Below are 134,258 nucleotides of genomic sequence, written 5' to 3'. Positions count from 1 at the left end.
GCAGCAGCGGCTTCTGGAGCAGCCCATCTAGCTGGGGGCATAAGCCCAGCCTAGACCGGAGGAAACACTCTCCCATTTCCCCTGCCGGACCTCTAGCACAGGCGTTGAGGCCTAAGGAACGGCACTTAACGCTGAAGCCCAGGTCACGTGGTCCGCCCACCTGGGTGAAGTGGCCTTTCTGTGATGCCAGCATTTTCTGTGTCTCGTGGTGTTGTGCTAGGTGGCTCGGAGGGCGTTTGGCCTGAGGGCAAGCTGAACGGTTAGCGGACCATGGCAAGAGAGTTGGCGGAGAGCCGAGCGGGGGCTGAGGGACGCGAGGCTGCAGGCTCCTGATGGCCAGGCGCTTCAGAGGGACTGGTGCTTGCGCAGAGCCTCTGCCGCTAAGGACGGCCAGGCTGGACAGCTCGGAGCCGCCAGCGTGCAGGGCTTTTGAAGTTGCAGGTCTGACTAGAGCATAGGGTAGAAGGGGAAAGGGCAAAAAACAAACCAGACGAGGGTGCGGATGAGAGGCGGCGCAAGCAGAGGGGGAGGAGCAGGACGAGACCTCGCATGTATTCTCTCGCAGCGCCATGCTGCACCAGCACGGCCGTGGAGCCCCAGCGCTGCGCTAGGGGCCGGCTGTACCCCTGCCAGCCTCTCCTCCGGCCCCTCCAGTGGGAGCCCACTTGTTAGAACCCAGGTGGTTCTTGGTGACAGCATTCCAAGCCACACCTCTTGCCTGCTCGTTTTCCACAAGGGAGATGTAGCCTGCTAAAGAGCAAGGGCTCTGGGTGCTCCCAGATGGCAGTCCGGGAAAGGACTGGAGTGGTTAGCTGCAACTGTGACTTGGCTCTGAGGGACCACTGCTTCCCTCTGCCCAAGCTGGCCTCTAGACTGGGCCCAACTCCCAGCCACTGCCCATGCCCGCCTCAGCTGGGGACTGTGCCTCTTGCTCCATGGGGGGGAACTGGGGCTGCCTGGCTACCTCCTGCCTGTGGTGCCCCCTCCTTTTTTCTGGATGAGGTGAGAGCACCATGCTCTCATCTGCGGCCACTCTCCATTCGTGCCCGGAGTCTTGTCCTGTCTGAACTCCTATCTCCAGTTCCTGTCCATCCCCCCATCCCCTGTAACTGTGATTAAAAAAATACACATAGCATAAACTATGCCATCATAACCGTGTGTGAGTATACAGCCCAGTGGCACTAAGCACATGGCATTGGTGTGCATCCATCCCCACTGTGCTTCCCCAGCTGAGACAGCTCCCCGACTCCTCCCCCAGCCCCTGGCACCCGCTTCCCACTGTTTCTGTGCATCTGAGGGTTCGTGGAGGGAACTGGCTTATCTCACTGAGCATGATGTCCTCAACAGTCATCCACATTAGGTAGCATGTTTCAGAGTATTTCCTTTTTTTAAGAAAGAGAATGCATTCATATGAGAACGGGAGAGAGAGAAACAGATTTCCCATCTAGTGACTCACTCCCCAAATGTCCACAGTCGCTGGGACTGGGCTGGGCTGAAGCCAGGAGCCAGGAACTCAATCCAGGTCTCCCACGTGGGTGGCAGGGACCCAAGCACTTGAGCCATCACCTGCTGCTTTGTAGGATGTGCATTAGCAGGACGCTGGAATTGGGAAGGGAGCTGGAAGTGAAACCCAGACACGCCAGTAAGGGGTATGGGCATCTTAACCACTAGGCCAAATATTTGCCCCAAGAATTTCTTTCCCTTTGAGGGATGAATAGTGTTCTACTGTGTGGATAGAACATATTTTGTTGCCTAATTGTTGAGTGATGGACACTTAGCTTTGCTTCCATTCCTGTTTTCTTAATCTCACTCCAGTCGGTCATTCAGGGTCTCCACAACCTCGTGGCCAGACTCAGGGAGCTGCGCTGTGGCGACGGCATCTTCCTCCGCTGGCAGAGCCCGCCACCCCTCCTCTCAGACCCGTGAGGATCGCGGGACGCCAGGAGGTGCTGTTGGGTTCCCTCCCACCTGTCCCGGCTGCCCCTGCTTCCCTCTGCCCACGGAGCATCCCACGGGCCCAGGGCTTTCTGTGTCAGAAAGTTCCAAAGTTTCTGTGTAAGAAGTTCCAAAGTTCTGTCTCCAGTCGAGACTTCCTGGAACTCCAGACTCATGTATCCACCTGCCAACTACACCGTCGCTCAGATGACCCCTTCCTGCCTCGCAGTTGCCCGTGCACCTCCCTGTTCATCACAGGACGGGGCAGCTCTGTCCTTCCTGGGGCTCAGGCCCTTGCTCTGCCACTCCTCTGTCTTGCATCCTGGCAGCCACAACCCCTGCTGGCTGCACCTTCCAAACCGATCCCTAATCTCTAGGCCACCACCCTGGGCCGTCACATCGCTTTGGCACTGGCTTATTGCTGTTGCTGCTTCTCCAGGGACTGCCTGGCCCTGGCCTGTCCCTTCCCTTCCTTCAGCTCTTGGAAGGTGAGCTGTTTAGGGAGACTTTCTTGGGATAGCCTTTTGAAAGTTTCAGCACCCCCAACTTCATCCCCACCCTTCCCGCTCCCTCGGCTCCTCTCTGACTAATGCCCTCTGCTCCCCAGGTATGTCCGCTCCAGGGGAACTTCTGTCTGCTTCCTTCCCTGCTCTCGCCCAAGCTCCTTGAAGCATACCGGGCACACGGGCCCTCAGACAACAGACTGCAGCCGCGGGGGCTGGGGAAAGGTCCCCCCAAACCTCCCGCACCCCAGCCCCCTCCCAGGGAGGCAGAGGTAGAAGCAGGGGGCAGCTTTGGAAAGTGACGTTTTTATTGCTAGGTTTGCAGTGGCTTTTCAGCACAGTAAGAACGCCCCCACTGGCCCACCGCCCTCAGCAGCCCCACCCTCCAGCTGGGGTCTCCATCCATCCCTGCATGTGTGGGGGGGAGCCTTTCTGGGGGCTGCTCAGCTTCTTGGGGCGGGACAGGACACAGGCGAGGGTTTAAGCTGCTCCGCGGGAAGACTTGCGACGTGGAAAGTGCCTCGGCCTTAAGCTTGTCGGTGGGAGCCCTGCCCGGGACCCCTCCCCTGGGTGGTGCCCATCTAGGGTCCTGTGGACAGTCGCACCCAGCCCAGGGAGCAGGGTGGGGCAGACCTGAGCGAGCCAGATGAGCAGTCCAGGTCCCTGCAACAGAACGCTGCAGCCCCCGGCCCCAGGGGCTTGGGACCACCCTGGAGGCCCCCACCAAGCACTTTTCCACCCCTCTCTGGGGTTGGGGACCACACACGCACATGCACACAGACTCATACGCTCGACAGGTTGAAGCTTTTGTTTTGCCTATGAAAATTAGGTCTATAAATTCACACTCCTTGGCTAGGGGCAGGCGGTGAGGAGCTGAAAGGGACAGGGGGTGGTAAGGAAAGGGACAGTTTGGGCTCTTTTCTTCTTGTTAGAAATATACAAGCAGAAATCTCACTCTTTTCTCAAGTTTGTATAAAATGTGCAAAATACAAGCCTCCTTCGCTGAGGCACCGTTTACATCTGGTATTCACCATTGCTAGGAGCCAGAGCTCTCTACTCTGCATACACCTGCACCCGTGCACTCAGACCCAAGCGCACGCAATTGCTATTGGTGGCAAGTGGCGCAGGAACCCGAAGGTTCTGTTGCTGGCTGGCTCTCTAAGCTTCTAGAATAGGGGCGGGAAGAGGGGTCTAGTGCAGCTGAAATATTCGCCTTGGTTCCGCTGCCTCTCCTTTGCCTCACTCCCTCCCGTCCCCAAGCTACCACTGCTGCTTCGGGGGTGAGGGGCCACCCAGAGGTGTTCTAGGGCACAGCCTGGAGAGGCGGAGGAGGGTGGCACGGCAGGGGAGGAGGAGGTGGGCCCTGTGGAAGTGGGGGAAGGAGCAGGCAGTGGGGCTGAGAGCAATGCATGGGCCCCAGGGGGGAGAGGCATCTATTTTTGGTGGGTTGTGATATTTTTGGCGTTTTATTAAAAATGGAAAAAGTTACTTTAGCACTCATGGTGCTTCCTCCCCTCCCCCGCCCCAGGCAGACCCCAAAACTATGAGGGAAAGGCAAGCCCCTTGGAGGGGTGGGGTGGGGTGGGGGCTAAAGCAGGGGCTGCTATGGCTACCAGAGGGTGAGCTGGTGATGTGAGCTGGAGTGCCTGTCACATGACACTCTCCACCACGACGACCTTGCTGCTCTCGGACACTGGGGTCAGGGTGGTCAGGCCCCTGACGTCTGCATCCTGAGCTCTGTACTCCAAGTGGTGGAGGCCCCAGACAGGCTGAGTCAGGTGCTGCCAGCGCTGCAAGAGGAGGCGTCCCTTCAGGGGCACTTCTCATCCCCATGGCAACTGCCCCTGCCGCTCCCCGGCGCCCACCAGGCCGCCCCCCACCCCGCCTCGCCAGGTTCCACTCTGGGTGCGTGTAGGTAGGCAGCACAGTAGAGGGGAGGTGGGCCTCGGCCCTGCCGCCTGCTCTAGGCAGCTTGCGTTCCGCCCACTCCCGGTGTGGACTGGCCGGACGCACCCGGCCTGTGGAAGGGGATGAGGGGCCTCACCTCAGCCATGGTTCCCTTGGCCCTGAGGAGGCAGCCCAGGAGGTGGAGCGGCACACACAGCATGGAGGAGAGTGCGAAGGCCCAGCCCATGGCCTCGCCCCACCACGGGTACACGTAGGTTTTGTTGTAGACCAGCGGCTTGTAGTACACGATGTTGAAGATGAAGATGCCCTGCAGGCAGGAGCCTGGCAGTCAGCTGGGGCCCTCCGCGTGCCGCCTCGCCCAGCCCACACTGTCCCGGCCCGGCCTTACCATGCAGACCAGCGGGGTGAAGAAGGACCAGCACCATTTCATCCAGGGGCAAGGTCGGTATCCGATCATACACGCAATGTCGTCCATGAAGCGGTCGGCTCCTGCAGTGAGGCAGGAGGGCGGCAGCTGGAGGCCTCCCTGTCCCTGTCCCTGTCCCTGTCCCCACCCCACCGTCCAGCCCACTGTCCACACCTACCGTACACCCAGGCCACCGCTACACACTCCCAAAAGGCCTGCCAGAGCAAGGTGGTGCCGCTGGCCGAGTAGTAGTCAAACAGCTGGAAGACATACATCCCGCCCTGCCGGGGTGGGGGTGGGGGCCAGTCAGGGAAGGCGGCAGGTGCTGCCAGAGGCAGCCACAGGGCCCTCCCCCTCCCTGCTGCGACCCCCCCACTCACATCTGTCACCATGGAGAGGTCAATGACAAAGCACAGGGCACAGCAGAGGGCCACAGAGATCTCCCTTTGGAAACGGAAGTAGTAGGAGGCCGGGAGGAGGTCGAGGAGGCCGGTGATGAAGCCTTCCACACCTACAAACTGTAGCCACGGCAGCTCAGGCGCAGCCCCGCTCCACTGTCGCCCGTCTCCTGGCCACCCGCCCCGTCCTGCTCCCCCTCCCTGGCCCGGGCCCACTGCAAACCTGGCTGTCCAGGCCGAGCAGCAGCAGCATGAAGAAGAACAGGGCTGCCCAGAGTGGAGCCACAGGCATCAGCGTGACAGCCCGAGGATAGGCGATGAAGGCCAGGCCGGGTCCTGTAGGGGGAGGTGCAGGCTGGAGACCCCAGCGGGCCTCTGGGGATGGAGGGAAGGACCGGAGCCATCTGACAAGTTGCCCCACGCACGCGTGCATGCGTGTGTGTGTTTTCTTGGGGCGTGTTGGGGCTGGGGGGCTTTACCTGATTCTGCCACCTTGGAGATGTGCACGCCCTGCTCTGTGGCCATGAAGCCCAGGATGGAGAAGACCACGAAGCCAGCAAAGAAGCTGGTCCCACTGTTGATGAGCGCGAGGATGATGGCGTCCCTGGGGGTGGAGGGACAGAGGAGTGCCCTGGGTAGGCTGCCTGCCAGGCGTGGGCAGGGAGGGGGTGGGGCTGTGGGGCCTACTTGTAGCAGTTGTTGTTGAAGCGGTTGTAGCTGCCCAGGGCCGTGAGGGCCCCCAGGCCGATGGCGTAGGAGAAGAAGATCTGGGTGCCGGCATCGATCCACACCTGGAAGCGTGGACCAGGAGAAAGCAGGCGTGAGGGTCCTGGCAGACGGCTCCGTCTCCCAGCCCCGCTGCGGCATGGGCTGCTCTGCCTCACCTGAGGGGACCTCAGCTTTGACCAGTCAGGCTTGAGATAGTAGATGATGCCGTCCAAGGCTCCAGGCAGCAGCACCCCGCGCACCAGCAGCACAACCAGGACCACGTAGGGGAATGTAGCAGTGAAGTACACGATCTAGGGGGCCAGGCTGCTCAGAGGGGCTCGCAGCCCCCACCTCCCCCCAGAGGCCCCCAGCACCGGAGAGCGCTTGCCAGGCAGGCCCCCACTGTACCCCTCGGAGCCATGGCTGGAGCCCCGGCAGCCCTCTGGCAAGCACAGGTCAGCTGCAGAGGGAGGGGAGAGGCAGGGCCGGCCCTGGCACGTGCAAGGTTTTGCAGGGCAGCATGGCCACAGGGAGAGGCAAGCCCACGGGAGCTCTCTTCTGAGGGCAGCATCCACGCAGCCTCTGGAGTGTGTCAGGGAGTGCAAGAGATTGAGGTCGGGTGACAAGCACATTGACCCTCACACAGCCCCGTGGCGCCTAGGCAGGGAGTGGGACATTAGCCGGGGCACGTGCCATGCCTCCTGTGCCCTGACCTCCAGGCCGCCATCTGTAGAGAGCAGGGCTCTTGGTCAGTACTTGGAGAGTGTGACTGGGCCACACAGAGAGAGGCGAAGAGAGAGATGGCAAAGGCCTCCGCCTCCTCACCCACTGTCCAGGCTGGGCTACTGAGACCATCAAGACAGACTCAGTGAGTGAGGGATGGAGAGAAACTGAGGAGGGGGGGGAGAAAGTGGCCTGGATTTCAGTTCCTCTCCCCTGCTCGGCCCTAGCCCCAGCTCAGGTCCCCTCCTGCTACAGCAGTGTCCCTGGCTTGCAGAGACACACACCTCCGGGCCAGACCCGCCCCCTCCCCTGCCTGAGCCCAGCGGTACCTTTCCCGTCGATTTCACCCCTTTCCAGACACAGAAGTAGACCAGCACCCAGCAGGCCAGCAGACACAGGGTTACCTCCCAATTGAGGGCCCCCGGCACCTCCAGCCCCCCTGAGAGCCGCAACACTTTGTTCCTAGGAGAGGGAGAGCACAGGTGGGCTGACTGGGGTCTGCCCCGAGGGGTCACGGCTCTATTCCCCTGCAGCCCAGGCCCCAGGACACACTCCTGAAACACTCCCCCAAACCCCCCGCCCACATGCAGCCTTAGCTCCCTCCCCAAGCAGGCGTGACAGAATGACAGTGGGAAATATTGCTGAAGGTGCAAGGTCCACCCTAGCCCCCGGCCCTGGTGTGGGCGCTCCCTGAGGACAGGCAGCGGCTTCCCAGTGACTGTTCCTCATCCCTGGCCTCATGCCCCCAGGGCTGGGCCATGGCAGGGAATGGAGGGACAGGAAGGGGCCAGCTTGGCCCAGAGGCGCCTGACTCACTCCCAGAACTCGATGACTGGGGACCGGCGTTCAGCAAGCTGGTCACATGTGAGGTTGGCCAGGCTGCCATTGGCACAGTCTTCATGGCGGAAGATCTCCACACAGTCGGGAGTGTTCCAGGTGTGGCCACACGTGGCCCAGGGCAGCGTGGTCGTGAAGGACTTTACCAGGTAATAGAAGCCCCAGGCCAGCACCATGATGTAGTACGTGTTGCAGTAGAAGACGATCACCATGGAGGCGTAGCCCAGGCCTGGGGACGAGTGGGTTCTTTTCCAGCCACCTCCCTGACACCCCTATCGTCTCCTCCATTTGGGGTGGCAGTGCTCCCTGTGGGCCCTTCCAACTTGCTCCCCGCACCAGCATCCCCCACTGCATCCATCCTACCATTTCCCCTGGACTCAACCCTGGGTGGGTGTCCCAATGCCATCGTGTCCCCATCCGCTCCTCAAGTCCTGAGGGTCCCCTCCCCTCCCACACCTGGCACCACAGCAGCTGGGGGAGCTTTCTAGTAACCTGTGGTGGTATGGGGGACAGCCAGTGGTGGCACCTGTGTGCCCCAGGTGGGGACAGTATAGGGAGTCAGGAATGTTGCGTGGGTCCTGTTCCCAGCCTGGCTATGCCCTCGAGGTCACGGCCGATGTTTCCCAAGGTCAGTGTGGCCTGCATGTCTCCCCCCAGACCGGGGCTCAGGGCAGGCAGACTGGGAGCCAGCTGCAGCGAGCTCCCTGCATGTGGGAAAGGAGGGTCCCTGAAGGGCTGCTCACCTTTGAACAGGGGGCAGATGTTCCAGACGTTGATGCTGCCAGCCTTCATGAACTGGCCTAGGGAAATCTCCAAGAAGAAAATGGGGATTCCTCCCACCAGGGCGATCAGGACGTACGGGATCAGGAACACACCTGGGGGAGGACACGTGGGGCAGCTTCACCTCCCGCAGTGCCCCCTGAAGACCGCTTGGGCAGGTGGCCCCTTCACCAGGACAGGACCGGAAGCATCTCCTGTCCCCAGCCAGGCTGCCCAGGCTCCGGAAGCCCTGAGCCCCAGCACTGGGTGAATCAGTGCAGGGGGTGGCTGCTGACTCAGAGGACCAAGGTGAAGAGTCTTGGGGGGTGGGTTCTGGGCCTCTGGACAGGAGGGGCCATGGTAGCCCCCAGGCCATTAGAGCCATGTTCCCTGGGCGGTGTGTGGGGAGGGTCCTAGGCCCTCTGGGCTCCCACCACCATCACCTGGGATGACCCCAAGAGCCCTGAGGACGCATGCACTGACGCGCACGTCTGTGCGCCAGCGAGGAATGGCCAGGGCTGCGCATGGTGTGTGTGCCCGCGCACCGAGGCTGAGTGATCTAGGGTGCGGGCCTGGTCTAAAGGCAGCGAGTCTGACTTGTGAGGGTACAAGGAAGAGGGGGGCAGCTGGCAGTCCTCTGCACGGCGGGGGGGGGGGGGTGTCACTGCAAGGACACGGGGAGACAGGTGGGAGGAAGGGACCAAGCCAGGCATAGCAAGCTCTAGTGGACCAGGCTAGAGACAGGCTTTGGCCAACAGGCCGGAGCCGGGGTAGGGGGGTGGGGGAAGGGAGGGGAGAACCAGGCACCAGCAGCTCCTGTCTACTGCGCTCGCCGCCTGCACTCTTGCCCCTGGCCCAGCTCTCTCCATTGCTTGCCCAGCTTCTGGGCCCAGCATCCTTCTTGTGCGTGACCTTGGGCCAAGGCTTTCCAGTGGCTCCTCAGTTTCCCACCCATCGCCTGGTCACTTGGGCTTCCCAGCAGCAGTGCCGCTTTGCAGTCACAGGACACACGCGTGCCCATCACTGTTGCTAAGCTGGGCTTTGGCGGGCATGGGGCGTGCACGCAGTGTGTCCAGTGGCGGCGCCAGGCGGGCCAGGCTGCAGGCTTCCCAAGCCTGGCGCAGGCACCCAGTGTTCCAGGCCCAGGCCAGAAGGGAGGGGAGGGAAAGTAGGGAAGGGAGGGGAGAGGAGAGGAGGGAGAGGGAGGGGAGGGGAGGGCAGGGCGTGGGGGAGGGACAGTGGCCCATTGTGTGTGTATGTGTGTGCGTGCGCCTATGTACCACTTGTGTGCTGTGCCTGGTGCGGGGGTGCCAGCCAGGGCTCCTCACCTCTTGGAGCCCCCTCCCCAGAAGGTCGCTCTGGCCTTCTTTTCCCATCTCGGTGGCTACTCACTCCAGGCTTGGGCCAGGAGTCTCGGGGCAGCCCCTCGGTTCTGCAGGAGGTTCATCTTCGCCCCGCCCCCCCCCCCACTGCCAGGCACATGACTGGTGAGGGGGGTGGAGGCCGCCGGACTGGGCCACCAAGTGGCCCAGGCCGGCGAGGGGCGGGCCCCGGGCCTCAGTCCCCACGCACCCTGCGGGACCTCCCCAGCTTTTGGACTTCGCCCCTCTGCTCTGGTGGGCCAGAGGTAGGCAGGCAGGCAGGCAGGCAGGCAGGGGGAGGGAACCCCTGGCGAAGATCGGGGCCGCGACAGGGGCGGGGGCGCTCACCTCCGCCGTTCTTGTAGCACAGGTAGGGGAAGCGCCACACGTTGCCCAAGCCCACGGCGAAGCCCACGCACGACATGATGAAGTCCATCTGGCGCGTCCAGGTCTCGCGCGGCGGCACGGCCAGGCAGCCGCCGGGCGCCCCCAGGCCTGCGGGGCCATCGCCCTTGGCCGGGGCCCCGTCGGGCCCGGGCGCGATGAGGGGGCCCTTCTTCTCGTCGCCGGACACGCTGTAGATGCCGTTCTCGGCGCTCTTCTTCGCCATGGCCCCGGCGGGCCGCACGGCTGGGCCGGGGGTCGCGGCGCCTCGCGGGGGCGGGCGGGCAGGGGGCGCCGGAGGCACCCGGGGGTGGGGGGGAGGGCCCCGAAGGCGCGGGCCCGCCCGGGGGCCTCGGGGGCGGCCGGGCCGGGGGGGACGGGGTGGCGAGCGGGCGGGCGGGCGGACGGGGTGCGGGACGGCGGGGGCTGCGCAATCAGAAGCAGTCCACGAAGCACTTGAAAGTGAGCCTGAAGAATCTCATGTGTGTCGGGGGCCCGGGGGCGCGCGGGCGGCGGCGGGGCCCGGCCGAACGGCGGCGGCTCCCGAGGCTTCTGCCCGCGGCTCGGGCGGTGGCGGCGGCGGCGGCGGCGGCGGCTCGCCCGGCCCGAGGCTCAGCCTAGCGGAGCGCGGGCGGCATCAGGCGCCCACTGTCTGCAAGTGGCTACCGGAGCAGGGTCCTGCAGCCCGCGCCCCCAGCCTCGGCCCGAGCCCTCGGCGGCTCCCCTGTTCGCCCGCGGCTTCGGCGGCGGCGGCGGCGGTGGCGGCGGCGACGGCGGCCCGGGCGCGCCTCGCCCCCTCCTTCCCCGCGGCGGCGGCTCCAGCCGCTCTCGGGGCCGCGGCGGGCTCAGCGACTCGCCACCGCACTCCGACTGTCCCTCTCTTCCCCGGCCGCATCGGCCGCTGCTTAAGAACCGACTCCGGGGTGATGTCACTGTCGCCCCACCCCCACGACCGGGCTGCTCCCCCTCCCCCTCTCCCATCCCTCCCTCCCGCCCTCCCCGTCACTCCGCCCACCTCCTCCCGCCCTCCTCCCGAGGAGGAGACGCCGCTCCAGCGGGGAGCAGGATGGCTGCTACCTGGGGCGCCGGCCAGCACTTCCTCCCCAAGGGGCCAGGACCTCGCCCCGGCTTCACCTGGCCTCGCTGACTCCAGATCTGCCTTCCCTCGACCTGCCCTTCCCAGCTTAAAGAAAGCGTCTTCCCTGGCCTCCTTCCAGCCATCCTGTGCCCTCCCTCTTCTCTTCTCCCCTCTCCCTCCAGGCTGGAGCCACCCAGATCTGTCCAGCCTGTCCCATCTCCAGGCTGGGCGGGTGCTGGGTACCAAAGGCAGCAGGCTTCCCGGCCTCCTTGCAGGGCTGGGTCTGTTTCTAGTGAGGGGAGCAAAGGTTGCCGCGTATCTACCTCCAGCTGTGCTGTGGGGCTTTGCACAGGCGCAACCCTCCCGCCCCCCTGGCACTCCGCCCTTCCCAAGAGGTACAGCCTTGAAACGCAGGAGGTCACGGTCAAGGGGATCCTGCCTTGCTGAGGAGGGAGGCTAGACAGGTACAGAAAGGGAGCCTCTTTAGCTCCCTTGGCTTAGTAAGGGGTCCAGCAGGGGCGGCTGACTTGCTGGAATAGGGTAAGGCTGCCCCCTGGTGCCTGGCAGGTGCACAGACCCTCCTCGGAAGGTCTGCAAGCCAGCTCCCCTCTCCTGGCGCTCCTCTCCCCGGGGACGGCCCTCCAGGCGTCCCTCGTCAGAGCAAGGTGGCTGGAAGGGGTCATGGTCATGGTCCTGGCTGGAGGGGGGCGGGTAAAGCGTGCCCCCCTTGGTCCCACACTCCCTGATCTAATTACACACACGGCACTCCCCAGATGGTTCATCCCGTTAAGCTAAGCCCGCAGCCATCCGGCCAGCTTTAGGAAGAAAAGCAGTTCCGGCGCGAGCCAGATTGAACCTGCTAGGTGAGGGAGGGGCAGCATCTCCACCCAAGCTTCCAGGAGGAGCCCCTAGGGGTGTGTGTTTCATGGGAAGAGAGACAGGGGTGTCACCTGTGTTCACAGGGGGTGGGGCTGGGGGGGGACCCTGGAAGCAGCTGGGCTGCACTGTTTGTGAAAGCCCCCTAACTTGGATCTTCCTGGCCCAGCCTGGGGCTGAAGGGGGTCTGGGAGCAGAGGCTCTAGACCTGGAGAAGCTGGGACCACCCAGGGAGAGAGGACAGAATCACTGCCCCCCACCCCCACCCCACTATGGCGGTTCAGAAGAGAGACCAGAGGCTCAGGTGAAGTAAGCGCTGGACCTCCTCCCGGCAGCAGTGTGGGGGTGGGTGATGTCTGTAAAGGGAGGGCAGTAACTGACAATGACCCGAGTGCGTGCAGACGGCGCCCGGAGGATCCACGGGAAGTGGGGACGTGACTGGGTGCAGCTGCCACAAGAATTGAAGATCCTGCTTTGGGGAGCGGGGTGGGAGGGAGATAAGGCTGTGGCGTGAGGAGCACGTGGGAGACAATGACACCTTGGGGAAGCGAGCAGGCTGGGAGCCAAGGGCGGGGCCCTCCTCCACCCCGTGCTGGCTACTGGGTGGGGAGGCGGGTTTCAAGGCCGGAGGCAGGAACTGGAGGGAGCTAGCTGCCAGTCGGGGCTGCTGGGGCCTCTGTGCCATCAGAGGCGGCTGAGGAGGAGGAGGAAGTGACTGCGGCCCCACAGAAGGGCAGGGCGAGGTGGCTGCCTGCCGAGAGGGGGACCGCCGCCTGCGTCGTGGGTTGCCGGCAGGCCCTTGGAGCCCGCCAGCTGGAGGCACCCAGGTCTAGGAGGCCCCCAGCGCTCCCTTACGTGACAGTCACACCCTCGGTGCATGCCCTGAGCTTTGCTCCCACGAACCCCGGGCAGGGTCTTGTCTGGGGGAGGACCCTGGTGTCCAGGGCAGCTTCTGTGCGCTGTGACCTACTGGCCTGCTGGGAGTGTCTGCGCCGATAGGGACGGTTACTATGTCTCCCAGCGCTTCGCCACCGGGAAGGCAGGCGGCCCCGCCGAGCTCCGGCCGCACTGCGGGGGGCCCGTACCCAAGGGGTTGTCCAGCTGGTGCAGGAGCGGGTGTGGGCCCCCTGCCGTCTGGACGCAGCCCGGAACTGCCTTTTGGACCCCAGTGCCAGCTGGTAGGGGCGAGGAGAGGGAGCGCCGAGCCGGTGCACCTGTTTACGGGAAGAAGGAGGGGGAAGCATGGGGATGCAGGCTGGGGCTTGGACTGTGTGCACCCCCAGGCCGGGGAGGGGGCCCCCAGCTGGAGCCAGGCAGCTGGAGATAGGCCTTGCAATTAGAATGAGCTGGGGACAAAGGGGCTGCAGGTCAGGGGTTATCTAGGCTGGGGAGATGGGAGTGTCACCAGGGCGGGGCCGGGAGGGGCGGGGGACACATTCCAGGATTCCTAGGGCCTGCTCTCCTTGACCTTGGGTCCCACAGAGCCTCTGAAAGGACTGCTTTTGCACATTTTCTGCAAACTGATACTCCACGTGCAGAAGCCTAGCGAGGCCGTGGCAAGGGTGGCCTCCAGCTCTGCTGTCAGTGGTGTCGTGGCTGCCCTGGCCTGCGGCGGCCTCTCCCGTTCGTTCTCCGCATGGATGCCCTGACAGCTGGGAGGCCTGCTCGCTTGCTTCGGCCTGCTGCCTCCCTCGTGATCGCGCTGGCCTCCTGGGTTGTGGAGAGGACAAGCCTGGAGGGACAGCGCCGTCGTCATCACGCCCTATCAGCAGTCCACGCGCGCCACATGACTTATCACTGTTGCCGCTGACCTTGGCCACCTGGCCCAGACAGGCTTTGGCGAGTTTCTCTGCTGCAAAGTGGCGCTCTCCTTCCCGGTGGCAGGAAGTTTGCTCCGTGCAGCCCGCAGTTCACGGTGCGGCCGTGTACCCCCCCTCCCGGACGACAATGATTTAACACTTGCAGTTACAACCCAACACTGCTCTAGCTTGCTTGGATTTTCCGCCTTTGGCCGTTGGTGCTGTGGTGTGTCTGGGGGGAGAACACCTGCTCCCTGCCTGCCCCCGTTCTGCAGTCAGCAGGGGAGTTTGTAGGAGAATGGCCTTAGGACTGACGCTGTGCTTGGGGCTCCCAGAACGCTGTGGCTTCTGCATCCCTCAGCTGGCAGTGTGGGGATTCGTACGCAGGAACCCGTGGCCGCACATGTGTGTGTACGCGCAGGCATATACATACATGCTAGCGTCATTACGTACCTTCAGCTCGACCTGAGCCCATACCGCTGCAGCCTTCTCTCCTTCACTCCCACTCCCTAGATGGCCGCAACAGCCAGGGCTAGGCCAGGCTGATGGAACAGACAGAAGCCTCAGCCATTCTCCTCCTCACACAGATAACCACTGGAATGTATCCTTTGCCCTTGAATCTCAATTGGGTCCCACACCCTATCGCCTTCATACCCCACCCCCAAGGCCACCTGAAAGACCAGTTGCTTGGAACACTTGACAGACCAGTTCCAGGAATTCCCCTCCACCTGCTGCCCCCTACCCCACCCCCAGCCCCGGCCCTCCTAAAATCTAAAAAGGCCCAGCCCCTGGGGGTCGGGGCCTTCCGCCACGTGTTCCATCAATGTGCTTGCTGGCAGCTGGTCACGCACCTCTACGAATTTATTTTCTCTGAAAAAATTTGGTCTGGTTATACATTTGTACACTGCTCCCTCTATTCGGCGCCTCTTTTCCTAACATTGGTGGTGCCCCGTGGTTGGAGGCACCAATCTGCAACTCTTCCTAACACAGGCTGAAGCCGGGAGCTTCATTCGGATCTCTCACGTGGGTGCAGAGGCCCAAGGACATGGGCCATCTTCCGCTGCTTTCCCAGGCCATGAACAGGGAGCTGGGTCAGCACACGAACCAGCGCCCATATGGGATGCAGGCATCACAGGCAGTGGCTTTACGTGCTATGCCACAGCACCAGCCCGTGCGACTCCTAATCCACACCTTATCAACTGGAGGACGGCGCCTTCCTGTGCTCAGTCTCCGATACCTCTTGTTTCCAAGGCGCCTTCCATCAGCCGTCTCCCCGCCTCCCTGCTCCACCCAGTGAAATGGTTTCGTGCATTTGGAATACAAGTGGGTTCCCTCTGTGCCCAGTCACGTCGCTGTGCGAGTCCACTCGCTTGCATGCTTCACAGCTCGGACGGGACAGCGTGCTACAGGACAGCGCCTCTCGGTGCACATCTTTCTTGTTGCCACTTCTTGCTGACTATGGAGGGAACGGCTGCAAATCATTGGGATGGCGGCACTGCAGGTGGTGGCTTTACCTGCTACGCCACAGCGCCTCCCACCGAAAGGATTTTGAAAAGTACATCCACTGTCTGGTGGATCATAAGTACTGGTTAAAAGCACAAACAGTGGCATCTTTTTTGACTCACACCACCACCCTTCTCTGAAACACAGATGTACGTGTAAGGGAGAGAGTGTTTCTTTGTCCACGTGACCGTGGACCGGAGCCCTGTTCAGGCTGGCTGGGAGCAGCGTGGTGTGGTCGACCACCTCTGCTCCTGAGGCACAAATGAGCAGCTGGGATGGGGGCACAAACTCTGAGGGCTGGGGACCCTAGAGCCTTAACTGAGAATGGTGACAAGACTCGGGGTGACATGGAGTGCTGTGGGGCTGGCGCTGTGACATAGCGGGTAAAGCGGGCCACCTGCAGTGTCGGCATCCCATATGGGCGCCAGTTCAAGTCCCGGCTGCTCCACTTCTGATCCAGCTCTCTGCTATGGCCTGGGAAAGCAGTGGAAGATGGCCCAAGTCCTTGGGCCCTGCACCCACGTGGGAGACCTGGAAGAAGCTCCTGGTTCCTGGCTTCGGATCGGCGCAGCTCTGGCCGTTGTGGCCAATTGGGGAGTGAACCAGCGGATGAAATGTCTCTCTGTGTCTCTCCTCTCTGTGTGTTAACTCTGACTTTCAAATAAATAAATCGATCTTGAAAAAAAAAAAAAAAAAAAAAGGAAGTGCTCTGGTGGCCCGGAGAACATTAAAACAGACGGAGAGGCAGAGACCGTGCCAACATGTGTGTGAAGACTTGCCGACGGCAGACGCTGGCGGTGCAAAGGGTCCTGGGCTGGCGCAGCCGGGCCTCGAAGGGAGCTGAAGCTTCCGGGGACCGGGCTTCAACGACCGAGGGAGGGAGGCTGACAGCAGAGCCGGCGGATTGCCTTACAAGGCGCCCTGCAGCGCCACGGCAGTGCTGAGCCTCTGCTCCTGAGCGCTCGGCCGCCCGCGGCCGGCGGGGGCGCGCGCGGAGGGGGCGGGGCCGGCAGGGCGCGGGCTGGGGGCTCGGCGGCGCGGCGGCCACTGCGCGAGGCGACGCTGCGGCATCGACTCCAGGTCCGCACCTGCCGCCCCGGGCGCGGGCGCGCGCGCATGGGGAGGGGCAGGGTGCACAGGGTCCAGCCCGCAGCCGCCGCAGCCCCCGGGCACACCTGTCAGGCCCGGAGCACCCCTCTCCCACACGCGCGCGGCCCACGTAGCTCCGGACACCAGCCGCCCAGGCTGCCGAGTTCTCCTACTCTGAGCCGCTGAAGGCCTGGGTGGCCGCGTGGGTGGCCGTGGTCGTGGCAGGTGCCTGTGTGCGCGGTGTATCTCCGGCGGGTTGGTGGCCTGGATGACGCTTGCCTGTGGAGGCTGTGGACGAGGGTGGGGGTGCATGTAGCCTTCTCGGATGTGTGGGGGCAGCGGAGGAGGGGGTGTCGCCGTCGTCGGAGGGCCCGAGTGGGGGGGCGCTGGAGGGCAGCTATGTCCCTGGGGCGGTGGGGGAGGGGTTAGATGCACCTGGGCCGGGGAGGGCTGAAGGGGGCTGTGGGGTGCTGGGGGCGGGCGGATGCGGGCCCTGACCCAGGGCCGCCTCCAGCTCTCCCCGTTGCAGACATGCTACTGCTCAAGAAGCAGACGGCGGACATCAGCAGTGTCTACGAGCTCCGGGAGAAGCTCGGCTCGTGAGTGTGCCCACACGCGTGTGAGTGTGAGGTGCCAGTGGTGTGCGTGTGCCCGAGTGCTGGGGTGGGTGGCCTGGGGCACAGAGGCGAGCCCTTTCCACTCCCCACCTGCCGCTCTCCCAGCCCCCTGCCCCCGTCTGCACTTGCACCTCCTCCCCTGCTCCCTGTGCCCACCATCTGGCTGTGCCGCAGGGGTGCCTTTTCCGAGGTGGTGCTGGCCCAGGAGCGGGGCTCTGCACACCTCGTGGCCCTCAAGTGCATCCCCAAGAATGCCCTCCGGGGCAAGGAAGCCCTGGTGGAGAATGAGATCGCCGTGCTCCGCAGGTGCGTGCCTGGGCCGCGACGGCAGGGTCCCCATGGGGATGGCAGGAGCGCTTGGCTTGGCGGCTGCTGCTTCCGTGCTAGTCCAGGCCCAGTCAGCAGCCTCCCAGGGGCGGGCGCTCTCTGGGCCAGCGTCTATTGAAGGGCCTGGGACTGTACTTGCGGCGAGGCCCCGGGGGGACTGGCCACAAGGAGCCCTTCCTTGCTTTGGCAGGGTCAACCACCCCAACATCGTGGCCCTGGAGGACGTCCACGAGAGCCCCTCCCACCTCTACCTGGCCATGGAGCTGTGAGGAGGGCTGCTGGGGGCTGCGGGGGCTGGAGCAGAAGCCTGGGCCCAGAGCCCTGCGCCAGCTGAAGCCCCGACTGCCTCCAGGGTGACAGGGGGCGAGCTGTTTGACCGCATCATGGAGCGCGGCTCCTACACGGAGAAGGACGCCAGCCACCTGGTGGCTCAGGTCCTCGGCGCCGTCTCCTACCTGCACAGCCTGGGCATCGTGCACCGCGACCTCAAGGTGCCTGGCTTGCTGCCCACACCCCGCCCTGCCACCTGCGCCCCTGGCCGCACGTCTGTCTCCCTGGCACTGATTGACCGGTCCCCTGGGACCCGCGTGTTGCAGCCTGAAAACCTGCTCTATGCCACACCCTTTGAGGATTCCAAGATCATGGTCTCCGACTTTGGGCTCTCCAAAATCCAGGCTGGCAACATGCTGGGCACCGCCTGCGGGACCCCAGGCTATGTGGGTGAGTGGAGGAGGGGCGGGGCTGGGGGCGGACCAGGCTGAGTGGCGGCGACAGAGAAGCACGCATGCGCACGAGCGTGTGTCCGTCTCTGGCCCCCAGCCCCGGAGCTCTTGGAGCAGAAACCCTACGGGAAGGCAGTAGACGTGTGGGCCCTGGGTGTCATCTCCTACATCCTGTGAGTGGCCTGCCAGCCTGCCTCTGCTGGGTTGGGGAGGGTTGGCCAGTGGGGTGACGGCCGTGTGGCTGCCAGGCTGTGTGGCTACCCCCCCTTCTACGACGAGAGCGATCCTGAGCTCTTCAGCCAGATCCTGCGGGCCAGCTACGAGTTTGACTCGCCCTTTTGGGATGACATCTCTGAATCCGGTGAGCTGGAGGCTGGTCGCACGCTGGGGGGCCAGGGGGCCGTGCTCTGGGGCAGGCTGACCCTGCTCCCCCTGCCGCAGCTAAAGACTTCATCCGGCACCTTCTGGAGCGTGACCCCCAGAAGCGGTTCACCTGCCAACAGGCCTTGCAGCATCTTTGGTGAGCGCCACTCCCGCCCAGCTGGCCCAGGGCCGCCGGGACCACAGCCCCAGGCACTGCATCCCCTGCTGACACTCGCCCTCCCCCAGGATCTCTGGGGATGCAGCTTCCGACAGGGACATCCTGGGCTCTGTGAGTGAGCAGATCCAGAAGAATTTTGCGCGAACCCACTGGAAGGTCAGTGTGAGGAGAGGCCGGGGCAGGGCGCTGCCTAGTGGCCGCTGCGGTCCCTGCAGTCTTGGGGCCGGGGTCAGCCGGAGCCTGACGCCTCTCTTCCGCAGCGGGCCTTCAACGCCACCTCGTTCCTGCGCCACATCCGGAAGCTGGGCCAGAGCCCGGAGGGCGAGCAGGCCTCCCAGCAGACTCCGGCTTGCCACAGCCACCCCGGTCTCCTGACTGGCCAGCCCCCCAAGTGGTGATGGCCAGGTGTGCGGGGGTGGGCCCTGCACCCCTGGGAGCCTCTGGGAAAGTCAAGGCTTGAGCAAGGGGCGGGACACAGGGCAGGCTGGGTGCGCTCCTGACCGCCCGCTGTCCCCTGCCTCTCTCCCGTTTCCTCCCCAGGTTCCCTTCCCTTGGGTCCTTTCTGTCCCTGTCCCCGACCCCCGGGGCCGGCTTCTGCGAAAGAGGTTGAGACTCGGGGGGGGGGGTTCTTCGGAGAGGGAGGCAGGTGGGCTCCGGGGGCTGCCGTTCCCGCACGCACCGCACGCACGGCTATTCTGTGCTTCGCTAACTGTGGGTGGTCCTGCTTGTTTCCTGGTCCTCTGGCCCCCTCCAATGTTCCCCCAAGCCAATAAAGACAGACAGAGCAACGGGCCAATGGTGAGCTGGGGGTGGGGCGAGCATGGAGGAGAGGCGGTCACCTGGCACCCCGCCTTGCCCACTGCACCTCCCGTTCCTACCCCTGGGAGCGCGGAGTAGGAGGCAGCCCGGCCCCTGGCTCTGCCATCCTAGGGGTGTGAGTGCACGTGAGCCTGCGAGAAAATGCGGCAGAGGGGGCGGCCTCCAGGGCTGCTGGCTCGGGTGGGAAGGGCAAGCCTAGCCGGGGTTGCCTGCTCCGCACCTTCCTTTACTCCATGGCCACACAGAGCATTTAGAGGGGCACTTGTCATGGAGAAAAGCCAGGCGCCCCACTGCCAGAGTGGCCCTGACCCCCGGGCCCATCGGGGGAGCACACCTTAGCTTTCACCTGATCTGCCTCTCCCCGTGCCCTGCAAGAGCTGCGCTGGCTCTGCTTCCCACCGTCTCGGCCATTCACATGCGATCCCCATGGCACCTGCTTGTTCTGGTTTTGCTTGTTCAATATTACTGGACCTCTTCCTCAGCGCCAGGAACTGGGACTGCCCTGGGTTTATTCAGGGTGCGCCCTCTAGTGGAGGAGTGGTTTTACCCAGATACTAAGACTCGGTGGTGTGGGAAAGGACCATGCTGGCTGCTCTGAGAGACCTGAGCAGGAGCGCCAGAGCCAGCCTTCTAGAAAGAATCAGCACTCACAGACTACCACTCTCCCAGCCTAAACCGTGGGCGGATCAGTTCAGCAGAGTCGGGGTCTTCGTCAGGGTCCCTGCTCAGGGGGCCCCGACGCAGAGTGCAATTCGTCATTTCGCCGACAGGGGGAGCCATAGTCACATTTTTCGATGTGCTTGCGCGGCGGCTGGTTGCTTCAGCACGCCGAGCAACCTTCCAAATCCGTGCCTCCCCTCCATTGCCCCCAAATATGTGCCCTGCAGAAGAGTGCACTCCGGCAAGAGGGGGCACCCCGGGGTCTGATGGCGGCTGTACCCTTTCTTCGGCAGTCCCGGGCCCTCCCATGGGACTGGGACAGGCTGTGGGCAGAAAGCTCTGGATCCCCACCGATCGGGCTGCACAAGAGACACGTGGCACGGAGGGAGCTGGTGGCTGGAGGGAAGGGGCCCGACCCAGTGGGGAGCCGCTAAAAGGGTTGTGGCCAGAGAGCGACTGTAGCATCTCTGGTTAGGTAAGCCTCAGGTGCTGTGGGCTGGCAGCAGAGTCCAGCCCCTCTGAGTGGCCCGTGCTGGGGACCAGAGCAGACTCGAGAGGGGCGTGCTTCACAGTGGACATGTCTAGCAGGCTTGTTCTTCCTAGTGCACAGGGTGTTGCCAGTGCTTGCTTCGGGCCTCGGGGCTGTGTTCTTTCCACTGTCCCCACGGTGAATGCAAACTGCTGGGCTGAGTGTGCCCTGGGTTTGAGTTTGGGCCTCGTGGGTGAGTTGTGTGGCCTTTGATGCCTTTGTGGCTTCATTTCATGTCCTGTTCCGTAGGTAGGCGGCAGGCTTTCCACGGGGAGCGGGGGTGAGGGGCAGCCTGCAAGTGCTCAGAAACCGAGCCAGCCTGTGCCAGGGCCGCTCTGCTGGGACTGGGGCTTGGGTACGGGGGCTCAGTGGGGTGCTGCCGGGGGATGGAGAAGAGAAGCACGAGGAGAGGGGGCCACGGCGGTCTGCACGCCACACAGTGCAAGCCACATCCTCCACCCGACCGCGGCTTCATCCACACAGCCTTTGGTTGGCCGAGGGCAGCTCGGAGAGACCAGCTTGGACGTGAGCTGTCTCCCAATGGCATGGAAGCGCTTCTGTGCAGGACACGATCTGATTTTCGCTGTATCTGTCGCCTCTTTTTTTTTTTCTTTTAAGATTTCTCTATTTATTTGAAAGTCAGAGTTACACAGAGAGAGGAGAGGCAGAGAGAGAGAGAGAGAGAGAGAGAGAGAGAGGGAGAGAGAGGTCTTCCATCCGCTGGTTCACTGCCCAATTGGCCACATGGCTGGAGCTACGCTGATCCAAAGCCAGGAGCCAGGAGCTTCCTCCAGGTCTCCCACGTGGGTGCAGGGGTCCAAGGACTTGGGCCATCTTCTACTGCTTTCCCAGGCCACAGCAGAGAGCTGGATTGGAAGTGGAGCAGCTGGGACTCAAACCGACGCCCATATGGGATGCCGGAGCTTCAGGCCAGAGCGTTAACCAGCTGCGCCACAGCGCCGACCCCTTGTCACCTCTTGATAAATATACAAACCACCTGCCTGTGGGGCCTTATGCGATGCCCTCTGAAGAGTCCCAACTGTGTTTGGCCAAGGAACTACACATTTCTCCTTGTAGTTCTTTTTTTTTTTAAATTAATTTATTTATTTGAAAGAGTTACAGAGAGGCATAGGCAGAGAGAGGAGAGGAGAGGCAGAGAGAGAGAGAGGTCTTCCATCTGATGGTTCACTCCCCAATTGGGTGCACTGGCCGGAGCTGCACCGATCCGAAGCCAGGAGCCAGCAGCTTCCTCCGGGTCTCCCACGTGGATGCAGGGCCCCAACCACTTGGACCATCTTCTGCTTTCCCAGGCCATAGCAGAGAGCTGGGTCAGAAGTGGAGCAGCAGGGACTCGAACCAGCACCCATATGGGATGCTGGCACTGCAGGTGGCAGCTTTACCTGGTACGCCACAGTGCCGGCCTCCTGATATTTTTTTTAAACATTCATTTTATTTATTTGAAAGGCAGAGTTACAGGGAGAGATGAGAGAGAGAGAGATCTTCCATCTCCTAGTTCACTCTCCAAGTGGTGGCAATGTCCAGGGCAGGGCCAGGCCAAAGCCAGGAGCCAGGAGCTTCATGCAGGCCTCCCGCATGGGTGCAGGGGCCCAGGGACTGGGGTCATCTTCCACTGCTTTCCCAAGTGCACTAGTCGGGAACTGGATCAGAAGTGCAGCAGGCCGGCGCCGCGGCTCACTAGGCTAATCCTCCGCCTGGCGGCGCTGGCACACCGGGTTCTAGTCCCGGTTGGGGCGCCGGATTCTGTCCTGGTTGCCCCTCTTCCGGGCCAGCTCTCTGCTGTGGCCAGGGAGTGCAGTGGAGGATGGCCCGGGTGCTTGGGCCCTGCACCCCATGGGAGACCGGGAGGGGCGCCTGGCTCCTGGCTCCTGCCATCGGATCGGATCGGCGCAGTGCGCCAGCCGCGGCGGCCATTGGAGGGTGAACCAGCGGCAGAGGAGGACCTTTCTCTCTGTCTCTCTCTCTCACTGTCCACTCTGCCTGTCAAAAAAAAAAAAAAAAAAAGTGCAGCAGCTGGGACACCAACCAGCACCGTACAGGATGCTGGCGTTGCAGGCACTGGCTTAACCTGGTGCGCCACAGTGCCGGCCCCATGCTTTGTCTGATAGTAACAGCAACTATAATCCCCTTTTGATTTTTATTTATTTATTTGAAAGTCATATAGACAGGCAGAGACAGAGAGAGCTTCTGTCTGCTAGTGCACCGTCCCCAGGCCCCAATATCCTGGGCTGGGCCGGGGTACAGCCAGGACCCTGGAACTCAATCCAAGTCCCCCACGTTGGTGGCAGGAACCCAATTACTTGAGTTATCACCACAGCCTCCCAGGGTGTGCATCCGCAGAAAACTGGATTCCGGAGTGCAGTGTGGACTTCATTCAACCCAGGCACTTCAGTGTGGGATGTGGGTGTCCCGAGTGGACTCAGCTGCTGTGCCAAACACTCGCTCCTAAAATTTGGAAGTTTTTCCCTCTGTGAATGTCCAGGAGCTGAGAACCCAATCCAGGTCTTCCACCTGGGGAACAGAGCCCGAGTTTCTGAGCCGTCTCCTGCTGCCTCCCAGGGTGTGCATATGGAATATGGAATATTCCGTGTTTGGGTGCCCGGGTTCTAACAGCAGCTCAGGCTCCTGACCCCGGCTTCCTGCTAAAGTGCGCTCTGAGAGGCAGCAGGGATGCCACTGCTGGGTCCATGCCACTCACGTTGGGGGCCGGGGTTGAATTTCCAGTTCCTGGCTTTGGTTCTGCCTTCTGTCTCTTGTCCTGCCTAGGGCCATTCTCTCTCTGTTTAGCTGTCTCCCCAAGAAATAAATAATAAAAATTTTAAAATTCCACTTGTATATCTAATCAGATGACCAGCTCCCTGCTATGGCCTGGGAAGGCAGCGGAAGATGACCCAGCAACTTGGGCCCCTGCCCCCACGTGGGAGACCTGGAGGAAGCTCCTGGCTCCTGGTTCAGCCCTGGCCATTCTGGCCATCTGAGGAGTGAACCAGTAGATGGACGATATCTCTCCACCAGCCCCCATCCTCCCCATAACTCTAACTTTCAAATAAATAAATAAATAGATCTTTAAAAGACAATGGGAAGTGCTATTACACCTCTGTTTTACGAAAGCGTTGCTGAGGGATTAGTGTTGTTTCTTGGGTTATCTAGGCTTGGATTTTCTTGGTGGGAAGACTTCTAATAACTAATTAAATTGATTTGCTTGTTACAAATTTATCTAGATTTTCTATTTTTATATTACATTTTTATTGTGCAAGGGGATACATTATTAAATTTTCTATTTTTTAAGATTGGTTTTGGTCACGTGTGTTTCTAGAAACTTGTCCATTTCCTCTGAATTGCCCAATTGTTGGCGTCAAGTTTCTTTGTACTGTGTGTTATTCAGTAGTGTGTTGTTTAATTTCAGGATTTTTTGGATTTCCTAACTTTTTGGATTGCTAGCTTAATTCTGTTGTGATCAGAGAATGTATTTTGGATCATTTAAGTCCTGTTAAATGTTTTATGACAGGGCTGGTGCTGTGGCATAGTAAGCTAAGCCCCCACCTGCAGCACCAGCATCCCACGTGGGGGCTGGTTCGAGTCCCGGCTGCTCCACTTAGGATCCAACTCTCTGCTGTGGCTGGGAAAGCTGTAGAAGATGGCCCAAGTGCATGGGCCCCTGCACCCACGTGGGAGACCCAGAGGAAGCTCCTGGCTCCTGGCTTCGGATCAGTGCAGCTCCAGCCATTGAGCCCATCTGGGGAGTGAACCAGCGGATGGAAGATCTTTCTCTCTGTTTCTCTCTGTAATTCTACCTCTTAAATAAATAAATAAAATCTTTAAACATGTTTTATGAACTAGGCTATGGTCTATCCTGGAGAATGTTCTATATGCATTTGAAAATAATGTGTATTCTGCCTTTGTGGAGTGGTGTGCTCTACCGGTATCAAATTCATTCACGATGTTCAGATTTTCTATATCCTTGCTGATGTTCTGTCTAGATCTACCAGTTATGGAAAGTGGGGATGGGCCAGCGCTGTGGCATAGCGGGTAAAGCTGCCGCCTGCAGTGTCGACACCCATATGGGCACTGGTTCTAGTCCCGGCTTCTCCACTTCTGATCCAGCTCCCTGCTGTGGCCTGGGAAAGCAGTGGGAGATGGCTCAAGTGCTTGGAGCCCTGTCCTGAATGGGAGATCAGGAAGAAGCTCCCGGCTCCTGGCTCTGGGTGGGCACAGCTCTGGCTGTTGTGGCCATCTGGGGAGTGAACCAGCAGATGCAAGACCTCTCTCTCTGGCTCTACCTCTTTCTGTAACTCTGTCTTTCAAATAAATAAAGAAAAAACTTAAAAAATGAAAGAAAGTAGGGCATCAAAATCTCCAACTGTTGTAGTTGAGTTTTCTCTTTATCCGCTCAGTGTTGTCAGTTTTGGTTTCATATGTTTTGGGGCTGTGCCGTTAGATGTATGTATGTTGATAATTGTCATGTCTTCCTGATGAGTTGAGCCTTTTATCATTAGGAAACATTCCCTTTTTCTAATAATATTTTTATCGTAGAGTCTATTTTATTTGACATTATTATAGGCACTCCAGCCCACTGTTACTTCCTGTTTGCATGGTATAGCTTTCTCTCTCAAGATTTTTTAAAATTTATTTGAAAGGCAGAGTTACAGATAGACAGAGAAAGGGGTCTTCCATCCACTGGTTCACTCCCCAAATGGCTGCAATGGCCAGGGCTGGGCCAGGCAGAAGCCAGGAGCCAGGAGCTTCTTCTGGGTCTCCCACGTGGGTGCAGGGGCCCAAGGACTTGGGCCATCCTCTACTGACTTCCCAGGGCATAGCAGAGAGCTGGATTGGAAGTGGAGCAGCCGGGACATGAAACCAGCGCCCATATGCATAGGATGCTGGTACCGCAGACAGCAGCTTAACCCACTATGCCAACAGCTCTGGTCTCCCTTTTTCTGTCTTTACTTTCGACCTATTTGCATCTATAATTTGTCTCTAGTAAAGAATGTATGGTTAGTCAAATGTCTCTTATAAAGAATGTATGGCTACTTAAATGTCGCTTTTTTTAATCTCTGGTTTTTGATTGGGGTTTTAAACCATTCACATTTTTAAAAAAGATTTACTTGTTTAAAGGGCAGAGTTACACAGTAAGAGAGAGCTCTTTCATTGGCTGGTTCACTCCCCAGATGGTTGCAGTGGCCCCGGCTGGGCTGGGCTGAGCTGAAGCCAGAAGCCTGGAACTCCATCCAGGTCTCCCACGTGGGTGCAGGGGCCCAAGCACTTGGGCCATCTTCTACTGCTTTCCCAGGCCACAGCAGAGAGCTGGATTGGAAGTGGAGCAGCCTGGAGTTACATCAGCGCCCATATGGGGTGCAGGTGCTGCAGAGAGCAGGTTAAAGTCATGATGTGTACGACTGGATTTACATTTGCCATTTTGCTAGTTGTTTTCTGTATGTCTCCTGTCTTTTTTATTCTCACTTTAAAAAATTGATTAATTGATTTTCATTATATTTGAAAGGCAGAGAGACAGAGATTTTTCCACCCACTGATTCACTCCCCAAATGCCCACAACAACCAATGCGTGGCCAGGCCAAAGCCAGGAGCCAGGAACTCCTTCTGGGGCTCACACGTGGGTGGCAGGGATCCAAGTGCTGGAGCCATCGCCTGCTGCCTGCCAGGGTGCGAATAAGCAGGAATCTGGACTGGAAGTGGAGTAGCCAGGACTGTAAGGAGGCACTCTGATAAGGAACCCCTGGACCCAGTGCTTCGCACCTCTTCCCTTCTTTCTTTCTTGTTAGTGTGTTGTTCTATTTCCCCTGTGTATTTTGGAGTTATTTTCTGAGAGGTTTCTTTAGCATCACAACATGAATCTTGACTCGTCACAGCCCACTCAGATTCACGTTTACTTAATTTTGGTAAAATAGACTGTGCTACAATTTGTCACCATTCTTTTCTCTCTCATTTGCTCGCTTGCTCAACAATTTATTTTATTTATTTGAAAATCAGAGTTACAGAGAGAGAATCTTCCATCCACTGGTTTACTCTCCAAATGACCACAATGGCCAGGGCTGGGCCAGGTTGAAGCCAGGAGCCAGGAGCTACTTCTGGATCTCCCACGTGGGTGCAGGGACCCAAGCACTTGGGGCATCTTCTACTGCTTCCCCAGGCCATAGCAGGGAGCTGGATCAGAAGTGGAGCAGCCAGGACTCGAACCGGCGCCCATATATAGGATGCCGCACTGCAGGCAGCAGCTTTACCCGCTACGACACAGCGCCGGCCCTCAGAGTTTCTTCTGGCATCCTGGACTTGAGCACAATCCCCAGCCGCTGTTTTCCCGAGCGTCCATCGCCTCGCGCTGTTTCTCTGCCGGTCTCGTGATCTGGGATTGCTGTTGAAACGCTGTTGGTGTGCGTGGCGTGATTTTATTTCCCGCGTGGCACCTGTTCCGCAGCAGTTGCTGTTTCAAATGCTGAGGCTGGCTTCTTCGGAGCGGCCTCTGTGTCTTCCGCTTATGGCTCTGTGTGTGGCGGGGGCGCTCTCGCTCTTGCCTGGACCACTGCCCCAGCAGGCGCTGTGAGTGTGAGTCCAGGGCGGTCGACCCTCGGTGCCCGGCTGCCTCGCTGCCGCCGCCACGCGTCTGGCGACGGGTATTGCCCATCGCTGCAGAGTGAGTGGGCTGCTTCAAGCCAAGGCTGATTTTCACATCAACAAAGATGGTTTGGGTCAGTTTTGTGCAGCTGAACTGCTGCCTTCTTGGGGGAGAACGTTTGCCAAGGTCCTCATGTGCCCACAGCCGGAAGCCGTGCCGTTTGGCGCTTGTTTTGTTCTACCTTTGCAATGGAGCACTTCGAGACAGATCGCCCATCTTGTCTTTAAATGAAAGTAATTTTTTAACAACATATTTATTTATTTGAAAGGCAGAGTTAAACACACACACACACACACACACACACACAGATCTTACATTCGCTGGTTCACTCCCCAAATGCCCCCACAACAGCCTGGAGCCAGGAGCCAGGAGCCAGGAGCCAGGAGCTTCATCCGGGTCCCAGCCCCTCCCCCCTCCCCGCCCCACACAGGAAAGGGAGACGCCATGCTCTGCCCCTCCTGCCCCACTTCGGGGTGGGGGGGAAGCACTTGTTGGAGCCTGGCCGCGCCCCCTCCCCCACCCTCACCGAAGGCCTGAGCACAGTGGCTCCTTTTGCCTAGGACATGGTGCCCGGACTGGGGGAGAGAGAGGCGGCAGCGGGAACAGGGTCACTCAGGAAGCAAAGTGGTGCAAGTGGGCACACGGTGCTGGTGCGGAGGTCAGGGCCACATGTGCACTTGGCTTTCTTGCTGGCAGGGTGCAGAGGTAGCCCAGGACATCACATGGCAAGGGACGTGTGTGTATCCTGGTCTCTGTCCCTCTTGTGAAGCCAGTCTGAGCCCCCACCTCAAAACACCACGGAGTAACTTTCTACCCTCTTAATAGCTCACATGGGGATGAAAGTCCAGAGCGAGTTTTGAAAGAACAAACCACATTCAACCCCCAGCAAGACTCCAGTTCTCTCATTGTCTTTCATGCATAAGGTGGTGCCCCTTCCATAGTTTCTTCTTCTAAAAATCCAAGTACATATTTATATGATCTCTCTCTCTCTCTCTCTCTCTCTCTCTCTCTCTCCTGCTTTCTGTGTAAGTTCTTTAACACTACCTTCCTGTTCACTATTTCTCTCTTCAGCTGTGTTTAATACCCTGTTTAAGCCACATCTTGAAATTATTTTAATTGGTCTATTTTTGTTTTCTAAAAGTCATATGTGGTCCATGATCAAGAATGCCTAGTTGTTTGATAGCCTCTTTTTCTCTTCTAACATTTTAATATATCTTTTACTTTTCTTTAACTGTGTTATTCATACTTATTTTATATATTTATCATGTAAATAAAAAAAGATTTATTTATTTCAAAGGCATAGTTTTATCTATCTATCTATCTATCTATCTATCTATCTATCTATATAGAAAGAGAGAGAGAGAGGCGGGGAGGGGGGGAGACAAAGAGAGAGGTCTTCCATCTGTAGGTTCACTCCCCCAGATGGCTGCAATGGCCAGGGCTGGGCCTGACCGAAGCCAGGAGCCAGGAAGCAGGAGTTTCCTCCAGGTGTCTGGAACCTAAACACTTGGGCCGTCTTCTGCTTTTCCAGGCCATTAGCAGTGAGCTGGATCGGAAGTGGAGCAGCTGGGACTCAAACCAGTGCCCATGTGGGATTCTGGTGTCACAGGAGGTGGCTTTACCCACTAGGCTACAGCACTGGCCCCATATCACGTGTTCACAATGTGCTATCTTTGCAGGTTGATTTTGAGATGTATATGTTTGTACGTCTCTCTCCCTCAGGTGGCTTGTTTGCTTGTACATTTCATGATTTTCTTCATTATCTCTTTTGAAATTCTCTGTAGGAATCCTTTGAGGCTTGTGTTTAAAGGATGTCTCTTTACAGAGGATTTGGGCTTCTGCCAGGCAGTCTGGGGCAAAACTAGGTCCTTTATGACTTCTAACGACTTTATTATGTGAGCGCTTTAAGCTTTGCTATTTTTATTGGGCGGTCACAATCTAAGTAAAATCTGGGTGTCCCTCCAAGAGAGAAATTCTGAACTGTATGCTCTTGATGGCACTCCACCCAATCCGAGGTCACACATTGTCCCAGCTTCCGTTAGTGGGGTTCAGGTGACCCCCACCTCATACCGGGGACAGCTCCGAGGCCAGCCGACCCAACAGCTCCGCCCCGTCCCTGACCTCTGAGCCTCTCTTTAACTTTCCTGCCAGCTCAGCCATTCAGTGGCGCACGCTTAGCTGTGTCCTGCATTTAGGCCTTGCACGCACGCCCACATTGGCTGTGAGGCCGCCACGCCCACCCCTCCTACCCTCTGCCCTGCTGTGTCCTGGTGCAGCCCCCTGCTCCTGGCCTGGTTGTCCAAGGCAGGATGCAGCTCTGATCCCACCCAGTGTCTTGGGGATCAGGTACCAAACCGCAACTGCTACTCCCTCCCCGGCACTGTCACCTAGCGTGTGACTTCCTCATTGGCCATGCTGCTCTCTGTGCCCTTCTGTGTCCTCATCCCAGCAGTGTGCGGCGCAGAGTAGGTGCGCTAACAAGCCCTGGCCCGAGGACTGTGTCGGGCTGGGCCAGCAGAGCACTGACACAGGTGGGAGTGGGTAGTCCCGGAGTCCCCTTGCCAGCCCAGCACCCTCCTGTGCCCAGGGCGGGGAGGGGGGGCTCAGCAAGTAGCTTCCTTCTGCTCAGTATCTTAAATAAACCATTTATTCAGGAAGAACAATTAAAGAAAGCAACTGTGACGTGGATTACAAAACGCAGCAAGCATAGCCTGGCCTCCAGGTTCAAGGGCGAGATGGCAGTGCGTGTGTAAGCGGGCTAGCGTGCGGGTGTGAGTGGAGACACGCACACGCACACACGGGCGCGCGCGCATGCCTGCCGCCCACAAGGGGTGTGGACTGCCATGAATGAGTGTGTGTGTCTGCAGCCCGGCCCCTCCCCTGCCCCCCAACCCGACAGCGGCAAAACTGAGGCCTTCTTCTTCCTTTCCCTCCCCCCGGCCCTTGCCGGAGACCCCATCTCCTGCAGTGGCATTTGACCACCCTGAGTCACAAAGAGCCCCAGTGATGCTGTCAAGACATGTGGGGGAAGAGAAAAAACCAGTCAAGGTGCCAGATGTGCGGCCAGGAACCCGCCCAGTGGCTCCCGGGCCTGCGCCTCCCCCCGCCCCCCGCGCGGCACTGTCCCAGCCCCATGTCCTCACAGAACAGGGAGGTGATTACAGAGTGAACAGCTCCCGCCCACACGCGTGTGTGCACACGCACACACACACGTGCACACACACGGCCATCCGGGGACAGGGACGGGCCTGGGAGCAGGTCCCTTGGCAAACAAGGTGGCACCCGCTCTTCCTGAAGGGGGGAAGTGGCGGGAGGCCCAGGGCCCAGCTCAGCTGATTGAGCACCTAGGGACTGGGCCCAGGGAACAGGCAGCCGTGTGTGCAATAATCTCTCGGACAGGGAACCCCACCCCCACCCCCCAAAGAATAAAGTAACAGTCGCGGGAGAGGCAGGCTGCGGTGCGTGGTCCCACTGAGAGCGGCGCGGGGCGGGCCGGTGGCTCCGGGGCCGGCCCATAGGCACATTTCACAGGGTCCCCACGGTCGCCGCACGCGGGCAGGACAGCGCTCCGCTGCGCTCCCGCCTCTCTTCACTGTCCCCCCCCACCCGCGTGAGGTATAGCGCTTCCCTCCCCAACCCTCCCCAGTCCCCCCCCTGCTGAGTCCCCTCTCGCCCTCCCCCCAGCACATGAGTGGTCAGGGCACCCGCTGGGGGCCAGGGTGGGGACCAGCCCGGCAGCACCGCAGGGCCTTATGTGGGGTCCAGCTCAAAGACCCCGTCGCTGGTGGGCGTGGTGAAGAAGGAGGGCGGGTCGGAGGCGGCGGACTCGTGCCCCCCGCTGCCCGCCTGCTGGGCGCGCCTCTCCTCCAGCCGCAGGCTGCGCTCGAAGTCCAGCAGCTGGCCCATGAAGTTGAAGTTGGGCGAGATGTTGGACTTCTTCCTCTTGACCAGGTCGTAGGCGTCGTTGAGCGAGAGGTGGAGCTTCTGCATGAGGTATGCTACGGTGACAGTGACGGAGCGGCTGACCCCCGCCAAGCAGTGAACCAGCACGCCGCAGTTCTGGGACAAGGCCTCATCTAGGTGCGGCAGGGGCGGGGACACAACGATGACAGGTGAGTGGGGCACGGGCTTCATGGCTGGGGGTGGGGGAAGCCCCACAGTCGCTCCCTCTGTCCTCAGAGCCAGGGAGGCCTACCAGGCCTCAAGGGTCCTGGAGGGTTCGCCGGCAGCCTCTGGAGCTGCTCCGGGCTCTGCCCACCCCCTGGAAGGAGTTCACGTGCCAGAGGCGGGGAAGAAGCGGGCCAGGCCGGGAGCAGGCCTGCGGGGCACGAAGCTCGAATCGGGAGAGCAGGGCCCACTCACCAATGAACGCAATGGCCTCTGGGAAGAACTGGGACAAGTTCTGGCTCCAGTGGTCAGAGATGGGGATCTGCTTGTAGTGAAAGTCCCCATTCTTCTCGAACAGGTTCGGGAGGTTGGGGGTGACGTTGAGGATGTAGCGGATGCCCAGCTTGGCCAGGCTCTCCAAGTTGGCCGAGTCGCGGGCGGTGCCCAGGTAGAGGTTGGGCAGGATCTGCACGGGAACGGATGGCAGCAACCCCATGGGAGGGGGCGTGGCGCCCTCCGAATCCAGGCCACAGGTCATGGTGTCGCGGTCAGCCTCGGATTCCCCATCGGAGCAGTCGGAGGTCAGGCACAGGCTGCCCAGCCCCACCACGGGCACCGGGCCGGGCACGGAGGCTACGCTTGAGCCCGCGTGGCCATTGAGGCTGCTCTCACACAGGTGAGGACACTCAGCCTGAAACCTGCTGAAGCCACCTGTGGGGAGAGAAGCAGAGCGCCTCGGAAGCTGTCCCTTTGCAGGTGTCCCCAAGGGGAATGCAAAGGCCAACAGCTGGGGCGGGGTGCGTAAGATGCCTGCTTCGCATCTTGGACACAGTGCCTGGGGGCCAGTCCTTGTGTTGGCAGCTTCCTGCAGAGCGCACACCCCGGGAGGCAGCAGCGGGTGACAGCTCAGTGCTTGGGTCCCTGCCACCCCCGTGGGAGTCCCGGATGGACTTGCAAGCAGCGAGCAGCAAAGAGGAAAGGTTTCAGTGTCAGTTCCCTGCCTGAGAGATGCAGGGGGCTGGGGGGGGGGGCGCTCAGAAGAGAATCTAGCGTTCCCCCGCCCAAGGAGCCAGCATCCGCTGCATCTACCGATAACGCGGTTCCCTCCCAGGCCCTGGCTAGGGGGGGGGGCTGGAAACCTGACACTTCTTCTATTTACACGTCCCTCACACAGCCCAGCCACCTTCCCTGACCAGCCTGCTCCTGCTGCCTTTACCGCTGCTCTCCCCTTTCCCAGCCCGAGACTGCCCCTGCTCTGTCCTGCCCCAGGAACTTTGTGCTTAAGCATCAATTGCGCAGACTCAGAAAACCCGGGGCTTCCAAGGGTGAAGGGACTTGCCCAAAGTCAGGCTCCCGCTCCCCTCCCCCAAAAGCAGCCTGGCAGGTTGTCAGGTGAGGCTTGGCCAAGGTCAAATTAATTATGAATCCCCCGGGAAGGCAGGGTCTTCCCCGGGCCCAGTCCCCCCCCCCCCCACCCGTCCCCCTTCCCCCAGGCCAGTGCCTGGCGCCTCTTGTCCGGCACCTACCCTGTAGGTAGTAGGCCAGGTAGCCTTCCTCCCGCAGCTTCTGCAGCAGGGTGCCCAGCACCGAGTCGGCTTCCCACTCCTCGGCCTCGCCGTCGGCCTCCCCGCGCCGGCGCCGGCCCCCACTCTGGTCGTACAGCAGCACCGGGGCTGGCGGAGGCGGCTGCAGCGGCGGCCCGGGCAGCAGCGCGCGCACCGACAGGCTCCCCCTCCGCAGGCGGCGCAGCAGCAGCGCGGGCAGGGCCACGCTCAGCGCCCCGCCGATGCGAGCCGACTCGTAGAGCTCGCGGCTGCGGCAGTCCAGGAGCAGCAGGCGCGGGCGCGGGGGCGCCAGCTCCTGGCGCAGCCAAAGGCACGAGCGGCCTAGGCCCTCCATGGCCCTGAGGCTTCTTGCACGTCGGTCCGGGGGCGCTGCATAGAGGGAAGACGCGTGGCATGAGTGCCTGTCTGCGCTCCCGGTGCGCGGGCCGGGGGCGTCGAGATGGGAAGCCAAGCCCGGGGCGGGCGCCCACCGTCCCTCAGGGTCACCCCGCAGTTGCTCACCGCTCCCACAGTGTGAGAGGTGCCACACCTCCCCCACCCCCCGCCGCCCCCGCACCCAGGAGATGGCTGGGCGTCTGACGGTGCCCTCGGGGCACTCGCTGGGAGGCCACAGGCACCTCCCTTCACACCTACTTTCCGCGTCTCTCGCTCAGCCTGCCCGGGAGCTGGGCCGGGGGTGGGGGGGTGGTCACTCCTCAAGTTCCAGCTTCCGACTTTAGGGCTGTGTGCCTACGAAGGGGTGCGGGTCAAGGTCCCCCCACCCCACTACCAGGGAACAGAAGTGCCACCGGGTGAGGAGCCTCCGCGAGCCCCCTCGGGGTTGACCTGGCCCGGGCCCCCCACACCCTCAGCAGAGAACAAAAGGAGAGAGACCTGGAGAGCGATCCCGCGGCAGGCGGCCGCGCACGGACGTCCCAGCCAGAGCACTGCCACCGCGGGGCGCGGGTGCCGTCCCTGGCCGGGGAGTCCCCAGGCCCGGCGCCGGCAGGAGGCGGGGCGGTGGAGCGGCTCGCACGTGGAAGTTCAGCCTCGCGCTGCTCGCGCGCCGGCCGCTTCCTGGCAGCAAGACTGAGCTTCCACCTTAGAAGCCGCTGCCTTCGGACGTGGAGTAGCCGCTCAGAGGGGCGGGCCGGGGCGGGGCGGGGCGGCGGGGGCGGGCTTAGGGGGGCCAGCAAGCCAATCGAAGTAAGCGAAATCAGTCGGGTGGGACCCGCGAGTGGCAGGCTGAGCTGAGCCTTCCACTCAGGCGGGATAGGGTCGGGGCAGAGGCCAAGGGCAGGTCAGGGGCCCAGTAGGGGAGTAGTTGTAGTTCCCCTGGCCGGCGCCAGCTTGGTCCCTGGAGGCAGGGGGAGGGGGTGAGGACAAAAGCCCAGCGCCCCTGCCCAGAGGCTGCCTCTAACCCAGCTAGTGGTGACTCCGGACCATCACAGCCCCTGCATGGACGTCAGTGGCCCGATCTGTATAATGGGCTCATTAGAGCCAGCACCTTGGAGCAGCACGGGATGTCACTGGAAGCTTCATTCACACGCACCTGGCTGAAAGCTGCCAGGAGCAGCTCCAGGGTGTCAGCACTCTGGGGGACTCTGCTCCTCCACACACTGACCCTAGCAGCCACCCCAGCTCCTCCCTCTGCTTCAAACTCAAAGCTCCCCCACCCCTCCCCACCCCCAGCCCCACCGCCACCCCCAGACTGATCAATCTGGAAAGAGGCAGTTTCTATGAAAATCTCTCTCACATCCATGATCTCCTGTGTCCTGCACTGGCATGCACTCGCGTTCACCAACTCTTGGCCAGGTCACTGTGACAGCTTCCCAAAGTCTCCCTGCCTCCGGGCCTCTGTTCACGAACCTGCTCTCTGCCCCACCGTGTGCCAGAACACCATTTAGCCCGGGCCGGGGCCCCCCATCCTTCCCCGGGGCACAGGGCACTCCCAGTGTGCTGCAGCACAGACCCAGCATAAGCAGGGCCACTGAACGACATCTCCGATGGGAGACGTGCTGAGCGCTGAGACAATGGAAAAGCCCCTCTGCCTGTGTGTCCTTTCTCTGCCCGAAGCCCAACGAAAACAGATACCAGTGGTGAAGGAAGACGCACAACAGATAAGATAAAGCTCTACAAACCGACCAAAAGGTCAAGACCCTGAGAGCACGTGGGGAAAAGGCTCCACGCTGCACTAAGGTGGAATGCCACGGGGCAAAAAACATCCTGGGAGGGGGCTCACCCTCAGGCGTGGAAGAAAGAGCACTCAAAAGGACGAGGCACAAGGTTGCTGGGAAATCACCATGCTGCGCCCTCTCGCTGGCCACTTTTCTAGCGGTGTGGTCCGTTTGGAAGTCAACCTTTGGGGAGTTCAGCTGGCAGCGTGCAGTGAGAGCTACCTGTGAGGGTTCCGCCCTAAGGAACTGAAGCACAGGAAAGCCGAGCTATGCACACGGTGACGGCGCCACAAGCCATTTCCCTAAGAAGGGAGCAACGCGAAGCACACACTTCCAGCGAGGCGAGGCACAGTCCACCTGTATGTTGCAAACAGTTGGCTCGTGAACCATGCGAGGGAGATGAGAAAATGCATGAGGTAATGCTGAGGGGAAGAAAGTAGGTTCCACAAAGCAGGTCACCTCTAAGGGGCCTTCAGTTTGCCCCCTCCCTCACCCTCTGCTAGCGGCCCTGGGCTCATCGCTGGCCACCTTCCATCATGCCCCTGCCCCTAGGACGCCCCCAGGCCTCCTCCGTGCTCCACTGCCCACCCCGCCCCCTTCTCAGTGTGCTCCCAGGCCAGGGACCATCTTTTACCTCAGTCCCTCACACCCTAGCTGCCGCCTGGCCACAGGCACCCGGCCTGGGGCTGTCTCCGGACCCACTACAGCACTACTGGGTGGCAGGGAGGCCAGCAGGGAGCTGGAGAGACACGCACCGCCCAGCCCACACACGCCAGTCGTGGGAGGTCAGTGTGGCTGGAGGGAGCTCCGGCCACCCAGCGCAGACACGGGAGAATCTGACTTGCCCGAGCGGGCTCTCGGGAGAGGGCTCCCTGGAGGAGGTGAGGGCAGTTGAAGCGGGCGAGAGGGAGACAACCTCCCCGTTTCCTCACACCTCAAGAGTCACCCCCAGCGCCTCGCTCACACCCCGGCCGCCAAGCTCTCCAGCCCGGGGAAACCCTTCTCCAGTCAGGGCAGCGCGGCGCGGCGGAGGCAAGCTCCAAAGTCAATGCAGCGCCCGCAGCGCCAGCAACAGGACAAATGGGAACCTGTTGCCACCTCCGCACTGCAGGGCTGAGCGCAGCCAAGCCCCCCGCCCCCCTCCCCGGCCCTCGCCGGGCCCGCCCCCCTCAGGTCCCCTGCAGCGCCTGCTCAGGGCGCCGGCCCCGCCCCGCGGCCGCTCCCGGGCGGGCGGTGCTGCGGGAGACAGCGCCGCGCGCCCGGGCCTTGCCAGGCCCCCTCTGGCGGGCGGAGCCAGGCCGCGCGCTCGCGGTTCGCCGCAGGGTGGGCGCTGCGCCCGCCGCAACCCCTCCGGGCGCCCCTGGCCTCCGCCCGACAGGGCCGGCGCCCCCTGCAGGCTGCGGGGATGCCGCCGCTCGCAGGCCCCGTGCGCGCCGCGTGCGCTCTCTTGGCCCCGGGCGCCCCAGGAGAGCGTCGTCCCGCCTCCCCCTTCCCATCCTCCCCCCCACCCCCAGCAGTGCACGGTTCCCGCCGGGCCGAGTGGTAGGGTTTCTGCTGTCGCGGCCCGGTCACATGGCCAGGAACACAACTCCCAGCGACAGCCTTCCTGCCGAATCCGGTGTCTTCTTCCACCGAATCCACTTTCCGCCGGAGAGATGGCTCTCAGCTTCTCCTGTTCGGTCTCCTCGTGGGACTGGGAGTTCCTCCAAGGCAGGAGCGGGTGTGTACCCGGCCCCCAGCCGGTCCCAGCCCCCAGTGCAGGGCCTGGCACGCGCCAAAGACTCACGGAAGAAATGCTCGTTAACAAAGAAGGCATGAATGAATGAAACCAATTGTTGCCTGAAGGAGCCCAGGAGGGTGCTGCTGGGGCTTCTCCTCCTGCCGATCACACACTCCTCCCCAGACACGCACAGGCACACGTGCAGACAGCCTGGCCCCCGCCTCCACGCAGACGGGCACGCAAGCAGTGCACGCGGACTCCAGCCCGCACGGAACCAACCTACTGCGTGCTGTCCAGGCACTTTGGGCCCCGTTGGTCGCAGCCAGACCTCCTGCCTCTCAGAGTCTCTGGCCCCCCTCGCAGCCCGGCGCCTCCACACCTAAGTACTGTACCTGGGCCCCAAGTGTTGCCTTTATCTCCTGCGGAAGAGGTCAAGCCGGTCGCTGGGGAGTGTCGGGGTCTGCTTAGGGAGGCACGGGGGACCTCAGGCTGCTGAGCTGCTGCCGGAGGAGAGCCAGAGGTGCGAGGCAGGGATGCCACCAAATGCTGCAGCCTCTAGAGCCTGCTTGCCAGGTGTGGGGGGAGAGTGGTGGGAGGGACTCGAGATGTGCTGGAGGGTGGCGAGGGCTCTTGGCCATGGGGGCGGGGCAATCAAGCAGGTGTGCCTGCGTGTTGGGGTGTGTGAGAGGAGGGCGTGTTGGGGATGCTGAAGGTGTGTGCCTGGGGAGTGCGGAGTGTCGGCCGCTGGGCTGTGGGTTTGTGTTGGAACTTGGCTCCTGGGTGGGTGGGCGGCCGCGTCTCCGGGCTGGGGACGTGGGAGGGGTGTCTGTAGTGGGCATGTGTGGAGTTTGGGATGGTGGGCAGGGCTCGGGGAGCTATGGCAGTGCAGACGTCGCAGGGATGCGTTGGAAGCGTGTGTGCGCCTGGGTGTGAATGGGGCGTGGCAGCGTCTGGGATCGGTGTTGGCACGAGTTGGGGACCGCGGAGAGCGGTGAGTCCGGGATGCTCGTGTGTGCACTACAGGGACCCAGGTCCGCGGTGCGCTGGGTGTGCACGCGATTGTGCAGCCGGTGTGAGCGTAAAGCAACACGGGGAGCTGCTCGGGCAGGGAGTGGGGGTGTGCGGCGAATGGGTCTCTCGGGGACGCGTGCGTCGGCCCCGGGGGGTGTGCGCTGGCTGGACTTTAGGGGCACAAGGTAGAGGAGCGCACGTCGGGGGACAGCCAGGCCGAGTGGGGTGGGGGTGGGGTAGGGGCCCCCAGGCGCCCTGGGCTCTGCTCACCTCCGATGGGTTGGGCTTCGCGCGTCGTGGCCAGGAAGTTTCCGAAGCCCGGGCGGCGGGAAGCGCCACCGCCACTGCCGAACGCCACCGGAGCCCCGGGCGGCGGCCTCGCCTGGAGCGGAGGGGCCGCCGCTGCGGAGGGAAACTCCAAATCCCGCCTCCGCCGCCGCCTCCGCCGCCTCCGCCGCCGCCTCCTCCCCTCCCGTCGCCGTCTTCTCCGCCCCCTGCCCAGGAGGGGCACTGTCGCCGGCGGCGCGCGGGGAGGGAGCGGGGAGGGGCGGCGGCCGGCCTGGCGGCTCCGTCCGCCTCCCACGCCCCCGCCCGCCTTCCTCCCACCTGCCAGCATCTGCCCGCTCCGCCAGTGCTGCCCAGTGCGCCCCGCGGCTCCCAGCGCCCAGCAGCGCCTCCGCCGCTGGGGACCTGGAGCTTGAGGCGCGGGAATGGGGTAGAGAGCCCTGACCTAGGCTGGGCCTGGACTGGTGGTGGTGGTGGGGAGCCTGGCACCGCGGAGTCTACACTGGCACCCGTGCTTCTAGCTGGAGAAGCCAAGGGGCACGTGGAGGAGCAGGCCCACAGTGCCCTCCCCTCTGCCTTCTCCCCAAGTCCTTCGGCACTGTTTTCTGTCATTGTCATATGTGAGTTCTGGCTAATAGTAATAGCATTTGAGCCTTAGTGCCTGGAAAGGGTGGAGCCAGGGCGTTGGGGGAGGGGCGGAGAGCCAGCCGGCTGGGGGTGCTGTCACCAGGTCCCTTTTGCTTCCCTCTGCACCAAAGGTCACGAGCATTCCCATTAAGGACCTTAATTTATATGTATGTAGGTTCTGGACGTCTTGAGGAACAGCTCGGGAAACTGAGGCAGGGGTCTCCCCGTGGTTGTGCAGTAATGTAGCGGTCCGGGGGGCTGAGTTCTGAAGCTTAGAGCCTCAGCTGCGTGGGGGCACGGAAGACCCGTGGGGTTCCAGGACTCAGCTCCCCGCTGTTGGGGAAGGGAAGGCCCAGCACCTCCCGGCCAACAGCGGGTGAGAAGCAGCTGGAGGCTGCGGGCGGGCGTTAAGAGCTGGCTTCTCAGCCTGGGGCGCAGCGGCAGAGGGTGAGTCCAGGCAGGGCTGGGCTGCCAGCAGCTCCATGGATGAGGGGCAGCCAAGGGAGGCCTGGCCTCTGGGCTCCTGTCTGCTGCGGCGCTGAATTCCCTGAGTCATTAGCCCTGGAGAAGAGAGGACGGCGGCAGCTCTGTCTCTGGCGCCTGCGTCTCTGTCCCACCTCCGGGCCTCTGCCTCCTGGTCTGCCTGTCTGGGGCGGGAGGCGGGACCACGTGACCGCCAAGCGCTCCCCTAACTTTGCAGCGCTTTCGCTCCAGGCCGGGTGCTGTGGCCCACAGCCCGGCCTGCCTGCTCTGGCCTTTGGTTGCCACTGTCCTTCACCTTGTCAGCCTCTGCTCTGGCGCCCTGCCTTGGAGGGGCGCGCTGCAGACTCCACCTCCCGGGGCTCTTGTGCCCGCGTCACACCTGCCGGCTGGCCAGCTCCCTGTGTTTCTTTGAGTCTGTACTGCCGGTTGTTGTGAAGCTATGGGACCCTTCCTGAGAACTCGACCCATGATGAAAGCATAGCACCCTACCCCATCAGGAAAATACATGGGGACAAAAGAGAGGGCTGGCTCTCACCCCTGGCCGGTCCTGCCGTCTGGAGAGAGGACATGTGGCAGCTGTGTTCATGGCTTGGACACGCAATTGGCCCCCCGCTGACTCAGAGGAGTTTCTAGAAAGGTTGGAGTCCCCCCCAGCCCCCCAATCCTGCGCTTTAGTGACTCAGGGCTAGAAGACTGGGGGAGGAGCATTTGGATGGGATCCTGCTGCCTCCAGCCTTCCCACAGTGGCTCTGCTCTCCAGGCAACCAGGCGCACCCATCGCTCCAAGAGGACAATGTAAAAGATGCCTGGGAGCTCTCAAGTCTCTGGCCTGGTTCCCCTCCCCCTTCCTCCGGCCTGTGCCCTGCTTGGGAGCTAGAGACTGAAAACGTAGAACTTTCTCGAAGGGGACTTGAGTAAGAACATCTCCAAAAGCTGCCCAGGTCCTGCCGGGTTGCCCCTGATGGAAATTTCCGGGTGGGGTGACTGGTGGGCTCCAGCCCTCGCCCTGTCTCCATGCCACTGCCCCGGCACCTGTTCCCAGACCCCCAGGCACTCAGCCTTTGCCAAGGCCACCAGGAGATGCTCCTGCCCTGCCCTGCCCGGCCCTTGGGATAGTCCTTGGGAAGTGACCGTCTTGTTTCCTGCCCGGGACCTCAGGCCGTCCTGAGCCCCTAAGGTGCCCGCTCTGAGACTCTGAGAGGAGCCTCAGGCGTCAGCAGCCCCGGGCACAGGGCGTGGGGTGGAGAGCTCTTCAGTCAGGCAGTGCCTCTGCCGCGGTGGCTTGCAGCTGAAGGCACCTGAGCTCGGCTCCTGGGCCACTGGCTCTGGGGAGAGGCACGGGACAGGGACTGCACACACTGCCCGGCTTGGCAGGGCTTCGGCGGGCGTCTTCTCCACGCGCTGCATGGTGCAGAAGCGCCTTATGTGCCCACAGCCACTTCTGCCAGGACCATGCCTCGACATTTTACTTTTATGTTTTCAAAAGCGATGTATTTATTTATTTATCTGAAAGTCAGAGTTACACAGAGCAAGGGAGAGAGAGAGAGAGGGAGGGAGAGCTCTTCCACCCGCTGGTTCACTCCCCGATGGCTGCCAAGCCAGGGCTGGGCCAGGCCGAAGTCAGGAGCCAGGAGCTCCATTCTGGCCTCCCACAGGGTGCAGAGGCCCAAGTACTTGGGTTGTCTACTACTGCTTCCCCAGGCACGTTAGTAGGGAGCTGGATTGGAAGCAGAACAGCTGGGACTCGAACCGGCGCTCTGATATGGGGTGCTGGTGTGGCCAGTAGCTGCGTAACACCCTGCACCGCAATGGCAGCCCCGGGCCTAGACATTTGAAACAAAGTGGCCCTCTCGTAGCCCTGGTGTCTACCCTGTGCTCTCACTGATGGCTGGGGGCCAGGTTCTCGGGAGCTGTTAGCAAACCCATTCCCGGAGGCTCCGGATCAGGGCCAACCATCTGGTTACAAAGCCCCTGCGGCCCGCTGCGTGGCCTCTCTCCTCTCGACCTCTCTGAGCCGCAGCGTGGCAGCTGTGTAAGGCAGAGTCAGGCACCCTGGGTGCTCGCGTCACCCAGCCCCTCTGCTGTGGGCCCTCCTTTGCTCTGCCTGGCGCAGAAGGCAGGCTGCCTTGAATGACCGCTGGTATTGTGGCCGTATTTCTGGGTCCCCATCACGAGGAACGTGCCTCGGCAGTGGGCCGGCTGATGAGCGGCAACAGGGTGAGGTTGGAGGCAGGCAGCCCTGGTCCAGCCGGCCCGGGCAGGGGCTGGCAGCAGGCTCGGGTGTGGGGGGGTGGGGGGCTCCTGGAGAGGCCATGGGTTTTCCTCACCTCACTCTTCGGAGCCCCCTACTCTCTCGGTCACTTGTACTTAGTACCCCAACCTTCCTGCTACTGGCTCTTCCCTGCCTGTAGACCAAGGCTCACCCAGCACTGTCCCAAGCCCCTGCAGGCAGCCGTGGCAACGCGGGGGCATCGGGAGCTACCTGCAGGCAGGAGATCGGAGCTGACCGAGCTAGGTGGCCTCCAGGAGGACGCCTCGGGCCAGGGTGTCCTTGCCACACACCCAGTCCATCCGCCCTTGGAAGCACTGCTGGCTGTAGCCGGCAAACTTGAGGATGTGCCCGCCCTCCTTACACGTGCGGAGGACTCCTGGGCAGGCCCCTTGGTCAATAACAGTGGCTGGCTGGGAGGAGTGGACAAGGGACTCCTCCCTCTCAGTACCAGGGGGAAACTGAGGCACAGATGGACAGGTGACCCAGGCAGCATCCGGCAACCAGCAAGGGAGGAGCCAAGGCCAGGTGACGCCCTCCCCCACCCCATCAGAGCTTTCAGAGGGGCTCTGCGAAGCTGTGAGTGCATTCACAGGTACAAAACCCCCAGTGCAGAGAGCGCCTGGGCCACCCTTGAGTGTCCCCATCCCCCACCCCATCAGGAGGACCTTGCCACCAGGGAGGGTCGCACTATCTGCCAGCTCTATGGGGGACTTTTCCTGTCTAAATTTAGAGAGTAGCTATCACTCCTCCCTGCCTGCTTCCCACGTGGCGACTCCTTTGCATCCTGAGAGCCCCTTCTGAGGGGCGTGTAGATCGTCTGTCACAGAGCCGGTGCCACGTGACCTGCCCACAAGAGCGGCCATGAAGCCTGAGGATCCCGTTGCAAACACAAAGGTGCCGGCCGTGCCCTCCGCTGGGGTGGCACACACAGGCATCTGGGCTGGGCTGGGTCACTGTGCCTCCAGAGCTGTCGCCCTTTTGTCAGCGCCCATGGGGTGCCTGGAGCCATTTCGTCGTTAGGGTCAGTGGGGTCTGAGCACTCTCTGTCGGCCCTCTGCAGTGGGGGACGCTTGCATGGCACCGCACACTGCTGGGGCTTACGTGGTTGGTACGATGCAGTCCGTCACCCAGCCACGCTCGCCTCCTGGGATGTACGGCCTGGGTGCTGGCCAGAGCTGTGGGGACCATGGCCTCCTTGTGGCACTGGTTTTGAGGTGGGTGGGGCTGAGCCCCTCTGCTCCCTGTAGGTTAAACCATGCAGCAGTGGATCTTCCTCCAGGATCTTGGCCCTTCTGTCCCTCTCCCCGCCCCCAAACCATGCAGAGGCCACCACCTGGAGGTCCAAAATGGAGCCGCTGAGCTCCCAGCCTGGCGGGGCTGGTGGCAGGCCAGCATCTGTGTGCACACTCTGCGTCCCTCTGTCTGGCCTAGTCCTGGCTGGAACATCAAGCGACCCAGTGAAGCCACAGCAGAGGCTTGGAGACTCCCTGCTCAGCCTCTGAATGTTCTTTTGTGTCCTCGTTGCTGGGGTCTGTGCTGCCTGTCCCTTGTCATTCCTCTGTTCTAGCACTCAGGCACACGAGCCCGTTGACATCCTATGTGGCTGCTTATTCTTTCATTGTTTTTTTTTTTTTTTTTTTCAAAAAGATTGATGCACTTTACTTGTTTGAAAGGCTGAACAACACAGAGAGAGGGAGGGAGCGAGAGAGAGAGAGAGAGAGGTCTTCTATCCCCTGCACTGGCTCCCAGATTCCTTCCTTCCTCGTGCTAGGTGCATCCAACACAGGATGGCTGCATCCTGCTAACCGAGACCACTGCCGTCCCGGGCACACAGGTGCACCCACGAGGACACAGACTTCCACGCAGGAGAGGCACCACAGCAGTGCTCTGCATCTGCCTGCCTGCGGGATGGGGTTCTCGCGATGTGTGCACACCCCAGGAATCGATGAGTTCCAGAGCCAGGATCTTGGCCCTGGAGGTCCCCAGGGAGGCCTGTGTGGCTCTGTCTGTTGGTGGGACAGGATGTCGAGTGGGCGGTTCCCAGCAGCTCAGGGCTCCCGGGCCCCTGCCCCTCCCTGAACGAGGAAGCAGCGGTAAGGCAGAGCCAAGGGAGGTGGGACCAGGGTCCCCTTGTCTGTGGTCAGGGTCAGGGTTGCAGAAATTGGGGTCCGTGGGCAGAAATCTCTTTGTGTCCTGTCCCTGGCCACCCGTCTCCCGTGATCCCTGCAGCATCCTTGGGCCAGGGCCTGCGGGAAGCCCCCTGGGGCAGCTGTCCCAGAGCGCGCAGGGGCAGGAGGGGCTGTGCGTCATGCTCCCTCCAGGCAGCCCGGGGCTTGCGCTGAGTGTGCTCTGTGCTCTCCCTCACTGAGCTGCTTCTGAGCTCGGTGTCCTAGTGCACAGGGCATCCCTTGCCTGCGGTGCCCTGCCCTGACCTGTGGGCCTGTCGCTGAAGCCCCACCCGCTCCCCTTCCGTGTGCTGCCGGGGCTTTCCTGTGGGCCTCCTGCGCCTGGCCAGGAGCCTCGGCTTCCCCATGATGATCACGGCCGGTGCAGCCTGGAAGCCCTTGGCCCGTGCGCTGTGGCCTGCACAGCAAGCTGAACGCCTGGCTTCTCTGCTCGCCGACCAGCACCCTGCACCGCTCCTCCCCTTGCCTGCACTGCCCCTCTTCCACGCTGGACACCCCGCCAGGTCCCTGTCACTGCATTCGCCTTCCCCCAACCCCAGTGCCCTCTCCTCCTGCCCCCTCCGCTGAGTGCCCGGGTTCCCCTCCTGGCTTTCAGGCCCCCGAGGCCAGGCTGGCCATGGACCTGGACCTGCCTGCCTCAGCTGGGCTTGTTGGGCATGGGCTGAGGGAGGAAAGGTGGGCGGCCCTGGGAGGAGCATGAGCAGCCACATGTCACACTGCCGGTCCCCAGGCCACCTGTGCTGCCCGTCCCCTGACCAGTCAGCTGCAGGCCTTGGTTACTGAGGAAACCAAAGTCTCGCGTGAGTGCCTGTCATCAGAAGCCCACTGCAAAGGGACAAGGCAGGCGCAGAGAGCCTGGCACACTCCCAGAGAGTCTCGCCCTGGGGAAACTGGCCCTATCCGGGAGCCCAGGCTGGGCACTGCAGCCCAGGAGCCAAGGCTGGTAGATACACCTGGAGCCAGAGGCCCACAGTGTCCACATGTGGGCACGCACACACCTTTATGGGGACACAGCTACACCTGCAAGGAGCTGCCAAGAGTGAGCTATAGATAGCCCCGATGGCTGCAGCCAATAAAAAGGCCAATCAAAACAAAGAGCAAAGTGCTCCCTCTGAGGGCGTGTTGCAGCCCTAACCCCGGTCCCTGAGAACGTGGTTTGTTTTGGAAATAGGCCCTTTGCAGATAGAAATCGGTGACAATGACGTCCTCATGCTGGAGTGGGGTGGGCTTTGGACACGGAAGCCAGGGGCGGGGAAGCCTGGAACCTTCGGAGGCAGCACAGTCCTGTTTATCCTTTGAGCTTGCACTTCCAGCCCCCGGAGCTGGAAGAGAAGAAAAATGTGCTGTCTGGACACACCCTAGCCTACTCATACACTTACCATTTGCAAGCTTCTCACTCCTGGGTCACCCAACCATCAAATATCCCTGTGAGGGAGACGCTCCTGCACAGGTAACAAAGCCAAGGTCAGGACATCTGAGTGACTGGCTTGGTCTCAATTCTCAGAACTCCATTCAACTTTCTGGTTTTTTAAAAAAAGATTTATTTATTTGAAAGTCAGAGTTACAAAGAGAGAGAAAGAGAGGGAGAGAGAGAGAGAGAGAGAGGTCTTCCATTTGCTGGTTCACTCCTCAGTTGGCTGCAACGGCCAGGGCTGGGCCAGGAGCCAGGAGCCAGGACCTTCTTCCAGGTCTCCCACGTGGGTGCAGGGGCCCAAGCACTTGGGCCATCTTCCACTGCTTTCCCAGGCCACAGCAGGGAGCTGGATCAGAAGTGCAGCAGGCCAGCGCCACAGCTCAATAGACTAATCCTCCACCTGTGGCGCCGGCACACCGGGTTCTAGTCCTGGTCGGGGTGCCGGATTCTGTCCCGGTCGCTCCTCTTCCAGTCCAGCTCTCTGCTGTGGCCCGGGAGTGCAGTGGAGGATGGCCCAGGTGCTTGGGCCCTGCACTCGTATGGGAGACCAGGAGAAGCACCTGGCTTCTGGCTTTGGATCAGCGCAGTGCACTGGCCACAGCACGCTGGCCGCAGCGGCCATTAGAGGGTGAACAAACGGAAAAAGGAAGACCTTTCTCTCTGTCTCTCTCTCTCTCACTGTCCACTCTGCCTGTCTAAAAAAAAAAAAGTGGAGCAGCCAGGACTCAAACTGGCGCTCATATGAGATGACAGCACAGCAGCCGGTGGCTTAACCCACTACTCCATGGCACTGCCCCCCAACTTTCTTATTTTAAATCTAGAAATCATGAGATGTAAGAGCCCTGGAGTCTCTCTTGATCTTTGGGCCTGACTGATATTTGTGATTTTGCTGTTCATAGTTGTTTTTTTTTTTTTTTAAGACATCCTTGACACAACTGGGAAAATGGAATGTGGACTGCATATTTTTTTTTTTGATAGGCAGAGATAGACAGTGAGAGAGAGAGACAGAGAGAAAGGTCTTCCTTCTGTTGGTTCACCCCTGTGGGGAGCAACTCGGACTAGACTAAGTTACTGGAATTAAGACTTATTCTATGCATCTGCTCTCCCACAATATGGCGCTGGGAGAGGAGAAAACAGCTTCTACGCAGCTGCCTCCAGTTCAACCAATAAACTGTAGGACTTGCTCCTGATTGGAGGAGAGCAGCGTACTCGGCGTGTGGGTAGCAGAGTTGGGATTGGTGGAAGAGGACTATAAAGGAGGAGAGAGACAACATGCACCAGGAACATCTAAGGGGAACATCTATCTGAAGGAACACCTGAGCAGCCCCCGAGAGAGCCGGCCAGCGGTGTGCCGCTCCCCCGCGGAAGTGGGGAAAGTGGCCAGGGGGAACCGCCCTTCCACGGAGGTGGAAGGGACGGCAGCCAACCCGGGAAGAACCAGCAGCAAACCCGGGGAGGGCCGAGCAGACAAAAGAACAGCGCAGGGTCCTGTGTCGTTCCTCCACGAAGAGGGGGAGCGACAACCCCTACCCCCCAAATGGCCGCTACGGCTGGGGCTGCGCCGATCCGAAGCTAGGAGCCAGGTGCTTCCTCCTGGTCTCCCATGCGGGTGCAGGGCCCAAGGACTTGGGCCATCCTCCACTTCCTTCCCGGGCCACAGCAGAGAGCTGGACTGGAAGAGGAGCAACCAGGACTAGAACCCGGCACCCATATGGGATGCCAGCACTGCAGGTGGAGGATTAGCCAAGTGAGCCATGGCGCTGGCCCCTCATATTTTTATTTTTTAATGAAAAAATACATTGATTTCTTTTCATTTTATTTGAGAGAGAGAGAGAAAGAGATTTTTCCATGCACTGGTTCATTTCCCAAGTGCCTGCAGCTGCAGCCAGGACTGGGTCAGGCTGAAGCCAGGAGCCCAGAACCTTATCTTGGTCTCTCATGTGAGTGGCAGAGACTCAAGTACTTGAGCCATCATTGGCTGCCTTCTGTGGTGTGCATCAGCAACAAGCATTCCGATATGGGAGGTGGGCATCCCAAGGGGTTTGTTAACCTCTATGTCAAATGCTTGTCCCAGTATTTGTAGTTTTACCTTAATTTGTTTCAACATATTTAAATTTTTTTCCTCCAGACTTCCTCCTTGACTCATGGATTATTTACAAGTGTGTTGTTTGGCTTTCTGAGGTCTGGAGGTTTTCTGTTACTTTTCATTTAATAAATAGGCATTCTGTTGTTGAGTAGAGTGTTCCAGAGTGCCTATTTAATCTGGTTTGTTGATGGTGCTGTTGAGTTCTTTTGTATCCTTGCTGATTTGTTATCTAATTGTTGTGTCAGTTGTTGAGGGAAGCACAGTGAAATCTCCAACCCTAACTGTGAATTTGTCTATTTGCATTTTCATTTGCTCAGTTTTGCTTTATGTGTTTTGTTCTCTGTTATTTGGTGCCTACACATTTAGGACTGAATGTAATGATCCTTTATCATGATAACTTTCTGCTGTTGTTGAAATGAGTTTTAAAGATTTTCATGCAGATTATTTCTTTCATCAACTGTAGTTTTCATTGTGTTTGGACCCCCATAACAGAAGAGGAGATAGGAACCTGCACCCTTTCTGCCGTTTCCAACAGAAAACGTTGGCACCCGCACAGTGGAAGCAGTGAGAGCACTGGGGGTTGGTGTGAGAAACTTGCAGCCCTGTGGAGAGCTATCTGGGGAGTTGCTGGTTCCACCTCTGAGACTGACCCAGATTGCAGCAGCAGCTGCTGCCACCATGAATAATTGGCATTGACATAGGGTCCTTAGTTCATTCTTAATGTCATTTCTTTGAACCATGTTTGAAAGCACAGCTTTTCCTAAACATTCATCCCAATGTAGTAACTGATGGTTCGGTGTGTTCCTGAAGAGCTTACCCTTAGGGAGGAAGGTAGAGTAGGCACTCCAGCACATATCTGTGGTATGAATGAAGGACCCATTCCGTTGGTTTCTGGGGATGATCCAGGTCTGGGTATCGTTACTAGGATGGTAGCTGAGGACACAAGAGGAAGCGAACCACCTTTCCTAAGTAGCTCACAAAGATGCATAGCTAGGGCAGGACCAGGGGCTCTGGGGCTCTGGGCTGCCTCTTGAAGTAGGGGTTTACCAGGTGGCTCAGGGCAGGGGGCAGCATAGGCAAGAGCCAGAGGCATGGGAATGTGTGGCTCAAGTGTACTGTGCCCTCGACATGTGTGCAGTGGCTGACTGTGGGCAGACACATGCACACACATGCAGCATGCCTGGGGATATTTGGAGTAAAAATGAAGCTGGAGGTGCAGAAGGACCTGGATGTGCCTTGCCACATGGCTGCCGCCCCAGGGCTGGGGCCTGAAGATGGAGCGCCCTTGCTGAGACACGCACACGCACACGCACACGCACACGCACACGCGCTACGCACCCAGGCACAGCCAGGAAGCTCATCTCTGGGACCAGCCACCTCCTGGAGGAGCCCATAGCGGGGTGACCGTGTGGCTCACTGCTGGTTAACAACCCAGAGCTAGCTGTCTCTAGACATCGCTGGAGCTGAAAGGATTTTCCCTTGCATGTGAAAGGCAGGCGCTGGTGTGTGTGTATGTGTGTGTGTGTATGCAGTGTGTGTGTGTGGATGTGTATGGTGTGGTACGTGTGTGAGTAGTGTGTGTGCATGTGAGCATGCATGTGTGTATGCGTGTGTATAGTGTGGTACATTGGCATGTGAACATGCACATGTGTACGTATGTGTATGCAAGGGGCCCAGCCTGGGCTTGCTGCCCGCGAGGACCTGTCCCCAACTCTTGGAGAAGGTTCCAGGGCCCAGCAGGCAGGTGGTGGAGAAAGGTGGCCAGAGATGGCCAGGCCTGATGCTGTGGTGCCTACGGTGGCTTGTGGACCCCCACTCTCTCAGGCCTGGCTTGTGTCTGAAGTTCTTCCTAATAGAGTGTGGAAAATTCTGGAAGGGGGGTTTCTCCATCCTGGAGCCACTGGTTTGGCCCCGTCTCCCGGGCCCCGAGCTAGGTTGGCCAGGGATCTTCAGAGCTCCACAGAGAAGCCCCCACGGGCAGGAGGCTGGGCCCCGGCGGCCAGAGACGGCGAGTGCGGGGAGCACTCCCGGCCCAGCCTGAGGTCCCTCCCCCAGCTCCCACGGAGGGCGGCTGCTCCGCTCTCGGGTGCTGCCGGGCCGGGGCTGCCCCCGCCACCAGCCCACAAGAGCAAGGTGCAGGTGCAGCGTCCCAGCCCCCTCCCCTGAGGGTGCAGGTCCTGGGGCAGCCCCCGCAGATGAGCACAAACCCAGTGGCTCTCAACAACAGGAGTGTGGGCGTCCAGGCCTGGGGGCCAGAGCCCAAAGTCGGGGTGCCAGCTCCTCCTGGTAGCTCTGGGTGTCCCCATGCCTGCGTCACCCCGCCTCTGGCTCCATCTGCCCGGGGCCCTGTCTCCTGCCTGTCTCCTGGGAGGGCGCCTGTCATGGATGCCCACCTGGATGATGTCGTACGGTCTGCTCGCCACGTCCTTCATTGAAGAGCCCTTTCGCCTACAAAGCACAGACCCGAACCAGCGCCCAGGTTTAGTGTAGGACGTACCTCGGTGGGGGCACCGTCCACCCCACCACATCTCACTCAGCCCAGGCCTATCCAGCCCGCACTCCAAGGAGGGGACAAACGTGGGCCTCGAGAGGGCTACTGCTGTGGCGTAGTGGGCAAAGCCACCGCCTGCCATGCCTGCATCCCACATGGGCGCCAGTTCGAGTCCCGGCTGCTCCACTTCCAATCTAGCTCTCTGCTATGGCCTGGGAAAGCAGTGGAAGATGGTCCAAGTGCTTGGGGCCCTGCATCCATGTGGGAGACCTGGAGGGAGCTCCTGGCTCCTGGCTTCTGTCTGGCTCAGCCCTGGCCAGTGCAGTCACCTGGCGAGTGAACCAGCAGATGGAAGACCCCCCGCCCCGGTCTGTAAGTGTAACTTTCAAATACATAAATAAATCTTAAAAAGCAAAAAGAAACCCTGGGCCTCAGGACACAGAACTGGGGGCCCTGGGGTCCGCCTTGGGCCCCGTGACCGTGCTCTGTGCTCACAGAGGTTGGGGGCAGCTCTGCTCCGCAGGGGGCCCCCTCACTTCCTGCAGAGTGCTGGGCCTCACTCCGGCTCCTCTCCTCGTCCTGCTGCTCCCAGCTGAGGTCCCTGAGCCGCGGCTGCAGCACCTGGCCTAGGACAGCGATCATTGCCCTGGGAGTGGATGAGGAGAGAACAGAGCTGGAGACAGGCAGCCAGGGGGCACTGGGCAGGGGAGGGGAGGGAGGCCCCCGCATCGCCCCAGCTCCCCCCAGCAGCCCAGCCACTTGGTGTGCCCCGAGGGCTGGCCGCAGAAGCCTGAGCATGAGTAAGAGACTGGCACCCAGTGCCAGGAGGGAGCCAGAGCTGAACCTCGGTAACGTGTCCCCAGGGGCCCTCGCGCCCCAGACGCTGTGGCCTTGAGCAGGAAGTGCCTTGTTGCCAAGGGCACTGCCGGCCGTGGCCCTGGTCCTCAGGCCACGCCTCAAAGAGCTGTATGCCTTGGTGACAGCTACTCACTGCATTCATTCAGTAAACACTACAGCACCTTGCCCTGTGCTCGGTGCTGGGGATAAAGTGACTACAACCAAGTATCTGTCGTCATTCCGTTAACCCAGGGTGCGCCTCTGGCAGCTCCGCCTCCTGCCCTCTGGTGTCCAGTTGGCCCAGGGTGACAAGAACCGTGGTGCTGCGGGGAGCATTCAGAGTCGCGAGCCCTCGTGGTGCGTGGGGGCGCCCCAGGCCTGCTTGACCCCACGATCAGCGCTGGGGCTCAGGCTAGCGCATGGGAACGCCTGCCCTCTGTCCGCTGGTCCCACCCCATGCCATAGACCTCCCTGGCCTTCATTCCTCACAGGCACTTAAAGCACAGTGGGCCTCTCTTGGTGGCGTCCTCGCTCCCTGTCCCTGCACCAAGCACGCCGTGGAGTCATACAGAGAAAGAAGAAAAGGGAAGGGAGCCAAGGTTTCCGGGGTTGGGGTGGACCCAGGTCAGGGTCGGTGCTCTGGAGGGGCCCCGAGGTGCTGGAGCGTTCCCTGGCTGCATTCCCAAGCCTCCTGCCCTCGTAGGCAATGGGGTCCGGCCTGAGCAGAGGGCCGGGCACCAGTGCTTCCTGCTGAACAAAGCCAAGAGCAGTTCTGCATGGCTCAGATTTTTTTTTTTCTTTCATTGATTTATTTATTTGAAAGGCAGAATTACAGAGAGAGGGAGAGAGAGGGAGGGAGAGGGAGAGAGAGGGAGGGAGAGAGAGAGAGAGGAAGAGAGAGGGAGAGAGAGAGAGAAACGCTTCCATCCATGGGCCAGGAAGGCTGGGGCTGGGCCAAGTGGAATCTAGGGGAATATAGCTCCATCCGGGTCTCCCACGTGAATGGCAAGCACTTGGGCCATCTTCTGCTTTCCCAGGTGTATTAGCAGGCAGTTGGATTGGAAGTGGAGCAGCCGGGACTTGGACCAGCCCATGTGGGATGCCGGCGCCGCAGACAGCGGCTTTACCCCCTACGCCCCAGCGCCGGCCGCTGCATGGTTCAGTTTTCTGTGGGCCTGGGCTGCCTGGCCACAGACCCCTGGGCAGAGTGCTCTGAAGTCGATGGTCCCTAGTCCGTGGAACTTACCATCACTGTGCTTGAAAGGGTTCTTTCTCACTGCCCCACTGAGCCAGTCCTGGGCTGCCCTAAGGAATGACCACACACCCCAGAGCTTAAAACAGCAGCAACGGGGGTGGGGGGCACTGCGGCACTGCGGCTTCAACAGCTGGTTGCAATGTCTGCAACCCATAGCAGAGTGCTGGTTCGAGTCTTGGCTGTGTTGCTTCCCAGCTAGCTCCGTGCTAATGCACACGGGAAGGCAGCAGGTGATGGCCCAAGTGCTGCTCACATGGGAGACCAGGGTGGCGTTCCTGGCTTTGGTCGGGCCCGGAACTGGCCGTGGTGGGCATTTGAGGAGTGAATCAGCATATGGGATCTCTCTTTCTCTCTCTCTCCCCCTCCCTCCCTTCCTCCCTCCCTTTCTCCCTCAAAAACCTAGCTCTGGAGGCTCTAAGGGAAACCCTTGGCCAGCTCTTTCAGCTCCTGGTGGCTCCAGGTCTTTTGTGTCTGGTGACAGTGTCACTCCCACTTTAGTCTCTATCTCTACGTGGCCTTCTTTCTCCTCCAAGGCTATCTGCCGTTGGTTTTAGAGCCCACCCAGGCAATTCAGGATGAAGTCATGGGACTATCTCAAACTTCATCACCCCTGCAAAGACCTTTGATATTTACAAAATTTGTTTGAAAGGTGGAGTGACAGGGAGGGACAGACAAACAGAAATCTTCCATTTGTTGGTTCACTCGCTGAGTGCCCACAACAGCCATGGATGGGCCAGGCCAAAGCTAGCAGCCTGGAACTCTAACCAGGTCTCCCACGTGGGCGGCAAAGATCCAAGTACTTGGGCCATCAATTACTGCCCTCAGGGTGTGCATGAGCAGGAAGCTGGAATCAGAAGTGGAGCTGGGACGTGAACCAGGCACTCCAGTGTGGGGCACAGTTATTCCGAGTAGTGTCTTTTTTTAAAAAAATTAATTTGTTTATATGAAAGGGGGTGTGGAGAGAGAGAGAGTCAGACAGACAGATCTTCCATGTGCCTATTCACTCTCCAAATGTCCGCAGTGGCTGGGGTAGGCCAGGCTGAATCCAGGAGCCCAGAACTCCATCTACGTGTCCCACATGGGTTGCAGGGACCTAACTGCTTGGGCCGTCTTCTCATGCTTTCCCCAGGAGCTTTTGCACAGACCTGGACCAAAAGCAGAGCAGCCAAATACGTGCCCCACTGCCAAGCCCCCTTTCCCTAATAAGGCCACCTGCACAGGCTCCAGGACGTGGAGTGCATTCAACCTCACCCAGTGCGCATCACCCCGCAGGGGTCCTGGCTGCGGGGTGACAGGGCTGGGCGACGGGGAGCTGCATGTCCTCTTTCTCTTGGCCACCGAGCCTGTGTCCAACACAGAGGTGGACAGGGGTCCCCCTCCGAGAGGCCAGGCTGCATTGGAGGCTGGCCACGTGGGAAGGCTGGTTTGCGAGGCGTACAGAGGGGTGGGCGCAGCAGGAGGCACAGGGGCCTCCGGGACAGCCGCGCAGGAGCCTCACCTGGGAGGCAGGCCCTTGCAGCCCGCGCCAGAGCTTTCCTTTGTATGAAAGGGGTCCCGCTCTCCTCCCCCTGCCTGAACTGCATGCTTGACGATTATGCAGCCACGTACATGCAGAGCACCGGGCCCCTGCTTCCTGCCCGGCGTTTTGTTTTCCCAGGAGTTAATCATTGTCCCTTGGGCTGCTGTTTGCTCAGCTTCCCACGCACTTATCACTAATTCCAGCCCGGACTCTCCTAGGGGTGGCAGCGTGCAAATGTTCTCTCAAGGCGCGTTCAAACACACCAGACATTCCAATGAGTTTGCCTTGAAGGAAATCTGCGGATAGAGCCTCTGACCTGCCCGGGGCACTCTGGCTGTCCCCAGCCCTTCCCCCTGCCCCCAGCCCGTGGACTCTGCAGGCAGAGCCTGGGGAAGCCCGCCCTCTCTGGCCGGAGCCCTCCGCTTTCAGGCAGTCTGCCTTGCCTTCCTGTGCCACTTGTAGAAAGGTTAAAACAGGTATTTAAGGCGAGCTAAGCTGGCTGTCGGGAGCATTAGCTGCTTTGCGTGTCCTTCAGCTGTCCCTCCCCTCTTGATCTCGCTTCCATTATCTATAGCAGGACAGGTTTGGACTGCGGTTACTCATTAATCCCTCACTTATTCATTCAACAGACATTTGTTTAGCAGTGACTCTTAAGAAAACAGTTTATCATGGAAAAGTTCAAACGTAAACAGCAGTTGAGCGAAGAGTTAATGGGGCCCCATGAATCGATCAGCCAGGGTCAACAATTCTCCCTGCTTGCCCACATGGTTCATTTATACCCTTCTCTACCCCCAGCCCCGAGATGCACAGGCAGATGCCAAGCCACATCCAGCAGGCGGTGGGCCCCGCCAGAGTTCCCAGTGCCTGCTCCTTGCACAACTGCGTGCAACCTCCAAAGCCGGTGTGACATGGGCATCGCTGCCACCTGACTGCCAGAAACCGGCTTTGACCGCAGGGTGCCCCGCTGTTTCCTAGAGTGGCTGCCCGACCTGCCGTGCTCGCCGCATCCCTGTGCCCGCATCCCTGTGAGAGGTGACCTGCCCTCCCCGGACACTAGGTGCCATCTGCCTAGTACGTGCCCTTTCTACAGGGCTCTTCCCGCCTGGTGCTGGAATGTTTTAAAAATGAACTTATTTTTTTTTTCCTGATCGAGGCCAAAAAAAAGAAAGAGAAAAAAAAATGAACTTTTGATTTTGGAATCCTGTTTGTTTTCCAGAAGTCACAAAGCTAGTAAAGAGGTCCCAGGATCCCTCCACACTTGGGTCTGGAGTGTTTGCAAGGAAATTCTAGATGGCATTGCCCGGAGGAGACTGAACGACGGGTTGCTAACAGCATTGGATGAAAACGACTTCCCTCACACCGGCTGTTACGCGGGTTCCCTGATGGTCACCAGCGTGTCGTGTTGAAGTGGGTTTATTCACACTCGGGTGACTTAATCAGTATGCTTTCTCACTAGACACGGAGCTCCACGAGGCCAGGGCTCACTTCAGTGTCACCCGCAACCGTAGCCCCAGCACCAGGGGCTCTACAGGTGCTGGCTAAAGGAAGACTGGAGTTAGCAGGAGGCTGAGTGGCGCCTGCCGCCTGGCTTGTGGGCAATGTGTGTGGGTCCTGAAGCGAGCCCCAACAGCCCCTCTCTCTTTTCCTCTATACAGAAGTCTGCACCGGGGCTTGCATGCTGGACGCGGGGCTGCTAAGGCGTGGGGCATTTCCCCGCTATCTGGCCTTTTGTCTCACTCTCAGCTTCCTGGCCAGTGACACGGGTAGCCACAGGTCAGCTGCCATTCAAGAATGCATGCCCCATTTAAGAGGCAGAGAGAGAGAGAGAGAGAGAGAGAGAGAGAGAGAGAGAGACTGAGAGAGAAAGAGAGGGCCATCGGCTGGCTCTCTCTCTCTGAACGCTCACAGCAGCTAGGGCTGCGCCAGGCCAAAGCCAGGAGCCTGGAAGTCAGTCCAGGTGACCCCCATGGGAGTCAGCACCCCTAGCACTTGAGCTGTCACCTGCTGCCTCCCGAGTGTGCATTAGCAGGAAGCTGGAGTTAGTAGCATTTCCACAGTTGACCCGTGTCTGACAGCGTGCTCCACCATCCCTCGCATTCCCCATAAGAAGCTGGATGGCAATTTCTTGGCCAGAAGATGCCCGGATGGGGCTGAGCGTGTGCCCGCCCACCAGATGGTAGGGAGACTCCCCAGCAGGTACTCCTCCAGGCCTCCTCACCTAGTATTCGCGCACCACGGAACACCGGCGACCCGGGGAAAAGCTGGGTAGCTCCGTGCACCTTGCATCCTTCTTTCTTTCTTTCTCGTCATCACCCTGCTGGGTCCCGGCTTCCGGAGGGCACCCGTCTGCAAGAGCGCGCCCACCTGGTCATATTTCACAGGCCAAGAACCGGAAACTCCGAGCAAGTTTCCCAGGTGGGTGGCAGGGACAGTCTGCCTTAGTGGGAAGCTGGAGACCGGAGCTGGAACTGTTGTCTCAACACATGCAGCGTGGAGCTGCGTGCCAGGCGCTGGCCAGGGAGGTGTAGCCGCGAACATCCTTGCACACGTGTTGGGGTCCCCCCTGCTCCCTTGGTCAGCCCCATTCTGTTGCAATGGCTGGAGCTCTGGCTGTCGTTTTGGATCCTGGCAATGAATGCCCGAGCCCAGGGTTTGGGGAGCAGTGAGCCGTACTAGCCCTGAGTAGTTTCACCTCTGGATTTCATGAATGAATGAGACAAATAAATGTTGATCTTGGGTAGGCCAGCATTCTTATGGACTTTTTGTCATCTGTGTAGCAAGTGAATGTCTAATTGTTGCTGCAAAAATATCAATGAAAGAAAAAACAGGGCTACCCCCTCAACAAAAAACTGAGACACACACACACACACACACACACAGAGGGAGAGGGAGGGAGGGAGGGAGAATGCGTTCATTCATCTTTGGTGAACATATCCAGATTCTTTCAATCAGAAAACCAAGAAAGAGGCTGTTTTTATGTTAGTGTGTGTGTGAGCGTTGTGGCATCTCAGAAGGAAAAAGTGGATCTTTGTTTCCATTGGTATCATCAACCACATGCTCCCAGTGACCTTTGGGATGAAAAAAACAACACAAACAGCTCCATGAAGTGTTGTCACATCATCTCTCTAAAGGCACCAATGAGGTGGTGAAAAACAAGGAAAGCAGGCATGCAGACAGGTAAGCAGAACCCCGAGGCCCCTGGCGACCCTGAGCTGCGGCTTTCATGGCCTTCTGGATGTGGACACAGACGGCAAAGGCCGGCCTTGCAAAACAGGAAACGGCCTCTCCCACCCTCTGTGCGAGACTGGACCTGCCAGAGAGGCCAGCGCTGTTGTCAGGATGACTTGGGAACGCGGATGGCTGCTTCCCGCCCCAGATCCCAGCGAGAGTCGCCGCTTTGCAAGCCTGGGGAGGGCACACGTCTGTCCTGAGTGGCTGCCCTCACAGCTGGGATGTACCACGCTCTAGGAATGAAAACGCCCGTGTCCCACATCAGAGCCTGGGTCCAGATCCCGTCTCTCCCCATTCCTGCTTCCTGCTAATGTGCACCTGGGAGGCAGCAGGTGGTGACACCAGTACTTGGGTTCCTGGTTGCCATGTAGGGGCCCTGCCTGGAGCACCTGGCTCCTGGCTTCCACCCTGACCCAGTCCTGGCCGTTGCAGGCTCATGGGAAGTGTGCAGGTGATGGGCTCTCTGGGTGTCTGTCTGGGTGCAAGTGCCGACAGACAGCTGGCACAAGGTAGAGCCAGGGCTCACGCGGTCCCATCAGGAGGTGTTGAGAAGGAAAAATACCCAGCCCCAACTCCAGACCCGCAAGCCAAAAAGGGGACAGCACCATGTAGGTTCGAGAAAGGAAAAAGAGGGCATGGACGATATCAGACAGGGCAGGGTCTGCCAAAAACAGCCACGTGTGTGTAGTTCTAAAAGTGGAGAGCAAGGGGATGGGATTTAAAAACGAAACGAAGGACTCCTACTTTGGGGGGATGAGAAACCCGTCCCCTCATGCTTGCTTACTAATGAGTGCAGCCCGGCTGGGAGAAAGAGAAGCCGTCTGCTTCAGGGCGGGGGAGGGCAGAAGACCAAGGAGGATCGCCAGGCTCTGGCCCAGAGACTGACAAGGACCAGGCGCTGTGTGTGTGGCGGGGAAGCCGAGGCCAGTGCTCGGAGCTGCGTAGCCTCTGGGGTTCTTTGGAGATTCTCGGAGGAGCGGGTCTCACGCAGTCTAGGGCTTTTGACAGCTACCTGGGGTGGACAGACGCCGGAACTCGGGACCTGCCAAGAGGTCACCCTGCTGACTCTCCCTCACCTTGGTTGGGACCCACAAGAGGCCCTAGGCCCGCAGCGAGCACGCCATCCTCCCAGGTCTGAAGCTGGATTCTGGTGACAGGTTGCTAGTGGCCGCAGAGGCTGCCAGAGCCAAGTGGGATCTTCTTTGGAGGAAGAGAGCATCATCTTTATATGTAACTGGAAACCGAGAAAAAGAGGCAAGAAAGAATGGGGGCGCAAACTGGGAGCAAATGTTGAATTGCAGCTTACAGCAGGCCTAGAAACGCCCGCGGTGCAGCAGAAGTGAAGGGGAAATGAGCATTTAGGTACACCAAGGTAAAATGGCTGAAGCGGAATTATTTAACTATGAAATGCTGAAAGCTCCCCTTTTGAGATCAGGTACAAGATAAGGTTGCTGGCTGACACCAATTCTGTTTGACATTGTACTTGAGTTCCTGGCCAGTGCAGTAAGGCAAGGAAACATTTTTAAAAAGATTTAGAAGTTATTAGCAGACAGTGTAATAGCTTATTGACAGATAAATTATTCAAAATAATATGGAAATTTAGCAAGGTTTCTGGATACAGAATCAACATATAAAAACCAACAGAAATAGAAGGTTTAAATTAAAGAAAGATAGCATTTACAATAGTAGAAAATATGACTATCGAGGAATAAGTCTAATAAATGTATGAAGATCATTAGGTAGAAATAAATAATACATTGAAAGACATTGAAAGAAAGATGAAAAACAATTCAAATACCAGGGCCAGCGCTGTGGCTCAGCAGGTTAAAGCCCCAGCCTGCAGCTGGCATCCCATATGGCCATTGGTTAGAGTCCCGGCTGCTCCACTTCTGATCCAGCTCCCTGCTAATGTGCCTGGGAAAGCAGCGGAGGACAGTCCAAGTGCTTGGGCCCCTGCACCCACATGGAAGACCTGGAAGAAGCTTCTGGTTCAGTCCTGGCTGTTGTGGCCATTTAGGTAGTGAACCAGTGGATGGAAGATTTCTCTTTGTCTGTTCTCACTCTCTGTAATCTGCCTTTCAAATAAATAAATTTTAAAGTCTAAAAAAAAAGTACAAATACTATAAACATAGTCTATAGATAAGGACACATTACCTTTTCCTTTTACCTTTTGAAAAAATACAATTAAAATTTACAGAAGGGTCCCAAGAACAGTAGAAACAGATGAAATGGGACAGCTTCAATTTTATAAAGCTATGAAAAAGCCACAGCCAACACTATATTTAATGCTGGAAGACTGAGAGCTCTCCCCGTCAGATGAGGAGCAAGACAAAGATGTCTGCTCTCACCACTTCTGACCAGTACTCGACTGGAGGTTTCAGCCAGAGCAATTAGGCAAGAAAAAGGAATAAAAGAGAAGGGAGAAGTAAACCTATCTCTGTTCACTGATGCCATGATCTTATGTGCAGGAAATCCTAAGGAGCCCACACAAAATGGTTAGAACTAATAAACAAGTTCAACAACGCTGCAGAGGACAAGGTCAACAGACAAAAACAATCGTATTTCCATAAATGAGCAATGAACAATCCAAAATAAAATTAAGAAAATTGTTCTATTGACAATAGCATAAAAAGGAATAAAATTTTAAAAAGGTAAGACTTGTACAATAATACATTGTTGGAAGGTATTAAAGAAGATATAATAAGACATTAAAGAAGATATCCTATGTCCATAGATCAAAAGACTTAATACTATTAAGATGGCAATACCTTCCTAATTAATTTACAGATTCAGTTGAATCCCTATCAAAATTCTATCTGGCTTTCTTTTTTTTCAGAAACTGAAAAGCTGACCTCAAAATTCCTATGGAAATACAAGGGACCCAGAGTAGGTAAAACAATCTTGGAAAAGAAGAACAAAGTTGGAGGGCTCACACTTCCTGGTTTCAAAACTGACTGCAGTAATCAAGACTGTGCAGTTATGGGTATGAGGATAAACTTGCAGATCCCATTCATGTATGGTCATGATTTTTGACATGAATGCCAAGACCATTCAATGCAGAAAGAATAGTCTGTTTAAACAAATGGTACTGGGACAACTGGTTATCTACATACAAAAGAATGAACTAGACCCTAGCTCCTATCATATACAAAAATGAACTCAAAATGGACCATAGACCTAAATGTAAGCATTAAAACTACAGAAGTCTAGAATACAGTTGCAAATCTTCATGATCTGGGAGGAGGCAACGGTTACTTAGATATGATGCCAAAAGTGTAAGTGACAAAGATGAAATTGATAATTGAGCTTCATCTAAGTTAAACATTCTGTGTTCCAATGGACACTATCGAGAAAGTGAAGAGACAACCAGCAGAGAGAAATGACTGACAAATCATATATAAGATAAGGGATTTGTGTCTAGAATATACAAAAACCTTCACAATCTCTCAATAAAAAGACAAATTACCCAATTTTTTAAATCAGCGAAGAATTTGAACAAGTTATTCTCCAAATATGACGTACAAGTGGCAAATGAAAAGATGCTCAACATCACTACTTAGCAGGGAAACACAAGTCAGAACCACCACAAGACACTACTTCACAGTCACTAAGATGGCTATATAAGAAAGACAGACAATGGCAAATGTTGCTGAGGGTGCAGGGAAGTTAAAACCCCCTGCATTGCTGATGGGAGTGTAAAGTGGTGCAACTGCATTGGAAAAATCGGCAATTCAAAAATGTTACACAGTGGCTAGTGCTGAGGCATAGTGGACCGAGCCTTCGCCTGTGGTGCCAGCATCCCATATGGGTGTTGGTTCTAGTCCCAGCTGCTCCACTTCCAGTCCAGCTCTCTGCTATGGCTTGGGAAAGCAGTAGAGGATGGCCCAAGGCCTTGGGTCCCTACACCCACCTGGGAGACCTGGAAGAAGCTCCTGGCTCCTGGCTTCAGATCTGCTCAGCTCAGCTCCAGCCAATCTGACCATCTGGGGACTGAACCAGGAGATGGAATGTCTCTCTCTCTCTCTGCCCCTCCCTCTCTCTCTAACTCAACTTCTCACATAAATAAATAAAGTCTTTTTAAAAAGTTACACAGTTACCTTATGATCCTACAATTTCACTTATAGGTATACCCAATAGGTGAATTTGTATGGCATGTGAATTATATCTCAATGTAGCTGTTTAAAAAAGAATTCCTTCTATAACCTTCCTCTATATTCTTCAAATACTGGCATTTTACTGTATTTGCTTTATTCTTGCCCCTATGAATACACACACACACACTCAGTTCCTGAAATTTTGGAGCTGATGGAGACAGTATGCTTATTTATCTCTAAGTATTTCAGTATCTATTTCCTAAAAACAAGGGTTCTTCTCTTATATAACCATTAGCGTAGTTATCAAAATCAGGACATTCACATTGATGCTATAATCTACAGCTCTTAGTTTGCCAATTGTTCCAATCAGAGGAGAAGCATCTGCTTAAATCTGACATTTTTCAAGAGCTCAGGCTTGGGGCCAGTGTTGTGATGTAGCGGGTAAAGCTGCCACCTATGACACCGCCATCCCAAATGGGTGCCCATTCAAGTCCTGGCTGCTCCGCTTCTGATGGAGCTCCCTGCTAATGGTCCAGGAAAACAGAAGAAGATGGTTCAAGTGCTTGGGCCCCTGCACCCACATGGGGGACCTGGAGGAAGCTCCTGGCTCTTGGCTTTGGTCTGACCCAGCCCTGGATGTTGGAGCCCTTTGAGGAGTGAAACAGCGGATGGAAGATCTCTGTCTCTCTGTCTCTCTCCACTCTCTCTCTGCAACTCTGACTTTCAATTAAATCTTTTTTTTTTAAAGAGCTCAGGCTAGTTATTTTGTAGCCTGTCATTCTTGGAGCTTCATTCTCTCGTGTTTTAATTCAAGCTTTGCACTCTTGGTAGGAATAGCATAGAAGTGTTATGTCCTTCTCAGTACCTAATATCAGGAGGCCTTCGATGTCAGCTCCATTTGTCCTGTTCCTGGGGGTGGCAGAATACTAGTACACTCTTAAAGTGTCTCCTCACAATGAGAAAATAATAGCAACTTAACAGTAGAGACACCGGTGGACCTCATGTTAACCAACTGATCAAAATTGCCAACTTGAGCCAGTGCTGTGGCGTAGTGGGTAAAGTTGCCGCCTGCGGTGCTGACATCCCATATGGGCGCTGGTTCAAGTTCTGGCTGCTCCACTTCTGATCCAGCTCTCTGCTATGTATGACAATTAAAAAAAAGATTTATTTATTTGAAAGGCAGAATTACAGAGAGACACAGGCAGAGGTCTTCCATCAGCTGGTTCACTTCCCAATGGCCCCAATGGCCGGAGCTGCGTTGATCTGAAGCCAGGAGCCAGGAGCTTCTTTTGGGTCTTCAATGTTCGTGCAGGGGCCATGTTCTACTGCTCTCCCAGACGGAGATCCATAGCATCCCTAGTTCATTTTTAGTGGATAATGATACTTGGAGACCTACTTGGAAATCTCTCTCTTAGACACTATATATTCAGAGATGTAGATGTATGTATTTCTTTTCTTTTCTTTTCTTTTTTTTTTTTTTTTTTTTTGACAGACAGAGTGGACAGTGAGAGAGAGAGAGAGACAGAGAGGAAGGTCTTCCTTTTGCCGTTGGTTCACCCTCCAGTGGCCGCTGCGGCCGGCGCGCTGCGGCCGGCGAATCGTGCTAATCCGAAGCCAGGAGCCAGGTGCTTCTCCTGGTCTCCCATGGGGTGCAGGGCCCAAGCACTTGGGCCATCCTCCACTGCACTCCCGGGCCACAGCAGAGAGCTGGCCTGGAAGAGGGGCAACCGGGACAGAATCCGGCGCCCCGACCGGGACTAGAACCTGGTGTGCCGGCGCCGCAAGGCGCAGGATTAGCCTAGTGAGCCGCGGCGCCGGCCCTAGATGTATGTCTTTCTCTCCCTGCCCCCATCACCATCAGTTTCCACTGACCCCTCTAATTCTAAGCTAACACTATGAGGTTCATTCTTGCCTTCTTCTCGCTCACTTATTTGCAACTTCTCTCTCACTGTAGGTTCTCTGAAGCTGGAATGCTCGCCGCCTCCTGTTTGTACTGAGAGCACACGTTCGCGTGATTTCGTTTGCAGGTTACGCAGAGCTCCGGGTTTACGTGGCTGCCATCCCCTTGACTTCCCGGATTCTTTTGGAACGTGCTGCTCCTTCCCAGTTGGTTCTATAGGCTGGGTGTAGTTGTAATCTAAACGGCACTTTTACTTAAACTTGGCTGGAAAAGCAAATGGGCGCAGATAAGACACCCAGACAGAAGGAGGAGCTGGAACGTGGGCAGGCTGCACAAATTCTTTCAGGGAAATACTGAAATCCATCACAGACGGACAAACTGACCAACGGGACAGAAGATCTACGCCAAAGCAGGCACTGCGGGTCAACGGGGGAGACTTTTTTCTGCAAATCACAGTGTCTGCAACAGCACGCCCAGTGAAGAGCTTTGGGACGAAGTCAAGCTGAAAAGAGGTAAAACTACAAAAAAAAAAAAAAAAAAAAAAAAAAAAAAAGGAACACACGGTTTGACAATGCAATCAAAGGTGGTGAGCAAAGAAAAACCTAAGAGTGGTAAATGCAAAATTCAAGAAAGAGGTCATGGTGTGCATGTTTAGATGTGGGTGGCTAAGACACCCACATCTTACATCGGTCTGCCTGGGTTTGAGTGCCTGCTCCAGCTCCTGGTTCCAGCTCCCCACCAATATTTCCCACCAGTGCAGGCCCTGAGAGGCAGCCGTGATGGCTGGGAGACTTGGATTGAGCTCTGGGCTCCTGGCTTCAGCCCTGGCCCAGCCCCAGCCCCAGCCATTACTGGCATTTGGGGGAGTGAAGCAGTCTACAGGAGCTCTGTCTATCTCCCCCTCTCTCTGTCCTTCTGCGTCTCAAATAAAATTAAGAAATAGGTCACCTCTGGAGTGGGGGTGTGGGGGTGAAAAGAGGGTCGCCCAAGGCCCTTCAAAGGCACTGGTGGGCACACAGGGCATTGCTCTTTATGCTTTGTTAGTGTTCTTCTGTGTCGACTCAGTATCCAAAAGGAACCATTTGAGGAAGGAAGCTGTCTATGGGGTTGTGGAGAAGCACCAGGGTCCTCAGCCGTGGCAGGAAAGTGGTAAGGGGCGAGCCCAGGGCCCTGAGGCCTGGCCCAGCAGCTGGTACCCACTGGAAGGGCAGGGCAGTGATGCAAGGATTTCTGAATCTGAGGGCAAATGCTCCAGTGCTCCTCACCTGCCCATCTTTCCCGTGTGGCCTTGCGACCCTGCCTTGCTCTCTGCTCCCACTGCTCATGAACTTGCTGCTGGGGCCAGGCACAGCAGCAGCCCTTGGTGTTAAGGGCCAGGAACCTTGGCGCTGCCTCCTTGGGGGTTTCTGCCCTGCACCAAGGTCCAGCACGCACACGCTGGAGGTTACGCCTGCCCACCGGCTCCGTGCGCTGCCCAGCTGCCCACAACCAGTTTGGCTAACGACCAGTTCACCTTATTACCAGGTCACCTCCAAGCCTGCATTTGGAATTCAAATGAAGGAGTTTATTTTCACCTTTTATTCTAACAGTGACTCTAGCTTAATCAGTCCTCTGAGGATCCATTTGCCTGATTTAAAAAAAAATTAAGCATTTTGAAACCAATTTCACACCTAGGCTAGGGGTTGCTTTCTCTCCTGTGCTAATGAACAAGTCATTGGCACCCATGGCTGGGGACCTGGTGGGGGTTGTGTGGCTCCGCAGTGGACTGTATTTGACATTTCTGCCGTTCGCAAAGGAAAACTGGGTTAGGACACACAAAAGCGCTCCAGAAAACACACTTATCTGAACGTTAGGAAACAGTCTTCATACCCAAGGCGCAAAGTCCTGAAGTATTGCAGAATCGTGAGAAGCGAAAAGGACAAGCGGAAGATGTCGCAAACGCGTTAAGTTGCCCTCCCGCCTCGTCTTGGCCTCTGGACCCACGGTTAATCCCTTGCCGCCCACCATGGAGCTGGCCCTGAGATACACTTTGTTAACTATTATGGAACACAGGTGAAAGAGCGCTCGGAAGAATGTGTTGTTTTGTGTTTGTAATCCATAAGATGACAAAAAGTGGGGAGGAAATAAGCCGCTGATGTCGAAACGGGTCGTGCGCAGTGCGCGGGAGGCTGCCTCCCGTCCCCTTGCCCTTTGTAACACGACCCTCACCCCAGCTGCTCCACTGCACCGGGGGCTTCCAAATGCAGCCCGCTTGTGGGCTCTCGGTGACAAGGCCGGGAGGGCCCAAACCAGATGTTGTCTAGATTCTTCTCTCCCGTCAGCACCTGGCTCCCGATGGCTTGATCCCCTGCCCAGCGAAGGGGTGGCTTTGCGTGTCACTTGGGGAGCAGGCTCCACTCTGGGCTGCCTCGTGAGCAGGGAGCAAGGTGTGTGGCGTGTGTTCGGGGGACAGCTGGCCGCATCTCCCTGGGGCTTGTGGAGGCTGGCGGCTGCTTGGGCCAGCAGGCACGGAGGACAGTGGTGGGAAGGAAAGGGTGGGCACCCTTGCCCCAGCTCCTGTGTGCCCTGGCAGCACAAAGCAGGGCCAAGGGGGGGGTGCCCACCTGGAGAGGGAGAAACAGGGCTGCCTGGCCCCAAGTGTTGGAAAGAGGCGACCCCACCCACACAGCCATGCAAAGTGGGGGGGCTCCCCTTTCCTTGCACTGCGATCTTGGCACATGAGGAAGGGGGTGGGAGCGAGGGCCGGGAGCTCAGGGGTCCAGTCCACGCTGGCCCTGCAGATGGGGGAGGGAAAGCTTCCAGTGGGACGTGGTTTGGGCTGCATTATAATCACTGACAGGGCCAGGCAAGTTAATGGGGCGGCAGGGGGTGCGGGGTGGAAGGCGCAGGACACAGAGGCAAGCTCGGGAAAGGCTGCAACTGCCCCAGGAACTGCTCAAGGGCTGCAGGCCCGGTGTGCTCCCCGCTCCTTGCAGGAGCAAGGCCATTACTCACTATCGGAAGCTGCAGGCGCAGCTCTAGCGCCCTGCTGTGGACACAAGCCTCGGGGCTGTGCCGGAGCCCCCGGCTCTGCACACCCGGGCAGTCTGTGGCTGTCGCCGCCCCAGGGGCTCCGAGCCCTGCCTCCTGCTCTCCTGGAGGGTGGCAGGCCACCAGGGGTGCAGGGCGAACAGACTGTGCCCAACAGGGCAGCTGCGGCCGGGTCTCCTGGCCATTTTGTGGACTCAGGCCCTTCCAGAAGGGCCTATGGGCACCAAGGTTGGTACGGTCCCTGCCAGCGTGCCTTGCAGTGTGCCGTCTGCCTCCAGGGCTTCGCTGGCAGAGCCCAGGGAACGCGTGCTGCCCGGGTCCCTCTGGCTGCCCCTTCCCGCCATTCTTTCTCTTGCTCGCTCTCAGCAGACCCCTGCCGCAGCCCCAGCGGCCCGCACCAGCATCCCACGGTGGAAAATGGCTGCCACCGCCACAGGCTGCCTGGTGGCTGAGCGGGAACCATGGCAACAGGAAGCAGGAGGATATTCCCGGCAGCCCTCAGAAAGGGCAGCCTATTTCTGGGAGCGGAGCCCAGTCACTCACTAGTTGTGTGCTTGGCTGTGAGTTGCAGGGCTGGTCGTTGAGGGTGCTGGGCCCGAGCGGCATGACCAGAGCACATTGACTCACGGCTGTGACCTGCCCGTCTGCAGCCAGAACACAAGAGGATGAGCGCTTTGGGGGGTGCTCAGGGCGGGCCTTCCTCGCACTGAGGGGCTGCTCACTTCCTGACCTATTTCCCATTTCCCTGCCTGGGGTTGTGCTTCCCTGTTTGCGGCATGGGGGAGCCTTGGGAGCCGCCCGGCCAAGGGGCAGCTTGGGGGCTCCCTACAGCGAACGTGCGTGTGGGGCACCAACTTCCCGAGTCAGCGCACTGCTCCACCCTAGTGACCGGCGTCCCCTCCCCCCGCGCCCAGGGCCTGCACACGCCCACGCCCTTGCACACGCACACACACACACCACACACTTCTGCTGGGTGGCTTTGGGTGTAGACGACTCTGCCCCCTAGCGTCCGACTGTGATCAGTGCGTGGGCTCCGCGGGGCGACGCCAGGGGGATTCCTTTCGGGAAGGGGAATGCTTTGGAGATGAGACAGCTAAGGAGACTTGGGTCCAAGCAGAAACCGCAGGCAGACTCGAGGCGAAGATGCCAAGAGGGGCTCGCAGGCCCTGGCAGCTCGGCTTGCCACGCACCACCTGCTTCGTGAACAACCTCAGCCCTTCTCACGGCTGCCTCGACCTTTCCTCCTCCAATTCCACACCAAATGCATCTCCGAGACGAACGGAAGAGAACTCCTCGCCGCCTGCCCTCATCCTCACCTCTCCTGGGGCTCTTACATCCTAAGCGGCTTTCAGATACCCACTCGTGCTGGGCAGAGTGTCGGCCTGGAGGGCCTCTGCAGATGCCACGCACGCTATCAGCAGTGCGAGGCAACCTTCTCATGCTGAGGCCGGAAGGGCAGGTCAGCAAGCACAAGTCTGGTGGGAAGAGCTTGCCCAGCCATTGCCAGCTGGGTGACTCAAGGAGTCAGGGAGCGCCGGGCTCGCGGCGTCCAGGAAGCGAATTCTATCAACACCCCCTTGAGCTCGGAAATGCAACCTTTCAGAGCCCCCAGCTGGTGACACCCTACAGAACCGCAGTACCACTACCTTATTCCAGAATATTTTCTGAGCTCCCCAAAGAAGCCCTGTGCCCTGTAAGCACTCACATTCCTCTTGCGTCTGCTTCCTTTGGCCCCGTGTGATGTTCTCAGTGTTCATCATGGTGTGCCCCGGGTCAGCGTTGCATCGCTTTTCATGCCTGAGTCGTTTTCCCTTGTATGTTTAGATCACATTTGGTTTATCCACTCATTTGTTGACAGATCTTTGGGTTGTCTCTACTTTATAATGAGCCATATTATGAACAAATCTGCTGTGGACATTCGTGGCAGGATTTTGTGTGGACATATGCTTTTAAAATTTCTTGAATATATATTGCACCTACCTATTGAGGAACTGCTGGACTGCTTTTCTTTTCTTTTTTGAAAGATTTATTTATTTATTTATTTGAAAGGCAGAGCTACAGAGAGGCACAGGCAGAGAGAGAGAGAGAGAGAGAGGTCTTCCACCACTAGTTCACCCCCCAGATGGCCGCAACAGCTGGAGCTGGGCCGAAGCCAGAAGCCAGGAGCTTCCTCCGGGTCTCCCACATGAGTTCAGGGCCCCAAGGACTTGGGCCATCTTCCACTGCTTTCCCAGGCCATAGCAGAGAGCTGGATCACAAGTGGAGCAGCTGGGACTCAAACCCATGCTCATAAGGGATGCCGGCCCTGCAGGCAGCAGCTTTACCTGCTACACCACAGCACCAGCCCCTAAATCTTCCTGCTTAAGTAGTTTCTTTTAGGTATTTTAGTTGAAGTAACAAACAGCTGAATAATACAGACATCTTCCTCTTTGTTTAGACCTGCTTTAATGTCTTTCAAGAATATATTGTTCTATAAGCTTTGCTTTTCTTTCCAAAACTTATTCCTAAGTATTTTATTCTCTTTGATGTCATTGTAAATGCTACTGTTTTCTTTTTTTTTAAAAAAAAGATTGATCTATTTATTTCAAAGTCAGAGTTACACAGAGAGAAGGAGAGGCAGAGAGAGAGAGAGAGAGGTCTTTCATCCACTGGTTCGCTCCCCAATTGGCCACACTGGCTGGAGCTGCACTGATCCAAAGCCAGGAGCCAGGAGCTTTTTCTGGGTCTCCCACATGGGTGCGGGGGCCCAAGGACTTGGGTCATCTTCTACTGCTTTCCCAGGCCATAGCAGAGAGCTGGATTGGAAGTGGAGCAGCCGGGTCTTGAACTGGCGCCCATGTGGTGGCTGGCACTGGCGGTGGCTTTACTGCTACTCCACTGTGCTGGCTCCATGTTTTCTTAATTTCATTTTGGGTTGTTCATTGGTAGAATGTGGAAATGGATTGGTTTTTATATATGGGTCTTGTATCTTGCAAGTTGGCTGAACTTGTCTGTTATTTCTACTAGACTGGTGTGGGTGTGCATTCCTTGGGTTTTTCTTTATTCAAGGTAATGTCATCTGCAAAGAGAGGGGTTTTATTTCTCCCTTCTAATCTGGACGCAATGTGTTATTATCCCATTTTTCTTGCCTCCACTCTAATAGTGTAACTCTTCTGATAGTTGCTATACATCACTGGACAACTGGTTTCTGCAGCTATTTCTCCAGCCATCAATTTATAGCTTTTCTGTTGATTGTCTGCCAAGAGAACTGAGGGTTTGGCTTCTTTGCCCAGTGGAGAAAGAGCAGGGAAAAATCTGCCACTGGCCCCACCCATCCTTTCCCCCACGTCTCTTTCTATGTGTATGGGGAGGGCAGTGCACACAGTGTCACACTTTGAAGCAATAAGCTGACCCACTGTGCCCTTGGAGTGTCCCTGGCACTTTCCTCCTTATTCACCCTCCCTCAGGAACCTCCCTGGCTCACAGCCAGGGCTGGGCTAGGTCGAAGCCAGGAGCCAGGCACTGCATCCTGGGCTCAAGCACTTGGGCCCCCCTCTGCTGCTTCGCCAGAGCATTAGCGGGGAGCTGGATCAGAAGTGGAGCAGCCAGGACCTGAACCCACACCCATATGGGATGTCAGAGTCACATGCGGTGGCTTAACCAGCTGTGCCACAACACTGACTCCCAGGAGAGTGATTTTTCTGCCTGCCCTCTGGCTGGAGCTGTGCCGACTCCAGGTGAGACGACTGTGGGAGGTAGAAGAACAAGCCCCCGAGGATATGCTAGCCTTTGAAGGTGAGCTTCTTCCTAAAAAGTTGCTGATACACGTAGTCGGTTAAGGGTGTCAAGATGAGAGGACGCTGGATTAGGGCCCTGAATCCAGTGACAAGCGTCCTTACGGGAGGAGAAGACACAGCACAGAGGAAAAGGCTGCATGAAGATGGAGGCAGAGACAGCAGTGATGTAGCCGCGAGCCAAGGAGCATGTGGAGCCCCCTGAAGCTGGCAGAGGCAGGAAGGACCCTGTGAGGGTGAGGGAACAACTTTACAGCAGCCCTCAGAAAACACACGGAAATCAACGCAGTCGTACTTGCATACCTGCCTGCGTGAGGGAGACCCGTTTAGGGCGCACACTCCTTCCTCTCCTCCTGATATCCTGACTTCCACCTCCCTTCAGCCATGCGTTCCCAGGGGCTGTCTTTGAGCTCAACATTGCCAACAAGTGCAGCCCCTCTGAGGGTCAAGTTCATGAGCCTCCCTTCACTGATCGCACTTTCTCCCTGTCCAGCCCACGGAGCTGTTCTAGCATCTTTGATTTCCTGCTCCCCAGGTCCTGTCCGCACGCTGCTGGGGATACAGTGGGCCTGTGTGATGCCCTGGGGGACGCGAGATCTGGGGGCAGAGAATGGCGGCATGGATCCCGAAAGCTGAAGTTCCCCCGCGGGGTGCAGGTCGGGGGAGAGCAGAGGTGGAATGTTGCTGCCCGTTCCGGTGGAAGCTTTTGGAGATCTCTGTTCATCAGGATGGAATGGCAAACCATTCGCGGGAGGCTTTCTGGGGACGGCATCCCGGGATGGGCTCAGGGCGGGCGGACTCCGGCAGAACGCCCCAGCGGCCTCCTCCCATCTCCAATGATCCACCCAACCCCTCTTGTCCCCAGGGCCCTACCCAGAGTCGAGGCCATTAGCTTTGTTTCACACCGTGCTCCCCCTAGCCGAGAGCCCCTATGTGGCTGTGGCGCTGTGTCACTAAGCCTCCCGTGGCTGACCCACCTGTGGCTTCTCCCTGGGGTAGCCACAAAGAACCACAGTCCTTCCCAGAAGTCACAGGCCTTATTGTGCGTGGTAGTTTTTTTTTTTTTTTTAAATAACAGTTTTATTGCCATAGAATGCACATGCCATAAAAGGCACCCGTGCCTAGAGTTGTGCAACTGTCCGTTATCGTCAGAGTCTCCACCCCGCCCCCAAGGAAGGCCTGCCCCTGCAGAGTCCTTGGGTCCTGTTGCCGGGCTGCCCAACTCTTAGCATTATCTTTGGCCAAGAGCTTCTGGTGCCCCCAGGCTGCCTCTATTAGTCTCTCTGCTCAGTTCTTTTTTTTTTTTTTGAATCTTGGCAAAAGAACACAATTGCATGCAGGAGAGTGACCCGGAAGTGCCAGTCTAACCAGTGTGCCCGCGTGGATGCCAATACCTGCCTTTGTCGACAGAACCAAACTGTGACCTGCTCAGGAAACCGAGCCACCTGCAGCCGCGGTGGGGAGGGCCGTGGCCACTCTGCTTTTACAGACTTTGTTCTGTCTGGAGCAAGGGACCGGGGGAGTGGTTGTAGCAAGACCCTAGGGGGTTCCAAGGACAAATGGGAGGATGGGATTTCACAGAAGCTGCTCTTCAAGCGTGTGCTCCTCTGGAAAGGCTGTAGCAAGGAGGGAAGGCAGGGGCGCTGCTGGTGCGGCGGGTGAAGCTGCTCCTGCAATGCCGGATCCTGTATCTGAGCGCTGCTTCGTGTCCCTGCTGTTCTGCTTCCAATCCCGCTTCCTGGAAAATGGCCCAACTATTTGAGCCCCGGCACCTGTGTGAGACACCAGGATGAAGTTCCTGGTTCCGGGCTTCAGTCTGGCCCAGCCCCAGCTGTTGGGGCCGTTTGGGGAGTGAACCAGTCGATGCAAGATCAACTCACTTTTACTCTCGCTCTCGCTTTCTCGCTCTCGCTCTTTTTATTTCCTCCCTTGTTTTTCTGTTGCTCTGCCCTTCAAATAAAGAAATATTAAAACAAGAAGGATCACCCAAGCTTCCCTCTGCACTCCGGGGGTCGCTCCCCTTTCTCCGCTTCAGCCTTTGAGCCTTAACTTAAGAGTTTTACTCCTTGACGTGAGTCACCCTCTTGTCTGATAATAGCTTCACTGTGAGCAGAACACTGTATCTTAATGATTGTCAAGGCGCTGGTCAGGGTTAGATAAGGAAAGGCTGGCAAACACGGCATAATCCTGCTGCGCCCTCAAAGAGCTTACTCTCTGAGCCCGGGCGTGGTGCGTCTGTGACGGTGGTGACAGGTGCAGGGAAGTGAGGGCTGCTGTGGGTGTGGCCTGCCCGTGGGAGAGGAGGTGCTGCTGGCTCCGATTGGCGCTGTGAATTATTCATTTATCAAGCGCTCCGCAAGGCTGCCTGCCAGGAGAGTGCCCTGTGACCCAGGGCTTTAAAAATTAATGTGCTCATTGAGTCATTCCCTTGACTCACATTCACGGGCACCTATTACTTGCTGAGTGCAGACTCTGCACACCACAAAAGGCCCCGGGGACGATGAGGAGTTCAAGCTGCGCTGTTTAACTTGCAAACCCAGTGCGGCGGCAGGCGCAGAGGGGATGCATGGGCTGTCAGGCAGGGGTGGAGGGGCAGGCCCAGGGAGGTATGAGTTGGATTGTGTGCGCATGCGCACACACAGATGCATGTGTGCTGTGCAGGGAACACACAATGTACATGTGTGTGTGTCCATGAGGGGTGCGTGGGTAGTGTGCCCAGATGTGGGAAGCTAAGGGGCAGTAGGTTGATTCCCCGTGGGCTCCCCTTTAGGGAGTGTGCACTTGACCCTGTCAGATGTAGCAGGAGCTGGCCTTGACTCACAGGGTGAGGGAATGTGAGCACTCTGGGAGTTTCCCAGGTTTCATCCTCAGCTTGGAGACCAGGGACAGAGTGCTCAAGGCGTGACAGGCGCCAGCAGCACAGGGAGCTGGGGGCCCTGAGCCCCCTCACACACGTGCACAGCTAGGCACATATGGACCAGAGCAAGCTGGGTAGAAGGAGGTGGGGGCAGGAACCCTGTTGTCCGGCAGAGCATGTGCAGAAACGCGGCGCTGGGGGGTCGTCCGTTCCGGAGCAGCTGCCCAAGGCCACTGCCTGGGGAAGTGAAGGGGCTCTGCGGGGTGCCGCGTGCCGGGGCGGGCTCCGTTCAGCCTCCTAGCTGAGGAAGCGCACTCTGATGGCTGGTGTTCTGGCTGAATAGCAGGCAGGGCACACAGAGATGTGTCTGCACCCTAATTCCCCAGAACCTCTGAACGTGACATGGGATGAGCATGGGTGGTCTGGGAGGGCACTAAATCCAACGACAGGTGTCCTTGTCAGAGCCGGAGGAGAAGACACAGACCAGGCAGACAGAGGCAGAGACTCGGGGCGGCTCAGGAAGGAGAGTGTGGCTGGACAGGGTGGAAGGAGGTGGTGGGGAGCTGCCATCATCATGATGACATCACCTGAGTAGAGGATTAGAGTGCGGTGGCTTTTGCCTCTGCACTCCCTCAGGTGTGTTGAATGACAGCAATTATGCAAATATGTTAGAATGACCCAAGCGATTACCACTAGCGTGGGAGTGCCTTTGGTGACCTATGTTCCCAATGCCTGATGAATGGGTTCCTGCCTGTGGAAGACATGAATGGATGACGAGATGTAAATATGTGTTTCATAGTTCATACTCATTCAACACTTATGTGTGTGCCAGGCTTGAAAGATGAGCAGAAACCAGATTCCTAACAGATGCGGAACAGCTGGGAAATCCACACCGAAACACCCTTAATGTCTCCACGACGAGAAGCCCGACTCACTTTTGTGTACAGCGCTTCCTTCAGTTCTCAGCTGCATTTCCGACATTCCTGCAAATCTGCATTTGGGTCATACAAAAACACCTTGGCCCCAACGGGAACTCCCTTTAAATGCCGTTTGCCCAGGGCTTGGCTGCTGCGGCCAGGTCTCCGCATCCTAAGACACGATGGACCAACACCCCGCAGCACCACCTTAGCCAGACGGCGGAGACCCAGTCCCTGAGCCTGTGACCTCGCTGTGCCCTCGCGGAGCAGCTCCGCGGGTTCCGATCCCAGGGGCGGGGCCTGAATCTCCCAGGGGCGGAGCGTCAGTTCCTGGGGCGGGCTTGTGGCGTCTGGGGGCAAGGCTTGTGTCTCCCGGAGGCGGGGCATGAGCCTACTAGGAACGGCCCTGTGTTTCTTGGGGCGGGGCTATTACGTCAGGAGGACGACCGGCGCACACAGGCCGCCAGGCGGTGTCTACCTCTGCGCCTGCGCTGCGCCTGCGCACTCGGCGAGGCCGCGGTCTCTTGCGCAGTCGCACTCACCGGGAGGGCGGGGCCTGCGGGGCGGGGCCGGGCGCGGCAGGGCGGGGCGGCCGGTCCCGCCGCGAGGACCCCCGGGAGGCGGCCTAGACTTGCGGAGAGCGCTTCTCCTTCCGGTGGGGGGGTGCGTCGTAGGGCTGCGGGGCGGGGCTTCATGGAGGCCGTTGGCCGAGAGAGCTACGGAGGAGGGGCTGGGGCGCTGGGGGCCGAGGGGCGGCCGGTGTCCGAGGCGAGGGTACACTTCCGAGTGACGAGATTCATCATGGAGGCAGGTAACCACGGCCAGGGAGAGGGCAGTCCCGCGCAGACAGGACGTGGAGGCCGGGGGCCGCGGACACAGTCTTAGCGCCGAGCGAGCCGAAGCCGGCGGTGCAGGGACCCGCTTGGCGGGGAAGAGGCCGGGCTTTTCCGGTGTGACTCTGAGCGGAGGCTGAGAGGCCCGGCTCAGGGCTGAGGGCTTCTGCCTTTTAGCCACGCTCGGTGTACTACGCCTTGATCTTCGAAATACACGCCGATATCCCCATTGCCCAGACCAACGCGAAGGCCAAAAGAGGACGTGGTACGGGACAGGCCTCCAGAGAGGGGTTCCCGACCCCGGGGCGCCCGCCCATCTGTTCCCGTCCCTCGCGCCCTCTGCCCCACCTGTATGTGGCACTTGCAGGTGCAGAGCCTTCTGGAGTGTACTGTTGGGGAGATCCCAGGGTGCCCTGCCAGGAAGTCCACAATACTGTTGGGGACCTTGCTTCCAAGGCCAGGCAAGGAGGCCACTGTGATTGCTATAGCTGGCGAGCATCACTTCCAGTTTTTAAATTAAAATTGTTTTATTTTGTTATTAGTTTTTAATATTTTATCATGCCTAATTTACTAATGTTTATCACACGCACATATATATATAGAAAAAATAGCAAGTATAGGTTTTGCAGCTATCCACAGTTTCAGCATCCACAGGGCTTTTCTTTTTTTTAAGATGTATTTATTTATTTGAAAGGCAGGGTTACAGAGAGGCAGAGGCAGAGAGAGGTCTTCCACCTGCTGTCTCACTCCCCAGTTGGCCGCAATGGTCGGAGCTGCGCCGATCCGAAGCCAGGAGTCAGGAGCCTCTTCTGGGTCTCCCATGTGGGTGCAGGGGCCCAAGGACTTGGGCCATCTTCCACTGCTTTCCCAGGCCATAGCAGAGAGCTGGATCAGAAGTGGAGCAGCCAGGGCTCAAACTGGTGCCCATATGGAATTCCGGTGCTACAGGCCGGGGCTTTAACCCGCTGCGCCACAGTGCCAGCCCCCACAGGGCTCTCAGAACATAGCCTCCATGGACAAGGCTGGGGGCTGCTGGACCACTGACCCAGTATAAAAAGGAGGAAGACCCATAATGATCAAAATATGGTTGGAAACGATGAATGTCCTTTGGAATTTACAAAAAAACACAGTTTTGAGGAATTGCTGCCTAACAAATTTACCGAGCTTTGGACAAAATAAAAACTTTTTTTTAAAAAAGTAGTTCTTTCTCCTATCAGCTTGCGAAGCTCGGTTTATGTCTGCTGGGAACAGTTGTTTTCTCACGGACCTTCCGGAGAGAAAGGGTGAAAGGAATCGCTGCTAAGCGCTTATACATTTCCTTCACCTTCCAAGAAGACGGGCAAACTATGCCAGTTAACGACAGCAGTGTCCCCCATTTGCTGCCCCGTCAGCTCCGAGGTCCCTGTAAACCAGGCTTCTCTGTGGCAGACAAGGCCTGGAGGTCATTTCAGCAGCGCTAGCTTACGTGGCCTCTCCTGAAATGATGGGCCTGTGCAGTTGTGATCCTGACATGCCTCCAGCTCTTCAGGTGCTGCCTTGCAGGAACTTCGTCGTAAAATGTGCCACCTGCTTTTGTAGGTGGGCAAATGCTGGTTCCCGCTAAGGTGTCCCTGTCCTAGTCCCTGGAACCTCTGAATGTCATCTCCATACCACAAGGGACTGTGCACGTATGATTGAGATAGGAAGATGATTTCAGATTACTGGGGCAGGCACGAATGTGACTGCACTCATCTTTTTAAAAAAGTAGGTTTTTTTTTTCCTAAAGAGAGATATTAGACTCACTGGTTCACACCTCAGATGCCCACAGCAGCCAGGGCTGGGCCAGTCCAAAGCCAGGAGCCCAGAGCTCCATCTGGGTCTACCACATGGGTGACAGAGACTCAGGTGCATGAGCCAGCAGCTGCTGGCTCTCAGGGTCTAGGTCAGCAGGAAGCTGCGATTGGAAGAGGAGCTGGGATGCAAACCCAGGCACTCCAGTATGGGGTGGGAGTGTCCCAAGCAGCGTCTTAAGTGCTATACTGAGTGCCTGTCCCCACGCACGGCCATCGTTGTGAGAGAGGCGGGAGCGGTCACACGCGGGGAGAGGGCCGCGTGATGGAGAAGCAGGTCGAAGATGCAGTGCTGCTGGTTTGTAACGTGCGGGAAGAAGGGGCCGGGAGCCGGAAGAGGCAAGGCAATGGGCTCTCCCTCGGGGCTTCCCAAAGGGAACCTGCCCCGATGCTGCCTCCAGACTTCCCTTCTGCAGACTTGGAAGATTACGAAGGCGGGTTGTTTTAAGCCACAGGCTTTGTGATGATTTGTTCTAGCGGCCCTAGGAAGCGGATCCGACTTCTTAGCAGAGGATGCTAAACATACTCTTTAATTGTCGCTTGCTCTCCGCCTCCTACGGTCAGCCCAGGGGAGGTCATTTCACCTTCTCTTGTTAGCCCGGGTCATCGTGAACCTGTTTCGCGCTCTGGCCCAGTGCATTGATTTCGTTCGCAGGTAGGGCTGGGCTTTACCCCGTGAGTAAGTTGGAGTCCGCGCCCACTGCGCGCTGCTTTTCCAGCTCTCTTCTCTTCTCAGTGTGTCGGCCTCCTTCCTGGGCCATAAATGTTGCTGTTTTCCCCTGCTCTGCTGTGGTTGCCTGCTTGCTTTTCTTGCCTTGTCTAGTCTGTGCTGAGTGTGCTCTCAGTGTAACATGGGGACTTGCGCATCCATTTGATGGCTCGGAGGCCCAAATCCCCTCTCAGTAGGGTTTGCATTGGGTGAGCCAGGGCGGGGCAGACGACATCCAGGTACGAGCTTGCTCGGGTGCAGACAGCACGCAACGGCGTGTGGTGCTTTCCAGGATCTTGTGCCACTTGGGAAATGAGCTTTAGTCAAACTCTTGCTTCTCAGAGTGTGGCGTGCAGACCCGTGGCACGCACGTGGCCTGGGGCTTCTCAGACCCCAGACCTAAAGCCTGTGGAGTTCTTTGTGAGAGCAGGGAGCGGGGTGTGAGCCCTCCGGGCCCCAGCCAGCGGCCTCCCTTGTTTGAGCGTGAGCGAACAGGGACCACACTGCATGATTCGCCTGCTCTCTCTCTAGGTGTCAAGCTAGGGATGCGGTCCGTTCCCGTTGCCACTGCTTGCACCATCTACCATAAGTTCTTTGGCGAGATCGACCTGGGTGCCTATGACCCTTACCTGGTCGCCATGACATCCATTTATTTGGCTGGCAAAGTGGAGGAGCAACACCTGCGTACCCGTGACATCATCAACGTGTCCACCAGGTAATGGCTGTGGGACTGAGGCATTTGGGAGGCTCTCCTGCTGTGCACCCAAGTGGGCAGGTTGCCCTGCCCTCCCGGTGCCAGCAGGCCAGCTTAGACGGAGGCACCTGGATGGCCTTGACCCAGGGCCAGAAGCACCGATAGCAAGGGAGGAAGTCCAGTGTTGGGAGCCCCGGGGGAGTCTGGGGAGAAGCTTGGCCAGGCAGAGGAACGTGGAGAGGTCTGTTGGAAGACTCGGAGTCTTGGACAGGGCCGAGCAAGCAGGGATGGCTGAGACACAGGAAGGCACCTCTTGCAGTGGGGTCATGGGACCCGTCAGGCTGTGTGCCAAGCATGAGGAGGTCACAGCCCCAGCGGGCCAGGAAACTGAGTCCTGGGCACCCAGGAGTCTCTCGCCCTGCCGTGGGCCTGTGAGCACGTGTGGGCCATGGGCAGCACAGCTGGGCCCTGTAGGGACCCAGCCCGTCAGGTGGGCATTGCGGAGGCCTGGGGTGGGGGTGGGGTGGGCAGGAGAGAGCTGTGCAGTGGATGGAAAGTTACTAACTAGCTGTGCGTCAGAGGCCTTCCAGGAACTAATCATTAGGAAGAAAGCTATTTTGTTCTGCTGCTTTTTAAATAAACAGGTAACAAAAAAAGCCCTGCCCCCCCCCCATGCCTAACAGGTTCACGGTGTCCGGGGCCAGGCTAGCAGACAACCGTGCGGGGGGGGGGCGAGGGAGGCGGCTGGAGTCTGCCTGTAATTGCCTGCGCCCCAGCAGGGAGGAGCAGCCAGAGGGGAAATTGTGCTGAGCCCTAATTAGGCGCACAGGGTGGGGTGGGGTGGGGTGGGGCGGGTGGGGGTCTGCGGGGAAATTGGAGATGGAGGAGCAGCTCGGAGGGATGAGTCAGCAGCGGGCGGCGAGTTGTGACTGCCCGAGTACGAATTCTCTTCCCATGCGTCTTGGGGTTCTTGCACAGGTGGGAGTGTTGTGCCTGGGCCCAGTATGAATAGGATGGAAAGATCTGGAAGAAGGAGAGGCCATCTAGGGAGTAGGAGAGTGTGAGCCATGCACCGCCGGGAATACAGCTTGCAGTGGGACGTTCTTGCACCCAGGGTGGAGAACACCCCAGCCTGTAACCGGAAGTTGCCTCTGGCGCCATGGCAGCCACCTGTTCTTTGCCTTTGACATCTTATTGGTCCCTTCCATGCCCCGCTGGTCACTGTCTCCCTCGTGACAGCAGCAGACACAGTGACCCGGTAGCGGCCGCCTGCAGGCCGCTGGTTTGTGTGTGGACATCACGCCCCTCGAAGGCCTGGCTGCTTCCAGGCGCCCTGTGGCAGGGGCAGCTTCCAGGGTGCCGTCAGCGCCGCCCTGTGCCTCCCGCACAGGTACTTTAACCCGGGCAGCGAGCCCTTGGAGCTGGACTCCCGCTTCTGGGAGCTCCGAGACAGCATCGTGCAGTGCGAGCTTCTCATGCTGAGGATCCTGCGCTTCCAGGTCTCCTTCCAGCACCCGCACAAGGTAGGAGTGGGCGCCGGCGACAGTGTGCGGACGCCGTGCGCCTGCTGCGCGCGCCCTGTCCCGGAAGTGCACCCCTTCGAGTCCCCGGCTAGTCTCATTCCCGCTTCCCCTCTCTGCCGGCTTGGCTGCGGGCGGTCTGTGCAGCCGCCTCCCAGGGCCTGCAGGCAGCTGGAACTAGCCCTCCCACATGCATCTGAATCGACAGCAGTTCTCTGGGTGAAAACTTCAGTCAAGCGGTGGGCAGTTAATTAAGTGTAAGAGGTGCCCCTTGCGTGCCCACATGCCGTGTCAGAGTCCCTGGGCTGCGCCTCCTGGACTCTCGGGAGAGCCCAGTGTGCAGGCCTTGGTGGGGGGTGATCCGTGTCTCCTGGTTGAAGGACGGGGTGCAAGGAACAGAAGGGTCTGCCGGCCGGGGCGTGCTGCGGTGAGGCGCGTGTGCGTGCGTGCCGGGGCAGGTGCTCCCCGGGGGTTCCCGGAAGCTTCAGGTGCTGTAGCCGAGGACGCCACTGCTCTGGGCTCTGGGCGCTGAGTGGGAGAAGCCACTCGTCCTCCAGGGGGCACTGCTGTGTGGAACGGCGGGCCCTGAGCGCTCTGCCCTGGTGGCTGGGCACGGCCTGCGGAGGGTGCAGCGGGGCGGAGGGAGGCGCTTTCAGGCAGCGGGCGGTGGTGAACGCAGAGGCCCCGAGTGGAGTGCACCTTCCACGTTCCAGCGTGGCGGGGCCCACGGGAGACAAGGCTGGAGGAGAGGCAGGGCCGCTGGCCCGTAGGGGGCCTTCTGACGCTCTCCTAAGTGGCATGGGAGCCGTCGGGTGCCGGGAGCGCGGCTGCTAGGGCCCTGTGCGTGTCCTGACTGAAGCTGTGTCTTTGCAGTACCTGCTGCACTACCTGCTCTCCCTCAAGAACTGGCTGAACCGCTACAGCTGGCAGCGGACTCCCGTCTCCGTCACGGCCTGGGCCCTGCTGCGGGACAGCTACCACGGAGGGCTGTGCCTCCGCTTCCCGGCGCAGCACCTGGCCGTGGCCGTGCTCTACCTGGCCCTGCACATCTATGGCGTGGAGGTGCCCGCCGAGGCGGAGGCCGAGAAGCCGTGGTGGCAGGTGAGGGGGCTGTCCGCCGCGCCGCCCTGTGGCCCCGGTCCTGGCTGGCGTCTGGCCCTGGCTGCTCACCACTTTCTTTTTATCCGTTCCCCGTGAACAAAGCTGAGGGTGCCCTGGGACTGGTGATGCTGCACAAGCCTGCCACCGTAGCGCTGGATGCGCTGGGCCGGGGCCTGCCCTGCGTGGTAGATGACGGGTGGATTGCCTGCCTCACTCAGCCTGACTGAGCGGAAGCGCCGTTTGTAGGCTGCGCCTTAAATCTGTCCCTTGCAAGAGGTACGCGGGTGGCGGGTGCTGTGGCCCTGCCCTGCCCTGCCGTGCGTGCGTGCGTGCGTGCCACTGGAGGCCACAGGCGGTGCTGGTGCTGACTTCTGTCGTGCGTCTCCACTCCGCGCCCTCCCACCGCAGGGCCGGAGGCGCCCAGAGCTGGCGTGTAGGAAGAACACACAGGTCTTCCGACAGACGCAGCAGACGCCCCTCGGCAGGCCGGGGGCAGCCGCAGCGTTGGCCCGGGGCTGCCAGGGCATCTGTGGACAGGAAGCATCGGGCCGCGCTCGGGCTTCTGCGGCACTTCCAGATGAGGGGCTGCTCTCTGCGGACTCCCGGTCCCTTGGACGGCTTGCACCCACCGAGTCACCCCTTGTCGCTGCTGGCCGGCGGTGACTCTCCTGCACCGCTTTCTTCCTTTGCCTCCTCGTAGACTGTCCTGCTGGCCAGCCCCACCTCTGCGCCAGGAGCAGCCCTCTGGCGGCTCGGAGCTGCTAGCACTGGGCATGCCTGGACCCCTGGCGGGCGTCAGGGAGCACAGCTGGTGGCCCCTGTGGAGTGCAGAGTGCAGCCCGCTCCTGCCGGTCACTGGCCTTGCTGCCCCTCGCGTGCCCTGGGCTCAGCCCTAGAGCTCCAGGCACTTCCTTGTGCGGAGCCGCTGGTGCCTGAGGGTGGCCGCGCTGAGGCTGTGTGCCAGCCCCCTGGGCGAGGCCCTGACTCTCAGGGCCGAGTGGGGGACAGCCGCAGGGTTCGCGATGCCGCACCCGGCGCTCGCTGGGCCTCTTGCTGACTTGCAGCCACTGCTCCCGTCTGTCCCTCAAGATGCCCCACCTGTGCACAGGGATTCGTGTCCCCAGACGGGCGGGGTCGAGCCGCTCGGCTCTCTTGTTCCCAGAGGCTGACGGCGTCTCCTCTGGGGAGTGTGTCCCTTCTGTTGCTGGTGGCCCAGGGTTGTCACGCGTCGTGGACTGATTGCTTTTTTAAGATCATGGTGACATTGCCGTCACGTGAAGTGCACCGCACGGTGCTCCCGCAGGTCTGCCTGGCGGCCTGCTGAGTGTTCCTGTGCTCCTGGTCTCAGCTGCCCAGGTGCAGGCTGCCCAGCCTCCCTCTGCAGGTGAGACGCCTGCCTGCTCTGGGCCCAGCTGCCACCGACCCCCTGGGTGACCCGCTCCTGTCTGGGTCAGCTGGTCACCCTGGCCTCTTCCGTGTGGCAGGTTTTTGGCTCTGCACAGGAGCCACCACCCCTGCGAGCTGTGTCCTCGGGTCCCCACCCCAGGAAGTGCCGAGCGTGCTCAGCCGGAGGGAGTCTAATCGCAGCTTGTTTTCCTTCTGCTTTCTAGGTGTTTAGTGACGACCTTACCAAGCCAATCATTGATCACATTGTGTCTGATCTCATTCAGATTTATTCCATGGACACAGAGATCCCCTAAGGCCCTGGCCCAGGCCTGCCCAAAGAGAAGCCCAGGATGGCTGGCTGGCTGGGGCGGTGCCACCACGTCGCGGGGACGGCCAGGCCCCAGGGGACCAGCTGGGATGACTGGCCGTGCTGCTGCAGAGGGGCTGCTGCCCCCGCTCTGTCCCCAGCAGCCGCGGCCCAGGTGATGACGCGAGCCCTTCCTCCAGCGGGCAGGCCGGGAGCCACAGTGTGTGGCGGGCGCGAGTGGCCGCGCCTGCTTCTGTCCTCAGCGAGGACTCCAGCTGCCGTTGAGGCATGACATGCGCCACAGGAACTGAACGAACAGACAGGACTGCTCTTCCCGGGGTTTTTTAGAGAAAGCGTGAACGGGCACCGGAGATGGCGTTTTATTTTGTGTAATAAAAGGTGATGCAAATCCGTGGGAACCCCTTGTCCTTGCTGTGCAGCCCGCGGGCTATGGTCAGACACGTGATTGCCCTGGAAAGGCGTTCCCAGGGCAGCCCGCGAGCACCAGTGGGGCGAGGCGGCCAGCCTGCGTGGGGGCGGGGTGAACGTGCACTCTGGGGAGGATATGGCCCTTGGCTGGAACGGAGCACCTTGCAGCTGGAAGCACGAAGCCAGGACGTTCAGCTACAGGGAAGCAGCGCCGACGGGCAGCACAGAGAAACTCCGCCAGCGTCCGTGGCTCCCCACCCGCTGGGGTTGTGCCTGGGGCCTGGCGTGCGAGCTGCTTGTCCCAGGCCCCACTCACCGTGGGCGGCGTCTGGGTCTCTGCTTCTCCCTGCCATCACCCCCAGGCCGCTGAGCTCTGTGTGCACGTGTTGTTCCTGTTCTTTGCACTTGGATGAGAGGTGGCTCCAGACTGGGCTCACGGCACCTCTTTTCCGGGCCCCCTGCTCCCGGAGTCCCAGCTTTCCACTGTGTTCTTTCTGCATGTGTCCACCAGCTCAGTGGGCACCTTGGAGGGCAGCCCTGGCAGCCCCATTGCAGGGCGAGGCCAGGCAGCAGCCTGCAAGGGCCGCGGCGCTCTCCAGCCTGCGGTTTCTGCCCCCATGCCTCATCTTGGCAATGAGGGAGCTCTGCCATTGGCCTGGCTGCTTGCAGACATGAGTGGGACTTTGGGATTCTCTGTCTTCGCTCCCCAACAATTCCTTTGGGTCTCCTCTGGCCTCAGCCTCCATGGTGCACGCTTGATGTGAGTTTGTGCAAAAGGCAGCGAGCTGGCAGGAAGTAGAGCCCTGCACCTTGGGGAGGCAGGGATGACAGTGGGGGTGCTGTCGCGGTCTGCTCCCTGTTCCCCTGCCAAGTCCCGCCCCCAGGCCCCAGAACGTCTCCTTTTAGGATGACTGAAGATCAGGCAAGTTCCTCTCTGTCCCTGGGCCTCAGTTTCCCACTGTGTAAACAGCATGTTGAGCCAGTGCTGTACTAGCGCCCTTCCATCTGCCTGCCACACTGGCGGGGACTCGGGCTTTTGCTCCACGTTTATTCCCTGGCCTCTGCGGCATCACCGCTTTGCCAGTGCCTTGGGGCCTCTCTGCGGTGGCTTCTGGGTGTGCGCTTCCTATTCCATTGGCTCCTTTACTTCTGGGATAAAAGGTCAGTGGGGAGAGATTGAGATAAACTTTTCTCCAGCCTGAAGCTTCTTAGGAGCTTCGTGTCCAGAGCCCGTGGTAATTACTGGAACATGGTAAGCGGCCGAGCCTTGCTTGCCCTACGGACGTGGTGGAAGGAAGAGGAGGGCCACGTCCTCCCCCGGAACCCATGAACGTGAGCGTGTTTGGAAACAGGGTCCTTTGCAGATGGAGTCCCGGTGACATGAGCTCATTGGGGTGGGCCCTAATCTGATCATGGGTATGCTTAGAGGAAAAGGGCCAGAGAGGGAGAACACCCCAAGAAGCCAGACACGGGAGACAGCCACATGAGCATGGAGGCGGCGAGTGGAGCCGTGCAGCCGCCAACCAGCTCAGAGCGAAGGTTCTGCCCTAGAGCCTCCAGGGGACTGCGGCCCTGGCCACGCCTTGGTGGCAGGCCTTGCCGGTAGAGCTGAGAGCGAAGCCACAGGGAGTGACCCCACCGCCCCTTGGGAACCCGTGTGTGTGCTGGGAGAAAGAAGCGAGACACCAGTTCACCCTGCCTGTGGGGGACCTGTGAGCCCTCCCTCTAAGGTGCCAGCTGTCTCCACAAGGAACTTGGCCTGTGCTTCCTTAACTCCATGGTTCATGGTGTCCTCGTGCACCCATAAGCTGGGTGCTCTGCTATGTGTCCATGTGCCTGCTGGTGTTTTGCCTTTTTTTTTTTTTTTTTTTTTTTTTTTGCCTGCTTTTAGGAGTATGGACTGTGGTGGTTGGAGGGAACTTCGAAGCCACTTTTTTCCTTTCTTGGCAGCTTCCCTGGAAACTGGGCCCTCTGCTGCCGTGTGGCAGAGTGATAGAAATGTGACGAAATGGGGCGTGGGTTTCCCAGCAAGCCGCTCTGGGGCTCCGTGGCAAGTCTCGTGCCCAGAACCAGCTTGCCGCCCCCTCCTGGCCAGAGCTGGCGGCAGCAGATTGCTGATGGCCACACACTAGGGGTCAGCAGGAGGAGAATGGGGCATGTGCGGAAAGTGGAGGGGACCGGGGGCTTGTGGGAAAGAGGAAGGCTGTGATTGGAACGCGTGTTCCTAGCATCATGGTTCCTATCAGCCACAAGGTGGAGGTGGACCACGCAGCCCTCCAGCAAGGAGTGCACGGCAGGGGGCGCTCTGCGGACAGTGGCACAATGAGACCAGCCAGGCACAGCGGGACAAGTCACATGGGAGTCCACTCCCAGGGGTTCCTAGAGGAGTGGCGCTCACAGAGACACACAGCAGCAAGCTGGGGCCAGGGGCTGCGAGCTGGTGCTGTGGGCAGGCAGACTTTCACTTGGGAGGAGAAACCGCGTTCTGGAGACAGACAGCGCCCATGGGCGTGACTGCCGAATGCCTCTGCGCTGTTGGGCTGAGGAAGGGCAGGACCCCCTCCCTGGCTCATGTGAGCATGCGCGTGGCTGGTCCTCACAGCCCTTCCCCTGGCAGGGCCGCTGCGGGCCCCTGGCGGAGATGACCCAAAGACACCTCTGTTTGGTTCCGACGAGAATTCAGCCAGGAATAAATCACACACGTGATCCAGGCCAGGAGTGCAGGAGCCTTTCTTTTCTTTTCTTTTCTTTTTTTTTTTATACACAGAAATTTGGGTCTATTCTTTAGCTTAGGAAATTCAACTACAGACTTAAAATTATTATGCATCGGCGGTCTTCGTCATGAAGATCGTTTTTGTTCATCTTTCTAACAGGCAGATAAAAATGTAAAACATATTTATTAACTGAACACAGTTGGCCAAGCCATTCCGTGTAATAGAACGCGGTAGAGAGAGGGGCTTCCCCGCGAGGCAGGTCCCTCGGCCTGAAGACAGTACCAAAACCAGAGCAAAAGATCCGAGTCCACAGCGCCCCTTTGCTGAACCCCACACCCCAGCACAAAGGCAACCTAGGGACAAAACAATCGACACGTACAGTAGGCAAGTTTGTACAGCAGCAGTGCGGGTTTGCTGTGCGGGATGCATCGGCCGTGGGCTCTGTCGGTACGTGTGCGGCAGAGCGTGGAAAAGCAGCCGGTAGTGGAGCGCGCACAGCTCGTCACATTCCCTTCCCATGCGGCCAGAGACCCTCGACACATTGAGTTGCCCTTTTTGCTGTTGTTGACACAAGGACGTCTGGGAACGATTTACAAATGGGTAACATTCTCAATGTGCCCTTTAGAAAAAAAGGGATGGCTTTTAAGTGATCTGTAGCTGGCATCTGGAAAGTGGGATTTTCGTTTCTCACCGAAATTCCTTGGCCGGAGATCTGGCTGGGCCTGCTCAGGGGGGGCGGGGAGGGGGGACAAGGCGTCCGTGATAGCGGTGGGCGCTCGTGTGGATGCCACTGGCTCAGGTGCGGCTGGGGTGGGCTCAGCTGCTAAGGGCGCCCATCTGCCCTGCCCCATTCCCATCCTATGTCCCCCGGCTAGCGCCTCCTGGCAGCTGAGCCCTAGGCCCCGGGGATAGATGGAAGCTGCACTGCCCGTCTCACCGGCGTCACTATGGGCGTCCATCCTTGGAACTCCGGGGCGCGAGGAAGGCTGGCCTTCTCTTCATTTCCCTCCCAGGGCATCGTTCATGCAGGGTGAACTGGCTTGTTGCGCTGGGTGCCCACGGTGCCAGGAGCAGGAGTCCTAAGTGTGCCCGCGACAGAGTGCTCCAGGGCACTGAGCTTCCGCACTGGATTCCCCGATGGCGTCGGAAAGTGGCGGCGGACACAGATCCGTGCCTCGTCCTTTGCCTGTGCCGCGGACGACACTGAGGTGGCGCAGCACAGGGTGGGAGTGCAGTCGGAGGCGCCGGGGCTGATGGAGGATGCACGGGCCCTGCCCCTCGGCCGCTTTCTGCGGCACCCGTGGCCACCGCGTTGCCCTTCGCGCCTGGCACTGGGGCCGCCTGGCTCCGCGCTCTGCCAGGTCTGCCCACCGCATCCGCACCTTGCACACAGCGCTTCATGCTCTTGCGGACAAAGAGAGGCACCAGGCAGGGGGGAGGGCTTGCAGTGGAAAAGCGAAGGAAGCTGAGACGAAAATGCACCCTGCCACCTCCTGAAGGGGACCATTCTCACCAGTGCTTTGGTATTTTCCTTTTAAATTAAAAAAATTCCATCAAAAGGGTTGTGTCCTCTACAGGCAGGGGTCTCCTTGGGACTGGCAATGGATGAGGGCTTCTGAGGGGCACAAGGAATCGGGACACACAGACTGCTTCCCTGAACAAGCGCCCTACATTCAGTAATGACATTTCAAAGTGAAAACGCCTGCGAAGAGGAATGGAAAGATCATGCCACTAAATAGTTCCTTATTCTGTAAATATGCATCATGTCATACACACACACACAGATGCACACACGCGCACCCTTGCCGACTGCAGCTCCCCCAGGGCGGGGTAGAGGGCGCTCTCTAGCCCGGAGCACCTGCCTTTCGCGGGGAGGAAAATGTTTGATCGCATTGCTTCCCCGAAAACCCGCAGCAGCCCTCCCGCTGCCTGCACAGCCCATGTGGCGAACACATGGTAGAATTGTAGTTTTCGTTAAAAAAGAAGCATCGGTAGAAAGAAAGGTGGCGGACGCACCTATTCCACTCCCTGCCTTTCTTTTCCTCATTCTGCCTTGGATGAAGAGCCTCCCCCTCCTCTTCCTCGGTCCCAAGCAGAGGCCTGTGGCAGGCTGCACCCTTCTCGAATGGACGTGGCTCAGCCACCTCTCCGCAGGTGTGCGGGCTCCCATGTGTGTGTGCGCGTGCGTGCGTGTGCGCGCGTGACTCCGTGAGTCCAAGTGTGTGCGTGTGCGTGTGCCGACGACAGTTCCGGTTAGAGGGACGTCTCCACGCTGTGGAGCGGGCTCCCGGGGCTGGAAGAGAATGCTGAAGAGGTAGCTGACTTGGTGACATGCGTGGTCAGGTAGATGCCGCTGTCGATGGCGTTGTTGTTCTGGTTCGGGGACAGGGGCGGCGGGGCCCGCAGGCGCTCCTCGTTCTCATCCACATCCGTGTCATCGATGAGTGGGATGTTGTGGGTGTAGTCGTTGATCAGAAACTCGGGCGTTGCCATGAAATTATGGATGGAGCTCTTGGATTCCGGTTTCTCCAGGCCTTCATAGAGCGAGCTACGGAATGCTTTCACCACCCGGATCTGCAGTAGGAGGTGGAGGGACAGGGGCCCGAGGTGGGAGCAGGAGGGGGGACAGGAGAGGAGAGGAGGGCAGTGGAGGGGGAAGGGGGGACAAGAGGAGAGGAGACGTGATCAGTGGCTGGCTGCTGCTGGCGGGTCTGCCCACGTCAATGGCCCGGGTCCTCACGTGATAAATACTCCACTGCCGGGTCGTGGGGCACAGGGTGGCTCTGCCTGGCCTTGGACTTGTCTGCTGACACCCCCGCCCCCAGGCAGGAAATCTGGAACCCAAGAGGTGCCGCCCTAGACTCTGGGCGGCTGCCTCCCTGCTCCTCGCTCTGGGGGCAGGGCCGCCTTATGTGCTCCCTGGGGTCACGACTCAGCCCGCCTCCCATTCTGGTCTAAAAGAAAGACAGTTTGGAAAAGGGAGAGCACTGGGGAGTGGGCCTGCTACTTTTCCTTGCTGGACAGCCACAGTGAAGAACCTTTGGGAAAGAGAGACGCGTTGCTGGTCTTCCTGCTCTGCTCCCATCTCCTGCCTGGCTTCTTCCTCTCCTCTCTGTCCGGACCTTTCTGCCTTGGCCAGGGCACTGACCGGTGGCACAGTGCCCCCTGGAGGCCGACACTGAAAATGCTCCTGAAAACCGCCACAGCTGGCATCTGCTGAGACTGTCCCATGCCGGTGCCCTGTGGTCTTCTTTCTGCTCCCGTGCCCCACCTGAGTCCTCGGCCTCCTTCAGCCAGCCCTCTCCTGCAAGCGCACGTCCATGGGGTTTGCCATATTCTCGCTGGGCCCAGGGTTTTTTACATTGGCCGTCTCCATCACATTTCTAGACCTCAGGCTAGCAAACTGCCCACAAGGAAGAGCTCCCCGCCAAGCCCCGGACTTGTCCGACACAGCAGCAATGACCCCTCCTTCCAATGGCTGCCGCACCTCCACTTAGACAGGCACCCGAGTTTCATCGCGGTTACAAACCACCGAGTATAGGCCGGTGCCGTGGCTCACTAAGCTAATCCTCCGCCTGTAGCGCCAGCACCCTGGGTTCTAGTCCCAGTTGGGGCGCCGGGTACTAGTCCCGGCTGCTCCTCTTCCAAGCCAGCTCTCTGCTCTGGCCCAGGAGTGCAGTGGAGGATGGCCCAAGTGCTTGGGCCCTGCACCCCATGGGAGACCAGGGGGAAGTACCTGGCTCCTGGCTTCGGATCGGCACAGTGCCAGCCGTAGCGGCCACTAGGGAATGAACCAACGGAAGGAAGACCTTTCTCTCTGTCTCTCTCTCACTGTCTATAGCTCTCTCACTGTCTAACTCTGCCTGGCAAAAAACAAAAAAACAAAAACAAAAACACCGAGTACTGCCTCTCTTTGCTCCCCACCCACTCCCCTGCCAGTCCCCCAGCCTGGGCTCCATACTGCTTCTTCTTCTTCTTTTTTTTTTTTTTTGACAGGCAGAGTGGACAGTGAGAGAGAGAGACAGAGAGAAAGGTCTTCCTTTGCCCTTGGTTCACCCTCCAATGGCCGCCGCAGCCGGCGCACCGCGCTGATCCAATGGCAGGAGGCAGGTACTAATCCTGGTCTCCCATGGGGTGCAGGGCCCAAGCACTTGGGCCATCCTCCACTGCACTCCCTGGCCACAGCAGAGAGCTGGCCTGGAAGAGGGGCAACCAGGACAGAATCCGGCGCCCCGACCGGGACTAGAACCCGGTGTGCCGGCGCCACAAGGCGGAGGATTAGCCTAGTGAGCCGCGGTGCCGGCGTTCCATACTGCTTCTAGAAGCCGTCAGCATGCCGTGGCCTGAGAACTAACTTTGGCCCTCTGTCTCTCAATAAAGTTTCATGGACACACAGCCTTGCGCACCATTCTCTGTGCTACTTATGGTGCCTTTGGGGTCGAGACCAAGTGCAGCGCTCAGAAAGTCTCCCTTGGGCCTCTGTCCCCAGACTGCCTTCTGATGCAGAAACTGACAGTGAACTTGGCCTTTCTAATGGGAGGCAACCAGCTTCCCTTTTCGTCAGCCAAGGCCTCTGTTGCCTCAGTCTTTAGGCCTCGCTTGGCCACACCCTGCTCCTTGCTGACTGGGTCACCTCATTTGGATCTGGGCCAAATGGCCAGGCCAGGCCCCTGCACCTGGCTGAACTTCAAAGCTATTCCCTGTGAAGGGCAGGCAAGGCCACGGGGCCAGCCCTTCTCCCCCAGCACTGGGCTGGCCCCCGCGGGCTCCTGCCGGTGCTCGGCCCGGGTGCAGCCTGCCTGGTACAGAACAGTCCTTCCGCCAACACCTGGGGAATGCACCAGTGAACGAGCGGACTGCCTGCGGGTGGCACGGCCACCGTGCTCCAGCTGCTGCAGCTCAGGGCCCCGAGCCCGGCTGGCATCCCCGCGCCGTGAGCGCCCCCACTGCTGGTGAGTCAGCTTGCTCAGGCTCTGTGTTCCCTGCACTCGGCTCTTGGCCTAGGCCATGGGCCAGGGCCTCTGCACGTACCTTGTGCTGCAGGGCACACTTCCTTCCTGGGCAAGGAATTCAGGGAACAGCAGCAAAGGCTTCTCGGGCAGGCCCGGCTGGAGGCTGAGCTGGAGCCAAGGGCGCTCACGGATACGTCCACGGCCCTGGCTTTCCATGTCTTCCCGCCCAGGGAAGCCAGCCGGGTGCCACCGAGGCCGAGTGGAGGGCTGTGGCTTCCCCCAGAGCCCCCAGCTTCTCCCCTCTGGATCAGCCTCTGCGTCTCCCGAAGGGGACCTCAGCACCCTCAAGCCCGGCGTGGCCATGCCCAGCCCATCAGGCCGCCTGGACGCCAACAGCGCCACTGGCACCCCATCCGCGTGGGTATGCGTAGCCAGCGCCCCCGCTCCCTGTGCCAGCTAGCTGCCTGCCTGTGGAGGGCCAGCAGAGCTATTGAAGACACGGAAGCGGCGTCCAGGGAGGGGAGGTGCGCTCACAGCTCTGGCTAGGATGTCTCGAGGACCGAGAGGGTGGGGCCTCTGCGGGAGCCGCCGCCCTGCTTCTCTGCTCCGTCTCTGTGACTTCATTTGCTTGGATGCCTCCCACCGTCCCCGACCACTGCTGCCCCCAGAAGTGCCTCCCGCTGGGGTGGGGCTCCCACCTGCCCAGGGCCTTGTGCGCCTCATCCTCGAACGTGGTTGGACATCTCACCTGGGGCTCAGGCCCAACAGGCCCTGAACCCCACGCCAACCTCTTCACCCCTTCCCTCGCTGCTGCCACCTTTGACCCCACCCCCCAGCCCACCCATCTTCTCAGCGCGCCAGTATCCCTGTCTCACCAGTATCCCTGCACCTGCCCGGCTCCCTTCGCTCACAGCACTTCGCCCCCGAAATGTTCGCCACACGCCCATTACTCTCTCCTCTGTGTCCTTGCACAGAGGTGGGGACAGACGCTGCTGGAATGGCTGCCCTGTGCCTTGCCTAGGCCTCCAAGTGCTGGGGCCTGTGGTGCAGGTGGAGTGGGGTGGGGCTGGAGGAGGGAGGCTGAAGCAGGAGGCAAGCAAAGGGCAGCGGAGAAAGAATGGGGACAGGAAATGGAGACAGCAGTCAGAGGCCAGGCTCCGGCGCCAGGTGCCGCTTCCACCCCCACCCCCTGCCTCTCAGCTCAGTCTCACCTGCTCGGGCTTCCTCCCTGCCTTGCCACCAACTACTAGTCTAGAACATTCCTTGGGAGCTCTCAGCTCCCACGACTTGAAAACCACCCAGAAAGGTGTCCTCAAGAACCTGTGACTACGATGCGACACATCAAGGAGAAGCCAAGTCAGGGAGGGGTGGGGACAGTGAGCAGAAGGCTCCCCCACCCTGGGATGTCACGTGCTTGGACCGGGAGAAATGACACCACAAGCTACATCGAACCCAAAGCCAGACACTAGACACGTGGGCTTGTGTGCGTGTGCCTGGGTGCACTGGCAGAGAGGCTGGGGTCACCGGGCCTGTGCCTTGCCCTAGGCTGCTTCCCAGGTGCTTGTCTCGGGGCAGGGGAACTGCCATATCGCTCCCAGAAACCCCAGCAGGGAGATTGGGCCTCAACTCAATGGCTGCAGCAGACTGCAGAAATGAACACCATTTCCACTTTGCCAAGCTCCTTCCATGCCGGGGCTTTGCCTGCGGCCCGTGCTCCTCTCTGACTGTGGGGCTCCCCTGACCAGGCCTGGTCCCTCCCAGTGGATGCAATAAAGCAATGCCTCTGATCGCTTGCTGGCACGGTTAATCAGAGCGGAAGGCCCCCAGGGGGCGCCTGTGGCCCGTCTCACGGGGCCACAGCACAGGTGTGACAGGGAGAAGCTGGAGCGGCTTGGGGAAGGCTGCGATGTGTCTGTGTGTCCCCTTGGAAGGGACTCAGCCGCTGGAGCCCACAGGTGGGAAAGCAGGTAGCAGCTGTGAGGGGCCAGGAGGATCATGGGTGAAATGGCTATGATGGGGGAGAGGCGGAGCAGAAACGGCTGTGAGCAGGGAGGAGACAGCAGGAACTTGGCGCGGCCCGACAGTGCAGGGTGCAGGGTGCAGGGTGCGGGCAGTGTCAGGCCTCCTGGGCCCGCAAGCAGCAGAAGTGCGTGGGCACATGCAGCTCGGGGGACTTGGAAGCACAGGACTAGAGCGGGTGCCGCGTGTCCTCCCCAACACCCTGAAAGGTCCCCCGGCTCCTGGACAGCGCTGAGCACAACAGAGAGCCCAGAACCTCCTGGGCTACCGACACCTGGAGCCTGATGGGGGCACCTGGCACGGCGCTGCCTCTGCTCGAGGGGCGCTCTCGGGTGGCCTTTGCCCTGCTTGCCTTCAGAGCAAGTCCCAAGGAGAGGCCGTCCATGCCCTCGCCCCGACTTCTAAGAGGAAGGTGCTGGCCTTGGGGAGTTCTTGGTAAGGATGGCAGGAAGTGGTTTGGGCTGGAGGCTTCTGGAAGCGGGTACTACCCCTTGGTCTGGAGTGGGATTGCTACTCTGCTGGCCACGTGGGACATGGGGAGCCCTGCCGCCCGCCCCTGGCCCAGCAGCGTGAGGGGTGGAGGCACTGCTGCTCCCCGGCCAGCTGCACCTGCACCCCATGGAGCCCACAGCAGCAGGGGTGGCGTCTCTCCCACTGTACTTACCGGCCACTGCTGGGCTCCGGAGAAGGGAAGGAGGGGACAGATGGCCGTGGCAAGAAGGGGCCGAGGAAGAGAGGAGAGAGAGGCCACCCCCAGGGGCGGAGGGGGAGGAGTCCCAAGGGAGGGAGGGCAAAGAGGGTCACACAGGCCTGGCTGGCCCGGGAGGGGAACAGGGCGCGGCCCAGGACAGGACATGGCCAGAGCTGTGGAGTTGGCTGGAAGGACAGACCGAGTGCGACCGTGTGAGCCAAGGCCCCTCCACTCAACAGACGTGCAGATGGGCAGACAGACAGGAAGCACGGACAGAGATGGCAAGGAAACCCCTGTCTGGGTGCCCCGGGAGTGCCGGCCAGTGCTTGCGGCCCAGGGGGCGTGTGAGCGCGCCGGATGTGAGTGTGGCCTGAGGTTTGGAGGAGGCGTGTGTCTGTGCGCTCTTCCCTGGGGGGTGAGGTCGCCCGCTCCTCATCCCCTCTTAAAAGGACAGAATGGCCCCAATGAGAGCTTAAGCAAGAGGAGGGGTGCCCCCACTGGGGACCTTTCACCAGTTCCTAAAAAAAATAATAATAAAAGAAAGGAAAAGAAAGAAAAGCAAAAAAAGGAAAGAGATGAAGCAAAAGGAACTCCAAGAGTCTGTGACGGAGAAAGGCGTGGTTAAGTGCTCACGGAGAGGAGCCGCGGGCCTCACTGGAAGCAGAGGAGAGACGGAGCAGCCGAGGGTTACTGTCTGCCCTGATTCTTTCCTGCTGGGGGAGCCGGGAGGGGGGCGGGGCCGGCGATCTAGCGCTCTTTCTTTCTCTTTGGGGTCTCTCTCACATGTGATCCCCGTGGCGTGGCGAGACCTGTTCGGTGGGATGCGTGGGAGGGAACGGCTTTCTCCCGGCTTCTCCGCAGGAGGAGGAGAGAGCGCAGGCCCCAGATCGGGTAAGCCCTTTCAGTGGTGAGGCCTGTTCGGGAAGAGCGAAGGAGCTCCGGGGACAAATGGACACGCAGCAGAGAGCAGGCTCGAGGCGGGAGCCGCGCACCGGGTCTCTGGACGCTGCTAAGTTCTGGTGCTTCAGGCCTCGGAGCAGGCAGCACTTAGGGAGCCCGCAGGCGCGAGGTCGCCGCCGCCGAAGCTGCCTGGGGACAGGTGACAGCACCATCCCTTGGAAACTACCCTCAAGGGGGTCGGCTGCAGAAGACTCCGGAAAGGCACCTGTGTCCCGCTGCAGCCCCCGGAAGGCCCGGCTGTGGGCCTGCGGCCGCCCTGCCTCTCAGCACGGAAGCCGCCTGCCGCCGCCGAAGCGGCCCCCGTTCGTGAAGAGCCACCGGCCAACCAATGGAAGAAGGAGCGCTGAACACAAACCAAAAAACCAAAGCAAGCAAAGATCGGGAGGTGCGTGGCCCGGGTTGAATGCATTTCCCAAGAGACGCACCGTCTGGGTGCCAAGGACTGGCCGGGGCGGGCAAGAGAGAGCGCAAAAGGCACGCTGAGCGCCAGGACAAGACTAGAAGAAAGAGAAGGTGGGCTGGGAAGGCTTGGTCTGCCCCACAGAGGCCATTTATGCGAGAAAAGGGAACTCAAGACTCACTCCCGGCAGCACTGGTGGGGTTGGCAGCAGAGAGAATTACGTGAGTGGGGGTACAAAGATTGGTTACGTCATGGAGCTGGCTGAGGACCGAAGACCGCCGGCGCACAGCACCCTGAAATGAACCGCTTCTCTTGAAGGTACTCACTACCTCCATCTGTGGGAGAGAAAATGAGATAAAGGTTGGCTTGCACTGTTGTCCGCGCACCGGCGGGCGGCGGGGCGGGGCTGCGCGAGGGCTGGGGGGCCACACTGGGCACATTTCGTGACAGCAAAGCCCCATCGGGGTCAGCCCCACTCCCTGCGAGCCGAGGGTGCTTTGGCCAGGGCTGTGGCCACGAGCAGATGGTTAGTGGTGGCGCCATTGGGCGGGGCCGGGTTACCCAGCGGGCACACTGCGCACATGGCACAAAGAGTCATTTGCATTCACGATATTGCCACTTGTCGCTCAGTACCTGCATCTTGCAACACTTTGTTATCCTACTTCGGTAGCTCCCAACCTTTCTTTCCGCCCCAACACACCTGAGGGATATGACACATTCCCATCAGAAAGGAGGCTCCCTGGGGTCTGCCGGGGTCTGGGATGGGGGGCGGGGTCACGGCTGTCCTTTCTGTTACTCGCAAGTGTGGAGGATCTATGGCTTCTCACTGTGAGGGCAGCCACTGGCTGCCGTGGCTCATTCCAGGTGCCCGAGGGAACCCTGGCAGAAGAAGGGCTTCAGAAAGAGGGGGAGGGGTCGTTCCGAAGCGCCTGCTTTGCCTGCCGAGACTTACGGCAGGCTGCGGATGCTGTGGGGACTTTTGCTTGGTCCCCACCCTGGAAGTCGACAGGGAAGCGGCACTGAGGCCCAGGGGAGAGCCTCTGACTGATGTGCGGACTGTCGTCCATCACGCGGGCCCTGGGGGTGCGGCAGGTGCAAGCAGCGGGGTCCTGAGGAATGGCAGCTGCATGGCCCCAGTAAGGGTCCGCCACCAGGACAGCAATGTCCCTGGACTCCAGGCGGCCTCCTCTTTGGAATGGCCTCAGTCGGGGGTAACCTGTGGCTTCTGGAAAGAAGTCCCAGCAACCGTGAGCAGCGAAGCCAGCATGCATTTCCGGAGCCCAGAGCATACTGCCCACCTGCTCCCAGCTGAGCCGGGCAGCGAGCAGGTTCAGCTGGGGTCTGAGTGGGTCCAGGGCTTCTGAGAAGAAGCCGAACTCGGATGTACCATGGAAGAGGCTGCTCAGCGTGTCCGGCTTGCTGACAAGGGGAACGTCACGGCCAGGACTTGAGGCCCTCGGTGCTGAGCAGACATGGTGGCTTTGTGTCGGGCAGAAGTGGCAGAGTGCTGACGGATGGCATGTCTGTGTCTCTGTGTGTGTGTGTGTGTGTGTGTGTCTGTGGGCGGGGGAGGGGTCTCCTAAGGTAGATGTTTCTGGGCTATGAGACAGGTATCTGCCAAGAGAGGACTCAGTGTGGCCAAAGCGACAAGGGATGGGACATAGGTCTTTCCTGCCTGGCTCCATCTGGCGCCCCCATGGGACAACTGTTAGCAGTGAACCCATGCCGTCATCACCCTCTCCTCTCCTGGGCAGCGTAGTGGCAGCGCTCACGAAGCTTCCCGCTCTGGGTCCGAGGACTCTGACCCCGGAGTGCCGGCCCTTCCCGCGTGCGCGCTGCCGTGTTAGTATGGGACGAGGGCGCAAGCAGGTAGCAGGTTAGGAAATGCCTTCCCTTAGCCTGTGACATCTGGGGAGCCGCTCTGTGCTTCGCCAAATCTGCCAAGCTGGGACAGCTGCCCAGAAACTGTTTGCCTTGGCTAGGGGCCTACAGACAACCGGAGAGGCTGCACCCAGGCTGTATTTGGGTTTCTCAAGCAGGGATTTGGAATCAGAGAGAGCTGAGGCTCTTACAAAGTTGAGCTGAGACAACCGAGTGGTTCAGCACTCTGAGAAGCGCCGTGGACTCAACGGGACAAAGTCAGACTGGACAGCCACGGATCAAGGGGCCGGGCAGGATCCAGAGTGGTTTCCTAGGGGCCAGCCAGCGGGGACACGGGCATGACCATGGGCCGTCCTGCTCTAGGGGCCCCATTTCTTTGTAGAGCACATGGGCACCGGCGGTCAGGCGCACTGGGAGCCCCACACCCCCAGCTGCCCACCCACTTGTCCTTGCATTGTACAGGCACACGGAAGACTCAAGACACACAGAACACCTCGGGCTGGGGCAGCGAGGTCCTGCTGTGTCCCCAGCACGGGCTCTGCAGCAGAACCGGGCACAGCACACGGAGGAGGCCACCAGGGGCCCGTATGCGAGGCTGGAGGGCTCCGAGGCAGAGTCCTCGGAAGGCACGGCTGAGCACCCGGGAGTGCGTTAGAGGAGATGCCAGTGCTGCTGCCCTACAGATGCCCTGCTCTTAATTTTGGCCCAGAAGAGACTGCAGGGCACCCGCACTCAGGGGAGGAGCCTCCAGCCACCTGGCTGTGAAGGCCACGCCCCTCTCCTCTTCCCCAGAGCCTGTCTGCAGCAGCCTGGTCTCCGGGGGTGGGCCTGGGGACCGAACCTCGGGAAAGTTGCCCCTGGGAGCACACGCAGCCCATGATGGCGGGAGGGAGTGGAGTCTGAGAAGGCTTCAAAAGGCTGGAGTGGGAGGAGGGCACCCACCCCGGGGCAGGCAGAAAGCGCAAGAGATGGTGGAGTGGGGAGGTTGGGGCAGCGCCTAGAGATGGGAGCTTCAAGGCCATGGTCAAGAGCCTGCACTGCTTCCTGGGCACAATGGAGAGAGACTCCACGGGCCTCAGGGCAAGCGGTGGTGTTGAAGGGGCCAAGCCAAGCGTCACCCAGAGGTGACTGCGGGGCAGTTAGACTGGGGGTCCCATGGGGTGGTGGGGCTGGGGCTCAGGCAGGGCCCCCAGCAGGGGCGCCTCGCCCTCACTGCTAAGGCCGAGCAAGAGCTGTAAGTGTCAGGCGAGTGAAGACACAGAGGGGACAGCAAGCCGCCGGGGAGAGCGGGTGCGACAGCACGTCGGGAGGGTGGCTGGGAGCAGCGACAATGGAGGAGGCGGCAGAGGTCAGGCAGCAGCGGGGTCACAATGGGGCAGAAGGGAAGTGACAAGGAGAAGAGAGGGGCAAGAGACGGCGGGGCTGGCTTTGACACACATGCCCTTGCGAAGCCTTTGGGAGTGCCCACTTCCGGCTGCCGCGGCGGCCAGCTGGCCAGCTGAGGGCCTGGGCCTTGAATACAAAGTCCACTTCCCACAAATGAAGTCTTTCCAGGAAGGCCGCCAAGGGCTCCTTGGAACGGGCGTCTCTCCCCAACGAGCTGACTTGCCCAGCACATGCAAGTTCCCTCCAAGTGAGGGGATGGCGCTGGAAGACAGCCACGAGGCGCTGGCACACACCCTGCCCTGGCACCTGCGCCGAGGGAGGTGTCAGGGAGACGGGAGCCCAGGCCACAGCCACCGGCGGGGCCGCCTGGGGATGGCGCGGGGAGAGCAGCGAGCGGCCCACGAGCCTGCGGCGCAGCCTGCTGTCCGCTCCTGGCTGGCCTGCTCGGCTGAAGGGCAGGGGAGCCGGGCAGCAGTGGCGTACCTGCGTCTGGATCCGGTTGAGGCCCCGGAACCACAGGATCTGACCCCTGCGGAGCTCCCGCTCGGCGTGGTCAATCTCCTCTTCGCCCTCCGCCAGCTCCTCATCAGCCATCTCGTCCTTCCCCGGCCCGTGCCCTGCCTCCTTCAGGCACTTGAGCTGGCTGGTGGGAATGGTGGCGATGACCTGGGTGGGGGGCAGACATAGAGGTGTCCCGTTCTCTGCAAACCCAGCTGGGGCCGCTTCCTGGTCTCTGTGTCCCTTTGTGGAGCCCTGAGGCTGTGTGTGCCGGGTGCGAGGCTGTTGTCTGTCATGTGGAGCGCAGAGCAGTACACCCCGGCAAACAGGCCGGCGTGTTCCCCGGGGCCAGAGGGCTCTCTCCCAAGAGCCAGCGGTGGTGTCTCGGGAGCCCAGGGCTGACACCTGCCAGTGCCTAGGGCACCCTCTTCTTCCACTGAGCCTCATAAGCCAAAGGGCAGTAAGGACTGGCTCCTGGGAGGAGATCTGTAAGCCCCTGAGACCCCCAGCTGGGAGCAGTGTTGCTCACTGGGGGCCTCCCAGTGGCCCTAGGTCTGCGCCGGCAGCATGTTTTACAGTAGGGCCTTGGGCCTCAGGGTGCCGGCTCAATCGCTGCAGGGCGAGCGCCAGGGCAGCCATGTGCAGTGCACGCCCAAGTGACCGAGCCCCAGGGAACAGCCCGCCGACAGCACAGCGCTGTGAGCTTCCCTGTTGCCCCCCACATCGCCTGCAGGAGAGTCAGGCACCGTCGCAAGCTCATTCCTGGTCCCCCTTGGAGAGGGACAGTCCTGGGGGACAATGGGCCTGTGCCCTGGACGCTGGGCTGGGAGGGAGGGGCGCTCAGGAGACAGACAGCTGGGGAGGGCAGATCCCGCGCTGCCCTACTGGCAGTCAGGAAATAAGCGAGATTAAACGGAGCCATCGGGGTAGGCCACTGGCACAGGGCATTCGTGCCAGAGCAGCGGGGCCTCCCTGGGAACCCACGTGCTGCCACTTTGGGCTTGTAGGATCGTAAACATGGTTCCACTATGGTGGAAGCTGCTCACGCCACGGTGTTTTCTATGGCAGCCCGAGCGATTTTTGGCTTCTATCTTGGAAAGGGGAGCAGTGGGTTCTGTCTGCCCGTGCTGTCCCTTGCTGCTTTGCCGCCCCCTGCCCCGGCCGAACCCGCCCTGTGCTCTCTCTCCCACGTGGGCCCTGGCATGTCACCCACCATCTGCGGAGCATGCCTGAACAGGGTGGGGCTGAGAGAGCTGAGCACGCGACACTCACCTGTCCCCAGACCAGCTCCCCGACGCCAACAAACAGGCACCACAGCCACTGTTCCGTGGACAGCGGGGAGCAGCTGAAGGGCTTCCCGCCGAACTGGACGATGACAATCTGCAGAAGAGGGGCACAGGTGGGCGTGTCTGCTAGCAGCTCCTCCCCGCCCCGCCCCCACCACGCCCACTTTTGTCCTGTAGCCCCCCATGGGCTGCCCTACTTCCATGTCCGGGGCAGGTGCCCACTAACACCAGGCTCTGCCTGTGGCTCAGCAGCGGCAGCCACCTCCCCTGTTTCTGCTCTAACTCCATCCTCGCGTGCCACGTGTATGCCACACGTGCATTGCCCTGCTTCGCCTCAGTGACCCTTGGCTTCCCTTGTGGCTCCCAGGAGCCCGCGTCTCAGATAAACCAAGACTCATCACCCAGGGCCACGTGCCAGTTTCAGCGAGTGTCTCTGTGCCCCCAAGGCTGCCGAAATGGCTCAAAGCAGGCTCTCTCCCCAGGAAGCCACAGTGAAGGCCTTGCCATGGCGTCCCCGCTCTCTGCCACTGTGCCCCGCCATGTTTGCAGGTTGCAGAATGCCTGCTCTGGGGCACAGAGAGAGCATGCATGGTATCCCAGGGCAACCACGGACAGAGTGGGGGTGCAGGATGCTCTGTGAACAGAGCCGGGGCCCAGGTGGCGGTCAGGAGCACAGCGGCTGCTCCGCCCCCCCCACCTGGATGGCGAAGGTGCCCAGCACGATGCTGCAGAAGATGGGGTTGCTGAAGATGCCGTCGAAGACGTTGCGCTCGCCGTGGATCTTGCGTGCGTTGATCTCGTTGAAGAGCTGCATCATGACGAAGGTATTGAAGATGATGGTGTAGTGCTCCGAGGGCGGCGAGTGCAGCGGCGCGTTGCGCCCGCTGTCGATGTCGAAGAAGAGCTCGCCTGCATGCAAGGAGGCACGCAAGAGGGTGCTGGGGGCCGTGTCACTCGGCAGCACCGGGCGGCACCGGCAGCCGGCCAACACCCGGGGCTCAGAGTCCCAAGACCCCAGCAGGCCAGGGGCTGGCCCGAGGGGTGACAGCACCGCAAGTCTGAGGGCAGGAATGCAGAAGTGGGTGCTCTTGCCATCTGACCTCCTCCACCCCGGGGACAGCGGCGGGGATGGCTGGGGGGCTCATAGGCTGCAGGGTAGGCAAAGCTGGGCCCGTGCGTTCCGCTTGCCTCTCCTTCCCCCATTCAGCTTCCTGCCGCCCCATGCTAGATGTGTCCCCCCGGATGTCCCAGGGACTGATGTGGAGGCCAGGGCGCCTGCTGTCAGCAACTATGGTCCCTGATCCACAGGTACGTGGTGTGCGCGTCGGCCCGCCGCCATGGGCAACCTACCGACAAAGAGCAGGGTGAAGATGATGGTGAGCTGGTAGGCGGCGTGGCCCAGGATGTTCTTCATCATGGTGCGCGAGATGAGGGGCTTGTCTCGGCCATACGGCTTCCGCAGCAGCAGGGACTCAGTGGGCGGCTCCGTCGCCAGGGCCAGGGAGGCGAACGTGTCCATGATCAAGTTCACCCACAACATCTGTACGGCTTTGAGAGGAGAGTCCTGTGGAGAGGAGCAGGGAAGCCCTGGAGGTGGGAATCGGGCAGCTCTGGGGGAGAAACGCAGCTTGCGGATGACGCCATGAGGAATTTCATTCCCACAAAAGTGTGGCGGCCCTTTCCCTAGCCTTTCCCTTGCGCGCTGGTTGAATACCAGTGTCCCAAATCAGACTCCCTGGTTTGAGTCTCAGCTCTGCCACTTCTATCCAGCTTCCCGCTAATGTGCACCCCGGAAGCCTATGGGTGATGGCCTAAGGGCTTGGGTCCCTGCCACATGGGAGACCCAGATGGAGCTCCTGGCTTCGCCTTGACCCAGTGCTGGTTGTTGTGGGCATTTGGGGAGTGAACCGGCAAATGGCAGCTCTGTGTCTCAAATAAATAAAGAAATACAACAGCAGCCTCACAGAAGGCAGGCACACAAGCCCACGCGTGGACGAGGGGACTTCAAAAAAGTTCATGGAAAATGGAATTAAAAGAAGTTTATTTGGGTGCAAAAAATAATGCTACTCCTACATAGATTTTGCATCCTACACATTTCCATGAACTTTCTGAAGATCTCATCAAATGCCTGTATTTCACATTTTTTTGTCCCAAAACAAAGTTGTTTTAATTCCATTTTCCATGAACTTTTGGAGGTCCCCTCATATGGCAAGAGTGCATTGATAGGAAACTTCCAGAAGTGGACTGCGTGCTGTAAACTGGCTACCATGGTGAAGTTCATTGTATAAATTATATCTCAGTAAAAAAAAAAAATCTTTGAAAGGACCAAGTTGATCAGCAAGTCATTTTAACCACCTATCAACAACAAATGTGATCTGTCTAATGGGAGACAAATGGTGGACACTTACCACGCAACCTGGACCCAAGGGAATGGACAAGGCATGCGGCCCCAGTGCTACCCACAGGATGCGGCCATTGCTGTGAACTGTCCACGCCGGGTCAGTCCACGGTGAGAGGAGGCAGTGAGGGGGCCCGGGGCTGGGAGCTGGGGTGGGGCTGCGAATGCACATGTGGTTTCCTTAGCTTGGAAAAGGTCTGGAACTAGACAGAGGTGATGCTTGTGCAACGCGGAGCAGATTTTTAAAAACCCCCGACGTGTGCACTCTAAAGCGGTGAATTGTCCTAGGAGCTGACAGCCCAGTGTGAGGACTTCAGTTTTTATTCAGAGAAATCTGGAGTCAGGGGGCTGGCTTTGTGGCATAGCGGGTAAAACTGGCAACACCAGCATCCCATATGGGTCCTGGTTCGAGTCCCGGCTGTCCCACTTCCCATCCAGCTCCCTGCTAATGTGCCTGGGGAAGCAGCAGCAGATGACCCAAGTGCTTGGGCCTCTGCATCTACGTGGGAGATGTGGATGGAGTTCTAGGCTCCTGGCCTCAGCCTAGCCCAGTCCCAGCTGTTGCAGCCATCTGGGGAGTGAACCAGCAGATGGAAGACCTCTCTCTCTCTCTCTCTCTCTCTCTCTCCTCCTTTCTGGCTGTAATTCTGCCTTTCAAATAGATAAATCTTAAAAAAGAATCTGGATTCACTGGAGGGGTGTGTGTGTGTGTGTGTGTGTGTGTGCATGTGTAAGCTCTTGAACCTATGCAGATTTGATGGAAAATTTAAAAGAATACCCTCTCTCAATCTCCCGAAATCTGAGTCTAAACACCCTATCTTGCCTCCACAAGTGGTGACATTTTTAGTACAGGAATGGAATCTCAGGAAGGCGACATGTTGCAAAGACAGACACGCTGCTCGCACACGGGGGTCCCAGACTCTGGTGTAGGTGTGGCAGCCCTGGTGCCCACCTGAGTGATGCAGGCGCCCGTGAAGGCCACGATCACGGCCACCACGTTGACCGTGAGCTGGAACTGCAGGAACTTGGAGATGCTGTCGTACACGTTGCGGCCCCACATCACGGCCTTGACGATGCTGGTGAAGTTGTCGTCCGTCAGGATGATGTCGGAGGCCTCCTTGGCCACGTCAGTCCCTGCGATGCCCTGGGGGTGGCGTGCACACAGAAACACACACAGGGGGGACTCTGTGAGGTCGCTTCGCAGCTTCCCAGGCTGGTTCCCTACCCTTCCTGTCCAAACAAGTGCCCCCTCCTGGCTGGCACCAGCATTCCTCTTTATGCAATGCCTTCCCGTACTACACACAGCAAGTTGTCACATGTCGCAGTCAGCGGCGTTGTTCATAAGCACACAAGGTGCTGAGCACGTGGCCCAGCCTGCTGCCAGCTCTTAGCTCTCTGTGGAGCCCTGGGAGTCCTGGCCCAGGAGCCCTGTGTCAGGGCGAGGCACATGTGCCCCAGCCCCCATGGTGGGCACTTACAGTTGCACTTGTTCTGCCAAGCCAGGAGGCTCAGCTTGCTGGTCACAGGGGCTGGGAAGCACTGGGCGTGGGCGGCAAGAGGGGCTTGCCAGGTTACTGCCTCCAGCAACCAGGCCCAGCACCAGCCAGGCAGGCAACAAGGGTGGCGGCACCTATGAGGCCACCCTGCTGCATGGGGCCAGGGCTTTTATGGGAAGGCCTAGCCTCAGATGAGCTACAGAAAAACAGCAGAGAGGCCAAGCTTGTTCGAGGAGCGCTGCTCATACTCGAGGCCAGGAGTCTACCCAGAGCAGACTCAGTGGGTGACAGCAGCCAGGGACCATCTGTGTCCCCTGCCACCTGCTGTCCTTGGCCTGGGTGGTGAGGTTGGGCTCCAGACACCACAAACAAACCACACACGTGTCTCTTGACTGGCAGAGCCCTTGCAGGCCCCAGGGGCCAGGAGGTGGCCGACAGCAGCTTTCGGTCCTCTGCTATCCGCCCCAGCTCTGCTGCAAAGCTGATGGCTGTGACACCTGGGGCCATCTGCTGGGGCTGCTCACCATGGCAAAGCCCACATCTGCTTTCTTGAGAGCTGGTCCATCGTTGGTGCCATCCCCAGTCACAGCTACCACCTGCCGCTGCTCGCCACTGGTGCTGTCGATAATCCCTGCAACACAGAACGAGGCAGGGTGGCGCTGCTGAGGGCGCTGGCCGTGGGCGGTCCTGGAGGTGCCGGCTGGCCCTGAAAACCCTTGGGGCTCATGGTGACTTGGGTCCGTCTCCCCCCTTCGGGCTCTAGCTCGCCATCTGTCATGACGAGGGGGCAGCCCTCTGAGCCCTTCTTGCTTGGGCATTTCCCGCTCATGTTGCCGCTCAGAGAAGCAGTGTTCAGCCAAGAGTCGTCTGGGGGCATGTGCTCTGGCTGGCACAGCAGCCTGCAAGGGTGGGCTCCATTATTGTCCCCACTTTCCCAATGGGGACACTGAGGTTCAGGGAGTGCTACCGATGGATTGGCCCCAGGACACAAAATCAATCTCCAGAAGCAAGGAGTGTTGAGCCAAGTGCTCTAACTTCCCAGACAGGCTCTGGAGACCCACTTGGGACACATGAGGGCGCTGGCGTTACCTTTGACTAGCGTGTGCTTGTCGGTGGGAGATGACCGGGCGAGCACCCTCAGCTTGGGCCACACCTTGTCCAGCCGCTCCTGTTCTATCTGGGGAGAAGCACACGGGTGCTGCAGAGCTTGGCTGGGCACGCGGGCGGGGTGCAGGGTTGGGGGTGGGGGGAGGGACTGAGAAGCAGCAGCCAGAATGGGGGAGGGCGGCGTCAGGGTTGGGGGGAGCTACCTCGCCCTTCTCATTGCGGATCCTGCGGTTGAACTCCTTCCCCTCCAGGCACAGGAAGTCCTCCCCAGGCTGGATGATGCCGCACTTGGCTGCGATGGCCCGGGCTGTGTTGATGTTGTCCCCAGTTACCATGCGGACCGTGATGCCGGCACGCTGGCATTTGCGAATCGCTTCAGGGACCTGGAAGAGATGGGAGAAGCAGCTGGGGGCAGTGTGTGTGTGTCTCTCTCTCTCTGTGTGTGTGTGTGTGTGTGTGTGTGTGTGTGGAGGGGTGGACCTAGGAGGGGCCTGGAGTATGGCAGGGGCTCCCTCAGTGCCGGGGCCCAGGGGCAGATCACACTTGGGCCCACACAGCCTGGGCGAGGCTGAGAGAAGCCTTCAGAAGCGTTTATGCTGGACAGGTCAGGTCCAGAGGAAAGAGGGAGGGGCCTCCTGCCCTCACGGCACTGCTGGCTCCCTGGCTTCCTGGCAGGTATGTGTGTTGTCAGCTAGTTTCGGGCTAAGCTCTGGGCTCCTTGATCATGAGTCTTGTCCTTTTTACAAAGCAAAACCCAAGACATTTTCTTTTTTGTTAGAGTTGCAGCGGAACACTGCAAATGTTGGCTTGGATACCCAAACCAGGAGACAGGAAGAAGTTGCCCTAGTGCTGAAGAGGGGGAAGTGACAGTGGGAAGCCAAGAGCCCAGAGCAGTGCGGGGGAGTGACCATGGCTCAGGAGCGGGGAGGAAGCCTAGCGAGACAGCTGTGGGACAGAGTGCACGCGGGCATCCCAGAGTGCATTGCTGGAGGTCCCTCAGACCAGGGAGAGCGTGGGGTGAGAGAAGGGCCCCAGTGTGGGCCGCGACAGAGCGACCCAACGGTGCCTGAGCTCGCACCCCACACTTCCTTCCAGTCCCAGCCATGCGCTCTGCTCCTGTGGGCCCTGCCATGCTGTTCAGCGAGCTCATGAACTCCCTTTCAGGCCAGCGAGCTCCTCGTTCCAAAGCGCGGGGACGCCGCCCCTCTGCTGCCACCAAGTGGCCACAACGAGCGTGGGACCCGGGATCTGCCAGCTGAGGCACCCGCTTCTTCCCGCGGAAAACAGCCTCCTGCTGGGGCCTCGGGCCACCTGCGGGCCTGCCGCCTGGCCTTGCCACCTGCCCCCGTTGCTGTGAACTGCTCCCTGGGCCCGTCAGGGTCTTCTCCCTGCCCTGAGCCACCTTCTCACGGCTTTGCCGTCCGCTGCCCTGTGCCTCAGTTTCTCTCCGGTCCAACAAAGGACACATGGCTGGGGCTTGGATGCCGCAAGCGCTGTCTGGCGCACTGGGTGTCTCTTGTCTCTAGTACCTGTCCACTGTGCCTTGCCCGCTCCTGCCAGGGCCCTGCTGTCCTCCTCACTCGCTCCCTCTTGAGGACAAACAGCGTTCACGCGGAAGCTGTTCAGCTCAAGGTCTCCAGTGTCCCCCTAAATGCAGGCCAGGACTAGACTCATTGTGCTCTGGCTCCTGTTGCGCTGGCTGCATCACCCCCCATAAAGATGCTTCCGGAAGCACAGCCTCAGTGTCAGCTGGCTCTCCCCGTCCCTTGTGGCTGATGGCTCCCAAATGCCAGAGTCTGTTTGCCACAACCTCTTGCTGAGCAGAAGCAGGAACCTGGGCCACATCCAGAGGGTGTGTGTGTGGGTCAAGGGCATGAGTGCCCAGCAAGCAGGATCAGGTGCACCGAGAAGGGTCTGACATGAAGCATGCTACCTCCTCCAGCCCCGCCCATCTCCCTCAGCCTCTCTGACTCTGGGCTTGGTTGCACCTGCAGCTCTGGCAGCACACAGACAGGGGATGGCTACCTCAGGTCTCACGGGGTCCTCGATGCCCACGACGGCTATGCAGGTGAGGTCGCCCACCACCTCGTTCTCGTTGTCCCAGTCGGGTTCGTGGCCTGCAGCAAAGTCACGGTAGGCGATGCAGATGGTGCGGAGGCCATCGCAAGCCATCGGCTCGATGATCTTCTTCACCATGTCTTCTCGGTCCCGAGGACGGAAGACCCGGAGTTCGCCATTGCTGTTTAGGATGTGCGTGCACCTGGGGGAGGGCGAGGCAGGGAGAGAATAAGAGGAAACAGCACTGGTCATGCCGCAGGAGTGCCAACGATGGGTGTCCTTGTAAAAAGAGAGGACACAGACACACAGACAGCTGTGGGAGGACGCCGAGATGGGAGTGGTGCAGCCACGAGCCAGGGAGTGCCGGGGGCCACGGGAGCTGGCAGAGGCAGGAGGCTGTTTCCCTAAAAGCCCCCAGAGGAGTGAAGTCTGGCCCGCATCCAGGATTCCGGATACTGCTGCTGGTTCGAGTCACCACGACTGTGGCTGTTTCTCAGAGCAGCCCCACCACCGTGGCCGTGTATTCACTCCTGCCAGTCTGCTGCTGCTGCTGCTGCTGCTTTTAAGGTTTGAAAGTTAGAGTTACAGAGAGAGAGACATCTTCCATCAGCTGGTTCACTCCCTAAATGGCCACAGTGGTCAGGGCTGGGCCAGGCTACAGCCGGGAGCCTCTTCTGGGTCTCCCACGTGGGTGGCAGGAGCCCAAGCATGTGGGCCATCCTCTGCTGCTTTCTCAGGCGCATTAGCACGGAGCTGCATGGGAAGTGGAGAGTTGGGAGACGACCCGGCACCCGTATGGGATGCCAGCGTTGCAGGCGGTAGTTTAACTCACTATGCTACAGTGCCAGCTCCACTCCTGTAATTCATTAAACACTCCCACAAGATAAGCGTTCGTGCTACCTCCAGATAACAAGGGGAGACTGAAGCATGGGGCAGGAAGTCACTTGCTCAAGTTCACGGCCACCAACAGCAGCAGCAGCACAGGGAAGGGGCTGGGACCCCAAGTCTAGGGCCCACTCCCAATGCACGGGGCCAGCTTCACCGGGGAGGGAGCCTTTGCACTGGGTGGACGACTGCTCAGGGAGGAGGGGTGGGCTGAACCTGGGGTGTCCGGCTGAGGACTGCTCCCACGGTGCCGGGAAGACCAGCGCTGAGCCCAGTGGAGTCAAGTGGAATGGGGCAAAGTGGAGGGCCATGCCCAGGCGTAGGCCCAGTGGAGGTATCGGGGGCAGGCGAGGGGAGCCGGGGCGCTCGCACGGGCGCTCTGTGCAGCCGTGAGCACAGCCGACTTCGGGACATCGGGTCGCCTCGCCGAGGAGGCCCTCACTCTTCTCAGACATCTGTGCAGCTCGGGCCACTCTCGGGCGAGTAAGAACACCCAAAGGCAGCAAAAGTGCAGCTGCGGGGGGAGACACTTTGGTGGCTGCTCAGCAAGGTAAGCGGACAGTGCCCGTGCCACGCAGCGGTTCCGCTCAGGCCATGCAGCCGACAAGTGAGCACACACGCAAGCACACGCAACAGCTTGTGCACGGGGCTCCCAGAGGCGCTGAGCACAGAGCGCCGAGGACTGGCTGCCAGGGCTGGAGCCGTGCTTTCGTTTTGGGGGGATGGAAATATCACGGAGCTAATGGTCACGTGGCACTGTTGATGTCCTAGAGGGCACAGAAGTGCACCCTTGATAGGCATGCCATCGGTCAGCTTTCCCTTAGGTCGCTTTGACCGCACCAGTCACCAGAGCCCCCCTCTGTGGGCTCCGTGGCTCACTCACGCCACGCACTCACTTTTTGAGCAGGATCTCCGAGGCGCCCTTGCTGAAGAGGCGGAAGGCGCCATCGGGCATGCGGATGACGGTGCTCATGGACTTGCGGACCGAGTTGAAGGTGTATACTTTGTACAGCTTGTCTTCCGGGATCTGCTCCCGCACAGGCTGGAAGTCCCGCTTGAGGTCCAGCACGAAGCCCAGCAGGGCACACTCGGTCTTGTTGCCCACCTGGCGCGGCAGAGCGCCTTCCTTCTCTGGAGGCTGGCGGGAAGAGCCGGCATGATTCAGGGTGAGAGTGCCGTCCTTCAAGACCCCTGGCCTCCCCCTGGCTCAGGCTGCTGGCAGTGGTGCACAGGCCGCAGCCTTCCCATCGTGCACCGGGCTTGGCAGGGGCTAGCCCAGCAGCCAGGGACAGGAGAAACGCCACGTGCAACCTCGTGCTGAAGGGCCAGCCCCCGCTCCCTCGCCTCAGCCCTGCCCGGCCCAGCCTCCCAGCGGCCCCTTCTCACTAGTATTTTGGTGGTGTAGGCACTGTTGATGGAGATGGCATGGACCAGGAGGTCGAGGATCTTGGGTGTCAGGGCACTAGGGGCGGGGACCTCTCTGTAGTGCGTGTCTCCCACGTAAGACTGGACCACCGTCATGCGGTTGGTGGTGAGCGTGCCCGTCTTGTCTGAGCAGATGGCCGTGGCGTTGCCCATGGTCTCGCAGGCGTCCAGGTGGCGCACCAGGTTATTGTCCTTCATCATTTTCTGTAAAGGTCACACGGGGGCGGGCAGGGGTCGTGACTCGGCTTGTTGGCTCATCAGGGCAAAGTAAGGGGGGCAGTCAGCAAACACTGGCGGGGGAGGCTGCTCCCCAGTGCCACTTGTCGCCTGAAGGCACTGCTTGGATGATTTCCTGAGGGATTTTGTTACCGTAACGGTCAAACGGAGTCTGGACAACCCCAGGAATCTCATCGTGCGGGGAGCTGGCAGGGGGCTTGGACGGTCCAGAGCCCCCTCTTAGCTCCTCCCCTCCCCCATCCCTGACCCACTGCTACTCCCCCTTCTGTGTCTGCCCGCACCATCAACTTCCTGGCTCCTCTGTCATCCCCTGTCTACATCCTGCAGACGTGAGACCCCGGGTCTAGGCTGCTGCTGGCTTGCTCAGGCCACCTCCCAGCAGCAGAGCCTCCGTGCCCTCTGGGGCCGTGCGCAGCAGCACTGCCTTCCCTCCCCCGAGCCATCCCAAAGCTCGTCCCGTGCCCAGGGACCTCCTACCCCAGTTTCCGAGTGTGCATGGTGGTCTCGATGGCGGCGTCATTACCTTGACAGAGTAAGCCAAGGAGATGGTGACAGCAAGAGGCAGGCCCTCAGGGACAGCCACGACTAGCACAGTGACACCGATGATGAAGAACTTCACGAAGTACTGCACATAGACTGGCGTGCACTCCGCCAGCCACACCCGGCCGTCCACGACAAAGGTCTCGATCACGAAGTAGAGGACCAAGATGATGACGGTGATGGCGGACATCACCAGCCCTGCCCAGCGGGGGCGGGGGCCACAGAGGGTGGAGGAGTGAGGGAGGGGGACAGGAAGTGGGAGAAGAGGTGAGGGGCACTGTAGCTGGGAGGACCACCCTCACAAACCAGGGTTCCAGCCAGCAGGACTCCATGGCTCAGGAGTGGCTCCACCCATGCCCCCCGCCTCCACAGCCGGGCCCCCGCCCACCACAGCTGGCCACGCCTACCTGCCTTCCCAATCTGCACAGCCAGCTTTGTGAGCTTGCCCTGGAGGACCGACTTCTCCTTCCGGGGCGCACTGGCTTTCTTCCTCTCGCGCTCCTCCAGCTCCCCGCCCTCTGCGCTCTTCAGGGGCTGCATCTCCATGGCGACAGCCCCATCCTGCTTCTTAGCTGTGTACAGAAGAGCCCCACAGCCAAGGTTACAGTCCCGCCAGGGGCAAGGTGCTACTGGGAGCCTTCCGAGTGCAGCGCAGCCCGGCCTGCCAACCTCCCTCCCTTTTCCAGCCTCCCGAACACCAAGCTCTCCACGCCTGTCTGCATGGCTCCAGCACTGGGTGGCTGGTCCTGGAATGCCCCAAATCTCAATACCTGAGAGCAGAGGCATGGGGCCTAAGGAAGGTTCCAGAATGCCAGGGCTGTCTTCCTCTCCAGGTGTCAGTGCAGCTGCCTCTCTGCTTCCTGGGTTCCTCCTGTCCCCACTGCTCTGCCTCCTCCACTTCCTCACCTGCCTCCCCACACGTTCACAGCCTCTGGAGGCTCCCGCTGCACTGCCCAGAGCAGCCATGTCACCCCCCGCCCGGGGAGGGGGCACCCTACCCGGTGGCCTAGGGGTCTCCACAGCCTGTCCCCCATCCAATGGGCCGTCACCTCTGCATCCCTCCCCTCAGCCGGCAGCCCAAGGTCACTCACCAAGGCTGCTCCCTCCCAGTGGCCTCTCGTGCTGCGCCCGGCCCTGGCCTGCAGCCCTCCCCCCACTGAGTCCCCTCTGCCAGCCCCCACGTGTTACCTTTGGTCTGGCTACTCTCCATGGCCCCATCCTGCTGCTTGCCTACAACGGGAAGAGAAATGACAGACATGGAGCCTTGACAAGGCCACGTGGCCTGGCACATGCAGAGGGCAGCCCTGGGGCCTGCGGCCGGCGGGGCAGGAGGAAGGGCCTTCTCTGTGTCCCTTGCTCTGCAGGCTCATGCTGTCACCCCCGCCCCAGCACAGGAGTGCACTGGACACTCTGGCCTTTTGGCCAGGTTCCTCGGGTCGGGCGGGGGGGGGGGGAGCGTTGTGTATCTCAATCCCAGTCCTACAGTGAATCTCTCAAGGCAGCCATGGCCGGCTCCTGGGTTTGCCTTGCTGTTCCCTAAGGCCCAGGAGCCCACGCTCAGAGCTGTCTGTGACCACTGCCACAGGTTAGCTCTGTGTGCGCTTTAAAGAGACAAACGAGTGACACCCGAGGACCTGCTGGGGCCTCCAGGGCACCTGTCAATCCACGCTGGGTAGGGTGGGGCCCACTGCATGGGTGCGGCTGGCCTGAGTGTGGACGCCCAGCAGCAGGACAGGGAGTGTAGACAGCAGGTGGGGTCTTCCTGGGATGGGTGCCCGGGAGCAGTTAGAGGAGCTCTCCAGGGGGCTGTATCCGCACAGGCCCGGCTCCGAGATAAGCTGGCCAGGCCAGGGGGGGCTTGTGCACTCACCCGTTGCTGCCCAACAGCTCATGTCACTGGCATTCAGGGACATCGACAGGGTGCCAGGCGGCTCCCAGGCAGTGGGTTCAGGGTCTGGGGTCCTTGGGAAGGTGTGGAAGGAGCCCTCCCTGCCCAGGGCCCCTGTGGAGATTGGGGTACAGTCCAGAGGGGAAGGGCACTTGGGGGGTGGATGGGAGAACAGTGGATGACAGCACAGCACAGGGGCAGATTGCTGGGTGTGCCTGGGCCATGGGACCCAAAGCAAGGACGTGTGACAGTGGCGGCTTCTGGCAAGGAGAGGGAGCAGGAGGCAGGGGCGGGGGCACAGGGGAAGGGATGCACAGGCCCAAAGGGGCATGGGGGCAGGCAGATGGGAAGCACCTTTGGAGCATGCCCACCGGCTGGGCGAGGGGGAGATGCCTGCTTTGGCTGCTGCTGGGGTGTGGCTGCTGTCCTCCCAGGACCCCTGCAGGTTGCTGTCCTCCAGGAAGCACCCCCAATCTGACTCCTAAATGCACAGCCTGAAGGTGCTGGGGGGGAGTGACGGGGAGGGGCTCAAGGAGGCTGGTGAAGTTCAAAGTCGTGAAGGACAGAGCAGGAGGCCAGGAGCCCAGGAAGGAGCCACAGGAGGTGGGGTGGGGGTGCAGGTTCCCGCAGCCCATGGGAGAGGCTGTCCTCCATCCCCAGCTCCCTAGCCCCAGGCCCCCACGGGGGAGCTGTCTGAACTTCTGGGTGCCCCACGTGTCTTCTCGCACAGATGAGATCTGCATCTAGAAATTGTGCTCCCCAGGGCTGGCACTGTGCCGGCATCTCATATGGGTGTGGGTTCGAGTCCCAGCTGCTCCACTTCCGATCCAGCTCTGTGCTATGGCCTGGGCAAGCAGTGGAAGATGGCCCACGTGGGAGACCAGGAAGAAGCTCCAGGCTCCTGGCTTCAGGTCGGCCCAGCTCCAGCTGTTGTGGCCATCTGGTGAGTGAACCAGCAGATGGAAGACCTCTCTCTCTCTCCATAGCTTCAGGAGCCCCGGGCTGTGCTCTGGGTGTGTGTGTGGGGTGGGGGGTGGCTCTCACAAGACACCTGCCCTGGGGCACTGCTTTCCTCTGTCTGCCTTCAGTGCTCCCCAGCCCTTCTGGCCCTGCACGTCCTCAGGCTCTGCCTGCCTGGCTGCTGCCCTCCCTGGGGAGGGTGGGAGTCCCCGCAGCACCCTCTAACGCCATTCTCCCAACACAGGCACCGCCCACCGGGGGCTCACACCATGGGGAGCAGCCTCACATGGGACTGGGGAGCCCCTGACCTGCTGGCTGTCAGAGGAAAACCCCACAAGATGGGTCCCTGGAAAGAGCGTTAGAGCCAGCATGGTTTCCCACTCGCAGTGGCTGGAAACCCACGTCAATGGTGCCTTACCTTTCTTATCTTTCTTCTCCTCCTCCTCTCCTCCAGCCCCAAGCAAGGTAAAGATGATGCCTGTCTGGGAGTTCACCCCAACGGCTGTCACCACCATTCTTCCAGAACCTTCCATGACGTGGGTGCCTGGTACAGCAACAAAGAGAGACGGAGAGAGAGATTTGCACCACCTGGTGGGAGACAGGTTCCGTGCACACAGAATATGGAGGTCGCCAGAGTCTGTGCTGACCCCAAGCCTAGACTGAAGCCCCCCCCCCCCCGGCTTGGAGGGGACCTGGAGGCCTATGGAGGAGCAGAGAGCTTTGTCAAGAGACACGAGGTGGGAGCCTGCACTGTGGCCTGTGATGCCGGCAGCCCACATGGGCACCAGTTTGAGTCCCAGCTGCTCCTCTTCTGATCCAGCTCCCTGCTAATGCATCTGGGAAAGCAGCGGAAGATGGCCCAAGCCCCTGGGCTCCTGCCAGCTATGTGGGAGTCCTGGGTGGAGTTCCTGGCTCCTGGCTTCATCCTGGCCCAGCCCCAGCTGTCGTGGGCATTTGGAGAGTGAAGCAGCTGATGGAAGATCTCTGTCTCTGTCTCTCTTTTTCTCTCTCTGTGTCTCTCCCTCTCTGTAACTGTGCCTTTAAAATAATAAATAAATATATATATATATATAGATATCATTAAAAAAGAGGGATGGGGTGAGCCACTCACAAAGCCTACATAGGGTCTGCGGTCTTTCTGTCCAGTTGCACATTGCAGTGCCCACTGGGATAAACACTATGGTAATGCAGAACCTTCTGGAAAGGGACCACTGTTCCCACCAGATCGCCTTGAGGGGCTGGATCTGGGAGGTGTGTGGTAATATGCTGATCCCCCCCCCCCCAGCAAGTCCCTTCCCCCTGGGGCTTCCTGTTCGGGACCCCAAGGGCCCTGTTTGGCTGGGAGGGCCCATTTCCCTGGCCTTGTCGGGGGCGTGGCTCTCAGCCCCCCGCCCCCACTGGTCAGCACCTGAGAGCAGCATGGGGTCCTTGTCGGCTGACTTGCGCACGTGGTCCGACTCGCCTGTCAGCGAGCTCTCGTCGATCTTGAGGTCATTGCCCTGGATGAGCACGCCGTCGGCGGGCAGCAGGTCTCCTACAGAGCGGCCAGCGGTCACAGCCAGGGCCTGTGGGCCCACGGGAACCTCCGCCTCTCCTGCAAGCACTCCCTACCCCCACCCTGGGGATGGTCTGTCGATGTGACAGGGACGGACTTCAGAGTCCCCTCCTTCTAGCCTCTTCCACCCACTCAGTATCCACGGAGCCGGGACACCCGCACCCTGCAGCACCCTTCACAGAGACCGTGGGACAGCCTGCTTCCCGGGGACACCGTGGCATCTGACACTCTCTGGGTCCTGCCCCAGGCTGCTCCGCCTCCCCCCCAGCTGCAGCTTCCGGCAGGCCAAGCCTCACTTGTGCTCCCTGGGGAGAGAGTGGGCACTGGGGGCCCCTGTCATTGAGCCTACCCTCCCCAGAAAGGGGCTGTGGGCCTCCTCACCATACTTGACCTGGGCAATGTCGCCCACCACCAGCGCAGCCACGGGGACTTGGAGGAGTTGGCCATTCCGGATGACCGTGAACTTCTGCTCCTGCTCGATGCGGCTCTGTAGGCCTCGGAACTGCTTCTCCTTGCTCCAGTCATTGAAGGCCGTGACCAGTACCACGCAGATGACCGACAGCAGGATGGCGGCCCCCTCGATCCAGCCGGCCTCAGCCTCACCCTCGTCTTCAGCTCCACCGGACACATTCCCACAGGCTGTGCCCGAGGACAGAAGCGAGGGGAAGTCGTGTGTGAGTCCGGGGCCCCACCCACCGCAAGCCCCGCCCCCGGGCCACACGGTCCTGGGAGGACCCTCTCTCCAGCCCGGCCCTCACCTTCACTCTCCTCTCCAGGCGGGGCGTAGAACGAGAGGCCCAGGGAGACGATGGCTGCTACCTCCAGGATGATGAGGGTCACGTCCTGTAGGGCCTCCCACACCAGCTGCAAGAAGGTCTTGGGCTGCTTGGGGGGGATGAAGTTCTGCCCGTAGATCTGCCTGCGCTTCTCCAGGTCATTGGTGTTGTCCGCCAGGCCTGCACAGCGCCGGACAGGGGCAGCAGAAGCACAGAACGGTTAGATGGGGCCTGCCCGCCGGCCTCCTGCTGACGGCTGCCCTCGGCATGGGGGGGGGGCTCTCCCCTCTAGCTCGCACGCTCCCTCAGGCAGCGCGGGCGTGGGTCTGGGAACTGGGAACCGGGCCTTTCTGCACCTGCTTCTGGCTGCTGCCCTGCATGGACACGAGAGCAAGCCGGAGAGGCTGGTGCCACTTGTTTGGTCCTGAACCCAGGCCAGGGCAGGAGCACAGGAGGCAGTGTGAGAGCTGGTAGCGAAGGCAAGTACTGGGGTGCAGAGACCCAAAGACTGCAACGATGTCGTGCGAGGAGGAAGGACAGGAAACTGGCTGGGGACAAAGACGGGAAGGCGGGGGAGCCAGTTGTGAGCGCTAAGAGGATAAGGCAGCTTGAAACTGGGCCCAGTGCAACTGCTGGGCAGGCCGAGTCCGGGCACGTCAGCCAGCAAGCTGGCTAGCAATGGCCTGCTCAGTGGAGAGCACACCACCAACACACAGAGGACTGGTGTGTCCCGCCTGGACCGAGCGGGTCCCTGCCTCTGGAGCATGAGTCTCCCAGGCCCACCCCTGAAGGTGCCGGATTCCCCAAGGCCCCCAAGGCCGGACACCCACTCAGTCACCTTCCCCAGAGGCAGGCAGCTGGGACGGCACCACCGCAGCCCAGGCACTCAGCTCAGTGGTAACCCATGGCTGATCTGGGCTCCTCCCGCCCCCAGTGCCCTGCCCCACACTGCCACCTAGTGGGCAGATGGCAGCTTGCAGCCCCCAGTCCTGAGGAGATGGCATTATGCTTGCCACCTGTTGCAAGTTTGGGGGCCAGGGGGCTGGCCCCTGGGGAGCTCCTGGTGGGTTGGGAAAACACAGCAGACTGGAGGACAAGGAAGGGGAGGGAGGGCAGGACGGGCTCTGTCCGAGACAGAAGCACGGAGAGCAAACGCTGGGGCTGTCACAGTCTTGCACGTCCACCCTGGCTAGGCAACGGCCACACGGTGTCCTCCCTGCCCGGAAGGGCTGCAGCTGTCCCTGTCTTTCTCCCCCTGGCCTCATTGCGCTGGGCCCAGTGGCCGGCTCGGGTTTCTGCTGGGGCCAAAGGCTTCCCCGCTGGGCGGCTGGGACAAAGTCAGGGCCCCAGCTCCTGCGATGGCAGGGGAGGGGTGGGGGGGGGCGGGGACCTACTGCAGGAGCTTCGGGGGTTGGGGGCAGTGCCAGGGACAGGGACCTCTCTGAGCTCTGAGCCTCCCAGATCCCTGGGGTCTGCACTGCCCCTAGGCTGCAGCCTCCAGAGAGTTGCACAGTGCCCCTCCACCCCCTCGCCCTCGGCTTTGATTCACCCTGGCTGCGGCCACCCTGCTTCTTCTCCCTCCTTGCCAGAGACTGGGCGGCTACCTTTGCCCCACAGCCTGGGCTTGCCCGTGGGCCACTGCAGCACGCATGCTGTGTGGGGAGTGTGGAAGCAGCTGCCACCCCTCTGGTTCTGAGCAGGCGGCCGCCCAGCAGGCCCGCAGGCGGCCTGGGGCCAGGGCCTGGGGGCAGGGGCCGGCCGGTCGGCATGGACACAGATGGGCAGCGTGCCCAGAGCAGAGGCCAGATGCCATCGGAATTGGATTAGGACCACATCGTGTCGGCTCCCAGCTAATCTGCCTCCTCCTTCCCAGCACCGCCTGAAGGTCTCTGACAAACAGGGGTGGCTTTCTTCTGGAATCCTCTCGCATCTCTGTGAAGGCCGAGAGGGCAAAGCCCCTGTCCCCAAAGATGCCACCCTCGGTAGAGCACCTGCCATGTGGGGGAGGGCCTGTCCACCTCCTGGCACCTGCAGGAGTGAGCCCCGGGTCTGGGCGAGTCGGAGGCCTGCTGAGGACCCCCCATGCCTGCCTGAGGGGCTATGGAGCTGAGGGTCCCCTCGCTCCCGGCAGCAGCCGCTCAGGTCCGATGGTCTGACGGCCTGGAGGCCTGCCAGGTCTGAGAGAGGAGGGCTGGCCCTCAGGCCGCTCCATCTCCCCACGTCACACCCGGCCCCAGGGAGCCAGGCGCCCGGAAGCCCGGCAGGGGCTGGGCCACCCACCTGGGCACCTGCCCTTCTCCCTGTCTGCCCGCTCCGTAGGCACTGGGCGCGCTCCGGGGCTCTATGGCAGAATCGGGCAGCTTCCCAGGGGCCTTGACATTTTAAATATTTAACAAGGCCTGGCAGGCAGAGGGAAGTGCTGCCAGCTGAAGCCCATCTGCTTCCTTTGATCCGGGACAGGCCACATGGCTCTGCACTGCAGACTCCTCCGAGGCCCGGCCCTGGCTCCTCAGGGGGCAGGCGAGGGGGAACAAAGGGCAGAGGGCCCGGCCAGCGAGCGCAGAGCCAGGGAGACCACCTCCACCTCGCAGCTCCGGGCCTGGGCCTCCTCCTCCCCCTGCCTGCCTGCACCTCGCCTTCCGGGCGGGCCTGTGTGCTACCAGCGGCCGGAGCCTTCAGGCCAGAGCAATGGATCCTGTTCAGGCCTTGAAATTTCGGGTGGGGCCAAAGGCAGAGCGGAGAGGGTGCAGGAGCAGCAGAGACAGGCAGCGGTGAATACGAGCAAGGGACAGATTTAGAAATCAGAACAGGCAGGGCCTGGTGATGGATGGGACGGTGCCGGGGGGAGTGGTGGCAGGGAGCAGGAGGAGCCCAGGGCCACGTCCAGGGCTAGCAGCCCTCGCTGGGCCAAGGTGCGGCTGCCGAGCTGAGCAGCTGATTAAATCAATCGGCGCTGGCCAGGGCGCAAGCCTGGCATCAGGCTGGGATAGCCCGGGCAGCCCTGCCAGGCAAGTGCCAGCTGGGCCAGAAAGCACTCCAGCTCCTGGAATCCAGGGCTCGGCTGGCTCCCGGGTGGTCTCTGCCTCACAGTGGACCCCCGCAGCTGTGGCTGCAGCAGGCTGGGGCAGAGCAGCCCAGACACTGCGACCCTACTTGGGACTACTTGCTGCCAGGGCCACCTCTGATCTACACTCGGGGCCCCCTTGCCCTAGCCTCAACCACCCCTTCCACAAGCCCCAGAGGCTCCTGGGCCACCTTGGGCTATCCCCTGCCTTTCCAGAGAGAGAGGCGCTCTGTAACCTGAGTCCCCTGCAGCCCGTTCGTCCCCCTCTTCTGGCCCCCTTTAAGCATGGAATTCTGGGGTTTCAGTTTGGGGCGCTCCGCTTGCACGGGTCTTCTGTGGCTGCCGTGTCCTCCCTCCCCGTCCCTTTCTGGATACAGAGTCCTCTCCGTCCCAAGCACCTGCCACTCAAGGGCTGTGGCTCAGAGGAGGGCACAGCCAAGTTCAGCAGCACCTGCGCTGCACAGGAGGAAAGGCAGGCCTGGAGCCGCAGGCACTCCCATGGTGCTCCGGGAAGGACTCACCCTCGGTGGGCGAGGTCTTCAACCTCCTGCAGAGCCCACTGACGTCCCCGTAGGCTTCCTGGATCTTCTGCAGCGCCTCGGCCCCGCGGAGCTCCATGAGGGTGCGGAGCTCAGCCAGCGTGCACCCAAAGCCACCTGCATGCGGGGCCTCCCGCTGTGGCTGGGGCTTGGGGTGGCACTCAATGGAGCTGTTGGCCATGTCGCCCATTCTGCCCGTGGAGCCTTCGGGAAGGCGCAGGCTCCGTGTGTGTCACTGCAGCTAGGGACAGGCAGCCACCTGCAGTCCGAGGGCCCAGGCAAGGGGTGGTGCAGGGAGCAGTGGCTAAGCGTGGACACCTGGGGAGAAGGAGGCAATGCAGAAGTCCAGTCTTCCAGAACGGTGTCTGCCACTCACGGCTCACTGAGCGCCAAATTCACCCCATAGTCCCCCAGGCCTGAGCACCGTGGGCCCCAAGAGCTGGGAGGGCTCACCTGGGGGAGGAGGAAGCATCAGGGCCTCCTGTGACAAGCATTCCCCCTACCCCGCCCGGTCCTGCCCCACCCCGCCCCGCCGCCACTGGCCACCATTTCTCCGCGCCCGCGCCCGCGCCCGCGCCCGGCCCGCAGCTTCCCCCTGCTCTTGCCTGATCAGGACTCGCCCTGCACGCCTGGCATGCTACGGGTCCCTGGCGATCTTCTGCTGCGGCCGCCGCTGCAGCTCACGGTCTCAGGCCCAGGGCTGCGCAGGACTCCAGGGAGCGGCAGGCTGAGCCATGGGCAGGGCCCGCTGGGCTCTGGGGCACGGCCTCGGGTGCAGGCTGTTTCTCGGGCCCTGAGGGTACCTGGAGGCCAGGGGCAGGAGAGGGGCAGCTCAGAGGGCAGGAGCACGAGAAAGAGCGAGGAGAGCGGAGAGGAGAGGAGAGGAGAGGAGAGGAGAGGAGAGGAGAGGAGAGGAGAGGAGAGGGGAGGGGAGGGGAGGGGAGGGGAGGGGAGGAGAGGAGAGGAGAGCAGAGGAGAGCAGAGGAGAGCAGAGGAGAGGAGAGGGGGGAAGGAGGGCAGAGGAGGGGGTGAGCGGGAAGGAGGGAAAAGAGGGAGAGCAGAGAGGGCAGGGCCCCAGCAGAGGGCACACAGGAGAAAGCCGGGAGCAGCCACAGGTCACTGGTGACACTGGCAGGGCGCTGGCCCCCTCCTCGGCTGGACCACAGTCCTCCCCAGCTTCTCTTTCCCCACAGTCCTTTCTGGGCACAGCCCCCAAGGCCAAGGACTAAGCTGCCTGCATCTTCCTGGAACTGAAGCTGTCTCAGTGCACGTGGCCCCGGCCTTCACCTCAGCCGAGAACCCTCCTGGCAACGTGGCTAAGCCAGGCCCTGAGCCCTGTGTTGGGGAAGCTCCTAGCTTGGGAGGAGTCTCTCACAAGCAGAGCTTAGCCGCAGACACAGCTTTGCAAGCTGGAGCCACCTCTAGCACCATGACCCAGAGCCTCCCAGGAAAGGCAAAGAGGCCCCTTGGAAGCCCACATGGAGATGGCCAAGTGCAAGGCCTTGGCCATCAAGAGGGCCCCCAGCCTTAGCTGTCAAGAAGAGGTTTGTGGTCCATGCCTGGGAGGTCTGGGGGACAGAGGAGGCACTCAGAGCAGGTGTGTGCAAGTAACCCACACCCTAAAGGTTTGGGCGGCTTGGTGCTCAGCCCCTAGACACCACTCACAGCAGCCTTGGCTTCTGGGTGTGGGGAGAAAGTGGCAGATACGCGAACACGCCGCCCACACTCTCCCACCTGCTCTCCCACTTGGGCATCTGCCAAATGCTCACGGAGCAGCTACTACGTGCCTTGGCGTGGCTTTGTGCGCCAGGGACACGGGGTGACAAAACAGAGCTCATTCCTTCTGTCTAGCTGGGGGACAGGTGATGAGCAGAGTGACCCGGCTACAAGAAGAGGGAGAGTGGGGCGGAGGGGACCTCTGAGTGACACGGGCCACCACAGAGCACTGGGCGGAGCTGAGGGCAGGCGCCTCCTATGGATGCAGTGCAGTCACCCAGGTCGTGGCGGTGGCGGTGGCGGTGGCGGTGGCGGTGGCGGCAGTGTGACTCCCTCTCCCTTGCTCCATCACAGGAAACTCGGCCAGGGAAGTGGCAGGGCCAGAGGGCGGCTTTGGATGCCACCTGCACTCCTCTTCCTCTGCAGAAAGCCCCCTGTGGGCCACACCCCAGGACCTTGGCCCCTGCCTGCTGGAAGTGCCTTCTTCCCTCTTCTCTCTGACCCTGGGCACCAGCTGCGCGGTGCAGTCCCCATGCGTAGCGGCAGCTGGAGGGCACAGCTGAGTCTGCTTTGTCTTGAGAGCTGCATCCACCGCCACAAACCCTCTGCAAGTCGGCTTCCCAGGCCCCGGGCAGGCAGGGCTACTGCAAGAGGTGCAATCAGCGGGGCGTGCGGATGTGTGCATGGGTGCGTGCATGTATGTGTGTGTGTGGGGGTGGGTGTAGGGGAGTGCCTGACATTCCACGGGGTCCCCTGCTGCCCCTACCAGCCTGTAGAGTGGCACCCGTTAACTGCCCCCGGCGCTGACATCATCCTGTGTGTGCAGCCCCAGGGCCCAGGAGCCAGCAGGGAACCTGGATGTCCCCCACGGAGCCACCTAGGGCCACAGTAGCAGTGGGAAGCCAAGTGAAGCATTTTGTTCCGTTGGAACACTTTCATCTTTCTGGCCTCTCCTCCCACACGGCGCCTGAGGGCTCCTGGGGGGATAGGGCAGGAGGAGGGTCTGTTGGGTGGGCTCTTGGGTGGTGTATGTGCCAGTGGCATAGTCACCCAGAACCTCCATTTTAGCCCTGCTCCAACACCACCAAGCAAAAGGCCAGTTCCCTCAAAGCACCTTGCAGTTCCCCTCCTGCCTCTGGCCGCCCAGCTGTGCCCCACACCGCCCGCCCTCCCAGCTCCCCAGCCGCAGCCCACTCTGCCGCAACCACACAGCCTGGCCAGCTCTGAGCCCCGTGCACACCCTTCTGTCCCATCTCCACCTGGTAGCCTTCTGTGAATTCTTCGAGTTGCAATCTCAGCGGAGTGTCCTCCAAAGGTCTCGACCAAGTCCCCAGCCCCGACCGATGGTCGCTGAGCCTCTGATCCCACGGCAGTGGTCTCTGAGTCTCTGTCTCCTACCGGTTGGCTCTCTAGCTTCTTAAGACAAGTGCGTGCGGTTATCGGGGTTATCGGTTACTGAGGTAGGGGGTGGTTCTGGGTGGAGATCAGGGCCTACAGGAATGGGGACGAGCGGGCTTGGCTCCTGGGGAAGAGCTCAGAGCCCCGGGAGGCAGATTCACTGTCCTGAATAGCATGCGGGCAGGGTAGGGTGGGGCTGCTTTGAAGTCACCAACTGCACGGGCCATAGGGCAGGCAGGAGGTGGCAGCGAGTTCAAGCAGGGCCCACTTGGAGTGACTGCAGGCTGCTGAGAGACCAGGTGGCACAGACTCAACCAGGACAGCAGCCCTCACCCGAATGGTCAAGGACAGCCGCGGCCAGGCCCGTGGGGTCTGCGGGCCCCAGCAGAGCGTTTCCGGCCCTGGGCTGGCTGCCGAGAGCAGCCCGTAGACACCAAGAGGGCAGGCCGCATACCATTTCTCCGCTCTTTCCTCTCTCAGCTCTTAATTGGCTTAATTGAATTAAGAACCTCTACAGAGGGGCGCTCGGAGCTTCCGGCGCCTGCTCCATCCTGGCCCAAGCTGGCCGGGATTGCGGGCTGGAGAGAGCAGGAGCTGGCCCACCTCCCACTTCCCCCTGCACGCGTAGCTGTCAAGGCTGCATCACCTGCCTGCCTTCTGCACCCTTCCCTCCAGCGGGGCGCAGGCACCCGTGCCTCCGCACTAGGCCCAAACAGCACCGGCCACTCCAGCGACCAGAAACCCCGGGGGTCCTGCATCCAACTCCATCACCCCTGGTCCGCTCTGGCCCTGGGCAGCATGCCAGGCTTCAAGAAGCTAGGGCCTTCCTGGGCTCTCCCCTGCCCTCTCTCTCGGGTCTTTGCTCGCAACGCTAAGTTTGGAACTGCTGGTGCACACGGCATTGCCAATGCCTGCGGCACCTGCTAGCCTCCTCACCAACACCCCCCTCCACCCCATTTCACAGAGGGCAAACTGAGCCGCATAAGGGGTCAGCAATGCCAGACATGAGGCCCCTGCTTTTGCCCTGGCCCCTTGGCCCTGACTTCCACGTGACCCCTCATGAGTCATGGCCACCCACATCAGGGCACCTGACGACACCCCAGGGAAGCTTCCCCAGTCGCCCAGCCTTGTCTGACGGAGGGGGCTGACGACTGGAGGATGAATTCCCACCACAGCCCCCAGCTCGGGGCTCCGAGATACGTTAGAGCTCGGCCCGTGCTCCACTCTGGAAAGAGCCCCGCGGCAGGTGCCATGGATCCAGGAAGTCCCGGGCCCCGTGATCACAGCATTCCCCTGCATGGCCACCCCCAGGCTCCTGACCACTGCGTGCCAGAAGCAAGCCAAGGACACCATGGCCCCGAGGCAAGGAAGAAGCAGAATCCAGGGTCAGAGGGCAAAAGATGGGGGCCTGAGGGCCTACCCGCATGCATGCCTTCTGCCAGGAGCCCTCCTGCAGAGACAGCGGGCGAGGGCCTGCCTCCTCCAAGGACCTCGGCTCCGGGCCCCACAGAAGGGAGACAGGCTTTGCCCCTGCTGTGGGGGAGGTGGCTCTGCCGCACACCTGCAGCCCAGCAGTGCTTAGGAGCAGCTGGGGGCGTGGGCGGAGGGCACCCTGGCCGTAGCCCCCATCCTCTCCTGGGCCATCCCAGCGGGTAGAGACGGTGGCCACCTGGGAGACCCTGGAACCCTCGACTCCCCGAGGCTCCCTCCTGCCCGCCCTGCTCCCTCCCGCCTGCTTGACGCACCTTGGCGACCACCGGGGAGGGGAAAGGAGGGTTCCAAGGACGAGGCGTGCATGCAGCCCAGGAAGGGGGAGGGAGAGAGCCAGGCCGAGAACAGCCTCATTAATATTTCAGAGGCGCCGTCACTGCAGCTCCTGGGCCCTCACAGCTCCACCACTTGTGCCGGTGGAGGGAGGAGGATGGGAAAAGAGAAGGAAACAAAACCCGAGAAAACAGATTTAAAGGGACAGGCGCCCCCCACCCCCCGCCCCCCAGTGCTCGCTCCTGCCTCCCCCTGTTCCTGGTACAATCTGTGCGCACGCCAAGTGGCTCTCAGTGGAACAGCTTTGGGCAAGAACAATAACAACAGACAACGGCCAACCCGCAGCCACTGCGCCCCTCCCCACTCCCCAGTCCCGCAGCACCCACCAGCCCCAAGATCTGCCCTGGGGGCCTGGGGAGCACTCCAAGGGCGTCCTGCCCGCCCAGTGCCCGGTCTGGCAGAAAGGCAGGTGCGGTGCTGGTGCCTGCCAGGGAGGAGCCTGGAAGCCAGAGAAACCCAAGTGTAGATTCCTAGGGGCGGCTGGGACCTAAGACACTGCCTTTGGGTGGGCGAGCTGATAGCCAGGAGCTCCGGCCTAACCCAGAGCAGCTGCCCGCAGACCTGGGTGGGTCCCTCTGTGCCCGGGGAATGGCAGGAATGCAGAGTCCTAGGTCCAGAGCTTCCCACCCTCATCCCATGCCCCGGTTCCACTACCTGCCTCTGGCTAGAGATTCCAGCCTCCTCCTAATATGCACCCTGGGAGGCGTCGGGGATGACTCAAGTGCTTGGGCCCCTGCCACCCACATGGGGGACCCGGATTGAATTCTTGGCTCTTGGCTTCAGCTGGCCTAGCCCCGGCCATTGCAGGCATTTGGAGAATGAACCGGCAGATGAGAGATGTGAGATATGTCTCTCTCTCTTGCTCTCTGTTTCTCTGATAAACAAATCGATAATGTTTTTTAAAAGCCCCACTATAGAATGCGAACGAGCACAGCTCAGGGGCTGGCAATCTCCCTCTGGACTAGAAAGCAGGGACTCAGAGACAAGTGTCACCCTCTAGGACAGGCTGCTCAGTGAGACTAGGCAGGCACAGCGGGACAAGTCATGTCGGGATCCACCTAGAGGAGTGGCGCTCACAGAGACACACAGCAGCAAGCCGGGGCCAGGGCCTGCGAGCTGGTGCTGCGGGCAGAGTTTCAGCTGGGAGGAGAAAACTGTGTTCTGGAGACAGACGGCGGCGAGTGAGGGACGCCCTGCAATGTGTGTTCACTGATGCCAGCCTGCGTCCCCATGCTCCCAGGCCGGCAAGGCCCAGCAGCTGTTCTTCTCGGCGTGCTGTGCGCAGGGTGATGGATGCTGGGTGTGCAATGGCAACCCGTGGCGCCCCTGAGCGGCGCTGCCTGGCCCAATGAGCCGACAGTTCTGCCCATATGGGTTCTCACTTTTAGGAAAATCCCCTCGTGGAAGTGGGAACCTAAGCAGAGCCTTCTCCACTGTCCTATCGCCACCTCCAGCCTCCATGTCATCCAACACCTGCCACGCCCTGCCTAGGTTGGGTGGGTGCTCTACGGGGGCACAAGAACGGAGCAGCTGAGAGGGGCCAGGCTGCCTGGCCATTGCCACACTCGTGTGTCTCTCCTCGTAGCTGGAACACACTTGTACTCTATGCCCCCCCCGATGATGTTAGGAGATGCTAATGAGCCCCCACAAAGTTATGGCAGAGACTTCCTAGCTCTGAGCCCACTTTCCACGTGGTGCTGTGCTTCTGAGCGCATGATGACGTTCTGGCCAATTGGATGTCAGCGAAAGTGACAGGGGCAACTTCAGGGTTATGTCCTTAAAGGGCAGGGATAAGTTCTCCTCTGCCCTTCTCCTTCTTCCTGCTGCCTGGAATGCTGATGTGAAGGCAGGAGCTGCAGCCACTGTATCACACCCATCTTGTAGATGGGATCCATTTGCAGCACATTCATGGGAGCCGAGACCCCAGGAACCAAGGAGCTGTCACAGCAGCCCTCCCTATCTATCGCTGGGACCGCTGCGTCTCTGTTAATCAAGGATAAAGCCACAGCCTGAGTCATTCCGATGTGCCTGGGGCAGCAGCAGAGCCCCGTGGGGGTGGGCTCATTGTATCTCCTAAAGTCATCCGTGTAAAAAGAATGCACTCAGCTTGAGGGCAGGCCTCAGCTCCCCCCGCCCCCCGCATGTTCCAGCTGAAGCCATTGCACCTGTGCTTGCACTCCCGGTCTCTGCAGCCTGGGCTGGCTCCCTGCACCATGAAGCACAGAGGAGTTAAGGAGCTCACTCAAGGTCACACAGCCAGCCAGGAGCAGAGGCCAATGCGAACTCAGGTGGTCTGGATCCATAGGGGTCTTTGTCGCTCCTTCCTCATGTGACTGCCCAGAAAACCCCAGAAAAACAACAAATGTGATTAGAACCATTAAAAGGAGCTCAGCAAGGCGACCAGGCAGGAAATCTGTCTCAGAACCTCACTCAGAGATGCCTGGCTGTGCAAGCCAACTCCAAGCCTTCACTTTTGAACCTGTGAAATGGTCCTTATTCTTCTGATCCAGGCTGCTGTGCAAACCATGCCCTGGCCCCTACACTGAGGCGCGGTCCCTATTGGCCACCCTCCTGGGTCACCTCACTCGGGCCCTGTGTGACTTCTGCCTGTCCTGAAGCTCACTTAGCCAAGAACCGTGTCCCCACTTACGAGGGCTCACTCCGAAGGTGCCGTGGGGGGGGGGGGGAGGGAGGAGTAGCATTTATCTCCTGCCCGGGCACGAGGACTCCAAGCTCAAGCAGCGAGCAGGAGCGAGGAGCCCACGGGCAGGAGGCGTAGTGCCGCTAATTATCCAATTACGGGAGCTGCGCGGAGCCCGCAATGCAGCAGGAGCCCGAGCCAGCCCCGCACCGCCACCTTCCACGAGGGCCTTGGGCGGACCCCATAGCCTCACAACACAGCTCCGTGCAAGACCCCAGCTGGGAAAGGGGCAGAAATCCGAGGCTCTGAGGCTCCCTGCTTGGCACTGCCTGGTCCACCCCTGCCAGCCTTCAATCCCAGAGCTGGCTCCAAGGACCGGAAGCAGCCAGGGCCTAACCAGGTAATCAAGGAAATTACAGACAGCTGGAGGCTGTGCGGCTCCGGGGCCAGAGGGCTCGTTCCACCTGCCACGAGGCGCAGTGACTCCGCGAAGAGAGAGCAGGGACACACGTGTTGTCCTCGGGAAGTGGCCCCATGGGGGGGGGTACTGGTTTCTTGGGAGGACAGGCTTAGCGGGATTCACTGGAGTCCAGGTCAGGGGTTCCTAAAAAGGATCAGGAAGGTGGTGCTCCAGACAGGGGGTGCTGGAGGCGCGCTAAGCCCCCGAGAACTGATGGGGACCATCACTATATGGGGACTGCAGGCATGCAGGGGTGTGGGTGTGGAACTCACCTGCCCCAGCCCTTCGTAAAGACCCCAGGAAGGGTGTTGGAGGGGACAGAAAGGGGAGTTCAGACTCAAGGGGGCAGTCACATCTGCCCTGGCGCCCTTTCTCCCAGCACAGCCCTGGAGGAAGAAGCAATGGCCAGCGGTGCCCGAGAGAGGACGCCTGGGAAGCTGCAGCCGGGCACTGCTCCTGCCTCCTCCAAACCTGAGCAGCTGCGACCACAGAACCTGAAGGTCGCCAAGAGCCTGGCGGCTTCCGGATCACATGCACAGAGCTTTGCACCACCAAGCTTCCACGGGGGCCGGCACTGCCTGCAGGGGGTGCAGGTCTACGTGTCCCCTGCAGCGTGCCCTAGCGACCCTCCTGCCCCTGTATGCTCTGGGGATCACCGGGGAGGGGTGGCCGGGGACCAGGACCCAAAGGGATTTCTGCCCACGGACCCCAATTTCTGCAACCCTGACCCTGACCACAGACAAGGGGACCCTGGTCCCACCTCCCATGGCTCTGCCTTACCGCTGCTTCCTCGTTCAGGGAGGGGCAGGGGCCCGGGAGCCCTGAGCTGCTGGGAACCGCCCACTCGCCACCATGGGCCTCTCTGGGGAACTGCCAGGGCCAGGACCCTGGATGGGGACCCCCAGAGTAGCCCACTCTTATTCTTGACCCCTATGGATGAATTGCAAGGGGGAAGGGCACTCTTGCTTCGCTCCCCAGGACTGAGCTTTCCCAGAGTGAAGCCCCGCCCTTGCACACCCCTCTCCTCTTCTGCACCAAGCACAGGGAGGAGCTTGCAGACCCCAGGGCCAGGGAAGCCCAGACCAGCCGCCCCCGGGTCGTGGCCACTCCTCCCGGGCCTGTAAATGCAAACTCAGAAGCGGGGTGTTGGTCCCCATGCGTGGCGCGGCAGGTGGACATGCAGTGCCAGCGAGTGAGAGTGGCGGTACAGGTCAGGGACTCACAAAGTCCCTCGAGGCATCGGGTGGCCCTTTCTCATATACTTTCCTTTGGGACACGCCAGACAGGTGACTTCTGAGAGAGAGGCCGAAACGGCAAAGCCAAGGTCAAGCGGCGGCCACCAGCTTCCCCATCTCTCGTCTCTTGCTCGCGGCCAGATCTGTTTTGCTGCTTCTTAATTAGCAGACTCTGCTGTCCCTGGGCCACTGCTCACCATCCAGCCTTGCCGCCCACCCGCCCACCCGCGGGGACGCAGCCGCTGCTCCGAAACTCACGGTCTCACCCAGCGCCTGCTCCTGAATGCTTCTCAGGGGGCCGGCGCGCCGGCGCCAGCGGGATGAAGGGGTCCTGTCTTGCACTCTAGAGACCGAGGTATTGAAGAATAGCAGGTACAAGAAGGACAAGTTTGTCACTGACTCAGCGGCACACAGGTGGTCCCTGCACAGACCAGAAGGAGGCCACGCTACGGCAAGGCAGCAGAAACCGGCCTGCAACAACTACCTTGATGATCACACACGTGGTGCCACTGCAAAGGATGTGTGCGGACTGCTTTAGGCAGGAGGGGACTACGTTCGAACGGAGACACCGAGACACACGGGGCACCCAGTGCTGGACCGTTCTCAACTGCCCAGAAGGAAGGCCATAAGCCAAGAAGCAAAAGGGAAAAAAATCACATGAAAAATCGTGAGGTGAAAACTGTTTACTTTTTGCATGAAAAAAAAGCTAAATTATTTGCAGCAGATATGTTAAATCGTGATTATTACGACCCAATGACAAACGCTAAGATCTGAAATAAAGTATAGCAGTAGATAACTCACTAAAGAAAAAAAAGATACAGTTTCTAAAACCCATATGAAAATGTTGACCCTTATCAGAAATTAAAGAGACACACATGGGAGCTGGCGCTGTGGCGTAGTGGGTGAAGCCGCCACCTGCAGTGCCGGCATCCCACATGGGTACCAGTTTGAGTCTCACTTCCGATCCAGCTCTCTGCTGTGGCCTGGGAAAGCACTGGAGGATGGTCCAAGTCCTTGGGCCCCTGCAACCTCATGGGAGACCCGGAGGAAGCTCCTGGCTCCTGGCTTCGGATCGGCGCAGCTCCAGCCATTGCAGCCAACTGGGGAGTGAACCAATGGATGGAAGACCTCTCTCTCTGCCTCTGCCTCTCTGTAACTCTGCCTTTCAAATAAATAAATAAATCTTAAAAGAAAAAAAAAGAGAGAGTGAGGCAAACACCCAACGTGAGTTGTTTGATTCTAGGACTCAGTCGGGTGCTCTGCTTGGGACAGAGCCTCACGCGTAAGAGCGAAACAAATCTGGCCGCCTGCATTTCCAAAAATAGCCAAATAATTAAGCGAATTACAATCTCTTGAGAGAATACTATTCAGCCATTAAAAATTGTAATTACTGAGGACCGCCCTGATACATCCTGGGAACTTGATAAATAACTGTCAAGTGAGCGAATCATTTGGAGTTTCAAGTTCATTTGCACGGTTCAAGTTCATTATTTTTGCAATAAGCATTTACTGCCTTCATAATCTTAAAAAAATTAAACTATATCCTTTTTGGGAAAAATGTCCATTTAGGAAGGGATTATATTAATAAAGAAAATGCTTATGTAAAGTAAAAAATAGATTGTACAATTTAGTCCATGCTATAATTACAGTAATATGAAAATAAATAAGCTATGTTTTTGACTTCTTGGTGTTTTATGAGTTTTCTATAAAGAGCATGCATTCGAAAAGTATTATTTTTAGATAGTAAGAAGTATCAATGTTATTAAAAAAAAAACAATTAGGCCATGCCCATCAGTGGAGAGCTGCCTGGGTCCCTACTGCTGCTGCCCCCCAACCCTGCCTCTGGCCCTGCAGTGGGCTGTGGGTGCCAGGCCAGATGAGGACCAAGCATCGGGCAGATCTGGGTTTTACCCCTTGCTGGGCATGTCAGGTTCACTGGCCTGGGGACCTGGGCCACCCCTTGGAGAGCTAGCAGCCCAAGCACTGGCCCTCCATGGCAAAGGCTCCCAGCCTCTTCTCAGAAGTGCCCACATCTGTGCCACCCACTGCCTTTCAAGGAGCCACAGGGTGTGGTTTTGGGGACAGCGTCAGGGCCCCTGGAGCCTCAGGGATGGTGTCTACCACACTGTTGGGCGGAGCAGACAGCTGCCCTGGGCGGCTACTGAGGGGCAGGACTCAGGGCGGTACTGCTGAGTCCTGGTTTGGGTCAAGCAGGGTGGGGCTGGCAGGTGCAGGGGGCTGAGCCCACTAGATACTCCCTGGCCTCACAGCCCTTTGCATGTATGTCTACTGCTGTGGCTGCAGATCCTCTGATGGACACTTAGCAAAACATGTTCACTCTGCTGTATCCCCAAGACCCAAGACGATGTGGCCCCCGGCACAGCTGGCCACATTCTGACCATGGCGACCTGCCTTCTGACAGGTAACCCATCCAAGCCCAGCCCGCACCTTCTGGCCCAGGCTGTCAAGTGCTCAGACCAGAGCCTGGCCCATCAGTGTCAGTGGCTGTGTGCTGGGGGGTGGGAGAAGTGGTGCGGGTGGTTTCAGGCTCCAAGGGAGGCAGTGGGTCTTCATTCCGGGATACGGTGGCCACTGGCCACAGATGGCTACTGAGCACTTGAAATGTTCCCAGTGCGCCTGAGGAACGCAATCTGTAATTGGACTTAATTCTAATTAAATCGCTGCTCTGCCTTGGGCTGCCCCACGGGTCATCGAAGCTCTAGAAAGGACCTCAAGGCCAAGACCTCTGGCAAAAAGACATTTGAAAACAGCTGTGGCCCACGACGCAGCAAGGTCAGGACCTGTTCAATTGAGGGTCTTTGCAGGGCCGGCACAGGACCCCCTTCTGCATGTCTTCCGCCGGGATGCACGTGTGCAGAGACCTCTTGGACCACTCCCAAGCTGCCGCGACCTAGACCTTTCCACCCACGCCCTGTAGCTCTGCTTCAGGTTCTGCCACCTACTCGGCCGTGTGACCTTGGACTCATCCCTGGCCCAACCTTGGGCAGGCAGTCCAAGGTGCCCAAGTTCCCCCAGGTCTGCGAGTCTCCTTCCCTCGGCCCTTTCTGCCTAGGCCAACCCCGGGCCTGCTGCCAGCACCGCCCACCCAACAGAAGGTGCCCAGGCAGGGGAGGGCTTCCAGCCAGGCACCACTTGGCCTGGCTTCTGCCAGCTTCGCAGAGGCCCGGCGAGGAGCTGAGAGATGACAGGGGACGGCAAGGAGCCATCCGTGTGCTCCAGGTCACAGCCAGCGCCCCCTCCCCTCCACCCGGGCCTGGGTCCATCTCTGAGGTGGTGGCCGCTGGGGAGGCTTCTGGGGATTTAGGTGAGAGTGTCTGCCTTCAGGGCCACGGCAGCCACTCTCACACACCAAGGCTGCCCCTGCTGCATGGCTCGGGCACCTTCCCCCCTTTTGTGTCAGTGGGCAGATGAGGGGACAAGGAGGTCTCGGCTTCAGCCCCGCACCCTCAGCTCACAGTCCAGGCTCCATCCTGCGGAGTTCCGCGCACAGCTCTAGAGACAACAGAGACAGGGTGCGAGCCTGACGGCCGGCCTGCCTGTTCTGGTTTTACCATCTCGTGCCTGTGTGACCTTTGGCAAATTACCTAACATCTCTGGGCTTCAGCCACACCATCTGCAAAATGGGGCGAATAACAACACTCGCTTCATTTGGCTGTTTCAATTGAGCAACGCGATGGTGCCTGGCACAGGGTGACTGCTGTTAATACTGTCATTACGGACATGATGTGCTAGCAACCGCTGATGGGGACAGTAGCCATCAGTGAAATATATAATCTGTAAATTTAAAATCAGAAGGGGGCGCCAGTGTGATGGTGCACTGACTTAAAGCCACTTGAGACACAGGCTTTTCGTATTGGACCTGGTTCGAGTCCCGGCAGCTCCACTTCCTATCCAGCATTCCTGCTAATGTGCCTGGGAAAGCAGCAGCTGATGGTCCAAGTCCCGGGGCCCCTGCCACCCTCGTGGGAGACCTGGATGGGGTTCCAGGCTCCTGGCTTCAGCCTGGCCCAGCCCCAGCCCCAGCCCCAACTGTTGTGGCCATTTGTGGAGTGAATCAGCGGATGGAAGCATTCTCTCTCTCTCTCTCTCTCTGTCTCTTCTCTGTCACTCTTTCAAATCAATAAATAAATCTATGAAAGAAAATACACTACAACCAGAAGGGAGTACATGTCTGCTGACAACTTGCTCCCGAAGGTGGAGACGGAGGTGCACATGGCTGCAGCAAGCTGGCCCTACCTGGCTCTGCGGGCTGCAAGGAGCCCTAGGGGCCTGGCCACGCTTGCCCCATCCGAAAGCCATGCTGAGTGAGGCCTGGGGGGCTGGCCGCAGCACGCTCTCTGGGCCGGGAGCAGATGTTCCGGGCTGCAGAGCACTCACCGACTCACACCCTGGCCTCTCCGGCTTGCACCCTCAAATGTCAGTGCCGAGAGCCCTCCGCGGCCCACCCCGCCCCTTGCCGGATCCGGAGCAGGCACCAGACTCGGCCAAGCTCACAAACACCATGAGGCACTGAGCTGGCACCAGCCCCAGGAGCTCCTATCGCTAGAGCTCCAGCTGCCTTCTCGCAAGGCCCCTGTGCCCCTTCCGGGACCTCCAAGGGCCCCGGGCAGCACCGCTGCGGCCTGTAGGTGGCGCTCTCTCTTCAGCACGCTCTGCCTTGGGGGGCTTCTTTCCCAAGGCGCTGGCTCTCCTTCTCGCTGGGTGCAGAGCCCCCTCCCACTCCCACCCCACTTCCATCTGCCTGCATTCCCCCTCGTATGCCCCTTCAGTCAAGGCACCTGGCAGCGTGGTGTCCTTGGCCCTCCCCCACCTCGAGGCCAATGGCAGGCACAATCGATGCCTGGGTACCACAATTGTCCAGGCCCTTCCAACCGCTCTCTCTGCAGGGGCAGGCTCCAGGGAGGAGCTTCACCCTTGGACCCTCTGCCAGGCCTCATCTGAATCCTGCAGAGGCTGCACAGCCTCCAGCTCCCTCCTGGGGAGCGCATGGCCTTGGTTTCCTCATCTGTGAAAAGGGGCAATGAAAACAATGGCTCATACGTGGAGTTGCAGTGAGACTCGGATGGGAGAGGGATCCAGGACCAACCCTGGACACAGGAGGCACTCAGAGAGAGCGGTGGCCTCTGGTTATTAGGTCACCCCTTCCCCCACCCCCAGGTCCACAGTCATCTGCTCTTGGAGGAAGGGGCCTCCACCCTTGCAATGCCAAGTTCCTTCCCTTCTTGTGGCCTCAACGATCCCATCTGAAAAATGGGGACAAAAAAATCCAGCCCGTGTCTCTGTCGTTGGGTGAGTCTGCAGATTCAGCGAGGTCAAGGTCATGAATGGGACACACAGAAAGCAAGTGCCCACTTTGTGCCAGGCCTGTGCTGGGCACTGGAGCAGCCTGTGCAGATTAAAAGTCAGTTCTTGCCGTAAAAGCTTACAGACCAGTGAAGGGTGACAGCTGGTGGGCACAGATGGGAAATAGGTGCAGGGGGCTGCCTGCTAGGTTGGCACCCAAGTCCCAGGAGGGACCCCTCACCAAGCCCTCAGCCCCGGACGCTCCAAGATTCCCTCCATCCCTCCCGTTCTCCAGGCTCCCCCCTCCCCTGCCTTCCTCCCTTCCTCAGCCGGCCTGGCCACCGCGCCCTGCACCGGGCGGAGGGATGGAGGGAGCCGGGATCCGAGGGACAGACGAGTGGACAGTCCCAGGCTCTGCGAAATGCCGTGCCAGCCACTCTGAATTCCAGGACCCCAAAGCTGGAGCTTTCACCCTCGAGAAAATAGGATAAAATTCCCCCCCGTGACAGGAGAAGCCCTCTGGCCAAGGTCACACAGGTGGGGAGGGGGAGGACAGCTTTCCCGAAGGGATGCGGGAGTTACCCAAGTGTGGCCGGGGCTGCGTGCTGTTGGCACGGTCCAGGCCTGCACAGGGTCGCCTGGGCGGCTGTGTGGGCGTGCGTGCGGGGGACAGTGTGGGAACGTGAGAGGGGGAGGATGACACAGTGCGAGGGTGCAGGGGGAGGGGGTGCCGCGAGACTCCTGGAAGGTGCGTGCGCACCGGCCGGGCTCCCTGGCCTGGCGCCCCCAGCTGTGCCCGCGGAGCCCCCACCCGCAGCCCCCAGCAGCCTTGTTCTTCAGACACAGATGCGCGTGCGCGCGAGATGCGGGGCGCAGGGTGCGGGGTGCGGGGCGCTGCCAGCCGGCCAGGGGTCCTGGGGTGCCTCGCGGCCGCGGTGCCGCAAGGACACGCAGGCCGGGCGCGGGGCGCAGGTGCCTGGGGCGGGGACCCGTGTCCCCCCACCTGCCGCCGCGCCACCTGCTGGGCAGCCCTCCCGCCCCGCCCCCGCCCGCGCCCGCGCCCGCGCCCACCCGGTTGGCGCCTGTGCGCCCCGGGCACCACTTACCCGGGCATGGGCACGGCCGCCACCGCGGCCTTGGCTTCGGCGGGCGCTGTCGCTGCGGGCAGGCGCCCGGCGGGCAACGATCCGTTCCAAGGACGGAAAGGCCCAGACACGGGGCGGACTGGCCGGCGGCGCGGGGCGCGACCCTCCGCGGCTGGCGAGGGCTGCGGCCGAGTGCTCCCCACGCTCCGCACCGGCGGCGGGCGACGCGGTGCGCTCAGCTCCAGCCGCAGCTCTGAGCGCGGAGGGAGGGAAGGAGGGAGGGAGGGAGGGAGGGGAAGGGGGAGGGGAGGGAGCTGGAGGAGGAGGAGGAGGAGGAGGAGGAGGAGGAAGAAGAAGAAGAAGAAGATGAAAAAGAAGAAGACTAAGACGAAGAAGAAGAAAAGGGAGGGAGGGGGTCACAGGCACGGTGGGGGTGGGTGGGAGGAGGAATGGTGCACCGCACAGGGGCCTCAGGATTCCGCGTGCCTGGTGCGCCCACTGCTGTCCTCAGGACACTGGAGGGTGCCTTTCTGACTTGGTATTGTTCCACAAGGACACTGGAAACTAGGGGAGCATGGCGGGGGCAAGGTGGGGGGTGTGGGAGGGGCCAGCTGGCTGCCACTATAATGCACCGCCCTTCAGGTGGCCTCCGAGGGCTGGTGGTCTGCTGAAGCGTCCAGCTGCCCACTGCAGGGCCACACACAACCCAGCGCATTTTCCCACGGGGCAGCTGGCATTTGCAACAGAGGCTCCAAGTGCATGTCTCTCGGTGGTGATCACAGGTACACCGGTGTGCAGACTGCACACAGGTGGACACCTAGAGACGGACTCCTGGGGGCTCCTAGCCATGGACACGGGTGGAGAAGGACACAGCAACCGACCCCAGCGCAGACACCTGCTTGTACCTGCGGATGCATAGACGTGGAAGGAAACTCCAGTGTTGCCCCAGGCTTTCCTCATGCAAGGTGCAGGCCAAGGGGCAAAGAGAAGTGACAAGTTGAGTCCCCGGGGAGTGTCGCCCCTGGGAGCAGGTGGCAGTGTGTGGCAGGTAGAAGGCGCTTGGGCACAGAGAGCCCCAGGGTGCCGTGTGGCCTGGGCCGGAGCTGGGTGCTGCAGGCATAGCAA

At 59.9% G+C, this 134,258-nt stretch overlaps 5 protein-coding genes and 1 long non-coding RNA gene across 33 annotated transcripts; 3 read left to right on the top strand and 3 right to left on the bottom strand.

Annotated features, from left to right (window-relative positions):
* Nucleotides 1–1,814: 1,814 nt before the first annotated feature.
* LOC149119768 (uncharacterized) lies at nucleotides 1,815–3,959 on the top strand. Its single transcript, XR_016228203.1, has 2 exons — nucleotides 1,815–1,946; nucleotides 2,543–3,959. It is a non-coding gene; the product is annotated as an uncharacterized LOC149119768 (long non-coding RNA).
* SLC6A8 (solute carrier family 6 member 8) lies at nucleotides 2,729–10,808 on the bottom strand. 2 transcript variants are annotated; one of them, NM_001082397.1, is given in 15 exon segments: nucleotides 3,999–4,228; nucleotides 4,483–4,653; nucleotides 4,735–4,835; nucleotides 4,931–5,027; nucleotides 5,030–5,033; nucleotides 5,133–5,138; nucleotides 5,140–5,270; nucleotides 5,374–5,486; nucleotides 5,630–5,754; nucleotides 5,838–5,941; nucleotides 6,035–6,169; nucleotides 6,911–7,043; nucleotides 7,398–7,647; nucleotides 8,162–8,293; nucleotides 9,887–10,309. In NM_001082397.1, coding segments are annotated over 15 exon segments (1,905 nt in total). In that variant the 5' UTR covers nucleotides 10,149–10,309; the 3' UTR covers nucleotides 3,999–4,087.
* A 5,360-nt stretch (nucleotides 10,809–16,168) lies between these two features.
* Nucleotides 16,169–26,601, top strand: PNCK (pregnancy up-regulated nonubiquitous CaM kinase). Of its 15 annotated transcripts, none has more exons than XM_089324642.1 (12): nucleotides 16,170–16,258; nucleotides 16,797–16,866; nucleotides 17,059–17,190; nucleotides 17,402–17,476; nucleotides 17,564–17,702; nucleotides 17,808–17,931; nucleotides 18,031–18,106; nucleotides 18,182–18,294; nucleotides 18,375–18,453; nucleotides 18,543–18,630; nucleotides 18,735–18,879; nucleotides 26,489–26,601. In XM_089324642.1, the coding sequence occupies exons 2-11, from the start codon at nucleotides 16,799–16,801 to the stop codon at nucleotides 18,870–18,872; spliced, it is 1,032 nt and encodes a 343-aa protein (XP_089180768.1). In that variant the 5' UTR covers nucleotides 16,170–16,258; nucleotides 16,797–16,798; the 3' UTR covers nucleotides 18,873–18,879; nucleotides 26,489–26,601. The 15 variants fall into 15 exon arrangements, with proteins under 15 accessions (XP_089180772.1, XP_089180768.1, XP_051693450.1 ...); XM_051837490.3 differs by lacking the exon at nucleotides 26,489–26,601 and adding an exon at nucleotides 24,100–24,336; XM_089324641.1 differs by lacking the exon at nucleotides 26,489–26,601 and adding an exon at nucleotides 24,009–24,336.
* A 4,190-nt stretch (nucleotides 26,602–30,791) lies between these two features.
* Nucleotides 30,792–38,143, bottom strand: DUSP9 (dual specificity phosphatase 9). 6 transcript variants are annotated; one of them, XM_089324639.1, is made up of 7 exons: nucleotides 37,961–38,143; nucleotides 37,072–37,241; nucleotides 35,025–35,205; nucleotides 33,437–33,532; nucleotides 32,765–33,172; nucleotides 31,494–31,949; nucleotides 30,792–31,207 (listed from the first exon to the last, which is right to left on the bottom strand). In XM_089324639.1, the coding sequence occupies exons 5-7, from the start codon at nucleotides 33,135–33,137 to the stop codon at nucleotides 30,882–30,884; spliced, it is 1,155 nt and encodes a 384-aa protein (XP_089180765.1). In that variant the 5' UTR covers nucleotides 33,138–33,172; nucleotides 33,437–33,532; nucleotides 35,025–35,205; nucleotides 37,072–37,241; nucleotides 37,961–38,143; the 3' UTR covers nucleotides 30,792–30,881. The 6 variants fall into 6 exon arrangements, with proteins under 6 accessions (XP_089180765.1, XP_051693440.1, XP_051693439.1 ...); XM_051837480.3 differs by having other exon boundaries at nucleotides 37,072–37,179; XM_051837479.3 differs by lacking the exon at nucleotides 37,072–37,241.
* Nucleotides 38,144–73,504: 35,361 nt separating this feature from the next.
* CCNQ (cyclin Q) lies at nucleotides 73,505–81,745 on the top strand. Of its 2 annotated transcripts, none has more exons than XM_051837465.3 (5): nucleotides 73,505–73,610; nucleotides 76,850–77,033; nucleotides 78,403–78,535; nucleotides 79,406–79,633; nucleotides 81,244–81,745. In XM_051837465.3, exons 2-5 carry the CDS (start codon nucleotides 76,864–76,866, stop codon nucleotides 81,331–81,333), a joined length of 621 nt encoding a protein of 206 aa, XP_051693425.1. In that variant the 5' UTR covers nucleotides 73,505–73,610; nucleotides 76,850–76,863; the 3' UTR covers nucleotides 81,334–81,745. The 2 variants fall into 2 exon arrangements, with proteins under 2 accessions (XP_051693425.1, XP_002722677.1); XM_002722631.6 differs by having other exon boundaries at nucleotides 73,505–73,758.
* Nucleotides 81,746–84,461: 2,716 nt separating this feature from the next.
* ATP2B3 (ATPase plasma membrane Ca2+ transporting 3) lies at nucleotides 84,462–133,346 on the bottom strand. Of its 7 annotated transcripts, none has more exons than XM_070066752.2 (23): nucleotides 133,155–133,346; nucleotides 118,076–118,273; nucleotides 117,453–117,788; nucleotides 113,850–114,047; nucleotides 113,473–113,730; nucleotides 112,945–113,070; nucleotides 111,955–112,080; nucleotides 109,877–109,918; nucleotides 109,096–109,260; nucleotides 108,672–108,886; nucleotides 107,873–108,115; nucleotides 107,383–107,624; nucleotides 105,569–105,803; nucleotides 103,747–103,926; nucleotides 103,526–103,613; nucleotides 102,961–103,067; nucleotides 101,893–102,084; nucleotides 99,893–100,106; nucleotides 99,240–99,451; nucleotides 98,529–98,636; nucleotides 97,242–97,424; nucleotides 93,673–93,826; nucleotides 84,462–87,043 (listed from the first exon to the last, which is right to left on the bottom strand). In XM_070066752.2, exons 3-23 carry the CDS (start codon nucleotides 117,658–117,660, stop codon nucleotides 87,018–87,020), a joined length of 3,522 nt encoding a protein of 1,173 aa, XP_069922853.1. In that variant the 5' UTR covers nucleotides 117,661–117,788; nucleotides 118,076–118,273; nucleotides 133,155–133,346; the 3' UTR covers nucleotides 84,462–87,017. The 7 variants fall into 7 exon arrangements, with proteins under 7 accessions (XP_069922853.1, XP_089180010.1, XP_069922850.1 ...); XM_089323884.1 differs by having other exon boundaries at nucleotides 93,740–93,826; XM_089323886.1 differs by lacking the exon at nucleotides 84,462–87,043 and adding an exon at nucleotides 94,125–94,191 and having other exon boundaries at nucleotides 93,615–93,826.
* Between the last annotated feature and the right edge of the window lie 912 nt (nucleotides 133,347–134,258).

Source organism: Oryctolagus cuniculus, chromosome X (genome assembly GCF_051225735.1).
Source record: "Oryctolagus cuniculus isolate XC-2025 breed Fujian yellow rabbit chromosome X, ASM5122573v1, whole genome shotgun sequence".
NCBI classification, from domain to species: domain Eukaryota; kingdom Metazoa; phylum Chordata; class Mammalia; order Lagomorpha; family Leporidae; genus Oryctolagus; species Oryctolagus cuniculus.
Note: the sequence above shows the minus strand (reverse complement) of the source record. Positions and strands in the feature narration are given on the sequence as shown.

Excerpts from the sequence above, each read along its gene's own strand:
- SLC6A8 (XM_070066318.2), bottom strand. The coding sequence starts at position 10,148 with ATGGCGAAGAAGAGCGCCGAGAACGGCATCTACAGCGTGTCCGGCGAC. Across the intron at positions 6,170-6,910 it reads GGGTGAAATCGACGGGAAAG|ATCGTGTACTTCACTGCTAC; the intron begins GTACCGCTGGGC and ends CTGGCCCCCTAG. Across the intron at positions 5,034-5,132 it reads ACCTCTCCATGGTGACAGAT|GGCGGGATGTATGTCTTCCA; the intron begins GTGAGTGGGGGG and ends CCACCCCGGCAG.
- PNCK (XM_089324642.1), top strand. The coding sequence starts at position 16,799 with ATGCTACTGCTCAAGAAGCAGACGGCGGACATCAGCAGTGTCTACGAG. Across the intron at positions 18,295-18,374 it reads GGATGACATCTCTGAATCCG|CTAAAGACTTCATCCGGCAC; the intron begins GTGAGCTGGAGG and ends CCCCTGCCGCAG. Across the intron at positions 18,454-18,542 it reads CAGGCCTTGCAGCATCTTTG|GATCTCTGGGGATGCAGCTT; the intron begins GTGAGCGCCACT and ends GCCCTCCCCCAG.
- DUSP9 (XM_089324639.1), bottom strand. The coding sequence starts at position 33,137 with ATGGAGGGCCTAGGCCGCTCGTGCCTTTGGCTGCGCCAGGAGCTGGCG. Across the intron at positions 31,950-32,764 it reads CCTGGCCTACTACCTACAGG|GTGGCTTCAGCAGGTTTCAG; the intron begins GTAGGTGCCGGA and ends CTCTCCCCACAG. Across the intron at positions 31,208-31,493 it reads AGAGGCCATTGCGTTCATTG|ATGAGGCCTTGTCCCAGAAC; the intron begins GTGAGTGGGCCC and ends TGCCGCACCTAG.
- CCNQ (XM_002722631.6), top strand. The coding sequence starts at position 73,641 with ATGGAGGCCGTTGGCCGAGAGAGCTACGGAGGAGGGGCTGGGGCGCTG. Across the intron at positions 77,034-78,402 it reads ATCATCAACGTGTCCACCAG|GTACTTTAACCCGGGCAGCG; the intron begins GTAATGGCTGTG and ends CCTCCCGCACAG. Across the intron at positions 78,536-79,405 it reads CCTTCCAGCACCCGCACAAG|TACCTGCTGCACTACCTGCT; the intron begins GTAGGAGTGGGC and ends GTGTCTTTGCAG.
- ATP2B3 (XM_089323884.1), bottom strand. The coding sequence starts at position 117,660 with ATGGGCGACATGGCCAACAGCTCCATTGAGTGCCACCCCAAGCCCCAG. Across the intron at positions 107,625-107,872 it reads CCTACACCACCAAAATACTA|CCTCCAGAGAAGGAAGGCGC; the intron begins GTGAGAAGGGGC and ends TCTTCCCGCCAG. Across the intron at positions 99,452-99,892 it reads CTTCACCCTGCTCTTTGTCG|GCGAGCTCTTCTTCGACATC; the intron begins GTAGGTTGCCCA and ends CCTTGCATGCAG.